Source organism: Coregonus lavaretus (assembly GCF_964263955.1).
Source record: "Coregonus lavaretus genome assembly, chromosome: 4".
Taxonomy (NCBI): domain Eukaryota; kingdom Metazoa; phylum Chordata; class Actinopteri; order Salmoniformes; family Salmonidae; genus Coregonus; species Coregonus lavaretus.
Genome location: NC_139991.1, coordinates 57,790,041 through 57,924,414, shown reverse-complemented (window position 1 = coordinate 57,924,414; position 134,374 = coordinate 57,790,041). Strand labels below are relative to the sequence as shown.

The 134,374-nt window shown below is 43.2% G+C and overlaps 1 protein-coding gene across 4 annotated transcripts; it reads right to left on the bottom strand.

Moving 5' to 3' along the window:
• Positions 1–31,441: 31,441 nt before the first annotated feature.
• On the bottom strand, positions 31,442–80,677 carry LOC311128671 (phosphatidylinositol 3-kinase regulatory subunit alpha-like). 4 transcript variants are annotated; one of them, XM_084160867.1, is made up of 14 exons: positions 80,466–80,677; positions 65,877–66,551; positions 48,364–48,456; positions 47,526–47,600; positions 46,020–46,151; positions 44,694–44,895; positions 44,171–44,253; positions 35,202–35,409; positions 34,904–35,084; positions 34,503–34,771; positions 34,219–34,395; positions 34,012–34,086; positions 33,677–33,847; positions 31,442–33,141 (listed from the first exon to the last, which is right to left on the bottom strand). In XM_084160867.1, exons 2-14 carry the CDS (start codon positions 66,205–66,207, stop codon positions 32,952–32,954), a joined length of 2,187 nt encoding a protein of 728 aa, XP_084016993.1. In that variant the 5' UTR covers positions 66,208–66,551; positions 80,466–80,677; the 3' UTR covers positions 31,442–32,951. The 4 variants fall into 4 exon arrangements, with proteins under 4 accessions (XP_084016993.1, XP_084016995.1, XP_084016996.1 ...); XM_084160869.1 differs by lacking the exons at positions 44,171–44,253; positions 44,694–44,895; positions 46,020–46,151; ... (2 more) ...; positions 65,877–66,551; positions 80,466–80,677 and adding an exon at positions 39,426–39,781; XM_084160870.1 differs by lacking the exons at positions 44,171–44,253; positions 44,694–44,895; positions 46,020–46,151; ... (2 more) ...; positions 65,877–66,551; positions 80,466–80,677 and adding an exon at positions 38,482–38,846.
• Positions 80,678–134,374: the final 53,697 nt, after the last annotated feature.

The following is a 134,374-nucleotide window of genomic DNA, read 5'->3' as shown; positions in this document are numbered from 1 at the left end:
ATAACACACATCAACTTACTAGACTACTTCTGTAAAAGTGGCTCTTTAATGTTGTCTTTTTGTAATCTAGGGTAAACAAGAAAAAAAGAAGCTGAAATCAAAAGATGCCGTGGTGTCACATACCTACAGAGTGAATGACAAAAATGTAAATGTAAATGATACCTCTGAATTCTCAGAAATAAAATATTGATATTGTGGCAAGGGGGACATGTCCTTTTCTCCTTCTTAGTCTGATAGCAGTGAGGAATGTGGAGCAGCAGATAGATAGCTAGGGGAGTCAGTCGGTGTCAAGGTTCAGACTAAGCAGCCTGGTCTGGGATCATGTGGTTCTACAGGTCAAGTCAGAAGAATCACTCATGTATCCCTATCTCCTCATGTTAAAGGCCCATGCCTTAATTTGAAAAACCACAAAACGGCAGCCCCGTCACTTTCATGTCGACCCATACAGAATAGAAAAAACACATCTGACGTAGGTATCAACTTATGACAGTAATGTAGGTGAAGAAAAAAATGGTGTGGAATAGTTGCGAAGACTGTAAGGCTGTGTTTACTGAAATGTCCCTGGTTGATATTGCGAGCATGCATCATATACCATGAAGCACACAAACTAACAACCAGCGCACAGGCAAATCTTCCCTAGATCTTCGGTAATGTGATGATTGGATGATAATATTGCTACACAGTAATACAGAACAATAATATTTCATAACTAGGGCTGGATGAAATCAGTTTTTTGATCAAGTTGGTTTGTCTGCCTTTTTAATCCATTACATTAAATGTACTGTATTGCAGTATTTTGATTGATGATTTCAAATCCTACTTGAGGGGTTTAAGGAAATTCTTATTTAATCTGTCTGTATTCATAACATATGAACTTGGGTTGCAGGAGATTTCCACTGGGACCTCTCATAGAGACTTTACATGATTGCATGTACTGAATACATTATTGTCAATTTAATGTATTGGGCAATGCATAGTGACCTCTCACCCCATCAGCAAATACACAACATTAGAATAGAACAGAAATATTAATACACAACATAATGAACAGATATGTACAGTTAGTCACATAAATCATACTTTGTCACACACAGAATTAAATAGAACATCTCTATGGTTGCAGTTAAATAGGGTCACAAGTTCAGTAGACAAAATACTGGCATGTTAGTTGACAAATTAATGGACATTTAATGGATAATGTACTGAATGTCAGTTACGCTACAGTTGGATTTGAGCCTTCCTCACATCCTATTTTTGGTTCAGATTCTGGGAACTGGTGGATGCCGTTCATGCCTCGGGAGGTCAGTTCTTTGCCAAGGACATTTCAATTCTCTCACACTTGACAAGTTCCAACGGCTTCCTTTATATCTGTGTTGAAATCTGACTGAGAGCAGCTGGGTTCATGTCGACAAGGGTTGAGTATATCATAATAATTTGGGGGGTGCTTATATATGTCCTGTTACACACAAGTGTGTAATGGAAATGTGTTTTTTTGAATATCCCTCCACCTGAGACACCTGCGGGGAGTGGGGTCATGGCCAGGGATGCCATTGTACTGCAAACGGCACAGCAACAGATATTTTCATCTTGTCGGCTCCAGTATTCAAATGAGCAACCTTTCGGTTACTGGCACAACGCTCTAACCTCGAGGCTACCTGAACTACAGCTCCTGTCTTGTGCCTTCTGGACAATCAATGTCAAGTCAGCCATTCTGTGAATCTGATAGTAGTCTATTACATTGGATAATTATATGGCATTAAGAATGGCTACGTTTCAAATGACACCCTATCCCCCATATAGTGCACTACTTATAATAGGGCTCTGGTCAGGTTTCAGTCAAGTTTCAGACCAGGTCATAGCACCATCTAGCTACTTCTTTGGTTTAAATGATGTTCTTAATTGTTTGGATAAGAAGAAACCAGTGGAGGCTGCTGAGGGGAGGACGGTTCATAATAATGGCTGGAATGGAGTCAATGGAATCGTATGAAACACATCAAAGTTCAAGCGGTTTCCATGTGGTTGATACTATACAATCGACTCCATTCCAGCCGTCCTCCCCTCAGCAGCCTCCACTGGACGAAAGACTGTGGCTCACTCATTACTTATTCAGAGGCTTTCATCAATTGGCCTGGACCAGGCCGCGTGTAGCTGGTTTGAAAATTATTTGAAAGACAGAACGCAGTGTGTATTTACTGATGGTGTTAAATCAGGTTTTCTGGGCATAACAATGGGTATCCCACAGGGATCCATTCTTGGTCTGGCTCTTTTCACTATTTACAATAAGAATATTGTTATACCTGTAAAAAGTTGTAACTTTCACCTGTATGTACATGACACAGTGATGTATGCTATTGCCCACACAGCTGACCACGCTCTGTCAGAGCTTCAATCTGCCTTTATTGCCCTGCAGATAAAACCAAGTATACACTGAGTGTACAAAACATTAGGAACACCTTCCTAATATTGAGTTGCACCCCCTTTTGCCCTCAGAACAGCCTCAATTCGTTGGGGCATCGACTCTACAAGGTGTTGAAAGCGTTCCACAAGGATGTTGGCCCATGTTGACTCCAATGCTTCCCACAGTTGTGTGAAGTTGGCTGGATGTCCTTTGGGTGGTGGACCATTCTTGATACACACGGGAAACTGTTGAGCATGAAATACCCAGCAGCGTTGCAGTTCTTGACACACTCAAACCAATGCGCCTGGCACCTACTACCATACCCCATTCAAAGGCACATAAATATTAACATTTCAATTAACAGGTGTGCCTTCTTAAAAGTTAATTTGTGGAATTTCTTTCATTCTTAATGCGTTTGAGCCAATCAGTTGTGTTGTGACAAGGTAGGGGGGGTATACAGAAGATAGCCTTATTTGGTATTAGACCAAGTCCATATTATGGCAAGAACAGCTCAAATAAGCAAAGAGAAACGACAGTCTATCATTACTGTAAGACATGAAGGTCAGGCAATACGGAACATTTCAAGAACTTTGAAAGTTTTTCAAGTGCAGTCACAAAAACCATCAAACACTATGATGAAACTGGCTCTCATGAGGACCGCCGCAGGATTGGAAGACCCAGAGTTACCTCTGCTGCAGAGGATAACTTCATTAGAGTTACCAGCCTCAGAAATTGCAGCCCAAATAAATGTTTCACAGAGTTCAAGTAACAGACACATCTCAACATCAACTGTTCAGAGGGGACTGTGTGAATCAGGCCTTCATGGTCGAATTGCTGCAAAGAAACCACTACTAAAGGACACCAATAAGAAGAAGAGACCTGCTTGGGCTAAGAAACACGAGCAATGGACATTAGACCAGTGGAAATTTGTCCAAATTGGAGATTTATGGTTCCAACCGCTGTGTCTTTGTGAGACACGGTGTGGGTGAACGGATGATCTCTGCATGTGTATTTCCCACCGTAGAGCATGGAGGAGGAGGTGTTATGGTGTGGGGGTGCTTTGCTGGTGACACTGTCTGTGATTTATTTAGAATTCTAGGCACACTTAGCCAGCATGGCTACCACAGCATTCTACAGCGATATGCCATCCCATCTGGTTTGGGCTTAGTGGGACTATGATTAGTTTTTCAATAGGACAATGACCCAACACACCTCCAGGCTGTGTAAGGGCTATTTTACCGTGAAGGAGAGTGATGGAGTGCTGCATCAGATGACCTGGCCTCCACAATCCCCCGACCTCAACCCAATTGAGATGGTTTGGGATGAGTCGGACCGCAGAGTGAAAGAAAAGCAGCCAACACTTTTTTGTTTACTACATGATTCCATGTGTGTTATTTCATAGTTTTGATGTCTTCACTATTTTTCTACAATGTAAAAAATGGTGCCCTCATTGATCGTGTCCAGGCTTATAAATATCTGGATTGAAGAAAAGCTATCTTTGAAAAAGCATGTTGATGAGTTAAAGTAGGCTTCTTCTATAAGAACAGGTCCGGTCTTTCATTAAATAGCAGAAAACGAATTATTCAGTCAACAATTATTCTGGTTATTGACTATGGCAATATCGTCTATATGAATGCAGCTGCCACTGTATTAAAGCCATTGGATGCAGTTTATCATAGCGCATTCCCCTTTTTTACGGGCGTTAGGTTCAGTACACATCATTGCATTTTATATCAGAAAGTAGGCTGGCCCTCCTTGAAGTCTCGTAGATCGATGCATTGCACCCTTTTTGTTTATAAAGGCATAAACTTCCGCCGTACCTTACCTCATTGTTAACCTATAGACAAGCTGTTCCTAAGGATGTAATATAATTCATGACCTAACCAACCTAAGAGTGGTGCTTTTTCAGAAAGCCCAGTTTCCGCGTCTGGTAGTTTGTTCTGTTTTCCAATGTGATATGAGTCATGTAATAACTAATGTATTAGCATGTGTAAATATAATCTGTACTATAATTATGAAAAAATTCAATTTCCGTACAGCATAAAAAACAAATTAGTGATGACATTTCATTGGTGGTGAACTACTCTGTTTGCAAATTCACCAACACTTTGTATTACCAGATACATATCCCTTTATTAGTCCTATTTCACTTTCGTTATTTAGGCCTACCCTCTTGAATCAAATGGACAATGAAGAAATAGTTTCACATTTCCACATGGTATTAGTCCACATTGTGCAAAGGTTAGCGTGCATCCGGAGGGAACCTGTTTACATTCACCACGCCATTTGGCCTCAGTGGAACCCATTGGATTGCTATTAATCCCGTTTTTCAAGGAAATCTTTTCCCAAGAGTTTGTTATAATGTCTGTGTTATATTTGAATTGGCTATACTCTCACAGTCCAGAGTCCCTGACACTGTGGCCCGACATATCTAAATCATCTGACACATACTTGTCACAGTGCTTCCACGCTTTCCACACTACTGTAAGAGAATTGTTATAGAAAAACAATCAACATAAATAAGACAGGGGATGCTCCATTTCATGCTTAATCTCATCGTTTTATGAACTGAATCGTTCATGTGAAGGCCCTACAGGCTTAAAAAGGTGTGTTTGTATAGAACACTATCATGCCCCTTCAAGAAAGAGCTAGACATGCCAGGTTGAAATGGAATCCAAAGCTCAATCTCCCAATCTTAATAACAATATCCATTATGTCTGAAATTATATAGAATATGCAAAAAGATGACAGGGTTGGGCATACAGACTGGACAAGTCTGAGCCTGGGGATCCAGTTGCAAATTATTGTCTTCAAGGAACTCACTATTTGCCTTCTAGGAATTCCCTTGTTCACTCACTTTTCACATTTCTCTGCCAAGAATCTTCAGCCCAATTATTTGTTATTGGATGGAGCCCATGTTCAACCCAAAGATCCTGGTCCAACCAGAAACAAACACCAGATGAGAGGGAGGGGTATTTGGAGATGAAGAGGTCTCTGGGAGCTGTATGGTAAAGGTTATCTGTGATGGTTCAAGTGTTTTACAACCCATTAGTGTAGTAATAATACAGTCAATAGGCTGGCATAGGCTAAAGATGATCTGGCAACATGCTAGGATTTTACATTTTACATGAAAAATATGTGATGATCAGTATCTTTCTAATCATAGAGGCTTTTCTATTCCCATACTTAAGAATCGATAAGAGAGAACATGAGACAAATTGCCCTCAAGACACAAAGGGCTATGGGGAATATTTTGCAGGATTGTAATTGCACATTTACGCCCCCGGAGCACCTCTGCTGACATCTTGAAGATTTAAGATGGAGGTATTTAACGAATGTGTGCTAGTAATTATGGGTAAGAAAATGAGAGTAGGCCTCGCCTGATCGGGGTGACTGAGAGTGTCAGTGACCCCCCACGTACACACACACAAACACACACACACACACACACACACACACACACACACACACACACACACACACACACACACACACACACACACACACACACACACACACACACACACACACACCTACCTATCAACAGGGTGAATTATCCCCTCTAATGGTCCTAGGGGGTGTCATATGAGATAAACGACGCAGCTCATTTAGTTAATTGCTCAGGATTTGATCAAATGTATTGATTTCTGTTGCTATTGTTCCTTTAAGTGGAGCGGAGCAATTTGTGTCCAGGCACCATAGGGCCAGATGTTATAAGGTTTATATTTATTAGGGATCCCCATTAGCTGCTGCCAAGGTAGCACCTACTCTTCCTGGGGTCCAAACACATTAAGGCACTTACATTACATATAAAACAAAATGTAAAACAATACATCATACAACATTATTACACCACTACATATCTACAATACAAAATGTATAATACCACCATACAACAATATTACAATGTACGTGTGTGTAGAGTGCGTGTGTTAGCGCTTGTGTGCGTATGCGTGTGTCTGTACCTGTGTATGTGTCTCTTCACAGTCCCCGCTGTTCCATTAGGTGTATTTTTACCTGTTTCTTTAAATCTGATTCTACTGCTTGCATCAGTTACCTAATGTGGAATAGAGTTCCATGTAGTCATGGCTCTATGTAGTACTGTGCACCTCCCATAGTCTGTTCTGGATTTGGGGAGTGTGAAGAGACCTCTGGTGGCATGTCTTGTGGGGTATGCATGGGTGTCCGAGCTGTGTGCTAGTAGTTTAAACAGACAGCTCGGTTCATTCAGCTTGTCAACACTTCTTACGAAACAAGTAGTGATGAAATCAATCTCTCTTCCACTTTGAGCCATGAGAGATTGACATGCATATCATTAATGTTCTGAGCCAATTGTAATTTTCCTAAATCCCTCTTTGTGGCACTTGACCAAACGACTGAACAGTAGTCCAGGTGCGACAAAACTAGGGCTTGCAGGACCTGCCTTGTTGATAGTGCTGTTAATAAGGCAGAGGAGCTCTTTATTATGGACAGACTTCTCCCCATCTTAGCTACTGTTGTATCAATATGTTTTGACCATGAGAGGTTTACAATCCAGGGTTACTCCAAGATGTTGCTCAATTTCCACATTATTCATTACAAGATTTAGTTGAGGTTTAGGGTTTAGTGAATGATTTGTCCCAAATACAATGCTTTTAGTTTTTGAAATATTTAGAACGAAACGTATTCCTTGCCACCCATTCTGAAACTAACTGCAGCGCTTTGTTAAGTGTTGCAGTCATTTCATTTGCTGTAGTAGCTGACATGTATAGTGTTGAGTCATACGCATACATAGACACATTGGCTTTACTCAAGCCAGTGGCATGTCATTAGTAAAGATTGAAAAAAGTAAGGGGCCTAGACAGCTGCCCTGGGGAATTCCTGATTCTACCTAGATTATGTTGGAGAGGCTTCCATTAATGAACACCCTCTGCATTCTGTTAGACAGGTAACTCTTTATCCACAATAAAGCAGGGGGTGTAAAGCTATAACACATACGTTTTGCCAGCAGCAGACTATGATCAATAATGTCAAAAGCCGCACTGAAGTCTAACAAAACAGCCCCCACAATCTTTTTTACATACATTTCTCTCAGCCAATCATCAGCCATTTGTGTAAGTGCTGTGCTTGTTGAATGTCCTTCCCTATAAGCATGCTGAAAGTCTGCTGTCAATTCGTTTACTGTAAAATAGCATTGTATCTGGTCAAACACAATTTTTTCGACAAGTTTACTAAGGGTTGGTTACAGGCTGATTGGTCGGCTATTTGAGCCAGTAAAGGGGGCTTTACTATTCTTGGGTAGCAGGGATGGGAGCAGAATGAAATGGTAAATTAATCATTTTATTTAAGTTTTCTAAGTCATGACGGTCATTGTTTCTAAGACAACATTTGAAACCATTTTCAAAATAAGAACCCTTTTATGGTACTTTGGGTCATCATTGCTCTCTCCCTCTCCCTCTCCCTCTCCCTCTCCCTCTCCCTCTCCCTCTCCCTCTCCCTCTCCCTCTCCCTCTCCCTCTCCCTCTCCCTCTCCCTCTCTCCTATGGCTTTAGCTCTATAGCTTTAGCTGTGACATAACAGGCCCAGTCAGCCCCAAAGCTTCTGCATCATGGGCTCTAGGAGAGAGAGGCAGGCAAAGAGGAATGAAAGCTCATTCAGAGCAGCAGGTTTATTTTAGGGTCCTACTGGATAAAAGTAGATTAACATCACAATGAATCCCTGGGTACTCAGACCCAGGGGTCAGGTCCTCACAGGCCCTGCTGGAGCACAAATGTTTTAAAATCTCAATCTGTGTTATGACTGCTAAATGTAGATCTGATCAAATGTCATACCGGTGATGTGTCCGATTTTGACGAGTGCCATGGGGGGACTGGGACATCAGGGGAGCATGCTTTAGTTAGGTGGAGAGTGTATTTGGTGAGTTAAACTGTGGTTGTAGTTGTCTTCAGGCCTAGTACGTGTAGTGTTCAGTACAATATGAAAGAAAATGTGCATTCAGAAAATGTGCATTCAGAAAATGTGCATTCAGAAAATGTGCATTCAGAAAATGTGAATTCAGAAAATGTGCATTCAGAAAATGTTAATTATGTTTAACATGCATAGTATTTGTCAATATTTGTCAAGGATTTGATTTGATTTTGATTTGATTTATTTGTTGGAACATACTTTTGTAAGTGGTGTGTCTTGAGGTTTCTCTTTACACGGTTGGTCCATTGCTGTGTGCCACCTCAGGGGTTGAGGTGGTGCAGAGACTGAACGCGTTATTTTGTCCCTGTGCAAAGTTAATCTCAGTGCAAAGATGCCTTTAGGCGGTCAATTTACACATGGATATTGTTGTTTGGACACATACCATTTACTGTTAAGCACAAACTAGCATTGAGGGAAAAATGTAGAACACATAAGTTATCCTAGTCTTTGTCAATAATCAGTTCATATTATCCTTAAGAGTCTATTGAGGCACCAGTGAGTCAATCTAAGTAACATATTAAAAAACTCCCCATCAAAAGCCGTCAGTTTAAGCTAGTATCTGGTTATTTGCATGGGCTGCGTCTCAATCCACTACATCCGCCTATGTCGGCCTTACGCATCTGCGGCGGAAGGTGGCCAAGCTACAGCGGTGTTTGACAGACCATGAGACATCCCAAAAATTGGTCTTCTCACTCTATGGAAAGATGAGATGGTGTTCTTCGTTTTGCTCTATGACCCCCACAAGAGCAAGTGTCACTGGACTCGTCCGAAGGTAACCCATTCAAATGAATGGAAGTATGGAGGTAGTTTTGTGTCCAAAAGAACCCTAAAATATTTCCTGAGCTTTCTTATATCCTAGATATAGGACAGACACTTGAAAACCTTATTCCTTAGGATGTATTTTTTTATTTCTTTTTTGACTATCTTTTTTGCCATTTATGATTGTGTTATCTAATGCGTTTCTATGGGCTATAGTAGTAAAGGACAAATTCAATATATATTTTATTTAACTTAAAGGAGTCCTAAAATTCAAAATGAAATAGCTAATGGTATGACCATCTTATTAAAACAATTCCATATGTTAGCTTAGTAGACCACACCTCCCCCCAACGGCTTAGACTTTTAGAGGTTAAAAATCACATCACCAAGTATAATATTCCTCCATGCACTCCATGCTCTTCTTAATCCTATTTCATGATTACACTTTGTGTTTTACCACAATTATTGAGTTTCCTGTTTCCTCCTCAGAGGCTGAGTGATTCTAAACACAGCTAACGACGGGTCAAGGCTTTGCAGCTATGAAGAAGATGTAATTTCATATTTCTGATTACACCTTTTACTGTTTTTTTATGGAACACTCTTAACCACAGCCTTTGTACCCAGGGTTAGTAATGGAGGGTAATGGTGTGAACGGATACGGAGACTGACCAGTGACCACTAGTTCCTTTTATCCAATCAACTCCATTCTGACCCTGGTCACCTTTCGGTGTATCTGATTCATCTTAATGGAGGATAAGAGCTTTTCACTTAAAGACCCCAAAAGATAGACTGTACAGCACTTAGTAAAGAGAAATGCATTTCAAATTGTGCTAATGTACCCTTTAAGAAATAATGATTAGAAACATACTAAGACAAACGGTGATGGTGCCATGTGTATGAATGCAGATGGATGTGTAGGGGTAAGAATTTTGGGTGTGAAGTAGAGGTATAATGTCTTCTTATGTAACAATTATAAAGGCTTTATGAATGCCTACATAAGGAGGGCTACTTGGGTAAAGAGGATCATGCCGTGTTATCTGTATACAGTGGGGGGGAAAAGTATTTAGTCAGCCACCAATTGTGCAAGTTCTCCCACTTAAAAAGATGAGAGAGGCCTGTAATTTTCATTATAGGTACACGTCAACTATGACAGACAAATTGAGATTTTTTTTCTCCAGAAAATCACATTGTAGGATTTTTAATGAATTTATTGCAAATTATAGTGGAAAATAAGTATTTGGTCACCTACAAACAAGCAAGATTTCTGGCTCTCACAGACCTGTAACTTCTTCTTTAAGAGGCTCCTCTGTCCTCCACTCGTTACCTGTATTAATGGCACCTGTTTGAACTTGTTATCAGTATAAAAGACACCTGTCCACAACCTCAAACAGTCACACTCCAAACTCCACTATGGCCAAGACCAAAGAGCTGTCAAAGGACACCAGAAACAAAATTGTAGACCTGCACCAGGCTGGGAAGACTGAATCTGCAATAGGTAAGCAGCTTGGTTTGAAGAAATCAACTGTGGGAGCAATTATTAGGAAATGGAAGACATACAAGACCACTGATAATCTCCCTCGATCTGGGGCTCCACGCAAGATCTCACCCCGTGGAGTCAAAATGATCACAAGAACGGTGAGCAAAAATCCCAGAACCACACGGGGGACCTAGTGAATGACCTGCAGAGAGCTGGGACCAAAGTAACAATGCCTACCATCAGTAACACACTACGCCGCCAGGGACTCAAATTCTGCAGTGCCAGACGTGTCCCCCTGCTAAAGCCAGTACATGTCCAGGCCCGTCTGAAGTTTGTTAGAGTGCATTTGGATGATCCAGAAGAGGATTGGGAGAATGTCATATGGTCAGATGAAACCAAAATAGAACTTTTTGGTAAAAACTCAACTCGTTGGGTTTGGAGGACAAAGAATGCTGAGTTGCATCCAAAGAACACCATACCTACTGTGAAGCATGGGGGTGAAAACATCATGCTTTGGGGCTGTTTTTCTGCAAAGAGACCAGGACGACTGATCCGTGTTAAGGAAAGAATGAATGGGGCCATGTATCGTGAGATTTTGAGTGAAAACCTCCTTCCATCAGCAAGGGCATTGAAGATGAAATGTGGCTGGGTCTTTCAGCATGACAATGATCCCAAACACACCGCCCGGGCAACGAAGGAGTGGCTTCGTAAGAAGCATTTCAAGGTCCTGGAGTGGCCTAGCCAGTCTCCAGATCTCAACCCCATAGAACATCTTTGGAGGGAGTTGAAAGTCCGTGTTGCCCAGCGACAGCCCCAAAACATCACTGCTCTAGAGGAGATCTGCATGGAGGAATGGGCCAAAATACCAGCAACAGTGTGTGAAAACCTTGTGAAGACTTACAGAAAACGTTTGACCTGTGTCATTGCCAACAAAGGTTATATAACAAAGTATTGAGAAACTTTTGTTATTGACCAAATACTTATTTTCCACCATAATTTGCAAATAAATTCATTAAAATTCCTACAATGTGATTTCCTGGATTTTTTTTTCTCATTTTTCTGGCATAGTTGACGTGTACCTATGATGAAGATTACAGGCCTCTCTCATCTTTTTAAGTGGGAGAACTTGCACAATTGGTGTCTGACTAAATACTTTTTTCCCCCACTGTATCTGTAGCTCTACAGTGGGAAAACATTTTAATTCAGCAACTTTGCTTTTTGTGGTTATCTTATCCGTATTCATCTTCTGATTGGTACCCCAGCACGAGGAGTTAATGTGTCAGCTTTATGGCTTATGAAACATAAGTGTTATATCAAACTACTGCTATAAAGTTATTTATTAAAAGCTATTCATCACCTTGAGAGAGAACCCATCAGGGTGACACTGGAGAAATTATCTGTAAAACAAGTCACTGTATAAATCTGTGAGGACTAGTCATTAACATTATTATTTATTACTCAGTAGGTAAAGGTGTTGCCTATAAGCAGAGTAGAAGGTTTGGATAGTCCCATTGGCCACCTCAAGATCTCCACGACATTGTACCCTATGACATACTGTAAATCCCATAATACATTTTATGAAGAAATGTATCAGCTGCATTGAGACATAGCAACATAGTTATTGTTGCATGATCAGTGATTAGACCTGGGTTTAAATACATGTGTATTTGATTATTTGTTATTTAAATACTTATTTTCTGTGTATTTGAGTATTTTCAGATAATGTAGCCAAATCAACTACTTCTACTAGAAGCATTTGAAAGTATTTTCAAATAATTTCCTACAAATAGCCTACTATTTGAAAGTATTTTCAAATACCTTGATTAAATGCATGTGAGTGTTTTTTTTAGTCTGTGTATTTGAGTATTTTCAATTACATGACAATACTTTCCAAGTATATTTCCATATACATTCCAATATTCAACTATGTGTCTTTCAAAAAAAAAAAAAGCTGAGTACTTACTTTGAAATGTACAGTACCAGTCAAAAGTTTGGACACACCTACTCATTCAAGGGTTTTTCTTTATTTCTACTATTTTCTACATTGTAGAATATAAGTGAAGACATAAAAACTATGAAATAACACATTTGGAATCATGTAGGGTCCCCTGTAGCTCAGTTGGTAGAGCATGGCGCTTGCAATGCCAGGGTTGTGTGTTCGTTTCCCACGGGGGGCCAGTATGAAAAATGTATGCACTCACTAACTGTAAATCGCTCTGGATTACTGCAACTCGCTGTTGGCTGGGCTCCCTGCCTGTGCCATTAAACCCCTACAACTCATCCAGAATGCCGCAGCCCGTCTGGTGTTCAACCTTCCCAAGTTCTCTCACGTCACCCCCCTCCTCCGCACACTCCACTGGCTTCCAGTTGAAGCTCGCATCCGTTACAAGACCATGGTGCTTGCCTATGGAGCAGTGAGGGGAACGGCACCTCCGTACCTTCAGGCTCTGATCAGTCCCTACACCCAGGCGAGGGCATTGCGTTCATCCACCTCTGGCCTGCTGGCTCCCCTTCCTCTGCGGAAGCATAGTTCCCGCTCAGCCCAGTCAAAGCTGTTCGCTGCTCTGGCACCCCAATGGTGGAACAAGCTCCCTCACGACGCCAGGACAGCGGAGTCACTCACCACCTTCCGGAGACATTTGAAACCCCACCTCTTTAAGGAACACCTGGGATAGGATAAAGTAATCCTTCTACCCCCCCCCCCCCCCCCCCAAAAAAAAAAAAAAGTATAATTGTAAAGTGGTTATCCCACTGGCTATAGGGTGAATGCACCAATTTGTAGTCGCTCTGGATAAGAGCGTCTGCTAAATGACGTAAATGTGCCCTTGAGCAAGGCACTTAACCCTAATTGCTCCTGTAAGTCGCTCTGGATAAGAGCGTCTGCTAAATGACTAAAATGTAAAATGGAAAAATGTCTGCTAAATGACTAAAATGTAAAATGTAATGTAATAACCCAAAAAGTGTTAAACAAAATATATTTTATATTTGAGATTCTTCAAATAGCCACCCTTTGCCTTGATGACAGCTTTGCACACTCTTGTGTGTATATGAAAGTAATTGAGATATTTTAAATAGTATTTGAACCCAGGTCTGTCAGTGATATAGAGTTTGTATTTACTCCATTAAGCCAAACCTTTTATTTTAAAATATATCCTCAATACGAGGTAAAATAAAATCCTCTCTGACTATTTCCTCTAAGAACGAGGTAATCAAGCCCAACCAACCATGGTTGCAAAGGTGACCCCACTACACGATGCATAAAACCAAACAAAAAGTGATTCTAGCAAAGCCATTTTTATGTTACAATATTAAAGGTTCTATTATTAAACACATAAAAATTCCATCAGATTATATTGCTGGTGACACTCTTTATGCCTCGCATTAGATTGTTTTCCACAGATCAGAGGGCACAGTTATTTAAGTACCTTTGGGTACTGAAACAGGTACTGAAACAGGAGGAAATGCTAGATGCAGGCGCCATTAAATGTTGGCTAGTAGGTAGTATTTTCAACAAATGTCACTGTAGTTGATACTGAATGTATATCATGTCCAATGCCACTGGTTCCTTAAATTCACCCCATGGAATGAAAATAAATAGCCAAGTATTGAGTTAGACTAATAGTTTTGAATTCTACCTTGAAATGTGTGTAACTCAAATATCCACCAAAATCTCGCATTAAGAGGAGACAGCAAGGAGATGACCTATATCGCCCTCCTTCATATTCAAAGTTCCAACATTTCTTTAAAGATGAACTTGTACATGCAGAGAAGAACCATTGCCTATAGTCCAGCCCCAGCCCTGGACCCATGTCTTGGTTGACTTGGAGGGGAGTGTAGTGGTCTCCCTTAATCCCAATTTAACCCATGCCTGCACTCACTTCATGCAACCAGCTGGGGACTAAAGCCACAAAACTTTCACGACATGCAATCATGAAATTGTACTTTGTTCAATTTCAATACAGTCGTAAATGTGTAGTATGATGATTTGTTTGTGTCTGGGGGTACATAAGGAGCTATGGCCTTAAGATATCACTCATAGCCATTCCGGATCCTTTATAAATTAGGATAATTGCATATAGGCCTATTTGATTCACCAAATCGCACATGACCAATAAAATCCTTTGTAGCCCTTAAAACAGGCGTTTTATGCAGGCGTTACAAGACTAAAGCACAACAGCAAAGCTTCTGTTCTGTTCACAATGCACACATTGATCTCGGGACAGCCCTGCTTTGAAATGCATGCATTAGGCCATTACCAAACGTAATTTATGGGGACACACCCGCGCTTCATACAGTACTACAATTCACTCTCACTATTCAGAGCTGATGCCATCTCTGTCGTTTCCACAGTGCCTATTGCCTATTGAATTACCAGAGACCAGAGAGGTCCGCGCTATACCGTACCATCAGTCACTCGCAATTAGATATTCAGGCTCACATGTGGGGCGTAATCTTTCACTTTAAGTGAATTAAAAACACAAATTCTGGGTCTCTTGAGATCGAGTTTATAATCTGTAGACAGCGTTACATTACAGCATCACAGAGGATTTACAAGTTGTATCCCTACGAAAGCATGAACGGGCCGTACTGGACTGGGAACACGCACCACTGGTCTGGTGCGAGGAGCAGGAACGGGCCGGGCTGGACTGGGAACACGCACCACTGGCCTGGTGCGGGGAGCAGGTACGGGGCGTACCGGGCTGGCGACACGCACCACTGGTCTGGTGCGGGGAGCAGGTACGGGGCGTACCGGGCTGGCGACACGCACCACTGGTTTGGTGCGAGGAGCAGGGACGGGCCGTACTGGACTGGGAACACGCACCACTGGCTTGGTGCAGGGAGCAGGTACGGGGCGTACCGGGCTGGCGACAGGCACCACTGGTTTGGTGCGAGGAGCAGGGACGGGCCGTACCGTACCGGACTGGGAACACGCACCACTGGCTTGGTGCGGCGAGCAGGTACGGGGTGTACCGGGCTGGCAACACGCACCACTGGTTTGGTGCGAGGAGCAGGGACGGGCCATACTGGACAGGGAAGACGCACCACTACCTTGGTGCGAGACTCAGGTACGGGCTGTACCGGACTGGACACACGCACCACTGGCTTGGTGCGAGGAGCAGGCACGGACCTTACCGGACTGGGAGCACGCACCACTGGTCTGGTGCGAGGAGCAGGCACGGACCTTACTGGACTGGAAGCACGCACCACTGGCTTGGTGTGAGAAGCAGGCATGAGGCGTACCGGACTGGGAACCGGCGCTGGAGGTCTACGACTGTACCAGTCCTTTACTCTCCACGCCCAATCCTCCTCCAGTGAGGACTCCTCCTTGAGCCCCCACGAGTGCAGTGGTCGGGGCTCTTCTCTATCGATCCCCGACCACCCTTTTGGCCCCCCCAATTTTTTTTCTTGGGGCTGTCTCTCGGGCTTCCTCCTCGGCCGGCGCCTTCTGTGTTGCCGTTGCTTCTCTCTAACCCGGGCTTCCTCTGTCTGTTCCCAAGGACGGCGATCCATCCCAGCCTGGATCTCATCCCATGTCCAAGATCCCTTACCATCCAGGATCTCCTCCCATGTCCAGGATGTCTGCTCCTGGCCACGCTACTTGGTCCTCGTTTGGTTGAATCTTCTGTCACGAACATTGAGAGACGGGTTGGACCAAGGTGCAGCGTGAAAAGCGTACATGTTTATTTTATAGAATAAACATACAAAAACAACAAAACGACGTGAAAGTCCACTGGACTATACAACAACCAGCCTAACAGGAACAAGATCCCACAACTAAGGTAGGCAAACAGGCTACTTAAGTATGATCCCCAATCAGAGACAACGAGGGACAGCTGTCTCTGATTGGGAATCACACCCGGCCAAACATAGAAATACAATTCCTAGATCATAAACATAGAATTTCCAGCATAGATTCTCACGCCCTGACCAAACCAACTAAAGACGACCGGCCTCTCAAGGCCAGGGCGTGACAGGAGGTAATTGAAATGTCGTCAGAAGGCTTTGATTTCACAGAAATCCAAAGATGGTGGATAGATGTTTCAAAGATGTTTATTTGTCTTGATATCCATCCATGATTACTCAAGAGGCTACTGCACCAACTGACAATTATCAACCGTCAAAGCTCAGTCAACTCTAATAAACTTAGGTTGTTGCCATATGAAATGGTTGGCATTCTAGACAAGGTGTGTTATCACGGCACCAGCCAGACAGACACTACGTAATCTATTGCTCCAAGGCAAGCCACCAGGCCAGCGCATTACATGCTTAATGGTTAACTCCAAACAAGCATTTACAACATGCAATCTATTACAGGGCAGACTGTTGATCTAGCATAATGCACCCAACAGTATGTGACTTGGCTCGAAAGTCATCTTAATTCCCCTTTAATGATCTTTGATTATGACAGGTGACATTACAGAGTTGGCTGCTGGCTATATGGGCGTCAGGGTATGGGCAATGTGAAGTTGAGCATAGGTTGGTCAACTATTTTCTACTCTAGTCCTTACAGTATAAGTAGGGCCAGGTGTTTTCCCTGTCCATGTGACCTGACCAGGAAAACTGTTTGAGTTGGAGGAAAATCCTAACCCTACTTATGAGCCTTCTAGCAGTATCCAGGCAGGTTCTATGTAGCAAAAGCATTAAGGCGTCTACCGGCCTTTAACTAACTAAGCACAGGCTTGACTTAACAGCTTCAGTGTCCCACTTTAGCTCAGGTGGTGAGATAAGATGAATCATGGCAGTGGCTTAAAGCCTGACTCCTCGAATAAAAGCCTTGAGAGACTGTGTGGGTGTCTCAAAAGCGTCAAGTGGCTTCCTTGATCCTTGTCTAATTTCCTTAATTTGGTGCACTAATGTGACAGGACTGGACAGGTGAAGGCCAATTCCCAGCAGAATTCAAATACATGCGTATTTAAATATTTGTATTTTAAATCAGGGGTTGGAACCGGTTCAGGAACAGAACCGAAAAACGACATTTTCCGAGGAACAGAATCAGAACCGGGAATGAAAGTCATCTATACTGCTCCATAGCAAGCTGCTCTATCCGCACTGATTGGCGAAGCAATTTAATGTGTAAGGCCAAATAATCTACTTCTACTTTTATTTTAAGTATTACAAAATATTTTCAAATAATTTCCTATAAATACTATTTGAAACTATTTTCAAATACTAGTTTTCAAAAACATTTAAAGTACCCCTAGGAACAAACAGAAGTGGGTTCAAAAGTATAATGAGTATTTAAATATTTTTATTATAAAATACACTGTCTGTATTTGAGTATTTTCAAATACATGCCAATACTTTCCAAGTGTACACTACCAGTCAAAAGTTTGGACACACCTACTCATTCAAGGGTTTTTCTTTATTTTTACACTGTAGAATAATAGTGAAGACATCAAAACTATGAAATAACACATATGGAATCATGTACAGTGAGGGAAAAAAGTATTTGATCCCCTGCTGATTTTGTACATTTGCCCACTGACAAAGACATGATCAGTCTATTTCTTGTAGTTGGCCACCAGGTTTGCACACATCTCAGGAGGGATTTTGTCCCACTCCTCTTTGCAGATCTTCTCCAAGTCATTAAGGTTTCGAGCCTGACGTTTGGCAACTCGAACCTTCTGCTCCCTCCACAGATTTTCTATGGGATTAAGGTCTGGAGACTGGCTAGGCCACTCCAGGACCTTAATGTGCTTCCTCTTGAGCCACTCCTTTGTTGCCTTGGCCGTGTGTTTTGGGTCATTGTCATGCTGGAATACCCATCCACGACCCATTTTCAATGCCCTGGCTGAGGGAAGGAGGTTCTCACCCAAGATTTGTCGGTACATGGCGCCGTCCATCGTCCCTTTGATGCGGTGAAGTTGTGCTGTCCCCTTAGCAGAAAAACACCCCCAAAGCATAATGTTTCCACCTCCATGTTTGACGGTGGGGATGGTGTTCTTGGGGTCATAGGCAGCATTCCTCCTCCTCCAAACACGGCGAGTTGAGTTGATGCCAAAGAGCTCGATTTTGGTCTCATCTGACCATAACACTTTCACCCAGTTCTCCTCTGAATCATTCAGATGTTCATTGGCAAACTTCAGACGGCCCTGTATATGTGCTTTCTTGAGCAGGGGGACCTTGCGGGCGCTGCAGGATTTCAGTCCTTCACGGCGTAGTGTGTTACCAATTGTTTTCTTGGTGACTATGGTCCCAGCTGCCTTGAGATCATTGACAAGATCCTCCCGTGTAGTTCTGGGCTGATTCCTCACCGTTCTCATGATCATTGCAACTCCACAAGGTGAGATCTTGCATGGAGCCCCAGGCCGAGGGAGATTGACAGTTATTTTGTGTTTCTTCCATTTGCGAATAATCGCACCAACTGTTGTCACCTTCTCACCAAGCTGCTTGGCGATGGTCTTGTAGCCCATTCCAGCCTTGTGTAGGTCTACAATCTTGTCCCTGACATCCTTGGAGAGCTCTTTGGTCTTGGCCATGGTGGAGAGTTTGGAATCTGATTGATTGATTGCTTCTGTGGACAGGTGTCTTTTATACAGGTAACAAACTGAGATTAGGAGCACTCCCTTTAAGAGTGTGCTCCTAATCTCAGCTCGTTACCTGTATAAAAGACACCTGGGAGCCAGAAATCTTTCTGATTGAGAGGGGGTCAAATACTTATTTCCCTCATTAAAATGCAAATGATTTATAACATTTTTGACATGCGTTTTTCTGGATTTTGTTGTTGTTATTCTGTCTCTCACTGTTCAAATAAACCTACCATTAAAATTATAGACTGATCATTTCTTTGTCAGTGTCACGCCCTGACTCAGGGGACGTTGATTTGTTGAGTCAGGGTGTGTATATTCCGTGTTATGTTTAGTTCTAGATCGTTTAGATCTATGTTGGCCAGGGTGGTTCCCAATCAGAGGCAGCTGTAGCTCGTTGTCTCTGATTGGGGACCATACTTAGGCAGCCTGTTGGCACCAGTTAGTTTGTGGGATCTTGTTCTGTATAGGTTTGTAGTGTGTACCTTGAGACTTCACGTATCGTTTGTTTTGTTGTTTTGTCGTGTGTTCAGTACTTAAATAAACATGTACGCTTATCACGCTGCACCTTGGTTCAACCAGTCTTTAAACGATCGTGACAGAAGATCCCACCAAATGAGGACCAAGCAGCGTGTCCAGGAACAGACAGCCTGGACCTGGGAGGAGATCCTGGACGGGAAGGGATCCTGGACTTGGGAGGAGATTCAGGCCGGAATGGATCGCCGTCCTTGGAGGAGACTGTGGAGGCGCGCTATAGAGAGGAGCAGCGGCAACGCAGAAGGTGCCGGCCGAGGAGGAAGCCCGAGAGACAGCCCCAAGAAAATGTTTTGGGGGGGCTAAAAGGGTGGTTGGCGGAGCCTAGTGTTAGAGCAGAGCCAACTCCCCGTACTCATGCTAGGAAGCGTGTGACTGGGCAGGCTCCGTGTTATGCGGAGCCACGTACTGTGCCGCGAGTGTTCCGGCACAGTCCTGTACGTCCTGTGCGAGCACCACGCACGTGTCGTGCGAAGATGGGCATTCAGCCAGGACGGGGTGTAACAGCTCAACGCTTGTGGTCTCCAGTACGCCTCCTCGGTCCCGTATATCCTGCGGCGGTGCTACGTGCTGTATCGCCAGTACGAGTGCACAGCCCCGTACGTCCTGTGCTAATGCCTCACACATATTGTGTGGAAGTAGGCATTCAGCCAGGATGGGTTGTGTCAGCTCTCCGCTCCAGACCTCCAGTCCGCCTCCACAGTCCGGCCCGGCCCGTTCCTGCTCCCCGCACCAAGCCAGTGGTGCATGTTCCCAGTCTGGCCCGGCCTGTTCCTGTCCCTCGCGCCAAGCCAGTGGTGCGCGTCGTCAGCCCGGTCCGGCCTGTTCCTGTCCCTCGCACCAAGCCAGTGGTGCGCGTCATCAGCCCGGTCCGGCCCGTTCCTGCTCCCTGCACCAAGCCAGTGGTGCGCCAGTGCAATCCGATCCACCGTCGGCGGGTCCAGCTCCAGTCAGCGGTGCCAGTCCAGACCCAGACGTCAGCCCCTCTCCAGGTTCGGGGTCTCCCACACCAGGGTCCAGACAGGGCTTGGTACTTCGTGGGAGGAAGGAGAGGGGAAGCAGCGCGCCGAGGTCCAGACCAGACCAGGGGCGCAACAGGGAGGTGGAGAGAAAGTGGTGGTCACGCCCAGAGCCGGATCCGCCTCCGAGGCGGAATGCCCACCCGGCCCCTACCCTGTTATGTTTTTGTGGCGCGGTCGGAGTCCGCACCTTTGGGGTGGGGTACTGTCACGCCCTGACTCAGGGGACGTTGATTTGTTGAGTCAGGGTGTGTATATTCCGTGTTATGTTGTGTTTTTCTATGTTTAGTTCTAGATCGTTTAGATCTATGTTGGCCAGGGTGGTTCCCAACCAGAGGCAGCTGTAGCTCGTTGTCTCTGATTGGGGACTATACTTAGGCAGCCTGTTGGCACCAGTTAGTTTGTGGGATCTTGTTCTGTATAGGTTTGTAGTGTGTACCTTGAGACTTCACGTATCGTTTGTTTTGTTGTTTTGTCGTGTGTTCAGTACTTAAATAAACATGTACGCTTATCACGCTGAGCCTTGATTCAACCAGTCTTTAAACGATCGTGACAGTCAGTGGGCAAACGTACAAAATCAGCAGGGGATCAAATGTTTTTTTCCCTCACTGTAGTAACCAAAAAAGTGTTAAACAAATCAAAATATATATTATATATATATTATATATAATATTTGAGATTCTTCAAATAGCCACCCTTTGCCTTGATGACAGCTTTGCACACTCTTGGCTGCTGTCCTAGCTTCAGGGGGAAGCTGGTTCCACCATTGGGTTGCCAGGACAGAGAAGAGCTTGGACTGGGCTGAGCGGGAGTTGCACTCCCGTAGGGGTGGGAGGGCCAAGAGACCAGAGGAGGCAGAACGGAGTGCTCAGGTTGGGGTGTAGGGTTTGAGCATAGCCTGAAGGTAGGGAGGGGCAGGTCCTCTTGCTGCTCCGTAGGCAAGTACCATGGTCTTGTAGTGGATGCGAGCTTTGAATGGAAGCCAGTGGACTGTGCGGAGGAACGGGGTGACATGGGAGAACTTGGGAAGGTTGAACACCAGGCGGGCTGCAGCGTTCTGGATAAATTGCAGGGATTTGATGGCACAAGCGGGGAGCCCAGCCAACAGCGAGTTGCAGTAGTCCAGACGGGAGATGACAAGTGCCTGGATTAGGACCTGCGCCGCTTCCTGTGTGAGGTAGGGTCACACACTACGGATGTTGTAGAGCAGCTCCGTCTTGTCGAGGTTGAGCTTGAGGTGGTGGGTGCCGACATCCAAGCTGAGATATCTGCCAGGCAGATACTTACTTTAAAGTGTTTTTGAAAGTAATTGAAATACAATAGATAGTATTTGAACCCAGGTCTGATTCCTAGTAAGTTTCCACCATATTGCATTTCCCTGTCCTAGGCTCTTAGACCAACACGAAGGAAAGAAAGGAGATGAGGAGAGGAGGCCACTTTAGAGAATTAAGATGCACCCTGAGTGTGGCCGTGAGTGTCTGCACCTTGGTGGCTGTCTATATCTGAGCGTGGTGACAAGGAGGGGAGGCAAGGAGATTAGCTGCCTTCTTCGACTGGCAGTGATATAACAGTCTCTAATAATCCATTTCCTAGAAGAAGGAGATAGAAAAAGAAGGTTAGAGGCTTATAATCACTCTGACTGACAGGAGAGTAGATGATTAAGCCTGCCAGTGATACATGGAGCGATTGAATTATTTGTTTAAGAAAGGCTGTCTGTCAGGACGATTGAGGTCCTGTTCATTCTTCTGATCTAGGCTACATGTATGTGACTTATCTACTCCAATGCACATAGTTTCATTGATCTGACCAAAGACCGCAATGCATGTGTGAACTGTGAGCGACAGACAGAGCAAAGCATCAGAGAAAGATGTTGACGTCGTCCTGCCTCGATCCACACTCCAAGCTCACTTCAACGGGATTAAGTATGAAATCTGTGTCAGTTGGCATGTTAGGGTTGCAGTAGCTACATTCTAGGCTAACGAGGAGAGGGACTTTGTTCCGTAACGACTTCCCAGAGATCTGATTCTGAGAGTTTGCAATCCCACAGATATATCTGGCAAATATTAACAGAGTATTGTGTAATGCCAAAAGCCCCATCCATCCTCCTTCTATCAGGGCTTTTGAAGACAAGCAGTAGTCTGAATCTTTTACATATCCTAAACCCCCCAACGTAATGCTATTTTGTTCGTGTAACTATACTCAATGTATAGCCTGCTTTTGTGTCTCTATTATTGTTAAGAGAACGTTAAATTAACCTTTAAAGTTGACAGTGCAGTCAAAAACGTGATTTTCCTGTGTTTTATATTTATATTTCCACACTATGAGGTTGGAATAATACTGTGGAATTGTAAAAATTATGATAAATGCCCTTTTAGTGTAGGAGCTGTTTAAAAAGACTGCCTGAATTTCAGCCTGTTTTGGTGGGATGGAGTTTTGGCCTGCCTGGTGACATCACTAGGCGGTACATTAGTTAATAGACCAATAAGAAAGAGAGTTCCAAACCTCTCTGCCAATAACAGCTAGTTATCAGTTTTCCCATCTCCACTCAGATCACTCCCAGACAGTCCTAGCGAAGTTCTTGAGAAATTGCTCTTTGCTAAGAAGCTATTTTCTTTTTCTTTTTGACCATTTTAATTGAAAACAATCACTGTAAGGTACTTAATTGTTACCCAGAAATTATTGATATTGAGAAAGAAAACAGCTGCATTGGACCTTTAACGTAACCCTTTCTATGTTACATAAAACTGTAACCTTCTAAATGTATTCCAGTACGTTCAATATAGGTCACCAAACATGGTGCAATCAATATGGTGAAATGATTGGACACTTCCTCTAGTTTTAAGAGATAATGACCGCCTGAGACTCAGCATAAAGTTATTTTCAAATATATGACAGGTTATAAGTTCAAAAAGTTGGCATTCTTAACTGGATGTACTTCAGCAATTTTTTATCTTCATGGATGAATTGCACCAATGTATCTTTCGCAACATGCCCTAACTAACCTCAGAGATGTAGTCCAGTTCATACTTCATCAATATACGTGTGGCAATAGATACTGGCAGTCCTCTAGCCCTAAGGAGGAACTGCCTGAGAAGTTCAAATTTACAAAACATTTTCAAGAAAGTACAGTAAAGTCTACATTATATGGGAAAATGTATTCACACACAATCGAGCCACACAGTATGTTCAGATGTGGGGATTAGGTGAAGCTTAAAGTAAGCATTCTTAATTGAATATTTTTTTAAACCCTAAATGTCAGTGCATATAGTACATAATGCGGGTCCCCTAAGATCCTCACTAAGCTATTTAAATCGAATCATTGTATGTTCAGGCAGGTTTCAAGTACTTGAAGAGTTTATTTCCAAAACAATATCCACAAATTTTTCACATTTATGTTTTTTCATCAGAAATGATTGCTTATGGGTACCTTCATGTGTGCGTAAAATATTACTGTCCTCAGATGTTTCATTCATGGATTAAAATGTTGTTTTTTCAAAACACTATATATCCATTGTTTAGCTGGAATAGAATGTTTGTATCCTGTATATTTGACTGTGATATGTGGTTGTCTCACCTAGCTATCTTAAGATGAATGCATTTACTGTAAGTCGCTTTGGATAAGAGTGTCACGCCCTGGCTCTGGGGACTCTTGTATGTTGAGCCAGGGTGTTAGTTTCTTTGTGTAGTGTCTATGTTTCGTTTTCTATGTTCTGTTCTAGGTTATGTGGTTCTATGTTGGCCGGGGTGGTTCTCAATCAGAGGCAACGAGAATCAGCTGTTGCTTGTTGTCTCTGATTGGGAACCATACTTAGGCAGCCTGTTGTGCACTTGTGTTTTGTGGGATCTTGTTCCGTGTAGGTTTGTGTTATTGACCGAGGACTTCACTTATCGTTTTGTTGTTTTGTATTTGTGTAAGTACCTATTAAAGTATGTACTCATATCACGCTGCGCCTTGGTCCACTCATTATGACGATCGTGACAAAGAGCATATTCTAAATTACTAAAATGTAAATGTTTTACATACAGATCTCATATTACTGTTTTTTCTTTCTTATTTGAATTAAATATTGATCATTTGTACAGTTCTTTATTAAAAATGTAGTTATTTGTTACATTTGACTATGTAAAACCTAGCAGTACTACTTATTTCTCTGAGAATGAGGCAGATGTATAGCATTTTGCAAAAAAACATGATTATTTGTCTCTCTGAAATGAAACTATCAATTGATAGAATTTAAACAAATACAGGTCTGTCATTGAACAACCCCATGCCATGATTAGATAGTGTAAAAACACACCAAATCTCTTTCATAATTTCTTTAAACAATAAAAGCTAATTTTCCAACATTTCTGAAAATGGATATGTAGCGTTTTGGAATGAAACTTTTGACTTACTCTCAAACACTCAAGCCTTCCTTGTTTTATGCCCACAGCCATAGAGATTAACATATGAATGAGTATGATAACAAATGGAGGCTCTTTCCATGATGAGCATGCTCAGGTACATGCTTTAGTTTTCACTAAATACAAATTCAAATCAGGGCTGGCATTAGATGGATATCACAGGATATAAAAGCATGCTGTTGAGACGTTATGCTTTTTAAATGGAAATGCAAACACTGACATGAAAACGTCCCTTAAATTGGACTGGAATGGGCCTATAACAGTTTTTTCCCCTACTATGAATGTGTGTGTGTGTATGTGCATGCATGCACGTGCACTTCCTTGTCTCAACGCATGTACCACTTCCGCCTACATACCAACCACAGTCAGAACACATAAATACACATCCCATCTCATTACAACAAGTACATAAAAAATACTTCACATGGGCCCACATCTCCTCTCTTTTTAACATGTACTTCGTAATACAAATCATTAAATGCGGCTGGCCTCATTTATAAGCTTAACCGTTGTAAATCTCTGTCCTGAAAATGTCTCTGCAGATTAAGACCATTAATCAGAGATGTGGGAGCAGAGGAGACCATTAATGTCATCATCTGTGATCTAATGCCAGCAGAATCCACCTAAAGCAGCGTTATTACCTAGGGCCCAGCTGGGCGATAGTGCTGCTTTGCTGGAATGTCATTTTCTGCACTACATTTATGATCTCGGACCGTATATAGGCTACTGTATGAGACTCTTATCCAGGTGTTTCAATGTGAACTGTAAGATTCAGTAGTAGATCTCGACTGCAAGACCAGGGTTGGAGACCCCTGCCCTCAGCTCTAACCAGCCTTCATACACCTAGTGCAGATCAAACTAATGGTGGCACAATCATTATGAACATTAGGTTGGAGTTGTTCATATAGGCAAATGTGTTTAGAACACCAATTTGAATTGAAGATGGGACACTACCTTGAACATGTTAAGGCTGTTACTAATGGACACTCCCCCTTTGCCTTCTCATTTGGTTTAACGTTGATGCCATAATAGCTTTGTGCATATAGCTATCTTGGAGTTAGGAGTAGAACTAACATTGATAAGATTCCTTAATTAAAATGCAAATTATGTAAAATATTATTTCAGTATTATTAATTGGGTTTATGATTTACTACTTAAACAAGGTGTGACTAAATGCAGGCATAATCTAGTCTACTTCTGTCATGTCTGAAGATAAGCACTACATTTTACTATGGAAACATTTGCTCTATATATGTATTCTATTCGTATGTGTGAAAAAGATGCAGTCCGCTGAGGTGTGGCGAGGTTAAGGTCATGTGCTCTGTGGTTTTACATTTTCCGTTCCCCATGCTGACGCAAACAGCAGACACAGTGGTTGTCAGAGGATACGCTTGATCAACCTCATCTATATCCTACATCTCATAGCTACATCTGCATTCTGCCACTTTGGTTGAGAGGAAGTTCTAGAAGGTGTTTGAATTCTAACAAAATACCTTTCTTCATGTTTTAGAACTGATCATTCTAGAATTCTCCATCCTGGCGGTTCTAAATGCAGACTAAGGGCACTGTAATGGGCAGGAGGGTGGTTATTGTTTGCAATTCAAGGAACTGCAATGGGAAGAATCCGGTCTATATTTACTTTTGGTCCGCATTGCTAAAATGATCTACCTCTCTCACACGCCGGCTCTCTGCAGATGATCAATCAAGTTTGCTGGTATGGCCATAACCTCCAGTGAACTACAGTTGAAGTCGTAAGTTTACATACACTTAGATTGGAGTCATTAAAACTCGGTTCATCCTTGGGAGCAATTTCCAAATGCCTGAAGGTACCACGTTCATCTGCACAAACAATAGTATGCAAGTATAAACACCATGGGACCACACAGCCGTCATACCGCTCAGGAAGGAGACGCGTTCTGTCTCCTAGAGATGAACGTACTTTGGTGCGAAAAGTGCAAATCAATCCCAGAACAACAGCAAAGGACCTTGTGAAGATGCTGGAGGAAATAGGTACAAAAGTATCTATATATCCACAGTAAAACGAGTCCTATATCGACATAACCTGAAAGGCCTCTCAGCAAGGAAGAAGCCACTGCTCCAAAACCCATCATTATGTTTGGAAGAAAAAGGTGGTTGCTTGCAAGCCGAAGAACACCATCCCAACCGTGAAGCACAGGGGTGGCAGCATCATGCTGTGGGGGTGCTTTGCTGCAGGAGGGACTTCACAAAATAGATGGCATCATGAGGAAGGAAAATTATGTGGATATATTGAAGCAACATCTCAAGACATCAGTCAGAAAGTTAAAGCTTGGTCGCAAATGGGTCTTCCAAATGGACAATGAAAGTTGTGGCAAAATGGCTTAAGGACAACAAAGTCAAGGTATTGGAGTGGCCATCACAAAGCCCTGACCTCAATCCTATAGAAAATCGGTGGGCAGAACTGAAAAAGCGTGTGCGAGCAAGGAGGCCTACAAACCTGACTAAGTTACACCAGCTCTGTCAGGAGGAATGGGCCAAAATTCACCCAACTTATTGTGGGAAGCTTGTGGAAGGCTACCCGAAACGTTTGACCCAAGATAACAATTTAAAGGCAATGCTACCAAATACTAATTGAGTGTATGTAAACTTCTGACCCACTGGGAATGTGATGAAAGAAATAAAAGCTGAAAGAAATAATTCTCTCTACTATTATTCTGACTTTTCACATTCTTAAAATAAAGTGGTGATCCTAACTGACCTAAAACAGGGAATTTTTACTAGGATTAAATGTCAGGAATTGTGAGAAACTGAGTTTAAATGTATTTGGCTAAGGTGTATGTAAACTTCCGACTTCAACTGTATGTGCCTTTTGAGCTGGAGCAATGTTACATAACCCTGGACAAAGACTCATCGCTCCGAGTCAGTCATGTCTGGCACGGCCTGCTGGCACATCACTGGATGTCTTTGTAACACTTAAGACCTGTTAAAAGACTGTGATAAACTTGTTTCACACAATGGTGGATCGCAGCCAACCACTACTGGGTTGCAGCTTAAGATTGCGCTATTGATGGAACCAATAGTTTGTTAATATAAGGGGTGACAAGACTGTTTTGGTGGGTCAAGGCATTAATAAGTTAAGTAACCACAGCCTGGTTAAGGAACACTGTGCTTTTTGGGGAACATGACAAAAAAAGTCAAATCTGATAGATCCATTTAATTTAATAAAATGATGTCATTAACTGCAAGTAGAAATTAATTGGTGAAATGTAGGAACTGAAAGTCCATTCTAGAATTAAGTGATGAGTGATAAAATAGCTAAAACCACATACGCCTCTATAAATTCAGTCACAATGTGAATGTTCTCAGAGGGAACAAAGCGTTCTGACGCTCTCTGTTCTCATATTACCGGTGACATCAACACCATGCCATCTTGCCATACCCGGAATTTGCATAACCTCAAAGACACCCAACTGTACACAGAGTTCTGCAACTGAAAAGGAGCCTTCATTCTTTCTTCCTTTTTCTTTGAAGTCGTCTAGTTGTACTTTTCAGCTGGTAGGGGTCCATAGGTGTCACAATAATCTGGTAAAATTAGCAATTTACTTCAATAAAAACAGTTTCTTAAAAACACATTTTTATTTTCTTTTAACAAAGCCTAATACAGGTTTGAAGCAAAACTGGTGAACACTGGTCAATCTCAATCTCAACATTTCTGTCAGTCAACTCACAGATGAACGTGTCAACTGAAGTCATACAGTCATCGAGGGGTAAAAGAAAAGTCAAACCCTCAAAACAGTACAGTTTTTTTCCAAAGAACACAGAGCGTAGAGACGACACTTTGGACAAATGTGACACAAACAAGACCATGGCCACAGAGCCTGAGATCAAACTACAATTATACAACAAACTTGAAAAGGTACTGTATAGTACAATGGGTATTTGTCCCAGAGGTGACATAGTAGCTTGAATCCAAACTTGCTTTGTTTTAACTGGTTCTGTAGTTATTGTCCTCGAGTGAACCAATGTGAGTAAAGCAAAAGTTAACGACAATTATGTTAGATGGTTCCTCACCCTGAAAGTAGTCTATGGGCCAGGATGATACACTTTTTTTTTATGTGTAAAAAGGAAAATTCTACATGATAACCGTTTTGGTCATACACTGAGGCAAGACTGCTAGACAGTGTGAAGAGCATCTCATAAACACTGCACAGACTATTTTGCTTACGCTTCGTCAAATTCCACTCCCATGGGGGCTCACAAAGGAAATGTGTCATACATGAAATGAAATGCATTGCTGTAAATAGGGATTTGAAATAGCTATTGACTCTCGACCAATCAGAATGACGCACATGCACATTGCAGCGCTAAACAGTGGACAGTAGTTTGGCTAAAAGCAGCAGCGAAAGAGAAGTGTATATTTAAACATCAACATTATTTTAAGGCGAGTAGGCCTACTTTTGAATATATATATATATATATATTTACATTTTAGTCATTTAGCAGACGCTCTTATCCAGAGCGACTTACAGGAGCAAATAGGGTTAAGTGCCTTGCTCAAGGGCACCGACAGTTACTGGCACTACGCTCTTAACCACTAAGCTACCTGCCACCCATATATACACATACACACACACACACACACACATACATATATATATATATATACACACACACACACAACCAAAAGTATGTGGACATCTGCTCGTCGAACATCTCATTCCAAAATCATGAGCATTAATATGGAGTTGGTCCCCCCTTTGCTGCTATAACAGCCTCCACTCTTTTGGGAAGGCTTTCCACTAGATGTTGGAATGCTGCGGGGACTTGCATCCATTCAGCCACAAGAACATTAGTGAGGTCGGGCACTGATGTTGGGCGATTAAGGCTGGCTCGCAGTCGGCTTTCCAATTCATCCCAAAGGTGTTCAATAGGAAAGCAGTCAGGGCTCTATGCAGGCCAGTCAAGTTCTTCCACATCAATCTCAACAAACCATTTCTGTATGGCCCTCACTTTGTGCACAGGGGTATTGTCATGCTGAAACAGGAAAGGGCCTTTCCCAAACTGTTGCCACAAAGTTGGAAGCACAGAATCATCTAGAATGTCATTGTATGCTGTAGTGTTAAGACTTGCCTTCATTGGAACTAAGGGGCCTAGCTCGAAGCATGAAAAACAGCCTATTCCTCCTCCACCAAACTTTACAGTTGGCACTATGCATTGGGGCAGGTAGTGTTCTCCTGGCATCCGCCAAACCTAGATTCGTCCGTCGGACTGCCAGATTCATCACTCCAGAGAACACGTTTCCACTGCTCCAATATCGGCGAGCTTTACACCACTCCGATTGGCATTGCGCATGGTGATCTTAGGCTTGTGTGCGGCTGCTCGGCCATGGAAACCCATTTCATGAAGCTCCCGACGAACAGTTCTTGTGCTGACGTTGCTTCCAGAGGCAGTTTGGCACTCTGTAGTGAGTGTTGCAACTGAGGACAGGCAATTTTTACGCGCTTCAGCACTCGGCAGTCCCGTTCTGTGAACTTGTGTGGCCTACCACTTTGCAGCTGAGACATTGTTGCTCCTAGACGTTTCCACTTCACAATAACAGAACTTACAGTTGACCGGGGCAGCTCTAGCATGGCAGAAATTTGATGAACTGACTTGTTGGAAAGGTGGCATCAATGACGGTGCCACGTTGAAAGTCACTGAGCTCTTCAGAAAGGCCATTTTACTGCCTATGTTTGTCTATGGAGATTGCATGGCTGTGTGCTTGGATGTTGTCTTTAGCTGATAGTGTAATTATTCAAGTTGAACATAATATGGGCCCTGTGTAGCTCAGTTGGTAGAGCATGGCGCTTGCAACGCCAGGGTTGTGGGTTCGTTTCCCACGGGGGGCCAGTATGAAAATGTATGCACTCACTAACTGCAAGTCGCTCTGGATAAGAGCGTCTGCTAAATGACTAAAATGTAAAAATGTAATATTTTATAATTAATATCAAATCTATTTATGTACATAAAAGTTACTATGTTTATAATTCTGGGGACTTAAAAAGAAATGTATCAAGATTATTATTTTTGTCATTTTAGGTCATACAATCTCTATCAATGTGAATTTCCACTGATACATGTTCACAGTGTAGTACAGATTAAAACCCTAATTTACACTCATGGACATTTGAATTTTTGAATAAAGGGGTGAAAAAACTAAAACTGCAGCAGTGACACTAATGTTTACTAGAGGGATGGCAGCAAAATGTTGGTACTTTCTCCAAGTAACAGAACCACTATGTATTGGCATACAATGTTGTACGATAATAAGCAATCACTAATCGAAATGAGTTGGTCCACTCCTATAAACACTCAAAAGATTTTCTGATACAGAAAAAAATACTATAGGGACAATGCATATGGGAAGATCAAATGTCTCCCAACTGATCTTTTTAATAACAATTTCCGTCATTTAAAAACACAGATTTGCTTCGATCTCCTTGTGAAGGGGAAAGGTTATATAACAAAATAAATCTATACTGTTGTTTCCATGGAGATGGTTGAAAAGTTGAGTACAACATGCACCATTATGATTGCAGTAATCAACAAATATTCCCATCATTCCATGCTAAGAGTGCTCATACTTAAGAGTCATAGTCTACGTCTCAAATGGCACACTATTCCCTGTATCCTCTAAGGAATAGGCTGCCACTTGGGATGCTACCATTGTTTGTTTTTCGACTAAGATCTAGAACATGTGGCTCTGTTAGAAATATTTATTGTGACTGAAGCAGCTGTCAAATACTCAAAAGGCTCTCTGCCTGAGAAGAACATCAGTTTCAAGTACTAATAAAATACTCATATTTTCATCAGTTGCTGATAAAGTAATTTGTAATAAAGTATATTTTCCTATTATTTACTTTCTTAAAAATCTGAAGCAGTTTTTATCTTGGCATTTTGACACAAAATATCCTCTTGGATATTTACATGGGAAAAATACACTTTTTCAAGCAAGCTTATATTATGGGTTTGCAACAGAATAAAAACACAACTTTGCAGAAATAAGGGAGACACAGAATTGCATAGCAGATTAGGATATAACTGAAAAGGAACTGAGCTTTTTTTGGTATGGTAGGTTTTCGTCGTACTGACATTCTCCTCTGTATATATACATAATTAAGTATTTCCATTTCAAGTCCATTTCATATTTTCACTCATCCACAGCAGAGAACAGTTGAGTCTCTGCACTTCTTAGCAAGGGAAAAGTCCGGAATTCTTGCCACCTTGTCCTCTCCTTTGCTCCTTTGATTCAACAAGTCCGTAGGAGTTTTTCATTAAAACAATTATACTTTGTCAAAAGTGCCATTTTGCTACATTTATCAGTTGATCCACGGTCTGTCACTGAACACTTAAACACACAGGTGTTTTAGACACCCCCAACACCAAACAGCTTTCAGATACTGTGAGTTTTGGTCACATGGACGCACACACACACACACACACACAGTAAAAACAAAAGGGGGAAAAGAGGAGGAGGAACGGTAGGAAAAAAATGATGCACTCAAGTTTTATCTGCGTTTTGACATTCCAGCTGGTAAAGCTTTGAAAAGATCAAGCACCATTAGGAAAAGGCCTCCAATGTCCTCCGCTCGGGGAGAGAGTTCAGCAGTTTCACCTTGACTCTGTGCTCCCACAATAAGCACGAGAGTAACAAGACTACATTCAGGCTCTCGCCACTGCTCACAGTCAGTTCACAGTCGCTGAAATGTTTTCAGGCTTCGTTTTGCGGTTGTCTTTAGTCCTTTCCTCTCTTAAAAAAGTATGTATGTTAGTAGGCAAGACACAGCCTAGCTTTTTTAAATCCTTGAGTCCAAAGTCCGAGCACAAGATATAGATGTTTCTGTCCGACTGAATGGCCGGTAGGGTCCTCACCGCCTCTGCTGTGTGTAGACGGGGTGCGCTAGTGTCACATTCAGAGAGTCATTGTGCTGGACCAGTGACGTGTGCTGGTAGTGGAGGACCAGTTCTTTGAGCGAGCTGTACAGGTTGTAAGGCTCAGCGAAGCCAAACCCTGAGGGCGTCTTGTTGATGACACAGTGCTTCACTTCACCTTCCACACTGGAGAGGAGAGACAGAGAGAAATGTCAAGTCATGTCCTGTTAGGTCAGGGTTGTACATTTTTGATCCAGCCCAGCACTAGGGTACACCTGACTCTACGACTCAACTAATCATCAAGCCCTTGGTCACGTGAGGTTCTACCCTACACTAGACTAGTCCATGGTTGAGCTGCAATGTCTACACTGAAGGCTACACCGGTCTACAGTGTCTGATGTGTGTTTGCAGTGCCAACGTCGATGTACTGAACAGTGTAGGAGCAGATAGCTGGAATACAGGTTGAGGTAAACAGAAACTGTGTAAAGCAGCACAGTCCCAACCTTCAAACCTGTACCCAAACGGTCTCTGAACTGTGTAAAGCAGCACAGTCCCAACCTTCAAACCTGTACCCAAACGGTCTCTGAACTGTGTTTGCAGTCCTTCCTAGGTAAATTATGTCAGTAACCAAAGCAGGTAATGTCAGTTCTGGACAAGGTAGATGTGTACACAACTGTACTATAATGAGCAAGTAGAATGAGTACAAGGTCTTTATACGTACACAACACTGCAGGCGTAGCACCCTGCCTTGCTGCTGTCTCGAACCAGGAATGTTCCGTCCCTCTTCCCCCGGAGAAGGGCCTCTGCCTGCAGCCGGTTGATGTTGCCCAGCTTCCAGGAGCGCTCGTCATGGTGGGGAAGGTCCTCATCGTCATCCACCACAGAGTATTGACTGAAGAACATAGATGGACGGAGGGAGGGAGTTAGATACTTAAGTTTGATATTCAATGGCAAACTTTTTCAGATGTTTCTACCCCATTTAAAAATGGTGCAATGTGATTCTCCTTTAGATACCAGGAACATAAAAAGGATGGAAGGCCAGTCTAGAATAATCACTCTTCTGTGTTCTCGTTTCTGATGTCCAGCCACTCGTTGAGCTTCTTCTGCCTGACTCCCTTCTGGGTCAACCACCTGCAACACAAGAACCATGACAACACCGATTAGAAACCCAGGGGTAGGGAGACCTTTACAAGATGTTCCCTCACAAGAACAAAGTTATTTGAATTTATTTGAGACTAGGAGGTGGATAGAGATGATACTTACATGAGATATTGATCCCTGGTCTTGCGGAGCTGGATGAGGTCGGGCTTAATGCTGTTCATCCGTTTGTCGATCTCTCGGTAGTCAGCAGCCTGCTTCTTTAAGTCCTCCTCCAGACGCCGCTTGCTGTCCACGATCTCACTGATACGAGACTTCAGCTTCTCATAGTTGCCCATGATCCTGAGAAAAACAATAATTCACATAGTTAAGAAACATTAAGAAATTGATCAGTTAAGAAAACGTTACCTTTTTATACGTTTTTTGGGGGTCTAGATCCAAGTTCTTACCTCTGGATCTCCTTGTCATTGCCTTCCCTCCTGAACTTCTCGATGTACTCCTTGCTGTACCGTTCTTGCGTTTGGCACTGCTCCTCGAAGATCTTGATGGTTTCGTTGAAGGCTTCGATTGCTGTCCTTTTCATTTGGATTTCCTGGGAAGTCCTGGTGTACTCCTCGTAGAGTCGGTCGTACTCTCGATTCTTCTCCTGGTACTGCTGATGGTACTCATGGAGCTTCTTCCCCACAGCATCGATGTTGTCCTCCTTCACCACCTGATCCTGAGGAGGAAAGGAGAAGAAATGGATTGGAACTTCAGATTTATGATGATGAATTTGCAAAGACCTTTTAGCTAGGATGTATTGTATGAAAAGTCCTAAACAAATAAAGTTGATGATTATGTTGATAGTTACCTGCTGGTGCTTGGAGACGGGAAACTGCAGCTTAACGTCTAGCTTGGGGTTGTACTGGGCCAGGGACTCGTTGCGGTAGTGGTTGATGAGCTCCACCACCGAGTTGAAGGTCAGGGGGTCAGAGAAGCCGTATTTCCCATCCCGGTGGAATATCTTGATCAGCTTATTGTTACCCCCTTTTCTGAAGATGGAAACCAATAGAGAACCAATTAAAAACTAAATTATCAACAAACACTTGTTATCAAGAATGCTGAGAAGAAGTCTTTAAGAGGAAGGGAAGGGGGAAGGGTAGTCTTACCTCAACGTGAGAGTGTAGTCGCCGTGCATCTTGGTGGAGGCGTCACGGACCAAGAACGTACCGTCGGCCGTGTCCCTCAGCTTCTCGTTGACCTCCTCGCGGGAGATGTCTCCCCAGTACCACTCGGCGTCCTGCAGTGCCATGTTGTTGTTCATACCGTTGTTAGTGACAGCAGGGGGCGTGGGTTTTGGTGGCTTGGGAGGTAGGGCTGTAGTGGACGAAAGGGGAGAGATGGTTGCTTAGTACATGAGATAGTGATACAGTCAAAAACCATAGTGCAATAAACACGATCATAAAGTTATCAGGAGGGATGTCAGAAAATCCTGGCGTAGTCTAAGAAAAAATATATAGGTATGTTTTATTGTCACATACACAGAATAAGTGCAGTAAAATGTGTGTTTTATAGGGTCAGCCATGGTAGTACAGCACCCCTGTATCAAATTAGGGTTAAGTGCCTTACTCTGTGTGGTCCTCTGTAGCTCAATTGGTAGAGCATGGCGCTTGTAACGCCAGGGTAGTGGATTCGATCCCCGGGACCACCCATACGTAAAAATGTATGCACACATGACTGTAAATCGCTTTGGATAAAAGCGTCTGCTAAATGGCATATTATTATAAAGGCACAGACAGATTTTTCACCTTGACTGCTCGGGTATTCAAACCAGCGACCTGTCGGTTACTGGCCCAATGCACTAACTGCTAGGCTACCTGCTGCCCATTAGGCTATAATGTAATGCTTAGCCAGAGTATTCCAGGGGGAGCTGGAAGGGGGTGTTGAAATATCTATTACTCTATAGCTGCGAGTGGCAATATTATTCCATTTGCTTTTCAGATAATTCAATTGGCCCACAAATCTGTAGCGATACACATTCAACTGGATGTCTCTTTGCCTCGCGAGCAGGAGACCTGAACCCAATCAAACGTCTGCGGCAGTTAGCAGTATCCTCCCTCCATCATCCTCCCCACTATTCTCTCCACTTGAGAGAGCGAGAGAGTATGTGTCAGGGAAACTTGATTTCATTCAGGAAAAAGAAGCCCCTTCCCATCACTATCTCCAGTCTCCAGTGTTTGGACCTAACCATAAATAACAACTGGAAATCAACCCCATCTGTTGACCCAATTATACCATGCACAGATTATCTCTGCCTTTCTGCAGAATGGCCACACAATTTCAGACCTAAATGGAGCACAGCTGTGATCCAGCAGCTCAAATACAAATAGCGCTAAACCATTGGAGTATCATCCTGTAAGTCCTATAACTCAGCCACATATCTACCAATATAACTGTCTGTAGAGACAAAAATCAATGAACCCACTGAGATCCATTGACAAAAAAAATCATTGCGTGGCATTGAGCACATCCAGTCCCTTCTCTTCTAATGGCTTCTTCTCAGCAAGAGCATTCTTCCTAATGCAGATTGCCAATCTGATTCCATGCTGCTAGCGTTGCTAGGGCTAGTGTCCATTGTCTCTGATGCTGATCCTTGCATAGCACCCCTTCGTAAATCATTCTGTGGAGATGGGCTCATCAAAAAGCCCTAATTTCTGCACTGGATTGGCTACTCACAAGTGACGTTAACCTGCCTCTCTCTCAGAGGAGCAGAGCTATTTTTAACACCGTCTCTCTCTCTCTCTCTCGGCTTTAGTATAGCAGGAGAGACACCGAACCATGGATATAATATAGATATTCATAACATGAGCCATATCTATGGAGATGGAATATTATATATAACAGTACATAAACATCAACACCGAACTGGTGGCAGCAGTGCCTAAAGCCACTGATCCCAAAGAGAGGAGCTCAGAAATAAAGCTTGGAGATGACCAGAGGGTATGGAAATGAAAGCAGCAGGTTTTGGGCTGACAGCCAAGGTGACATTTCACCACCACCACCAGAACACATCACATTGCCTTGTGAACTTCCTGAGCTGCTGCTAGCCCCTAGTCTCAGACTCATCTCCCGGTCATACTGAAACCAATGTCTCAGCATGCTACAAGACAGACTTGTCATGCAACATCCAACGTGACTGAGCGAGTCAGTTCGCCTACCTGGAAGGTCCATCTCTAGGTAAAAAAAAGGTTCTGAATCGGCGTCGAACTCGGGTCTCAGACACGAGTCCTCCAAGTCATCCATGCTTCAGAGATCACCTTGTTGCACATTTTAATGATAATAAAATATCGTAATACGCCCGGAAAGGAGCCCTGTTCTCTTTGTACGGGCACCTCGAAACCCATTTAAAAAAGCCATCATAAAGGGCAGTTTGCCTGCTTCCTTGCTCAGTAACGTGTTACATCACTTACCACAGCCAATCACACGGGGGGGACTGTCACCGACCACTCCTGCATTTTTCATTTCCTGAGAGCGATGTCGTCATTTTGAAAGCTCACTTGCCTTTTTCTAGTTGCCGCTGCTATCCCTCAATGTCCACAGCCCATGCAGTGCAGATCACAGTATCTATATAGACTAGAACACGCGCAGGCTAAAATACCCCTATAACAACCTCTGTTCAGTACACAGCATCCTTTCCAAAGATAGATCTGACTATAGCTGCTGCGAAACCAAACCGTGCAACATCTTCTCTTAACTGTAGCACAATGTGAGAGGAAAAAACCTGCAGCCTCTCTCTTTCTTTTCTTCGCTTGCTCTGACTCTCAGCCCTCCCCTGCTGGTTGCTCGGCACCACCTCCCCTCACGTTGTGCGCTGGTTTAGTCCTGCCCACTGTTGGCACAGAGACAAAGCCAGCTCTGCATCACGTAGGCACAGTGGTGTAAAGTACTTAAGTAAAAATACTTTAAAGTACTACTTAACTAGTTTTTTGGGGTATCTGTACTTTACTATTTATATTTTTGACAACTTTTACTCCACTACATTCCTAAAGAAAATAATGTACTTTTTACTCCATACATTTTCCCTGACACCCAAAAGTACTCGTTACATTTTGAATGCTTAGCAGGACAGAAAAATATAGTCAAATTCATGCACTTATCAAGAGAACATCCCTGTTCATCCCTACTGCCTCTGATCTGGCGGACTCACTAAACACAAATGCTTTCTTTGTAAGTTTTGTCTGAGTGTTGGAGTGTGCCCCTGGTTATCTGTAATTATTTATATTTTTTTAGAAAATTGTGCCGTCTGGTTTGCTTAATATAAGGAATTTGAAATGATCTACTTTTGATACTTAAGTATATTTAAAACCAAATACTTTTACTCAAGTAGTATTTTACTGGGTGACTAACTTTTACTTGAGTCATTTTCTACGAAGGTATCTTTACTTTTACCCAAGTATGACAATTGGGTAATTTTTCCACCACTGCGTAGGCAGGCCGGGCAGAGCAGCTACTTCCTAAAGCCTGTGGCCCGGTCACAGTCTCCCTCCTACTGCCACCCGCCATCCGTAGGCTCCAAAATACACCAGCAATCCTCCAGGAGTGACACTCAGGAAATCCAGGCGGCCTTCTCTGCGCGGCTGAGGGACACTAAAATAGCCCCAGTTCTGGGTACGGGTTTAAAACTGGGGGCCAGGAGTGGAATGCGGTCATTGTCATCCCAGGACCGGCTTATGGGGAGGAAAAGGAGGAGGGAAGGGCATCTTTCCAAAGGTAGCTTGGTTATGATGAAATAGGCCACATTGACTGAAAGTCAATATACCTGATAAAAGCTTATCGGAGTGATGAGGACAGCTGAGCTTGGCTTTACCTCTTTAAGGACACGTGATCTCATTTCAACGATAGCTAGCTACGCACTAAATTCAAGTCATACACAAGTGTTTTTTTTGAGCTCGGTCGTAAACCAAATTCCGTTTGGGGCCTCTAAAAATTGCCTCTCTGAAACGGTATAGTCTAAATGGAAAATTCTGCAATGTAGTCCTTAGATAAATCAGTGTGCCTTTCTGACCACACAGAAAGACAGTAATGTGATATATGGGGTCTGTAAGAACCAACAGCCAACACAGAGAGAGAGAGAGATCCTGTTCTCTTGACAGCTCTAGAAGACTGGCCATATATATATATATATATATATATATATACATACATACATACACACACACATACATCTGTCAGTCTCGTTCCTGTCCCATGTTGCCAAGTACAGTTATTCAAAAAAAAATATAATCTGGCCTATTCATCTTTGTCTAAAGGTTTTGCTGAAGCCCTTGCATTAGCAATAAACCTTTAAGCTTTTAATGTATCCGATTTGTGAAGATTCAAGATCTCAAACTTACGTTGCAAGTTGTGCATGTTCTGGTAAAGGCACCAGTGGTGTCTCCGCTATGAGCTTTGTTTCATTCCCACCAAAACGATGTACAAAATCCAAACAGATAGAGCTCTAGATAGAACACTCAAGTCCTCCTGAAAAGTTCCATTCTGTGGCTTTATCCAGATTCTTTTACTTTAGTTCTCAGGGAGATGACGGCCTGTTCCGTGGTACTTAATGAAATCCTGGTAATCCGGTAACTCTTGGAGGCAGGTGCAGCATGCGACTGCTTGCTTGCCTGCTCTGCTTTCCTGACTGCCTGGCTTACTCCTTGGTCTGGCGCAGGTGGTGTGAGAGAGGGAGGGAAGCGTGCCTCTCTGTACGTCTCTCGCTCTACCTCACTCTCTCTCTCACCCCCCCCAGTCTCCCACTCTCTCTCTCTACCCCCCCTTCCTTCTTTCTCGCTCTACCTCGTCTCTCTCTACCTACCCCCCTTCTCCCTCTCTCAATCCCCCCTCTCACGACCAACTCTCCCTCTCTACCCCGCCCTCCCTCTCTATACCCCTTCCATCTCTCTTCCCCCCTCCTCCCTCTCTCTATCCCCCTCCCTCTCGCTACCCCCCTCTCTCTACCCCCCCTCTCTCTATCCCCACCTCCCTCTCTCCCTACTTCCTCTCCCGCTATCTACCCCTCCTCTCTCTACACCCCTTCTCCTCTCTCAACCCCCCCCCCTCACTCTCCCGACCTACCCCTCTCTCGTCCCGCGCCTCCCTCCCCCCCCCGGTTAATGATTAGCTGAGCTGCTGCCCCAGTGCTGGCCCTGAATGCCCACTCTGAAACCTGGCCATAGTGCCGACCGAGTGTGTGTGCGTGTCCCTCTCCCTCTCTGTGTTCGAAAGGAAGGGAGTAGGGAGAGTGTTCAGTCTTATGATTAACTCGCACAGGTTCAAATATTTGCTGAGCTGGGCACTTTGGTGCTGGGAGGGGTGTGTGGAGGGAGAGAGGGGGAGGGAGGGGTTAAGAGTGGGAAGGGAGGGAGGGGTTAGAGGGGGAAGGGAGGGAGGGGTTAAGAGTGGGAAGGGAGGGAGGGGTTAGAGGGGGAGGATGGTGTCCCTAGGAAGTAGGAGCAGCCGCCGGGCTAACAAGAGGTGCTCTGTGGAACAGACAGTTTCCAGCCAACCAAATCTAAGTAGGCCTTTGGCTGGTTACTTAAAATAGGCCCCCAGTAACTGGGAGGAGGTGCACAGACACACAGACAGGTTATCATTCAGAGAAACACGCATGTGCAGACAGTATACATAAACACGCTTTCGATACAGACTCACGTGCTGTCAAAGACAGACACAGTCACACACAGGTGAAATTTGACGCAACTGACCGCCAAACGGCTCCCCTCCAAGTTCAACCTGCCTGGCGTGTGTGTGGATATGTGTGTACAAGTGTGTGTGTGTGTCTGTGCATGGAACATAGTATGTTTGTGTGTGTGAACGCACAAGTGTTCATTCGCACAAGAAGGGACCTGGCTGGTTCAGCAGAGAGAGAAGAGTCAAAGTGTGCGGTGTTGAGCTTGCCCTTGCCCGCCCGCCTCCCCCTGTCAGTCTGCCACCATCCCCGTCGGCCCATTGCTCCTGCAGGTGCGAACTCCTGACAGCTGAGAGTGGCCCATGCGAGGAGGACGTTATAAATAGTCCCAAACAGGTAATAAAACATTTCAACAGTCACAGCCAGGCACTGGGCCCCGGGCCTGCCCACCAAAAGCAGTTTTAACTAGCGACTGTAAAAACCCAACTGTGCCACGCAAACGGTCTGCACTCCCACACCATCCGGTCTGCTGGAGTCTAGAGAATGCTAGGCTAAGGCCACACTACTGGTTAGATGAACAATTAAATCACATTATATTGCTTAAATTTTTTTTTATTAATACAATATAAGGTATTATTCCTTCATGACCTGAATTTATGAAATGTAAAAAATTCAGTTTGTGTATTTCCGGCCGCGGTACAACGTCTTACATAATTCATCAAGGGTAGCCTACTTCACTACACAGCACATTGGACGGAATCCACCTAGAGCCCTGTTACCTCAACTACTTTCACTTCGATCTCAACACGCCACTAATTTCCTGCTCAAAATAGGAAGAAGACTCTATCCTGGGCTACAAACCAAAAATGAACAACCCATTTTACACAACACCGTTTTAGACCCCATCATTGAGAGACTACCATGGGTTAACGATAAACTCCTGCAGCCTATATGCTGCAATTTGCATAACTGTTCAGATGAGCCAAGCTAGTTCCTCCCCGTCCCAGAAGAATGAGAGATGAGTGACACAAACACAGCCAAGCCAAGATTCTTGTATTAAAGATTGAGTTATACAAGTATGGAAAAAATGTCCGCTATACTAAATTAAAGGCTGATATTTAAGCAATAAGGCCAGAGGGGGTGGTATATGGCCAATATAACACAACTAAGGGTTGTTCTTGTTGTTATTCAAGCCAAATGCTAGGCTAGAAGCAAGGATAAATAATGTGTTTAATAAAACCCTTATTGCTTTCCTTTTGTCATTTGCTGTGGTATATCAAAAACTGTGTAGTGATACTTCAAATAGAACAGTAAACATGTATTTTTGCGTCATACCCATGATATTGTCGATATAAAGACGACTGGAATGCTGTTTTAACCAATCAGCATCCAGGATCCAAACTGCCCGGTTTATAAATGAAGACACGCTAACTGCAGCCAATTTGCAAACATTGACTGGCATATAACAATAAAGCCTTTTAAACAAGTGCAAAAAACCTTAACTAAAGCTGTAGTAAATTGAACCAGCCAGGTATGCAATGGGGCAGCTTTTGCCCCACAATGGTGGCCTGTTTCCGTGCAGCATAGCCAGTACATCCTGTGCTCTGTGGTACTGCTAAGAACAGCCCAGGTTCCCTGCTGTTCCCCTCGGCTCCCGCAGTCAGTCAGTCAGTACCATGGGCTTAGCACCACTGCAGTCTTAATACAGTGGGGAGAACAAGTATTTGATACACTGCCGATTTTGCAGGTTTTCCTACTTACAAAGCATGTAGAGGTCTGTAATTGTTATCATAGGTACACTTCAACTGTGAGAGACGGAGTCTAAAACAAAAATCCAGAAAATCACATTGTATGATTTTTAAGTAATTCATTTGCATTTTATTGCATGACATAAGTATTTCATCACCTACCAACCAGTAAGAATTCCAGCTCTCACAGACCTGTTAGTTTTTCTTTAAGAAGCACTCCTGTTCTCCACTCATTACCTGTATTAACTGCACCTGTCCACACACTTAATCAAACAGACTCCAACCTCTCCACAATGGCCAAGACCAGAGAGCTGTGTAAGGACATCAGGGATAAAAGTGTAGACCTGCACAAGGCTGGGATGGGCTACAGGACAATAGGCAAGCAGCTTGGTGAGAAGGCAACAACTGTTGGCTCAATTATTAGAAAATGGAAGAAGTTCAAGATGACGGTCAATCACCCTCGGTCTGGGGCTCCATGCAAGATCTCACCTCGTGGGGCATCAATGATCATGAGGAAGGTGAGGGATCAGCCCAGAACTACACGGCAGGACCTGGTCAATGACCTGAAGAGAGCTGGGACCACAGTCTCAAAGAAAACCATTAGTAACACACTACGCCGTCATGGATTAAAATCCTGCAGCGCACGCAAGGTCCCCCTGCTCAAGCCAGCGCATGTCCAGGCCCGTCTGAAGTTTGCCAATGACCATCTGGATGATCCAGAGGAGGAATGGGAGAAGGTCATGTGGTCTGAAGAGACAAAAATAGAGCTTTTTGGTCTAAACTCCACTTGCCGTGTTTGGAGGAAGAAGAAGGATGAGTACAACCCCAAGAACACCATCCCAACCGTGAAGCATGGAGGTGGAAACATCATTCTTTGTGGATGCTTTTCTGCAAAGGGGACAGGACGACTGCACCGTATTGAGGGGAGGATGGATGGGGCCATGTATCGCGAGATCTTGGCCAACAACCTCCTTCCCTCAGTAAGAGCATTGAAGATGGGTCGTGGCTGGGTCTTCCAGCATGACAACGACCCTGACACACAGCCAGGGCAACTAAGGAGTGGCTCCGTAAGAAGCATCTCAAGGTCCTGGAGTGGCCTAGCCAGTCTCCAGACCTGAACCCAATAGAAAATCTTTGGAGGGAGCTGAAAGTCCATATTGCCCAGCGACAGCCCCGAAACCTGAAGGATCTGGAGAAGGTCTGTATGGAAGAGTGGGCCAAAATCCCTGCTGCAGTGTGTGCAAACCTGGTCAAGACCTACAGGAAACGTATGATCTCTGTAATAGCAAACAAAGGTTTCTGTACCAAATATTAAGTTCTGCTTTTCTGATGTATCAAATACTTATGTCATGCAATAAAATGCAAATTAATTACTTAAAAATCATACAATGTGATTTTCTGGATTTTTGTTTTAGATTCCGTCTCTCACAGTTGAAGTGTACCTATGATAAAAATTACAGACCTCTACATGCTTTGTAAGTAGGAAAACCTGCAAAATCGGCATTGTATCAAATACTTGTTCTCCCCACTGTATATGCACAGGGGCCATTCTGTCAATGCTCTTCAAAAACACAGTACAGTACGTGAGTGTAAATCGTTTCACAGAGGAAGGGATGGGCATTCGTTTGGCTTTAAATATAGTCGTTCTGTTTCTCTGCATACACCCCCAACCAGAACTTGAACAGATGATGAATAATAGAAAAGGACAATGTGTGTTTCTTACCTGGAGCCGCCTGTGCTTCTGTCCATTCGCTAGTCACAAGGGTCTCAATGATCTTGATGTGAGCATCCGGGCTGGGCTCGCAGCTGATGAAAGAGTGACAAAAGTAGAAGAGAAGAAAAAAAAAGATGAAGTCAAATAGAGTCAGCGATTTTCAGGCCAGCTGACTGGCCCTGCTGTTCTGGTTCATCTGTGCATGATCTCGCTCTCCCTCTCTAACTGATGGTACGGCTTTTATTGCTACAGCACAGCTGGCAAATAGAAAAGCTTCCCAGCCTAAATCCTTTCACTGCAAATGTGTGTGTGGGTGCATGCCTGACAAGGCTGTGTGCAAGACGCTTGCCTGAGTGTCAATGTCCATGAGTGTGTCAGTGAGCGTGTGTGTGTCAGTGAGTGATGTGTGTGTGTGTGTGTGTCAGTGAGTGTGTGAGTGTAGGCTGCTTGCCTGAGAGTGTGTTTCCTTGAATATGTAGAGGTGTCTGTCTGTCTGTGCGCGCCTGTCCCTCTCTCTTTCTCCTCCACCCACCTGGCAGCCTGCTGTCTGAAGAGCATGGGGCTGAAGATCTCGCCCAGGGCGCGGGAGCTGAGCAGGTTCTTGGACGCGTTGTGGCACACCCGGGACCAGTGGCGCAGCAGGCAGTGGAAGGTGAGCCAGTACTGGGCTGGCAGGCTGGGCGTGCTGGCGATGCAACGCAGCAGCTGGGCACACTCCTTGGGGCTCTGCACCTCTGTGGGACCAACACACACACAGGTGTCAGAGAGGGAGGTATGTCACACGTACACATGTTTCTATGGGCGTATGTGCTAACACTTACGCAGGTTACGCACAAATTCATTGATAAAGATCACAGAGGGAGATATACACATTGCATTGCCACACATGTATGACTATGAATGTGTGCACAGGTATGCTGCAGGCTACGCACTGACAAAACCCTTCAAAAAGCTCCCTCAGTTGAAGCTACAGAGGTGTTAGCAGGCTTCCCTTCGACCAATGTGGTGGCAGAAAAAGGAGCCCTGTGCTCAGTAATCGGGTTAGACAACTGCATTGAGATTGTGTGTGCTCAACAATAAGTGAGGAGTGCAAGGTACACTTGCAGGTGATTGGCTAGCACAGAGATGCAGGAGATAAACTTCTGTAAGTTGCTATTAACCACAGAGATCCTGTTTCTGGCCATGTGACAGAACGATTACTCTGACAGCACTGAAGAACATAACAGAGGGAGGTGTGGAGGGAGGGAGAGAGAGAGGAGAGAAAGACAACCCAAGACAGAGAGAGAGATAAAGCGAACCTAAGAACTGGAGGGTGAGAGAGAGAGTAAGAGAGAGAGCGAGAGAGGTAGAGAGAGGTAGAGAGAGAGAGAGGTAGAGAGAGAGAGAGAGAGAGAGGTAGAGAGAGAGAGGTAGAGAGAGCGGAAGAGTGTGTGTGTGTCTGTTCTCTCTCTCTCTAAGGGCCAATGGGTGGATATTGACACTTGCTCTAGGAACTCTGAGTTCCCTCTCCATGGTACAGAGTGTTCAACAGCCCGGCCAGTGGTAGATTAGGTTAGGACTGCTGCTGTAGGCCAATAATTAACTAGACACCATGTACCTTCGGGTTGAGGCACGTTCCACTGAAAGCCTATATTTAAATAGTCGGCGTGATTGCTGAGAGCTACAAACAAATTGAACGAACAGCAACCTCTAACCGACATGCTGATTTGGACTTGACCCATTTTCTAGTAGAACATTGACAGGAAGGAAACAACAGTGGGTGGTATAGAATATTGGTTATGTGATTGTGTGTATATCATGTGGTGTACTCTGATGAAAGTGAATGGGAGTGTTATAGTCACAGCGTGTGTGTGTGTACCTTGGGCGGTTTGGACCAGCTGAGTGTAGATGGCCGGTGGGATGACGGGCTGCGGAAGATCCTGCAGGTACCGACGTAGACCGTCACACAGCATCTGCAGGTCCATCTGGTCCAGGTCTGCTGATGGAGGATCTGAATACAACCACACACCATTAGTTCAAAGTCTAACTGTTTTTCCCAAGAAAATTGCACACAATAACATTGAACTTGGGTGGATATTCAGTGCATTCGGAAAGTATTCAGACCACTTGACTTTTACCACTTTTTGCTATTATACAGCCTTGTTCTAAAATTGATTAAATATATTTTTCCCCCTCATCAATCTACACACAATAACCCATAATTTTAGTGAGTTTATACAAAATAAAAAACAGAAATACCTTATTTACATAAGTATTCAGACCCTTTGCTATTTGACTCGAAATTGAGCTCAGGTGCATCCTGTTTCCATTGATCATCCTTGAGATGTTTCTACAACTTGGAGTCCACCTGTGGTAAATTAAATTGATTGGACATGATTTGGAAAGGCACACACCTGTCTATATAAGGTCCCACAGTTGACAGTGCATGTCAGAGCAAAAACCAAGCAATGAGGTGGAAGGAATTGTCCGTAGAGCTCCGAGACAGGATTGTGTCGATGCACAGATCTGGGGGAGGGTACCAAAACATTTCTGCAGCATTTAACGTCCCCAAGAACACAGTGGCCTCCATCATTCTTAAATGGAAGAAGTTTGGAGCTACCAAGACTCTTCCTAGAGCTGGCCGCCCGGCCAAACTGAGCAATCGGGGGAGAAGGGCCTTGGTCAGGGAGGTGACAAGAACCCGATGGTCACTCTGACAGAGCTCCAGAGTTCCTCTGTGGAGATGGGAGAACCTTCCAGAAGGACAACCATCTCTGCAGCACTCCACCAATCAGGCCTTTATGGTAGAGTGGCCAGACGGAAGGCACTCCTCAGTAAAAAGGCACATGACAGCCCGCTCTGAGTTTGCCAAAAGGGACCTAAAGGACTCCCATGAGAAACAAGATTGAACTCTTTGGCCTGAATGCTCATCACCTGGCCAATACCATCCCTACGGTGAAACATGGTGGTGGCAACATCATGCTGTGGGGATGTTTTTCAGCGGCAGGGACTGGGAGACTAGTCAGGATCGAGGGAAAGATAAACAGCGCAAAGTACAGAGATCTTTGATGAAAACCTGCTCCAGAACGCTCAGGACCTCAGACTGGGGTGAAGGTTCACCTTCCAGCAGGACAACGACCCTAAGCACACAGCAAAGACAACGCAGGAGTGGCTTCGGGACAAGTCTCTGAATGTCCTTGAGTGGCACAGCCAGAGCCCGGACTTGAACCCGATCGAACATGGGGTATTGTGTGTAGATTGATGAGGAAAAAAACAATTTAATCAATTTTAGAACAAGGCTGTATAATAGCAAAATGTGGAAAAAATCAAGGGGTCTGAATACTTTCCGAATGCACTGTAAGTGATAAACATGAATTCTATTCACCAGTGTCAAAGCACTGTCTAACATCCAGTCCACCATCGGCTGTGAAGGTCCTGTACAGCGTTGGGTTGTCCAGACCTACACAGAATCAAGGAGCACATGATAAGCCACTAGCTTAGATGCAACTGCTTCGATTCCTAGAAAGTCATAAAAAGTATAAAAAACATTCAGGGAATAAAGCGCACTACAAGCTACCAGACCCAGTCTCAGGGATGGCTAACTGGAAATCCCTTCGATCTCCACTGAGTTAGGTAAATCTGGTTTTAGTTTTTTTTGCACCTTACTAGTGGCATAATATCCCAAACTCTCTAAAATTGGATATTGTGATGCCTCTAGGGCAGGGCTCTCCAACCCTGTTCCTGGAGAGCTACCCTGTAGGTTTTCGCTCCAACCCCAGCTGTAACTAACTTGATTCATCTTATCAACCAGATAATTGTTAGAATCAGGTGCGCTAGATTAATAGGGTTGGAGCAAAAATCTACAGGATGGTAGCTTTCCAGGAACAGGGTTGGAGAGCCCTACTCTAGGGCAATTCAGATGGCTGATTGATGACTTTTTTACTGAAGAATGTATTTGTTTTCTATGATTTTGTTTTGTGTCTCTGTACTGCTTTTCATACTGTATTGATTTTTGTGTATTTTCGTAATTACAGGGCTCTTCTGAAAAAGAGACCTTTATCTCAGCATGACTTATCAAAATAAAGGTTAAATAAATAATTACATAAGTAACTGAAACCATGTTGTTGATACACGAGGGGTGGATCTTCTAGAATATAAATCTAGGAAATGTTTAGATGACCATTGTGTGTGTGTACTAGTCCGTTCTGTACAGGCCAGCTCACCTTTCTTCTCGATGGCCTCCAGCAGCCTGGCCAGCATGGGAGGAGCCGTCTCTGGGAGGGCAAACTGCTCCGTCAGGTCCAGGAGGGCTGAGCCTGGAAGACGAGAGAATAGAGTAATAGCGGTTCAGTATTTCAGTTTTCAAGTCATTTTCACTTAAAAAGGTAGTTTTAGGATTCAATAGGTAACAAAATTGTGGAGGCTAACAAAGAGTGAGACAGGAAGGGGATTAGTTGTTCGGGTCAATTTTATTTCAACATTTCAGGAAGTGCATTGAAAATCAGTACATTAATTGAAAATTACCCCACCCTGGTTTAGCCAAGCCCTGGATTGTTATAGGTAACTGAGTCAATTCCTCCAACCCTCTCTAACACAACACAAAGGGGTCCATTTTGAACCTCCACTTCAGTCCCACCACCATGATGACCTCCACCCACACCCCTCGCCCTCAGGCAGCCTATTAATATATCAATCCCACGTTGCCATGGGTTCACATGGTGTGACGTGTTGGGCAGGAGAGCGGCTTTGCATTTTTTTTTTTATGGTCAAGAAGGGAGATTTGGGACTGGAGCGCAACTTCAAAAGGTATAGCAGACACCAGACCAAAGGACCGGTGGAGAGACCAAAAGGCAACTGTGCACAATCGAACGATTCAGGTTGGAAAGGTGCCGAGCAGTAGGATACCATGAAGGTAGCGTTGGGGTGGACCAAGGGGCTAAGCAAACACCATGAGATATGCATGAGGCAAGCCAGGTCTGAGGCTTTCCTCCCCCCCACTTTTTTTTCATTAGATCTTAGCCTCCAGGTGTGGACATGAAAGGGTCTGTGGGCTGGCACCGGTTTTATTTGGATTTGCGAAAAGGTTATTTTGAAAGAGCACCTTTCTGAAAGGCCCAACTGTTCGAGGATTTCAGCGTGCCGTTTCAAACGCAGACGACCATGAATGGAGCCCCTTTCACGTTTCCCCTTTATTTTGCTCTAATTAAGAGATCTAGAGCGTCTAAAATAAATACATACATCTCAGAAGATTTCAAAGGGTTCCAATATTAAGGCAATGCAGTGGCAAAAAAAAGAATGGACTCTACCTACATGTGTATTTATCCTACTGTTTTTACCAAACAAATGTCAATTATTTCGCTCTACCCTGAAATGATTTCACTTTTTTGTAAACGGGCACAAAACCGGGCATCTAGCGTAGCCATCTACGCATACACACCGGTCATTAGCCTGAAAACGTTCGCTCCCCCAGGAGGCTGCTTACTTGCCTAAATAATGATCTGCCATATTTAACGCTACGTCCTCGTTAGCGCACCGAACGCTGTGGATAATACTGTCTGGTTGCATGTGAACCAACTGGATTAGCAAAGAGAGCGACCTTCAGCCACTAAACACGCTAAACCCTGTGTAGGCTAAAGAGACAACTGTCATCTGGAAGACATTACTGTGTGGACCGCACCACACAGACCAGAAAGAGAGGCATTTTCTCAGAAGCAGTGAACTTTGAGCTACTGGAACACCAAAGTTTCCCCAAATAGAGAGCTAGGCATCCAGAGCCACCTCTGCACGGCTTGGAAGTGTAACCTTCCTACCCAGACAGACATCCTACACTGCTGTCCCTCTATTGCCAAAGCCCTGCCTGCATCGGCCTCCCGCTTCTGGGAAACTCACTTCACAACGTGGGGCTAAATTTACACCTGGCCTCATTGCTGCTAAAAGTAAATATGCAGGATAACAAGCCTAGCTAGGCCTAGAAACAATCATCATGTTCAATTTTTTCTACAATCATATTCTAGCATTCCTAGATTATAGATAAGACTGCATTTACCTTTGTGATAACTACAGATACATTGGGTTCTTAACAAAGGAAGTACACTACCTAAAGTGAAACGCTACCTCTGTGTGCTCATCTGTACACACAGATTTTAGTATCATAGAGTTGAGTAGACCTATATCAGTTATTACCCCCCCCCCCCCCCCCCCCCCCCCCCCCCCTCAAAATCGGTTGGTGGACATTCCCTCAAACCACAGTACTATTCAAAGTGTCCTGGGTCTGGGGCTGTGTTTATTTACTCTATCCATAGCAGCCCTGTGAGTGACACGGGGAGGGGGAAGATAAAGTTGCTTCTCAGTACCATCTGCGCGACCTGATAGTTCCAACGCCGACGGGCCGGTGTCGAGTGACACAGAAAATGTTTGGGCTGATCAGTTGGTGATTTCCATGAGGCACTGCCACGAGATCAAGAGACAGAGCAGAAGGGATCTAATAGAGAGAGAGAGAGAGAGAGAGAGAGAGAGAGAGAGAGAGAGAGAGAGAGAGAGAGAGAGAGAGAGAGAGAGAGAGAGAGAGAGAGAGAGAGAGAGAGAGAGAGAGAGAGAGAGAGAGAGAGAGAGAGAGAGAGAGAGAGAGAGAGAGAGAGAGAGAGAGAGAGAGAGAGAGAGAGAGAGAGAGAGAGAGAGAGAGAGAGAGAGAGAGAGAGAGAGAGAGAGAGAGAGCGCGAGGCAGAGCGAGCGAGGCAGAGCGTGAGGCAGAGCGAGAGAGAGAGCGAGGCAGAGCGAGAAAGAGAGCGAGGCAGAGCGAGAGAGAGCGAGGCAGAGCGAGGCAGAGAGAGAGAGCGAGGCAGAGAGAGAGAGCGAGGCAGAGAGAGCAAGAGCGAGCGAGAGACAGAGAGCGAGAGAGAGAGAGCGAGTGAGAGAGAGAGAGCGAGAGAGCGAGAGAGCGAGAGAGAGCGAGAGAGAGAGAGCGAGGCAGAGAGAGAGAGAGAGAGAGGCAGCGAGAGAGACGAGGGGGGAGAGAGAGAGACGGGGGGGAAAGAGAGAGACGGGGGGGAAGAGAGAGACAGGAGGGGGAAGAGAGAGACGGGGGGGAAGAGAGAGATCGGGGGAGAGAGACCGAGAGAGAGCAAAAAATTGAAAATATATTTGCCCCTTCGCTCTGCAGAGAGCTAATAGGGAATGCAAACATACAGGTAGGGTTAGTTCTTCTGCAGCTTTCAGCGCTGTCTCTCCCACAGTTCAAAAATGAGAAACATTGGTAGAGCACGGCTGGTAGAGCACGGCGCTTGTAACGCCAAGGTAGTGGGTTCGATCCCCGGGACCACCCATACACAAAAATGTATGCACGCATGACTGTAAGTCGCTTTGGATAAAAGCGTCTGCTAAATGGCATATTATTATTATTATTATTATTATTATATTATTATTATTATTTTCTCTTCCCGCATTATTAGAATGCTTGTGCACATAGCAGAACCCTTCAACCATGCTTGAGACAATTACTCAAACTTTCATTTTAAGACACTGCAAGAAAATGTGAACGTTTAGAGTAGCAGCCTATTGCTAGATAGGCTATTCCCGAAAGAAAAAAACGACCAAATAAACTTTCCTCCTCTCATTCAGAAACACTTCAGAAAAGGGGGCACTGAATATGTTAAAATTCACCCTGATCTTGTTTTCACTACAGCTCTGCACAAATCAAAGCTCTCTGTTTAAATGTTCTCCCAATATGAGAAGCCGGTTTCCCTGGCAACTTGGGGAAGGAGTGCTTGACAGAGAGCGAGAGGGGCCTATTAAACAAGTCTCCACAAGCCCACGTGTTTAGCAGGCCTCCTCATAATATCCCAGAAGGCATCAGCTCAGTCAGCCAGTCAGTCAACCACAGGTTGAAGAAGTCAACGCAGCTGCCACTGGTGCTGTGGTGCAGCGGTGTAGGCTACAGGGGAACAATCTCTCCCCAGTTCAAACGGTACCTCTAAACTCCAGAGATGGCATGAGGCACCAACGCCGGACTAAAGATAGCTCTCACCTGGTTAAATTTAGGGTCCCGGTCATGTAACCAGCATTTTCAGAGGTTCTGGTATTTATTTTCTTCTGGGGAGGTGGTTATGTGGAAAAAGTGTGACTGAAAACTGATGACCAGTAGAGAATCCATAGTGTCAGATGTCCATTTACTTGAAGGGGCAACTGGGTAAAAAAAAAAAAAATAAATAAACTTCCCTCACAGAGGTTGAACGCTTTGTTGAATCAATATTTATTTCCCTCAATTATCTGTAACAATAGTATTAGAAAGCTATTGGGTGAAATGCCCAGGTCAGTGTGGCTTATTACTAATATACCATGCAGTGTGTTGCATGTGAAATAGACTATATAACATGGAGTAGCCTTGAGCTTGGACACATGAAATGGGGCTGCAGGCATGACAAAAGTGAGACTACGTCTCCCCCTGCAGAGAGAAAATAGCAACACATGCACTCACTGAGAGCCAATGAATAGCCTGTTGCTACACTGGAGGAAAAAAATCCAAGAGAACCAAAAATGAAAAAAGACAAATAAAGAAATGAATAATTATTCATTTATTGGCGCTTTGTGCTAAATATTTGGTTCAACTGAAGGTCTATAATAAACCAGTATCATAATGTACAATTTCAAGACTCACAATTACAGATTCCACCATGAAATAATCAGACAGATAATGACAAGAACCATTGCCATCTAGGGAAATATTTGAACAAAAACAAAAGGAAACTTGTTTTGTTTTAGGCCTACATCAATTGATTAAAATCAATAGAGTCCAAAGCATTCCCATTATAATATATAAGAACCAAACTTCATCTACCTTTGTTTAGGCATTATGAAAAACCACTACAGTACAGAACCAGGGTAATGTAATGGGCAAAAAGAGGTGTCCGCTGTCTACTTTGATAAACAGATATAGCTAGTGTGGCAGCCACAGTATGTATTATGGGCTGGGGTATCAGCAGTAGGGGCCTGGGCGCATAAGTACCCATTCCTTTTACTGATGTTTGGCATATTTTACCTCTCTCTCGCTTTCCCACTCTCCACATCTTCTCCCTTTCTCCGTCCTTCCCTCTTTCTCCACCTCTCCCTCTATATTCCCCCCCCCCCCCCCCTCTCGCTCTCTCCCCCCCTACCTCTATCCCTCCTTCTCTCTCCCCCTCTGCAACGAGTGGCTAATCCTGCTAGCAGACATGCTCCGCCTCCAGTAATAAGATTCACCAATTCAGACTCCAGTCTCTGGAGGCGATCAAGTAATGAAACTCACATGTGCGCGCTCTCATGCACACAGGCCCATAAAAAACAGGCCTTTTACTGGAATTCTGCGGGCCAAGCGCAGTTTGGTGGGGGTCAAATTACAATGTGGATAGATTTGATTGTTGCCCTCAAATTAAGTTCTGTGCGGTTTGTGCTTTGGTGTTTCAATGTGATCAGCTCTAATTTGATGGCCTGATATGCACTTAGCATGTAGGGGGAAATCCCAACGAGTGTAGCCTAAATGCAGAATAATCATAAAACCCTATAGGTCTGACTTTCACATTCTAAGTCTTTTCTACTTTAATACTGGTCTACTACATGAGCAGCATTAAAACATAAAGCAACCCCCTCCCCACCACCCCAACCCCCCCAGTTGCTCCATGCCTGATTTAAGGGAAAGTGTGCATTCTTTGTAGAACGAGGCAACAATTCTCCTTCAGAAAAACGGCTCAATATAGCAATGCTCTTCGCCTGAGCACTATAGAGGCCACGAAAAGGGGAATGCAGGCAGCGTGTACTCTCCCCTTATTCACTCCCCTCATTCGCTCCCTCTTATTCCTGAGCCTCTCTCTTTGGTACAGCTACAAATGGGGCTAACTTTATTACTACTTTACTCTTAGCAGCTGGAAACAAACCCCCTTCCCTCTCCTACATGCTAACTCTTCTCTCTACTTTAATACTGTACAGCCGTAGTTATCTCAGGGTAAAGTGCCCTCTCCTCTCATTCTCTCGCTTTCTTCCTTTTTGTCTGCGTCACAAACTCTGTCGCTCTAGCCTCCTGCACTACATGTTGCAAACTGTCTGTCCACATCGTGCACATTCACATGTATGAAAGCATGACCAACTACGCAGTTCCAAAACAGCCAACACAGTATCCTAGCTAAGAAAAGGCATGAGTTTGCGCTTCGAAACGATCTGATAAAATGCAGTCTTAGAGAAAAGATAAGGTGACTTACATCTGATAAACATGAATGTCAAAAAAAGGGTGTTTAGAAATAAATCCACGGTAACAGAGTGATGCTGAGACTCAGATTTTTCACTTGAAAATGTCAAACAAAAAACAATGATTGCAAAGTTAAATAAACCATACAATTCCATGCACAAGGACTACTTTTAACAAGGTCTACTGAACATTAAAAAAAAACGAATTTACTTGAATAGTGCAGATGTAAAGTTTGGTAAAATAATGACAGCACAAACAGCACAGTAGCTAGTATTAACATTATAATTAAATCACAATAGATTAGCTCGTTTCCATGAAACAGCTGCCCGTGTTAGCTGCCGAATTAGCGCAGTGTCCTTAGCTAGCAATGTTGTGCAAGCGAATATGCTAATGTTAGCTAGCTAGCTAACCATTTGGCAATGGGCTGGCACTGGCAGTATGGGATTATGGAGTGTGAATTAAATTGTTTCTTCATCTTTCTAGGCCGTTATCTAGCTGTGGCCATCTGGCTAGGATCAACAAGGGCTTTTTACTAAATAGCAACATTAGCGCAGATAGCTTGGACTCTAGACCATAAGCAATACGCACGGATATGCACTGCTAAACAACACTACTGCCACCTTCTGGTTTGGAGTATTTTAACAAGGCTGAGTGGCTTCCGACTTCCAAGGTCTCTGCTGTGTGTGAACACAAAAGAGATTGACTGCCAACACTCTATTCAGAGGTGCTAAGTACTGTATGCAGGCTAACGTTTGACAATCCTACCGGTGTGTCTGCGCTTTTAGGTTACCTCCATTCCCTTTACATTAAGTTGAACTTGAGTTGCCTGAGAGGGAAATTTTCTCCAAAGAATAACAAACATGTAGGTCTACTTCGATAAGAATCAGGGACAATAACGGCATCAAATATTCTCTTGCGCAAGATGGAACACATAGTCTATGTGCCTTGTAGGGACATGTTGGGGCACAATCAGCTTGGCAGAATTCACTTCAACCATTTCGAAGAACATTCTGAGAAACTGTTGTGACTGATAAAAGCCAGCATGAATCATAAACATAGAACTTAACCCTAGAGCCCGACCGATATCCAAATTTAGGATCCGACACCGATTTTAAAAGTGGAAATATTCACCGATAACCAATATCTGCAAATGTTTGTATTATTATAGCTGGAATAAAAACATGTTTTCTGTATGGATTGTGCTTAAAACAGTCCTACAAAGATAAGAAAGCTGATTACTTACATTTGAGGAAAGAACATTAATGTAAGCACCACCACATTTTGGAGCACCAGAAAGACACAATGTTTTAATAGAAGAAACTGTGTGTTACTCTAGTGAAAGGAGGACAAAATGCACTGATTCCAGCAAAACATGTGCCTATAAGCACTGAAGCCTATGCTCAACGACATAGCTAAATACCAATACATTGAAGATGTGTCCTATGTTTTCATCGATTGTAGGGCTGTAGCCACTGAATTCTGGTAGTTGAAAGGAAAAAACATCACAAATTCCGCTGCCGGCACAGCGCTGCCTCTTGCCCCAAGCATTGCCTCAATGAACAGCCCTTGCTACCCTGGTTCCTTGGGGTGTCCCTACCCCATTGAAGTTGACATTTTTAATTATTACGGTAAGGGTCAAGGTTCGGGTTAGGTAAGGGTTATGGTTAGGGTAGGGGTTAAGGTTTTGCGATGTCCCAAGGATTCCGGATAGCACTAACCCTCAGTGAACGTCGTCAAGTACTCACACTGCTAGTTAGCTGGCGAAACATGAATTTGGACCAGTCTTTGACAAGAGACAACCCATACAGCAAAACGTAGATATGACGCGCTACCTTGTAACCTGCTATGTTCTTTTAGTGTCTCTGAAGACAGAGCTTGAGGAATACCCTTTGCAAAAAGCAAATATAAAAACACACCAGACTTCGTGGGCTAACACGTAAAGGGCTGTAATGTTAGCGTTACCACAGAGTTGAATGTTCTTAGCACGGCACTTGCTTTACATTTTGGCATAGTATCCACTGTTTGTCACGATGCCCAACCATGACACTTCGTAACAGTATATGGTCAGTGCGCACACCACATACCCCCCTCTAAATGGTACAGTTTAAAGACAAATGGCTCTCCAAAGCCACATGTCCCTGCGAGAATTAGGCCTACCTTACTTACCAGCAGACATTTTTGTTGTTAGCCAAATATAATTGTGAATCGTTTCATTAAACCAAGTGTGCAGAATTATGTGCAATATGGTTTACATGAGAAGCTCCTGTATAGTTTGAATAAATATCCTTATTTTGTTTGTCTATATACACTATGGTATTTATGGTATGCTAATAGCTGCACACACACAAAGCAGGAATGTGGCTTTGGCCACACCGTCTGCAATAAAGTACATAACAGATGTTATGTTTTTTTAAACCTATAGGCAAGCTATCAACCATCACACATTATTAAAACGTTGTCCATGGGAGGCAATTAGAATGTGAGCGATTTCACAATTGAATTGCGGTATGAATCGCAATAGGTTAGAATATGTTATGGTATCAATTGCCGATCCAATTGAATGACGACAGTAGTCAGCACTCTTGTCAGCTGGTCCCCACCACTAGGCCGGTAGTGACAAAGAAAAACTCAAACACAAGTATAGCTGGTTATAAACCAGAGGGACATTCTAGTGTGCCGTTTTGTCACACAAGAAACAACCTCAGCTGCTTAAAATGCCCTCACAACACAACCTGAATTGTAAACTGTCATGGTCAAAACATATTGATACAACAGTAGCTAGGATGGGGAGAAGTCTGTCTATAATAAAGCGCTGCTCTGCATTCTTAACAGCACTATCAACAAGGCAGGTCCTACAGGCCCTAGTTTTGTCGCACCTGGACTACTGTTCAGTCGTGTGGTCAGGTGCCACAAAGCGGGACTTAGGAAAATTGCAATTGGCTCATAACAGGGCAGCACGGCTGGCCCTTGGATGTACACAGAGAGCTAACCTTAATAATATGCATGTCAACCTCTCCTGGCTCAAAGTGGAGGAGAGATTGACTTCATCACTACTTGTATTTGTGAGAGGTATTGACATGTTGAATGAACCGAGCTGTGTGCCAGTAGTTCAAACAGACAGCTCGGTTCATTCAACATGTCAATACCCATGCATACCCCACAAGACATGCCACCAGAGGTCTCTTCACAGTCCCCAAGTCAAGAACAGACTATGGGAGGAGCACAGTACTCCATTGAGCCATGACTACATGGAACTCTATTCCACATCAAGTAACTCATGCCAGCAGTAAAATCATATTTTAAAAAACAGATAAAAATACTCCTTACGGAACAGCGGGGCCTGTGAAGCAACACAAACATAGACACATGCATACAAACACACGATAACATATGCACTACACACATATACACACATATTTTGTGTTATAGATATGTGGTAGTAGAGTAGAGGCCTGAGGGCACACACTTAAATATGTTGTGAAATCTGTTATGAATGTATTGTAATGTTTTTAAAATGTATAACTGCCTTAATTTTGCTGGACCCCAGGAAGAGTAGCAGCTGCCTTGGCAGCAGTAGCAGCTAATGAGGATCCATAATAAAATACAAATACAACACCAGGATCACATTAACCACTGTTTAAAATGTGTTACTAGGGAGGAGTTAGTTGGAGCATTTTCTGGTTCGAGCCTGGCAGACAAAATAAGTGAATGGAAGTTGTGAACTGAAAGTGACGCTTCCTTCTTCTCAGTGGTTTTCAGGCCCAGAGTGAAGGTCCTCTTTGCAAGGCTGGTTGGCTGGTAACATGACTCAGTCGAGAGGCCTAGGAAAGGAGCAGCACCATGCTGGTGTTTTAAAAAGACTGGGAGCTGGAATGAGCCGGAATGCTTCTCCAAGCCCGGCCCAGCCCTCTCTCGCTCTTTCCCTCTTTCCATATCTGCTGCTCTGAAGTAAACCGCTGTGGCTCAGTGAGAGCAGAGGCCCCTTTCCAAGTCTACGCTCTCCTCCCTCCCGCCCCCCCCAGTAGGGACCGACTCCAAGAACATTATCAAAACATTTTTAAAAAAGAGGAGGAGGGTGAGAGAAAAAAGCTGAAGCACTGGAGGTATTTTGGTATTTTATTAGGATCCCCATTAGCTGTTGCAAAAGCAGCAGCTACTCTTCCTGGGGTCCACACAAAACATGACATAATACAGAACTTTAATAGACAAGAACAGCTCAAGGACAGAACTACATAAAACCATTTTTAAAAGGCACACGTAGCCTACATATCAATACACACAAACTATCTAGGTCAAATAGGGGAGAGGCGTTGTGCCGTGAGGTGTTGCTTTATCTGTTTTTTGAAACCAGGTTTTCTGTTTATTTGAGCAATATGAGATGGAACGGAGTTCCATGCAATTTTGGCTCTATATAATACTGTACGCTTTCTTGAATTTGATCTGGATTTGGGGACTGTGAAAAGACCCCTGGTGGCATGTCTGGTGGGGTAAGTGTGTGTGTCAGAGCTGTGTGTAAGTTGACTATGCAAACAATTTGGGATTTTCAACACAATGTTTCTTATAAAAAGAAGAAGTGATTCAGTCACTCTCCTCAACTCTTAGCCAAGAGAGACTGGCATGAATAGTATTTATATCAGCCCTCTGATTACAATGAAGAGCAAGACGTGCTGCTCTGTTTTGGGCCAGCTGCAGCTTAACAATGTATTTCCTTGCAACACTGGACCATATGACTGGACAATCATTAAGATTAGACAAAACTAGAGCCTGCAGAACTTGCTTTTTGGAGTGTGGTGTAAAAAAGCAGAGCATCTCTTTATTACGGACATACCTCTCCCCATCTTTACAACCATTGAATCTATATGTTTTGACCATGATACTTTACAATCTAAGGTAACGCCAAATAATTTGTTCAACAGCCGCACCATTCACTCCCAGATTCAGCTGAGGTCTAGAAGTTAGGGAATGATTTGTACCAAATACAATGCTCTTAGTTTTATAGATGTTCAGGACCAGTTTATTACTGGCCACCCATTCCAAAAACAGACCGCAACTCTTAGTTAAGGGTTTCAGTGACTTAATTAGCTGTGGTTGCTGATGTGTATATGGTTGAATCATCAGCATACATGGACACACATGCTTTGTTTAATGCCAATGGCAGGTCATTGGTAAAAATAGAAAAGAGTCGAGGGCCTAGAGAGCTGCCCTGTGGTACACCAAACTTTGCATGTTTGACATTAGAGAAGCTTCCATTAAAGAAAACCCTTTGAGTTCTGTTAGATATATAGCTCTGAATCCACATTATGGCAGAGGTTGAAAACCCATAACACATACGTTTTTTCAACAACAGGTTATGGTCAATAATATCAAAGGCTGCACTGAAATCTTACAGTACAGCTCCCACAATCTTCTTATTATCAATTTCTTTCAACCAATCATCAGTCATTTGTGTCAGTGCAGTACATGTTGAGTGCCCTTCCCTATAAGCATGCTGAAAGTCTGTTGTTAATTTGTTTACAGAGAAATAGCATTGTTTTTGGTCAAACACAATTTTTTCCAACAGTTTGCTAAGAGCTGGCAGCAAGCTTATAGGTCTGCTGTTAGAACCAGTAAAGGCCGCTTTACCATTCTTGGGTAGCGGAATTTCTTTGGCTTCCCTCCAGGCCTGAGGACAAAGACTTTCCTCTAGGCTCAGATTAAAGATATGACAGATAGGAGTGGCTATAGAGTCAGCTACCATCCTGAGTAGCTTTCCATCTAAGTTGTCAATGCCAGGAGGTTTGTCATTATTGATCGATAACAATATTTTTCCCACCTCTCCCACACTAACTTTACAAAATTCAAACTTTTTTTATGCATGAATATGATGGCTCACTTTTCATTGTTGCCATTTCCTGTCTAAGTTTGCCCACTTTGCCAATTAAGTAATGATTAAAATAATTGGCAACATCAAATGGTTCTGATGAATAAGCCATCTGATTCGATGAAAGATGGAGTTGAATTTGTCTTTCTGCCCACAATTTCATTTAAAGTACTCCAAAGTTATTTTTTCCATCATTCTTTATATCATTGATCTTGGCTTCATAATACAGTTTCTTCATCTCTTTGATGAGTTTAGTCATATAATTTCTAAATTTGCAGTAAGTCAGATGTGCAGCCAGAGTTATTAGCCACTCCTTTTGCCCCATCTCTTTCAACCATACAGTTTTTCAGTTCCTCATCAATCCATGGAGCCTTAACAGTTCTAACAGTCAGTTTCCTAACAGGTGCATGTTTAGCATTAATTGGAAGAAGCAATTTCATAAATGCATCAAGTGCAGCGTCTGGATGCCCCTTATTAATCACATCAGACCAACACATTTTTTCATCCACATATGAGTCACAGTAAAATCTTTTGTATGATCTCTTATACACTATTTTAGGCCCAGCTGTTGGAACTTTGGCTTTCCTGGATATAGCCACTATATTGTGATCACTGCATCCAATGGGTACGGATACAGCTTTAGAAAAAACTTTTACAGTATTAGTAAAAATGTGATCGATACATGTGGTCCTCTGTAGCTCAGCTGGTAGAGCACGGCGCTTATAACGCCAAGGTAGTGGGTTCGATCCCCGGGACCACCCATACACAAAAAAAATGTATGCACGCATGACTGTAAGTCGCTTTGGATAAAAGCGTCTGCTAAATGGCATATTATATTATTATATTATATGTGGATGATCTTGTTCCTGTAGTGTTTGTAAATACCCTGGTAGGTTGATTAATAACCTGAACCAGATTACAGGCACTGGTTACTGTGAGAAGCTTCCTCTTGAGTGGACAGCTTGATGAAAACCAGTCAATATTCAGGTCCCCAAGAAAGTAGACCTCTCTGTTTACATCACATACACTATGAAGCATTTCACACATATTATTTAGATACTGACTGTTCGCACTTGGCGGCCTATAGCAACACCCCAAAATAAAAGGCTTTAGATGTGGCAAGCGAACATGCAACCACAACACTGCTAAACACGTGTATGTGACAAATACAATTTTATTTTATTTTGAATAACACTTGACATAAGATCTTCTCTAAGCATTACAGGGATATGGCTCTGAATATATACAGCAACACCTCCCCCATAAGCATTTCTGTCTCTTCTATAGATGTTATATTCTTGTATTGCTACTGCTGTATCATCAAATGAATTATCAAAGTGAGTCTCAAAAATGGCTAATATATGAATGTTATCTGATGTTAGCAAGTTATTGATTTCATGAACCTTATTTCTAAGGTAACATTTATTAATATGGGCTATTTTCAGCCCTTTCCTGGGTAGCTTATCAGAGATAGACAGAATACTGGAAAGAGCAAACAAAGCAAGATAAAAAATATATACATTCAGCAGTCCATTAATCAATTAGTGTGTGTGTGTGCTGCGGGGTTGAAGCTACGAACCCATAGGCTTGGCTCTCTCATCCCTTCCAGGCTTCTGGGAGGGAGGTTGGACAATGAGCCTGTCATAGCGGGTGTAAGCAATGTCCCCACGCACTCTGGCAGCTTTCATTGCTGGGATAAGTTCTTTCCTCTTCTGGCGCACAGCTTCAGGATAGTCCTTGTTGAGAAAGATATACGTTCCTCTCAAGTTCTTGGCACTTTCCAGAACAGCAGGACCTTAGCCGGTGGTGGGTTTTCCAGTCCTGTGTGCGCGCTCCACCTCAATCTTCCTGTGGTCATCTTCAATTTCTCGGAGATAATTTCCCTCACTTTGTCCTCAGACTCCGTCCAGGTCTCATGTGGAGATTCTGCAATTCCGTCCACAACCATGTTGTTACGCCTTGATTGTCCCTCGAGTCTGATTTATCCGTCATTGTTATCATGGATTCACAGACAGAACTGATGTCCTCTCTCAATGACTTACAGACTGCTGTAATCTTGCCGTTCTCCTGTTTCAACTCATCGAGCTGACCCTGGGAGAACTGCAAACTGTTCTTTAGGTCCTGGACCTCTCTGGTCAGGTCGTCCATTATTTTATTAGTCGAATCCACCAGTATTTGGACAATGCACTTGAAGCTATTTTCTTGTTGTAACAACTGCTTGTAGAACTATTTTTGCTCATTTAAAAGATCATTCACGTGTGATAGAGAGACACCACTGTCCTCGACAACGGTACTCCCGCCGGATTTGGTCTTTGTCATGGTAGATAGCAACATAGGTTACGCTGTTACGCCTCGCAGTTCCAGACAGGGCAGGTCACAGGGAAGATTGAAAACAACAAACAGCAGGGATCTAGACATCCACAAACCCGGGACAATCCGCAGTCCCAGCCACAATGGCTAACCGCATCGCGGGCTGCGTTCAAGCCCTCAAAAAAAAAAAAAAAGGAGAAAGAGGGGATCTGCCAGATCCCTCAGTGGCAGGCAATAAATCACAAACACTCTGAAGCAACAATACTCTCTCCAGCCCAGAGCCCTCCTCAGCCCCTCTCCCCATTAGCCTCCCCAGGCCTTCGCCCCCCCACCTCCCAACCCCTCTCCTCTCTGCCCAGCCAGCCTGCAGCCCTGATCACTCCGCTCACCAATCCCTTTCCCCAGCCTCCAGCCCCTTCTCTCCCTCTCTTCTCCCTCCCAGTCTCAAGCTCTCTCTGGGACACAGAGACTTTTCTTCTCCTAGAGCTACATTCACACTTGCTCTGGGCTCAGCGCTGCCACTCACTCAACCACGGCCATGCCCATGGCCATTCAACACATGTCCCCTTCACATATGGCTCCTCGCTCACCCTGCAAGCCCCAGCTAAAGAATTTCACAATCGCACCACAAAGGACAGGAAATGGAAACCAGGCCACCAGAGCCTGATGTATCGGTGAGCAGAGAGAGTACTACGCAAGTACAGAGAGCCTGAATATAGGCCACAGCATCTTTAAAAATGCATGTCTTTCTACTTACAAAGTCTTGCAGCCTCGAGTGGCCATATAGAGTTGTGTCGGTGTTGGCTGAAATAGCCCGGGTTGTTTCGGTTTTATAATTGGTCGATTTAAAAAAAATAAAACATGATGTACCATCGTACATTTTTTTACAATTCACAGGTGTGATATGCAATCGCGTTGACTCAAGGCTTTTCCACAATTGAAAATGACTATCGTCATCTTTTGTTAAAGGAATATCAAAAACCCCTGTGGTTACAAAAGGTCAGAATGACAGATTATTTTGGCCTGGCTAAAACGATCTCGCAAAAAATATACCCAATGCAAATAGACAGTCTTCCAGATCAGATCTGGGCCATTTACTTCACATGAATTAGTCAGTAGAAAATAGCATGACGGGTAATTTTTTAAAATAATAATTGTTCCTAAAGCGAAATGAAATGTTATCTATTTTCAATGCAGGCCGAGAGGAGTTTCAAAGAGGAGTGGTCCAGCGGTCCAATCACTGGGCTGGTACCAGGTGCTGCGCAGCACCACAATGCACTGGGCGCTGGACCGGAGCCAAGCCCCATTGTCCTCCGGGCCTGGTTAACATTCAGTGGGGCTATGTGAGCACTGTGAGCAATGCCACTTGTTATCAAAGCTGACATTGTAGTACCACCATGCGAGTGCCCTTTCTCTGCTAGTGTTTGACGCTAAGCCAAAGTAACCAAATGGACCAAACTGGATGGGCAAATGGGGTAACCGAAAACAAAAAGGAAAAAATGTCAACTGTCTTGCTTGGGCTTAGGCTTGCTGTAAAGAAATAAAGAAACTGTCAAGGAAATGGCTCCCTTGCAAACGTTGGCGCGTAAGCTACACCAATCTGACGTTTAGTAAACATTGTAGTAAACCGTTTAGAAATCATCACTTACTAACAAATCATAATTGGAAACTTCACAGGACTCAATTGTTTCGTTTAGCGTGACCAAAAAGCATACAGCCAGGTAGGCAACATAAAAGCAGCAATACTTCTTTACCAAATTCTCTACAATGAAAGAAAAACATGACTGTGACAATCATGTGGACCCTTAACTTTTTTATATTATGTTCTCTGCAATTACTGGGGCTCGAAAACATCTCCGCTTTTTTCCAACTCCATGGCAACAGGTTTCCACAGGCCCTAATTGAAAGATCGGATGCGTGGAGATCTGTGACGTACTTCTGCTAACCGAGTTAGCAATAAACTGGGCACTGGGCAGTGGTTCGAATGTCCAATTATGTAAGATAAGAGATAGGATAATATTAGACAAGAGATAGAATAGCCAAATGGGAAAATGGATTGCTTCAGCAAATGCATCCAACACAACATAAAGATAACATAAATCAGGCATCGTTTGCTTTGGTCTCTTACATAGATTTTATCATCCCTTTGGGGATCTATTTGTTGTAGGGAGAGAACAAATCTAATAAAGGTTAGGCTTTGGAATCCATAACTTTTTATCTTATGCGATTTCAATATGAGGCGTCTACAATCGTCTGTGTGTCCTAGCTACAACACAACCAATGCATGTGCAACATGGGCTGTGCAACACAATACTACCCTGGAGCAGAGGTATAAATGGAACCATGAAGTGAGCCCAATGGGTTGAATTACTACTGTGGTTTGACCAAATGGAATCCAAACACAGATTCTCAATGGTGAAGGAACAAAGTCTGAAATGTCACAAATGCAGTAATGCATAACGTACATCCAACTCAAATGGGAAGTTCTGTGAATAAAATGCAATGTTATAACAAAAAGAAGCATTCACCACTGAGGGACAATAGAAATCTTTGCAAAGCAGCCGACCATCTGGATTTGCTTTGTGGGTTTAAAAGTATATTCGATTAAATCCAACAAAGGGGTTGTAAGGGCTATCTAAAACTCTGTGGTAATGTTAAGAGATTAGTCTATGTGAAAGATGAACCATTCCACCACCTCTACAGCAAGGTTACATGTCAGCTTGGCTGCCTGCAAACCAATGGTGGATTAGCCTTTGGTTTGGCATTTTGTTTCAGCAACTGATTGTTAACGCAGGAGAAAAGTTTGGCTTAATTGCGTAGGGCCCTATTCAATCATAACCTGAGATGGGGTTTGTGGGGCATGTCAAAAATATAAAAAATAAAGAGCTGGGACGATAACCGAAAATTACTGACACTGACCAAACAGACATTTTGCAAATAACCTATAGGGCCCTACTAGTGAAATGTGAAGTTTGAAATGAACTAAGTTTGCTAATATGGGTTATTGTTAATGGGACAATTGATAGCTACAACATTAAAGTAGTAGTAGTAGTTTTAAGGTAAAAATAAATAAATACTATGGTGCACAATAATGTTATAACTTATCATTCAATGTATCGTTAGTGATAATTCAGTACATTTATCATGATATGGATTTTTGTCTATATCACCCAGCTCGACATTTTACCCATGCAGTGTGAAATGTTTGAATTGCTTCTGTTTAGTTTTTTTGTTTACACTGTGAACATTGTTTTGTTTAGTACTGTACAAATCACAACTGCATCCCAATACCAGGTCCCAGAAACCTTGTATTGGGGATCGGTTGAAGAAGGTGCAGACTGTTTATCACTCACCTTGTTCATCACCAGAGTCAGCCATGGAGGAGCCCGGGGCCACGGGTAAGGGTCTGGGGGGTCTCGGCTTGGGAGTGGGAGGAGAGATCCTCTTCTTCCCAATGAACTCCACATATGTCCCTGGGAAGTCCCCCTTTTCCTGAGTGGTTTCATTAAAGCCAGGCAGCCAGCCAATGTCCTCTGGCCTTTCCTCCAGGCCGTCACTGTACCCTAGGGCCACCAGGGTCCCTTTGGTCACTGTTAAGATGTCCCCCACATGAAGGTCAATGTCCTCCTCTCGCTCCTTCTTGTAGTCATAAAGCGCCCTGTACTGATATCCTTCTGCGGCCATCGTAGTAACTTTGTTTTGACAGGCGTGTTTAAAAAATGTTATTTTTTATTTTATCAACACGGCTGTGAATAACTTGTTCGGGCAGGTTAGAGTTCCACCAATTGGTTACTCCTCAGGTTTTCCTGAGAATATATTAATGGAGCAAACAAAAAAAGCACAAAAAGCTAAACACAACACTTAATGAACATTCTAGTCCTCAATAGTTATTTGGGTGATTATGGTGTTTTAACTTGTCTTCAGGTTATTCTCAAAGCTTGGTTATCCACCGCACCCCTATGGTGCCTCCGGCAGTGTTTCCATGAGTATAAGGCCTGCAGCAGTGGCCTTGAGAAGGTACCCCTAACCTGCAATACAGAACAGAAGAAGCCATTTGCAACACGTTGCGTAAGACAAGACTTTTGATCACATACAGTTTAGTGGTGGTGGCTACATGTACAAGAAAGGTACCAGCAAATTAGGGACCGTTTTACATTTACTGTGGTGTGGGTCCTAACTTTTTTTGTTGATGCTTTTGGGAGGGTTGTGTTTTTTTTTTATATTGAGCACAGGGGAGGGTAGTGCATTTTCCCCCTGGTTTATATTTGCCATTTTGTAGGTTTTACTATACATTTTCTTCCATCCTAGCCCAATTTCCTCATCTGCTTGCATGCGCCTCCCCTATACTTCCCTTATGCACTACGCTTTTCCATGCGCTTACTATACCACAGGTCAATATAGTCCACCAATCTAACGGTCTATCCTGCCCTCTATCGACCATTCAGTGACAATAGTGGCAGGTGGATAGTTTTTCCAGATCTGCAATAGGCAATCATACGACATATAAAATAATTAAAACGTGGTCTGCGGTTTTGAGTCCAGTTGGACGTACTGCCAAATTCTCTAAAATTAAGTTGGAGGCGGGTTATGGTAAAGAAAGGAACATGAAATTCTCTGCCAAAAGCTCTGGGGGACATTCCTGCAGTCAGCATGCCAATTGCACACTCCCTCAAAACTTGAGACATCTGTGGAATTGTGTTGTGTGACAAAACTGCACATTTTAAAATTGCCTTTTATTGTCCCCAGCACAAGGTGCACCTGTGTAATGATCATGCTGTTTAATCAGCTTCTTGATATGCCACACCTGTCAGGTGGATGGATTATCTTGACAAAGGCTAAAATGCTCACTAACAGGGATTTAAACACATTTGTGCACAACATTTGAGAGAAATAAGCTGTTTGTGCATATGGAAAATTTCTGGGATCTTTTATTTCAGCTCATGAAACATAGGCCCAACACGTTACAAGTTGCGTTTATATTTTTTCCCAGTGCAATTCCAGCATCCAAACTGTGCACCAGCCATTTGAGGAATGGAAAGAGACTGTTACGAATGACCTAAAAGTGTTATGACTTTCAGAGAGCCTTCCATATACAAGGTATGGAGGGATGTATGTTCTGTTTGTTGCGATCGACAGTCTATTTGATAGTGGTGATGAAAACGCAAACCATGATATTGAAACCTGTTGGTGGGAAATTAGTTGCATATACTTTATATAATTATAAATATAGCATAAAAATTTTGAAAATCTGATTCCCCACTAGCTGATCATTGTTTGCAGCCAACTCTGACCATAGTGTAATGAGACAGGCAGCGAGAGTCTCAACTGTGGGGTTTGGTGAACCCTCAACCTTCTGGCCCGTAGCTCTGCGTGGCATCGACTGTGCCACAAAAGCATGGCAAAGTGGTCAAGTCAATATCCATGATTATCAACACAGGATCATTAGTTACTGTTATTTGTGGTCGTAATACTTTTTTTTAATAGTACACCATATATACACAAAAGTATGTGGACACCCCTTCAAATTAGTGGATTCAGCTATTTCAGCCACACCCGTTGCTGACAGGTGTATAAAAATTTTTTTTTGCACACAGTCATACAATCTCCATAGACAAACATTGGCAGTAAAATGGCGTTACTGAAGAGCTCAGTGACTTTCAACATGGCACCGTCATAGGATGCCATCTTTCCAACAAGTCAGTTTGTCAAATTTCTGCCCTGCTAGAGCTGCCCCGGTCAACTGTAAGTGCTGTTAATGTGAAGTGGAAACGTCTAGGAGGAACAACGGCTCAGCCGTGAAGTGGTAGGCCACACAAGCTCACAAAACGGGACCACCAAGTGCTGAAGTGCATAAAAATCATCTGTCCTCGGTTGCAACACTCACTACTGAGTTCCAAAATGCCTCTGGAAGCAACGTCAGCACAAGAACTGTTCGTCGGGAGCTTCATGAAATGGTTTCCATGGACGAGCAGCTGCACACAAGCCTAAGATCACCATGCACAATGCCAAACGTCGGCTGGAGTGGTGTTAGGCTCGCTGCCATTGGATATTGGAGCAGTGGAAACGCGTTCTCTGGTGTGATGAATCACGCTTCACCATCTGGCAGTCCGACGGACGAATCTGGGTTTGGTGGATGCCAGGAGAATGCTACCTGCCCCAATGCATAGTGCCAACTGTAAAGTTTGGTGGAGGAGGAATAATGGTCTGGGGATGTTTTTCATGGTTTAGGATAGGCCCCTTCCAGTGAAGGGAAATCTTAATGCTACAGCATACAACATTCCAGATATTTATGTGCTTCCAACTTTGTGGCAACAATTTGGGAAAGGCCCTTTCCTTTTTCAGCATGACAATGCCCCCATGCACAAAGCGAGGTCCATACACAAATGGTTTGTTGAGATCGGTGTGGAAGAACTTGACTGGCCTGCACAGAGCCCTGACCTCAACCCCATCGAACACCTTTGGGATGAATTGGAAAGCCAACTGCGAGCCAGGCCTAATCACCCAACATCAGTGCCCGACCTCACTAATGCTCGTGGCTGAATGGAAGCAAGTCCCTGCAGCAATGTTTCAACATCTAGCGGAAAGCATTCCCAGAAGAGGCTGTTATAGCAGCAAAGGGGGGACCAACTATTAATGGCAATGATTTTGGAATGAAATGTTCGACGAGCAGGTGTCCACATACTTTTGGTCATGTAGTGTACAAGGGCAGGGTCATGTGAAAATTATTTTTTAGGACACCTCAAGTTGGACCCCCCACTCTGGGTAAAAATGCATTTGGTGATGAAATTTCACTTCCTTATGTTATAAAAATACATTTTTACCAAGACAAATATGATTATTCAAGTTCTGAATCGCTCAGTGGGGTCTCTAACATATCATTAACATTATATCCCAAAAGTTGCATTTCGTAACCTAATACACATCCGATAATAAGCACAGAGGTCTTGACAGAGCGGTGCCATTTCCCGCAGCGACTTGAGGATTATAGATGATGTGGTGGTCGTCTGCAAAGTTGTCGCAAAAAGAAAAATTAACATGACACAAGCTGAATTAAATGTAAAAGCTTGCGGTACGCTCAGTGCTCCTTTGACATTTCACAGAGATATGCTTGTTAATCGCATTAATATAAAAAGTGTATACTAAAATGTGAAAATGCTACATGTCAAGTCACAAAATCGACATCCATCTTACCTTTATATTGTTTTATGTCCTCCGGATTTGAGAAGAAAATGATAACGAGTTCAACAGTTTGCCTTAATTCTCGCACAGCACCCAGACTAGCTGACGCAAAGATATTTTCCTGATTTTTAACCACTTTTTTCTTCCGGCCTCCATTGATTTAGTCACCCTAATCTTGGCAATCCTACAATGGGTAAAAACTCCAATAACTTTTGGACAGATTATGAGAGACATGAGGTTTGGACCATTGCTTGTCTTAGAAGAGTATCTATACAATTAACATATTTTACTATTAGTCAAAATATGTGGTTTTGATTGGACACCCTACAAATTGTGGCTTCCTCACTAGTGCCAATGAGTAGTTCTGCTGAATAAACCCAATACTCAAACAAGCAGTTGTTGAATAAGCACTAATTAAAACCTTTTTAGGTTTACATTATTTATGAGATGGAATGCTAACAAACATAGCTAAATAAAAATAAAAAAGTGCATTGATTTACATTTGCTGATGCTTTTCATGTTGAATGCCAATGAAATACTGTAATGTTTAATGCAGTGGTTCCCAAACTGTTGTAATAGTAGAATGCACAAGGTGCAATTTCGAAATTGGGTAGTGCATCAGCAATTTTGCTCATCATGTCAGTCATTGCAGACCTTCGAGAGCTATGAATAACTTCTCAGAAATGTCCAGATCAACTAGTCTGCTAAATGTTTTTTAGCCCATTGATTTTGTTGTCATATTTGAGTCACCCAAATATGACATGAACACACATAAGACATGGCAAAATGTGTAGAATTGCAGGAAATTAGCTTTAAAACTGCAAAATGTTCTCTGCGCCCTATGACAAAAAGTGTACAATTGCAGGAAATGAGCTTTAAAAATTGAGGGGAAAAAAGTATCCATACCACGGCAAAATGTATAGAATTGCAGGAAATAAGATTAAAAGCCTGCAAAATTCTCTCCTCCAACAACAGGGGTGTGAACAGTTTGTGTCATGAACAGTGCTTGTGCCCATAGAAATAGTCATCGCGCATGTGCAGGGGGATGTTCCCCAATGCCGGAAGGGGGGCCCGAGTTCAAATGCTTGGGAACCCCTGGTCTAATGTAACCATGGTGCAACAACAAGCAATACAAAATCAGCTTTGGTTAGCGAGCTAGCTAGCTACATCGTTGCACTGTATTGCAGCACTATCTTCTAGGGGAGAGGCTATAAGGATACGCCTGGTGTCCAAATTGATGACGTATGTCGCGCTGTGAGACTCAAGTGGAGAAGAAAGGATTCGGTTCAGTCAGTCGTCCTGATGAACCCTTCCCAGCTAACTACAGTCGTGGTCAAAAGTTTTGAGAATTACACAAATATTTTCACAAAGTCTGATGCCTCAGTTTTTATGATGGCAATTTGTATATACTCCAGAATGTTATGAAGAGTGATCAGATGAATTAAAATGTATTGCAAAGTCCCTCTTTGCCATGAAAATTAACTTAATCCCCAAAAAAACATTTCCACTGCATTTCAGCCCTGCCACAAAAGGACCAGCTGACATCATGTCAGTGATTCTCTCGTTAACACAGCTGGAGATCACTCCGTCATGCTGATTGATTTAGAATAACAGACTGGAAGCTTTAAAAGGAGGGTGGTGCTTGAAATCATTGTTCTTCCTCTGTTAACCATGGTTACCTACAAGGAAACACGTGTCGTCATCATTCCTTTAACAAAAAGGGCTTCACAGGCAAGGATATTGCTGCTAGTAAGATTGCACCTAAATCAACCATTTATCAGATCATCAAGAACTTAAAGGAGAAGAAGGCTTCAGGGCGCCCAAGAAAGTCCAGCAAGCGCCAGGACTGTCTCCTAAAGTTGATTCAGCTGCGGGATTGGGGCACCACCAGTGCAGAGCTTGCTCAGGAATGGCAGCAGGCAGGTGTGAGTGCATCTGCACGCACAGTGAGGCGAATACTTTTGGAGGATGGCCTGGTGTCAAGAAGGGCAGCGAGGAAGCCACTTCTCTCCAGGAAAAACATCAGGGACATACTGATATTCTGCAAAAAGGTACAGGAATTGGACTGCTGAGGACTGGGGTAGTCATTTTCTCTGATGAATCCCCTTTGATTGTTTGGGGCATCCAGAAAAAAGGTGAGCGCAACCATCAGTCTTGTGTCATGCCAACAGTAAAGCATCCTGAGACCATTCATGTGTGGGGTTGCTTCTCAGCCAAGGGAGTGAGCTCACTCACAATTTTGCCTAAGAACACAGCCATGAATAAAGAATGGTACCAACACATCCTCAGAGAGCAACTTCTCCCAACCATCCAAGAACAGTTTGGTGACGAACATTGCCTTTTCCAGCATGATGGAGCACCTTGCCATAAGGCAAAAGTGATAACTAAATGGCTCGGGGAACAAAACATCGACATTTTGGGTCCATGGCCAGGAAACTCCCCAGACCTTAAACCCATTGAGAACTTGTGGTCAATCCTCAAGAGGCGGGTGGACAAACAAAAACCCACAAATTCTGACAAACTCCAAGCATTGATTATGCAAGAATGGGCTGCCATCAGTCAGGATGTGGCCCAGAAGTTAATTGACAGCATGCCAGGGCGGATTGCAGAGGTCTTGAAAAAGATGGGTCAACACTGCAAATATTGACTCTTTGCATAAACTTCATGTAATTGTCAATAAAATCCTTTGACACTTATGGAATGCTTGTAATTATACTGCAGTATACCATAGTAACATCTGACAAAAATATCTAAAAACACTGAAGCAGCAAACTTTGTGAAGACCAATACTTGTATCATTCTCAAAACTTTTGACCACAACTGTAGTTTATGCTTGTGGCTAGAAACTTCAGCGAGAATTTGAAACTTAGATGGCGAAGTTGGGACAAGGGATTGTTCAGAATCATTAAATTTTTATCGGAGTAATTATTATTATTTTTTACAAAAATATAACGTTAGACGTTAATGCCGTAGTTGTACATTTTCGGTGAAAATCACTACAATAAATGTGCTTTAGCCATCACCCTGGCTTGATATCAGCTACAGTATCTAGCTAATTTCCCCTCCTTACTTCGGCAAGCGGGAGCTTAGAACACTGTGCCGTGTTGTTGGCTTACAGCGCAAACTCTCCCAATTGAGCAGTGTAGACTGTATCACGTGACATCCAGATGGTTACTACCAACATTACAAGTTATTTCTTGTGTAGGCTGCTATCATACTCTAAATAAAATCAAGTGGGATGGAACAAATTGGAGATGGTGACCAAATCCAGATGGTGACTACAAGTTATTTCTCCCTCGCCCATCAAAATAAACTTTATTTCACAAGTTAACTAGCGCCATGTTGTTGCTGTTGTTGCCAGCTAGCCAGCGTAAACTAGCTAGACAAGCGTTTACTCAAGGGCCCTTGAGTAAGCAAGGATTTACTCAATTCTCAGCTGTGCGACATACAGTATGTCATCCATTTGGGCCCCAGGCATGTCAGTATAGCCCATAGAGAATGATAGAGGCCTCTAGTGGCCAAGGCCAAAAATACCGTATTAGCATGGGCAACGCCATTGAGGGCTTCCACCATTTTAATGTAGTCAACTGGGCCAGACTTCCAACCAATGATTTATAAATGCACGATGACTGATTGGGGGCGCTGTCTTGAAGCCACCGTGCCTCCATCTTGGCACTCCCACACCATTGTAAACATTTTTTGAAAGTTATAGAAATACATTTAAAGGTCATTCGTTTTTACCACATGTATTTTATTACAGACACCTTAATGCATACTTTAAAATTATTTTATGTGAGCTAAATATACAAATAATTTGTATTTATTTTTTAATTCCTCAAAGTATAATTTTTAGATTACTAATGTTACTGTCCACACTACAACAACAAAATACTGTAGAATTCCATTCATTCCTATGGAGGACTGGATTGTGCAACATTTGCCCATTATTCTTTTCCAAATTCTTCAAGCTCTGTCAAATTGGTTGTTGATCATTGCTAGACAAACATTTTCAGATATTGCCACAGATTTTCAAGTAAATTTAAATCAAAACATATATATTACTCTTACTGAATTTCCACGTGGGCGAGGATATTGGAAATGTAATCAAAGCCTATTGGATGATAACTTATTTTTAACTAGGACAGAGGAATTTCTAAGTGCATTTTTTCAACATAACATAGGTACAGCAAATCCCCTTATTGTATGGGACACTTTTAAAATGTGCCTTTAGAGGCCATGCAATTCAGTAATCATCTCGAAAACAAAAGCAATTTAGGTCAAAAGAGTCCATACTAACAAAGGAAATAGAAGGTCTAACGAACAGATAGATAGCAATAAAAACTGTAACAGAGGCTCAGAATAAAGTAGAGGAAAAACAAAAAGAAATTGAGAAACTTATTCAAGAAAGATCAAGTGTAATATATTATACAAAATAGAGCAAACTGGATGGAATATGGGGGAAGAAATGCACCAAATTATTTTTTAATCTTCAACATACAAATGCTACCAAAAATAATTTACTGAAACTGGTTACAAATAACAGATTCACCCATGATTCAGCAAATTATATTTTGAAGGAGGAAGCAAAGTACTTTAAGCATATGTTTTCGTTTCAGTCGCCTCCATCTCCTCTAACTGAAGCTAATTGTAGGGATGTTAATAGCCAAAAAGAAAGACTTATGTGAAGGTGAAATTACAGAGGAGGAACTACTGGATGCAATTAAAGACTTTAAGTCCGGGTAAACTCCAGGGTTGGATGGCATACCAGTCGAGGTATACCAAACCTTTTTTGATATACTCAGAGGACCGTTATTTGCATATTTTAACCACTCCTATGTAAATGGTAGATTATCAGACACTCAAGAATAAGGTCTGATTTCATTATTACTGAAACAGGATACAAGTGGGAAATATAAAGATCCAGTCCATTTAAAAAAAATTGGAGGTGCCTTACACTTCAGTGTTGTGATGCAAAAATTCTAGCAAAATGTATAACGCATATAATTAAAAAGGTCTTTTAGGACATTATTCATTCTAATCAGACAGGTTTTTACATGGACGATGCATTGGAGATAATATAAGGCATGTACTGGAAACAATAGAACACTATGAAAAATCTGGTGGTGCCCCTTGCTTAGTGGTGTTGCAGACTCTGGGGCCTTTCAGAACAGGTGTAAATATACACACTGAGATCATGTGACAGATCATGTGACACTTAGATTGCACACAGGTGGACTTTATTTAACTAATTATGTGACTTCTGAAGGTAATTGGTTGCACCAGATCATATTTAGGGGCTTCATAGCAAAGGGGGTGAATACAAATGCAAGCACCACTTTTCCGTTATTTTTTGTTTTAGAATTATTTGAAACAAGTTATTTTTTTAATTTCCCTTCACCAATTTGTACTATTTTGTGTATGTCCATTACATGAAATCCAAATAAAAATCCATTTAAATTACAGGTTGTAATGCAACAAAAAGGAAAAACACCAAGGGGGTTGAATACTTTTGCAAGGCACTGTACCTGGAGCTAACCTTGCAGATAGCACTACTGGGTGATCTGAAAAGTCATAGTCAATCGATCAATAATATGATAATACTTTTAGGAAAAATGTTTATTTTCAATTTACAATCTGTAGAAACAATGAGAATAGAACGGTTCAGAACTTTTGTGAAACATCACAGTACAGTTGAAAAATATATGGCAAATAGAAATCCAATATGTATGGTGTTAAGAGATAGATGGGAGGTGTTGAATGGAGCTGAAGGACGGGACTAATAACAACAAGATAACTAACGTAAAGCATACTGTTTATAGTTTATACGTTGAGAGCTTTTGTGAAAGAGCACAGTTAGAAAGATATGGCATATAGAAGCGAACCGGATGGACATCATGGAAATGATTGGAGAGGTTGAGGGTAGAGGAAGTTCAGGAGTAAAAACAAACAAAATAGAATTATTGGAATATGTACTGTGTCCATAAAATGTATACAGTGGGGGAAAAAAAGTATTTAGTCAGCCACCAATTATGCAAGTTCTCCCACTTAAAAAGATGAGAGAGGCCTGTAATTTTCATCATAGGTACACGTCAACTATGACAGACAAATTGAGAACATTTTTTTCAGAAAATCACATTGAATTTATTTGCAAATTATGCTGGAAAATAAGTATTTGGTCACCTACAAACAAGCAAGATTTCTGGCTCTCACAGACCTGTAACTTCTTCTTTAAGAGGCTCCTCTGTCCTCCACTCGTTACCTGTATTAATGGCACCTGTTTGAACTTGTTATCAGTATAAAAGACACCTGTCCACAACCTCAGTCAGTCACACTCCAAACTCCACTATGGCCAAGACCAAAGAGCTGTCAAAGGACACCAGAAACAAAATTGTAGACCTGCACCAGGCTGGGAAGACTGAATCTGCAATAGGTAAGCAGCTTGGTTTGAAGAAATCAACTGTGGGAGCAATTATTAGGAAATGGAAGACATACAAGACCACTGATAATCTCCCTCGATCTGGGGCTCCACGCAAGATCTCACCCCGTGGGGTCAAAATGATCACAAGAACGGTGAGCAAAAATCCCAGAACCACACGGGGGGACCTAGTGAATGACCTGCAGAGAGCTGGGACCAAAGTAACAAAGCCTACCATCAGTAACACACTACGCCGCCAGGGACTCAAATCCTGCAGTGCCAGACGTGTCCCCCTGCTTAAGCCAGTACATGTCCAGGCCCGTCTGCATTTGGATGATCCAGAAGAGGATTGGGAGAATGTCATATGGTCAGATGAAACCAAAATAGAACTTTTTGGTAAAAACTCAACTCGTCGTGTTTGGAGGACAAAGAATGCTGAGTTGCATCCAAAGAACACCATACCTACTGTGAAGCATGGGGGTGGAAACATCATGCTTTGGGGCTGTTTTTCTGCAAAGGGACCAGGACGACTGATCCGTGTAAAGGAAAGAATGAATGGGGCCATGTATCGTGAGATTGAGTGAAAACCTCCTTCCATCAGCAAGGGCATTGAAGATGAAACGTGGCTGGGTCTTTCAGCATGACAATGATTCCAAACACACCGCCCGGGCAACGAAGGAGTGGCTTCGTAAGAAGCATTTCAAGGTCCTGGAGTGGCCTAGCCAGTCTCCAGAGCTCAACCCCATAGAAAATCATTGGAGGGAGTTGAAAGTCCGTGTTGCCCAGCGACAGCCCCAAAACATCACTGCTCTAGAGGAGATCTGCATGGAGGAATGGGCCAAAATACCAGCAACAGTGTGTGAAAACCTTGTGAAGACTTACAGAAAACGTTTGACCTGTGTCATTGCCAACAAAGGGTATATAAAAGTATTGAGAAACTTTTGTTATTGACCAAATACTTATTTTCCACCATAATTTGCAAATAAATTCATTAAACATCCTACAATGTGATTTTCTGGAGAGAAAAAAAATCTCATTTTGTCTGTCATAGTTGACGTGTACCTATGATGAAAATGACAGGCCTCTCTCATCTTTTTAAGTGGGAGAACTTGCACAATTGGTGGCTGACTAAATACTTTTTTTCCCCACTGTATAGTATGTATAAAATGGAAGTAGAGGCCTAAGCGTTATTGTTCACTAGTTTCCTCCAATTAGTATGAAAATGTATGCACTCACTAACTAACTCGCTCTGGATAAGAGCGTCTGCTAAATGACTAAAATGTAAAAGTAAATTAGGGGAGGGGTGGTGGGATTGGAAAGTAATAAAGGGAAATATATATTTTTTTCAAGGATAGATTGTGTATATATATATATATATATATATATATATATATATATATATATATATATATATATATATATATATACACACACACACACACACTTGAAGAAGTCGGAAGTTTACATACACTTAGGTTGGAGTCATTAAAACTCGTTTTTCAACAACTCCACACATTTCTTGTTAACAAACTATAATAATAATAATAATAATAATAATAAAGCCATTTAGCAGACACTTGTATCCATAATGCTCTGTTCATCTTTCCCTCAATCCTGACTAGTCTCCCAGTCCCTGAAAAACATCCCGACAGCATTATGCTGCCACCACCATGCTTTACCGTAGGGATGGTGCCAGGTTTCCTCCGGACGTGACGCTTGGCATTCAGGCCAAAGAGTTCAATCTTGGTTTCATCAGACCAGAGAATCTTATTTCTCATGGTCTGAGAGTCCTTTAGGTCCCTTTTAGCAAACTCCAAGCGGGCTGTAATATGCCTTTTACTGAGGAGTGGCTTCCGTCTGGCCACTCTACCATAAAGGCCTGATTGGTGGAGTGCTGCAGAGATGGTTGTCCTTCTGGAAGGTTCTCCCATCTCCACAGAGGAACTCTGGAGCGCTGTCAGAGTGACCATCGGGTTCTTGGTCACCTCCCTGACCAAGGCCCTTCTCCCCCGATTGCTCAGTTTGGCCAGGCGGCCAGCTCTAGGAAGCGTCTTGGTGGTTCCAAGCTTCTTCCATTTAAGAATGATGGAGGCCACTGTGTTCTTGGGGACCTTCAATGCTGCAGAAATGTTTTGGTACCCTTCCCTAGATCTGTGCATCGACACAATCCTGTCTCGGAGCTCTACGGACAATTCGTTCGACCTCATGGCTTGGTTTTTGCTCTGACATGCACTGTCAACTGTGGGACCTTATATAGACAGGTGTGTGCCTTTCCAAATCATGTCCAATCAATTGAATTTACAACAGGTGGACTCCAATCAAATTGTAGAAACATCTCAAGGATGATCAATGGAAACAGGATGCACCTGAGCTCAATTTCGAGTCTCATAGCAAAGGGTATGAATACTTATGTAAATAAGGTATCTGTTTTTTATTGATATACAAATGGCAAACATTTCTAAAAACCTGTTTTCACTTTGTCATTATGGGGTATTGTGTGTAGATTGATGAGGATTATAATTTTTTACATCCATTTTAGAATAAGGCTGTAACATAACAAAATGTGGAAAAAGGGAAGGGGTCTGAATACTTCCCGAATGCACTGTGTGTTTGTGTTGTGTCGGTATTCGTGTGAGTGTGTGTGTTATGTGTGCGTATGTAGGTTGTATGAATGTGTGTGGGTTTTGCCTGTGCTTAGCTCGATTCCGTTTCTTTTTTATCTTGAAAAACTCCCCAGTTCTTAATGACAACAAGCATACCCATAACATGATGCAGCCACCACTATGCTTGAAAATGTGGAGAGTGGTACTCAGTAATGTGTTGTATTTGCCCAAAACATAACACTTTGTATTCAGGACAAAAAGTTAATTGCATTGCCACATTTTTTGCAGTATTACTTTAGTTCCTGGATGCATGGTTTGGAATATTGTTATTCTGTACAAGCTTCCTAATTTTCACTGTCAATTAGGTTAGTATTGTGGAGTAAGTCACCATTGGCCTCATGGCGAAATCCCGGAGCGGTTTCCTTCCTCTCCGGCAACTGAGTTAGGAAGGACGCCTGTATCTTTGTAGTGACTGGGTGTATTGATACACCATCCAAAGTGTAATGAATAACTTCACCATGCTCAAAGGGATATTCAATGTCTGCTTCTTTAATTTTTACCCATCTACCAATAGGTGCCCTTCTTTGCAAGGCATTGGAAAACCTCCCTGGTCTTTGTGGTTGAATCTGTGTTTGAAATTCACTGCCCGACTGAGGGACCTACAGATAATTGTATGTGTCAGGTACAGACAGAGATGAGGTAGTCAATAAAAAAATAATGTCCATGCAATTTATTAAGCACATTTTTACTCATGAACTGATTTAGGCTTGCCATAACAAAGGGGTTGAATACTTATTGACTCAAGACATTTCAGCTTTTTATTTTTGTAAAAAAAATCTAAAACAATAATTCCACTTTGACATTATGGGATATAGTGTGTAGGCTAATGACAAAAATCTCAATTTAACCCATTTGAAATTCAGGCTGTAACACTATAACATTTGGAAATAGTCAAGGGGTGTGAATACTTTCTGAAGGCTTCCAACTTGTTTGTCTGATCCCTCCTTGTGACCCTGTTGGATTCATGTCCAACCGGGTCACAGGCGTGATTAGCCAATTGTGAAAAATTGACTACTTTAATTTGCCTATGCTGTCACAGACGCTATAATGGCACAGATACAAAGATGAGTCCTCTATCTATCTCTATGGTATACAGTAACCTCTCCCATCTTCTAGATTGTGAATCGTTTTTTTGTTGATGTTGTTTTAACTTCTCACTTTTGTTTATTTCACTTGCTTTGGCAATGTAAACATGTTTACCATGCCAATAAAGTCCCTCTGAATTGAATAGCTACAGTAGGTAACTGACGTCAACTAGTGGCTAGGTAGCTTTACCAGAGACAATGGGCTTTAGGTTGAACTAAAATGTCGCATGAAATGTTGACAGCTAGTTAAGTTTTAGCTAAATTAACATTAACTAGGCTGAAAAGCTTTCCCCCTAAGTCTAACTTCGTCATACTTGAATAACAACATTTAATGGAATTACCACTGAGGACGATCATCGAAGACCAGCAGTGGTGCAGTGGTCGGCTAGCCCCTGTCGTCCCGAGCAAGTGAAACTGGGTAACAAATTCCGTTGTATTCAAACTTGTACTACTTTATTTAATAAGCAATACGACGTTATATGGCATGCCAATAAATTCAGAGATCTTTAATTACGTTAGCATACTGGCTTACGTCTTAGCCTTGCTAACTAACTACTGTACATACATAATAAAAGCGCACGGCACGAGAGCACAACTCACTTGCATGAAGGGGGCCCAGGTTGAATCGAATGAATCCTCCTTCCTTCCCGTGTGGACACGCTATTCCACTCCGATACCAAACATATAGCCACACAAAGACAACGCCAAAAGTCTCTGACAGTAGCGATAAAGTTTTCGACCAAATTAGTCCAGGATTTAAAAAGTGGGTTTTAATCTTCTTTGATACGTTTCGTACTCTGTCGACAGGCGGGATGACTCCCCCCGAGCGAATGCATTGGTTTAAGTTTCAACGAGGGGCATGGCAGTGGACTGACAGGATCACTCGTTCATTGGCACGTCAATCAAAAACGTCATCATAAAACCAGCGATACCCTGCCCTCTCCGGGTAACATGTCAAGAGCTTGGAATGTGATTGGTTATTGAGACTGCACACAAATGAAACACCCGTAAGATAATTACATAACTTCAACATGCGAACAGGTTAACATTTCAACTGTCTTATAGCCTAGCTATCTTTGTAGAGAACTAGTATAGGTCCATGACACTATAGAAACAAATAATGAATACAAATAGCTGGTAATGTTTCTTTTCAGGTTATTTGGCTTTATGGATTTTTAGAAGCTTACATCTGAGTGATGATTAGTTTTCACATAGGCTGCCTAGGCTGTTTTTACACATGCAACCCAATTCTGACCTATTGTCCACTAATCGGTCTTTTGACCAATCATACCAGATCTTTTCACATCAGAGCTGATCTGATTGGTCAAATTGGGGGGGCAATGCTAATAGTCTGGGTAGCCATGATTAGCTGTTCAGGAGTCTTATGGCTTGGGGGTAGAAGCTGTTAAGAAGCCTTTTGGACCTTGGCGTTCCGGTACCGCTTGCCGTTCGGTAGCAGAGAGAACAGCCTATGACTAGGGTGGCTGGAGTCTTTGATCATTTTTAGGGCCTTCCTCTGACACCACCTGGTATAGTGGTCCCAGTGATGTACTGGGCCGTACGCACAACCCTCTGTAGTGCCTTGCGGTCGGAGGCCGAGCAGTTCCCATACCAGGCGGTGATGCAACCAGTCAAGATGCTCTCGATGGTGCAGCTGTATAACTTTTTGAGGATCTGAGGACCCATGCCAAATCTTTTCAGTCTCCTGAGTTGGAATAGGCTTTGTCGTGCCCTCTTCACGACTGTCTTGGTGTGTTTGGACCATGATAGTTTGTTGGTGATGTGGACAACAAGGAACTTGAAGCTCTCAACCTGTTCCACTACAGCCCCGTCGATGAGAATGAGGGCGTGCTCAGTCCTCTTTTTTTTCCTGTAGTCCACGATCATCTCCTTTTGTCTTACTCACGTTGAGGGAGAGGTTGTTATCCTGGCACCAAACGGCCAGGTCTCTGACCTCCTCCCTATAGGCTGTCTCATCGTTGTTGGTGATCAGGCCTACCACTGTTGTGTCGTCGGCAAACTTAATGATGGTGTTGGAGTCGTGCCTGGCCATGCAGTCATGGGTGAACAGGGACTACAGGAGGGGACTGAGCACGCACCCCTGAGGGGCCCCCGTGTTGAGGATCAGCGTGGCAGATGTGTTGTTACCTACCCTTATCACCTGGGGGCGGCCCATCAGGAAGTCCAGGATCCAGTTGCAGAGGGAGATGTTTAGTCCCAGGGTCCTTAGCTTAGTGATGAGCTTTGAGGGCACTATGGTGTTGAACGCTGAGCTGTAGTCAATGAATAGCATTCTCACGTAGGTGTTCCTCTTGTCCAGGTGGGAAAGGACAGTGTGGAGTGCAATAGAGATTGCATAATCTGTGGATCTGTTGGGGTGGTATGCAAATTGGAGTGGGTCTAGGGTTTCTGGGATAATGGTGTTGATGTGAGCCATGACCAGCCTTTCAAAGCACTTCATGGCTACAGACGTGAGTGCTACGGGTTGGTAGTCATTAAGGCAGGTTATCTTAGTGTTCTTGGGCACAGGGACTATGGTGGTCTGCTTGAAACATGTTGGTATTACAGACTCAGTCAGGGACATGTTGAAAATGTCAGTGAAGACACTTGCCAGTTGGTCAGCGCGTGCTTGGAGTACACGTCCTGGTAATCCATCTGGCCCTGCGGCCTTGTGAATGTTGACCTGCTTAAAAGTCTTACTCCTGTCGGCTACGGAGAGCGTGATCACATAGTCATCCGGAACTTTGCTTCCCTTTGTAGTCTGTAATAGTTTTCAAGCCCTGCCACATCCGACGAGCGTCAGAGCCGGTGTAGTACGATTCAGTCTTAGTCCTGTATTGACTCTTTGCTTGTTTGATGGTTTGTTGGAGGGCATAGCGGAATTTCTTATAAGTGTCCGGGAAAGCGGCAGCTCCTTGAAAGCGGCAGCTCTACCCTTTAGCTCAGTGTGGATGTTGCATGTAATCCATGGCTTCTGGTTGGGGTATGTACGTACGGTCACTGTGGGGATGACGTCATCGATGCACTTATTGATGAAGCCAGTGACTGATGTGGTGTACTCCTCAATGCTACCGGAAGAATCTCGGACATATTCCAGTCTGTGCTAGCAAAACAGTCCTGTAGCTTAGCATCTGCATCATCTGACCACTTCTTTATTAACTGAGTCACTGGTGCTTCCTGCTTTAGTTTTTGCTTATAAGCAGGAATCAGGAGAATAGAGTTATGGTCAGATTTGCCAAATGGAGGGCGAGGGAGAGCTTTGTACGCGTCTCTGTGTGTGGAGTAAAGGTGGTCTAGAGTTTTTTTTCCTCTGGTTGCACATTTAACATGCTGGTAGAAATTAGGTAGAACGTATCGAAGTTTCCCTGCATTAAAGTCCCCGGCCACTAGGAGCGCTACCTCTGGATGAGCGTTTTCCTGTTTACTTATGGCCTTATACAGGTCATTGGTGCAATCTTCGTGCCAGCATCGGTTTGTGGTGGTAAATAGACAGCTACGAAAAATATAGATGAAAATAGTTTGGTCTACAGCTTATCATGAGATACTCGACCTCAGGCGAGCAAAACCTCGAGACCTCCTTAGTATTAGATTTCATCCACCAGCTTTTGTTTACAAATATACACAGACCGCCACCCCTTCTCTTTCCGGAGTTAGCCGCTCTATCCTGCCGATGTAGAGTATGTCCCGCCAGCTGTATGTTATCCATGTTGTCGTTCAGCCACGACTCGGTGAAACATAAGATATTACATTTGTTTATGTCCCGTTGGTAAGATAACCTTAATCTTAGGTCGTCCAATTTATTTTCAAATGATTGAACATTGGCTAATAGGATTGATTGAAGAGGCAGTTTACTCGCTCGCTGTCGGATCCTTACAAGGCACCCCGACCTACGTCCACGATATCTCTGTCTCTTTCTCATGCGAATGACGGGAATTTGGGCCTTGTCGGGTGTCTGTAGGATATCCTTCACATCTGACTCATTGAAGAAAAAATATTTGTCCAATACGAGTTGAGTAATCGCTGTCCTGATATCCAGAAGCTCTTTTTCGTCATAAGAGACGGTGGCAGAAACATTATGTACAGAATAAATTACAAATAACGCAAAAAAACACACATAATAGTACAATTGGTTAGAGGGCTGTAAAACGCAGCTCTAGACACTATTTAATTGATTCCAGACATTGAAGAGGACTAGCTACATTATGGTATGAAAATCACTCCCATTGTAGCCGAAGCATAGGAGTGCCAAAGAGGTTTATGGAAACTAAACTGAAGCACGTTAGGGCTTTAAAATGTGCCTATATACCATATATGGATTTGTTTATTTATTTATCTAAACCCTATTGAGATCAAATATATTTTACAACGAGACCTGTCCCAAGAAGAACTATCTACAAACTATAACGGATTACAAAGGGAAACCCAGCCGCGATTTGCCCAATGATGTGAACCTACCAGAGGCGCTAAATGCCTTCTATGCTCTGAGCTAAATGCTTTCTATGCTCGCTTCGAGGCAAGCAACACTGAACCATGCATGAGAGAACCAGCTGTTCCGGACGACTGTGTGATCTTGCTCTCCGTAGCCGATGTGAGTAAGACCTTTAAACAGGTTAACATTCACAAACGGATTACCAGGAAGCGTACTCAGAGCATGCACTGACCAGCTGGCTAGTGTCTTCACTGACATTTTCAATCTCTCCCTGACCCAGTCTGTAATACCTACATGTTTCAAGCAGACCACCATAGTCGCTGTGCCCAAGAACGCCAAGGTAACCTGTCTAAATGACTATCGCCCCGTAGCACTCACATCTGTAGCCATGAAATGCTTTGAAAGGCTGGTCATAGCTTACATCAACATCATCATCCCAGACACCCTGGACCCACTCCAATTCACATACCGCCCCAACAAACTCTATTGCACTCTACACTGCACTCTCCCACCTGGACAAGAGGAGCACCTACAGTGAGGGAAAAAAGTATTTGATCCCCTGCTGATTTTGTACGTTTGCCCACTGACAAAGACATGATCAGTCTATAATTTTAATGGTAGGTTTATTTGAACAGTGAGAGACAGAATAACAAAACAAAAATCCAGAAAAACGCATGTCAAAAATGTTATGAATTGATTTGCATTTTAATGAGGGAAATAAGTATTTGACCCCTCTGCAAAACATGACTTAGTACTTACTTGGTGGCAAAACCCTTGTTGGCAATCACAGAGGTCAGACGTTTCTTGTAGTTGGCCACCAGGTTTGCACACATCTCAGGAGGGATTTTGTCCCACTCCTCTTTGCAGATCTTCTCCAAGTCATTAAGGTTTCGAGGCTGACGTTTGGCAACTCGAACCTTCAGCTCCCTCCACAGATTTTCTATGGGATTAAGGTCTGGAGACTGGCTAGGCCACTCCAGGACCTTAATGTGCTTCTTCTTGAGCCACTCCTTTGTTGCCTTGGCCGTGTGCTTTGGGTCATTGTCATGCTGGAATACCCATCCATGACCCATTTTCAATGCCCTGGCTGAGGGAAGGAGGTTCTCACCCAAGATTTGACGGTACATGGCCCCGTCCATGGTTCCTTTGATGCAGTGAAGTTGTCCTGTCCCCTTAGCAGAAAAACACCCCCAAAGCATAATGTTTCCACCTCCATGTTTGACGGTGGGGATGGTGTTCTTGGGGTCATAGGCAGCATTCCTCCTCCTCCAAACACGGCGAGTTGAGTTGATATCAAAGAGCTCGATTTTGGTCTCATCTGACCACAACACTTTCACCCAGTTCTCCTCTGAATCATTCAGATGTTCATTGGCAAACTTCAGATGGGCCTGTATATGTGCTTTCTTGAGCAGGGGGACCTTGCGGGCGCTGCAGGATTTCAGTCCTTCACGGCATAGTGTGTTACCAATTGTTTTCTTGGTGACTATGGTCTCAGCTGCCTTGAGATCATTGACAAGATCCTCCGGTGTAGTTCTGGGCTGATTCCTCACCGTTCTCATGATCATTGCAACTCCACGAGGTGAGATCTTGCATGGAGCCCCAGGCCGAGGGAGATTGACAGTTATTTTGTGTTTCTTCCATTTGCGAATAATCACACCAACTGTTGTCACCTTCTCACCAAGCTGCTTGGCGATGGTCTTGTAGCCCATTCCAGCCTTGTGTAGGTCTACATCCTTGGAGAGCTCTTTGGTCTTGGCCATGGTGGAGAGTTTGGAATCTGATTGATTGATTGCTTCTGTGGACAGGTTTCTTTTATACAGGTAACAAGCTGAGATTAGGAGCACTCCCTTTAAGAGTGTGCTCCTAATCTCAGCTCATTACCTGTATAAAAGACACCTGGGAGCCAGAAATCTTTCTGATTGAGAGGGGGTCAAATACTTATTTCCCTCATTAAAATGCAAATCAATTCATAACATTTTTGACATGGGTTTTTCTGGATTTTTTTGTTGTTATTCTGTCTCTCACTGTTCAAATAACCCTACCATTAAAATTATATACTGATCATTTCTTTGTCAGTGGACAAACGTACAAAATCAGCAGGGGATCAAATACTTTTTTCCCTCACAGTATGTGAGAATACTGTTCATCGACTACAGCTCAGCGTTCAACACCATAGTGCCCTCCAAGCTCATCACTAAGCTCAGGACCCTGTGACTGAACACCTCCCTCTGCAACTGGATCCTGGACTTCCTGATGAGCCACCCCCAGGTGGTGAGGGTAGGCAACAACACATCCTCCACGCTGAACCTCAAAACGGGTGCCCCTCAGGGGTGCGTGCTTGGTCCCCTCCTGTACTCCCTGTTTACCCATGACTGCGTGGCCGTGCACGACTCCAACACCATCATTAAGTTTGTTGATGAAACAACAGTGGTAGTCCTGATCACTGACAACGATGAGACAGCCTATAGGGAGGAGGTGCCAGGACAACAACCTCTCGCTCAAAGTCAGCAAGACAAAGGAGCTGATCGTGGACTACAGGAAACGGAGGGCCGAGCACGCCCCCATCGACATCGACAGGGCTGTAGTGGAGCGAGTCGAGAGCTTCAAGTTCCTCGGTTTCCACATCACTAAGGAATTAACATGGCCAACACACACCAACACAGTCATGAAGCAGGCACGACAGCGCGTCTTCCCCTTCAGGAGGCTGAAAAGGTTTGGCATGGGCCCTCAGATCCTTAAAGAGTTATACAGCTTCACCATTGAGAGCATCTTGACTGGCTGCATCACCGCTTGGTATGGCAACTGTTTGGCATCCGAACGCAAGGCGCTACAGAGGGTAGTGCGTAAGGCCCAGTCTCCCAGCCATCCAGGACCTCTATACCTGCCGGTGTCAAAGGAAGGCCCTAAAAATTGTCAAAGACTCCAGCCACACAAGTCATAGACTGTTATCTCTGCTATCGCCCGGCAAGCAGTGCTGATGCACCAAGTTTGGAACCAATAGGACCCTGAACAGCTTCTACCCCCAAGCCAAAAGACTGCTAAATAGTTAGCCAAATAGCTACCCAGACTTTCTCCATTGACCCTTTTTGCACAAACTCTTTTGACTAATTACATACCTGCTGCTACTGTTTATAATCTATCCTGTTGCCTAGTCTTTTTACCCCTACCTATATGTACATATGTACCTCAATTACCTTGTACCCATGCACATCGACTCAGTACTGGTCCCCCGTGTATATAGCCAAGTTATCGTTACTCATTGTGTATTTATTCCTCGTGTTATTATTTTTCTATTTTTCTCCCTGCATTGTTGGGAAGGGTCCATATGTAAGAATTTCACTGTTAGTCTACACCTGCTGTTTATTAAGCATGTGACAAATAAATGTTGATTTTGATTGATTTTATATAATTCTATTAGATTTTGATTTGATTTGAAGAAGGCAGCAACTTTTGGGAAGTGAAGTGACATCTAGATATCAAGATCACTGAGGGGATGTCCTATACCTTTACATTGAAGCATGTGAAATTCATATGTTGAGCTCAATTCAAAAGTCCACCCTCTACTGCTTAATTGGTCAGAATTTCATTAAGCCTAAGTGGTCTAATCAGAAATTGTAATAAAACCATATACGCCTACTACATACCTACAGAGGGGACTTTCCAGAGCATTTTTCTTGCTACATTCTCCAAAGGATAAAAAGATTTTGAGGGAATGTTCTTGAAAATGTAGGTTAAATTCACTTTAATTGTGTCACACTCTATTCATCAGAATGATTAGACTTCGTGGAAATCTAAGGGACCACAAATTCAATCAAAAGATTTGTGCTGCTGCCTGTATGATTCATAACTGAGCCTTTTATAAACAGTAAGGGCACAATAGTCATCCACATATGTAGCATTTGAATAGGCTATATTGTGAATGTATAGTGTCTCTATTAATTGATACACTTCAGAACATTAATATAGCAGCCTAACAACTGTTCATCACAGACTGTGCACCAGAAATTGTGAATTCCTGTGTCATAACCTAAAACAATTAGCTAATTAAAAAGTGAATTTCTCCTTCAGATACAGTGTTCATCAAATCAGCAAACAAGGAAAACTGCAAGGTGCTAGCTAGCTCAATGTATTTAGTGGTAAATTAATTGAAAAGCAGCCATTTCCAATATGGAGTTCACAGGAATCCTTTAGAGTACATAATCCCAGGCGCATGACTGTGAATGTGGGTGGCCTAATTATGGGGGGGAGGAGACTGGGCTCTTAGAAATCCCCTGGCAAGTATAGGCCTACTATCCAGGAAGCACTAAAGGAGCTGTAAACAGCTTTGTGCAGGAATAGGCCCCTCAGTGCTGTCCAGTCTCCCAAGAATCAATGGACGCCACCTTTCAGATATGAGGAAGGCCAAGAGGAGATGTAGCAAACATTAGAAGGGGGATAATATCAGCCAAGGAATGGTGGAGCCTATGTTGAAATTGCAAATAGGAATGCTTGGAAGGTTTAAGGATGCAATTTTAGTCTTCTCCCAAAGCACAGGGTTTGTTGAAATTAAAAGGTATTTTGTTTCTTTAATTATCGCTTAACTGACTGTGTGGGAGGCAGGTAGCCTAGCGGTTAAGCGCGTTGGGCCAGTAAACGAAAGGTCGCTGGTTTGAATCCCAGAGCCGACTAGGTGAAAAATATGTCGATGTGCACTTGAGCAAGGCACTTAACCCTAATTGCTCCTGTAAGTCACTCTGGATAAGAGCACCTACTATAATGTGTGTGACCGTTGTGAATTGGTCATCTATTTGACTGAAATGAGGTTCACTTGTCTTATCTTATTTATCCATAATAATCATTGCTGTGTACAGATGCCTCTGCCATTTACAAAATGTTTATACCTTACTTATGCTCCCCATGCCACATAATCTCAAATTCCCTCTTAGTTATTTAACTCTATAATTCAAATATAAAAATATTGAATAGAATTTTTACACAATGTCTGAGAAGAAATAGGAGTTGTAATGTACTATATTTGTTATTGACTGCTTGTTAACCTCTACGAGATCAGTGTCCCGTATACGGGACGGTTGAGCTAACGTGCCCTATTGTGATTAGCATGACTGTTGTAAGTAACAGCAAACTTTCCAGGACATAGACATGTCTTATATGGGCAGAAAGCTTAAAGTCTTGTTAATCTAACTGCACTGTCCAATTTACAGTAGCCATTACAGTAAAAAAAAACCATGCTATTGTTTGAGGAAAGTGCACAACAACAAAAAAAAACGTATCACGGCAACTGGTTTGATACATTCACCTCTGAAGGTAAATAATGTACTTACATTCAGTAATCTTGCTCTGATTTGTCATCCTGAGGGTCCCAGAGATAAAATGTAGCATAGTTTTGTTTGATAAAATCAATTTTTATATTCAAATGTAGGAACTGGGTTCTACAGTTTGAACCCTTGCTGTCTCTGGCTCCACACCCACCCTGCCCGGCAATCTAGATGTTTGAAAGTTAGTGTATAAACTAATGATCCATCATGTATGACATTCCTGGGTGTGTAAACTGGGAGTGTGTAAACTTAAATTTTGTATTACCATATCATTTTTGTATGTTCTCTATAGTTATGTACTTGAAAATGTATAAATTAACCAATTCGGCACATTTGGGCAGACTTGATACAAAATAGTCCAGTAATGCAACGCTTCACTGGATCAATCTGAAACTTTGCACACACACTGCTGCCATCTTGTGGCCAGAATCTAAATTGAGTCTAAACTCATATATGATATTGTGGCCTTTCTCTTGCATTTCAAAGATGATGAAACAAAAAAAAAATAGAAAACGCATGTTTTTTTGTTTGTATTATCTTTTACCAGATCTAATGTGTTATATTCTCCTACATTAATTTCACATTTCCACAAACTTCAAAGTGTTTCCTTTCAAATGGTATTTTGCTACGGCTGGCCATGCTTTCCACCTGGCTACCCCTACTCCGGCCACCAGCTCTGCACCCTCCGCTGCAACTTGCCCATGCCCCCCACACTTCTCCTTCACCCAAATTCAGATAGCTGATGTTCTGAAAGAGCTGCAAAATCTGGGCCCCTACAAATCAGTTGGGCTAGACAATCTGGACCCTTTCTTTCTAAAATTAGCTGCCGAAATTATCGCAACCCCTATTACTAGCCTGTTCAACCTCTCTTTCGTATCGTCTGAGATCCCCAGAGATTGGAAAGCTGCTGCGGTCATCCCCCTCTTCAAAGGGGGTGACACTCTAGATCCAAACTGTTACAGACCTATATCCATCCTGCCCTGCCTTTCGAAAGTATTTGAAAGCCAAGTTAACAAACAGATCACCGAACATTTCGAATCCCACCATACCTTCTCCGCTATGCAATCTGGTTTCCGAGCTGGTCATGGGTGCACCTCAGCCACGCTCAAGGTCCTAAACGATATTATAACCGCGATTGATAAAAGACAGTACTGTGCAGCCATTCTTCATCGACCTGGCCAAGGCTTTCGACTCTGTCAATCGCCGCATTCTTATTGGCAGATTAAATAGCCTTGGTTTCTCAAATGACTGCCTCGCCTGGTTCACCAACTACTTCTCAGATAGAGTTCAATGTGTCAAATCGGAGGGCCTGTTGTCTGGACCTCTGGCAGTCTCTATGGGGGTGCCACAGGGTTCAATTCTCGGGCCGACTCTATTCTCTGTGTATATCAATGATGTCGCTTTTGCGGCTGGTGACTCTCAGATCAACCTCTACGCTGACGACACCATTTTGTATACATCTGGCCCTTCATTGGACACTGTGTTAACAAACCTCCAAACGAGCTTCAATGCCATCCAACTCTCCTTCTGTAGCCTCCAATTGCTCTTAAACGCTAGTAAAACTAAATGCATGCTCTTCAATCGAACGCTGCTTGCACCCGCCTGCCCGACTAGAATCACAACTCTTGGCGGGTCTGACTTAGAATATGTGGACAACTACAAATACCTAGGTGTCTGGTTAGACTGTAAACTCTCCTTCCAGACTCACATTAAGCATCTCCAATCCAAAGTTAAATCTAGAATCTGCTTCTTATTTCGCAACAAAGCCTCCTTCACTCATGCTGCCAAACATGCCCTCGTAAAACTGACTATCCTACCGATCCTTGACTTCGGCGATGTCATTTACAAAATAGCCTCCAACACTCTACTCAGCAAATTGGATGTAGTCTATCACAGTGCCATCCGTTTTGTCACCAAAGCCCCATATACTACCCACCATTGTATATATATATATATGCCATTTAGCAGACGCTTTTATCCAAAGCGACTTACAGTCATGCGTGCATACATTTTTGTGTATGGGTGGTCCCGGGGATCGAACCCACTACCTTGGCGTTACAAGCGCCGCGCTCTACCAGCTGAGCTACAGAGGACCACATTGTGACATGTACGCTCTCTTTGGCTGGCCCTCACTACATATTCGCCGTCCAGGTCATCTATAAATCACTGCTAGGCAAATCCCCGTCTTATCTTAGCTCACTGGTCACCATAGCAACACCCACCCGTAGTCTGCGCTCCAGCAGGTATATCTCACTGGTCATCCCCAAAGCCAACACCTCCTTTGGCTGCCATTCCTTCCATTTCTCTGCTGCCAATGGCTGGAACGAACTGCAAAGATCTCTGAAGCTGGAGACTCTTATCTCCCTCACTAACTTTAAGCGTCAGTTGTCAGAGCAGCTTACCAAGCACTGCACCTGTACACAGCCCATCTGTAATTAGCCCACCCAACTACCTCATCCCCATATTGTTATTTATTTTGCTCATTTGCACCCCAGTATCTCTGTTTGCACATCATCTTCTGCACATCTATCACTCCAGTGTTAATACTAAATTGTAATTATTTTGCACTATGGCCTATTTATTGCCTTACCTCCATAACTTACTACATTTGCACACACTGTATATATATTTTCTATTGTGTTATTGACTGTAAGTTTTTGTTTATCCCATATGTAACTCTGTGTTGTTGTTGTTTTTATCGCACTGCTTTGCTTTATCTTGGCCAGGTCACAGTTGTAAATGAGAACTTGTTTTCAACTGGCTTACCTGGTTAAATAAAGGTGATTTTTTTTAACAAAAATAATAATATGCATATCCTTGCTTCAGGTCCTGAGCTGCAGGCAGTTAGATTTGTGTCATTTTAGGCGAAAATTTTAAAAAAGGGTCCGATCCTTAAGAGCTTAAAATGTAAAAATGAAAGCTGAGCCTTTGAGCCTATGTTGTTTGCTTCGCCATTGATTAAAACACAAAAGTTATTTCAACTACCATTGAGTTAAAGTACGAGAAGAATGTAATTGACATTTTCATAAATAACAATTGAATAATGAAATGTATATTTGAGCAAGGTCTGCAAGTCCTTGATTTGAGCAGCACACTCATGCAATTCTCTCTGTTTATCAGTATAAATTAGTCTTGTGGGTTCACATCTGATCAAGGTTTTCATATACAGCTGCAGCGTAAAATCATTACATTTTCTATTAAATTTTTAATTCAAAGTGCACATGGACTTCAATAAGTCTATAAGAATACCATTGAGAAGCATAGATGGGATTTGAAGTTCTGTTGCCAACGATGACAGAAAATAATATTTGAACCACTAGACCATATAATACATACATTCATCCCCCATGATTAAACAGTGGATCAGGCTCTGGGCTGGCTATCCATCTGATATACTCTAAACAACCTCAAACCAAACCACAGTTCTGGTACTGTAGGTTATTTTAAAGATGCACTCCAGGATCTTAAGCTCAACACATTTGTTACATATAGTAAAAATTGAATTCGTAACATATGGTACGACTTGCACAAATTTGCAGGATGTAACATATCATAAGAAATGGAAGACGTAGTTAACAATTTGATGACATAGTACACAAAAAACGGGGACCACTTTTGGCTCGTGAGCACCAGTTTCAAAACTACTGTCTGAAATTATACAAAAGTTTGAGTGTGCATCTTTAACTGTTCCTTAACAGAAAATAAATAGGAAAGACGGATTTTATGAAGGTCAAGGGTTATTACTGTTTAGTGCCGTGAGGATGCTGGAACTGTCTGCTGTAGATGGTGGTTAGTAAAGTAGTTAGATAGTGGCTGTGACTGCCACTCAATGCTATTGATGGTTGTTGAGCTTAGATTAAGATGTGTCTACTAAAGTTTCCTGAACCACTAAAAGCTAATTATGTAATATAATATCTACTCCAGTCTGAGTTTGTAACATTTAACCAGATGCTACATAGCACAGTATCCTGTCCCCAAAAGTAAAGACTGTAGACTGTGCCATGGACCGTCAAAGGCCTATTACTGTATCGATATTGACAAGTGATTTAATTTTAATCAAAGAAGTCATTACTACACAAATATACAATTTCTACCTTAAATAAGTATTTTTTATTCATTTGAATTATATATTATAAACATGCTTCCTTCTGTTAGAAAAAACAAACGCTGACCAAAACCCAGCTGGTATTCTTTGGGCCTGTAGGAAAGTCCATTCATAAGGCAGTATGCTCTCAATGAGCCTGACACAGTAGACAAAATGGGGAACATCTCAGTTCTTAATGGACGTGCCACTGACATTGGCTGCTGTCCAACAGCTGCCCGCAGGGAAATGGCTTTCTGTTACATAATGTGGTTAATCAAATGTGTGCTGACAGACAACACAGGGTGAGGGTAAGACAAAAACACAATAAAAACTCTGCAGAAACCAACTGTTGGGTCTACATTTGTTCAAGCCGTGCAAGTTGTTCAGGTTTGTGTACTATCTATAAAAGCACCAAATGGGCCAAGGTTATGTCTTATGTAATGATATTTCTGGAGAGGAAAATAGCAGTGCAGAAAAAAATAGTTCTTCACCTAGCTTTGTCTTTTTATAGTAGAGAGAGAGAGAGAACAGAAGTATCCACAGGCAGATTTGGAGTTTACAGACAAGGTCTGTTTCCCCAACTAATTTCACACCTCTCTGTTTTGGTGCAAGCCCCAACCTGAGGGTATTTAGCATGTAATTATGACTTTGTTTTTGTCGCATACCAACCTAGTCATCATATCATCATCTTAGCGTTAGTACCCAAAACTGGCCACCAATAGATGAAGTTACCGATATCTGGAAGGTGTGGAAGTCTAAAAGTAAGCTCTGTGATTCCTTTATGACATAATGATATGAGCTCTGAAATGTCTGTTATTGATTTGGAGCAACTTTCCAAACTGGGCAGTAACTTTCCAGTTAGTAACAACACTATTATGCCAAGGATTTTATTTTGCCATACTGTTATTTGTTTTCAAGACTGGGAGTATACAGCCTCTTGGGTGGTTCCAGTCGGTATAGGACTATAATCGTAACAAAATGGAGAAACAGTTCCTTTTATGATGACTGAATGGATGGATTTGAAGAAGGTGATGCTTTTTGGAAACCCTCCCTATCCCATTTTACATTTACATTTTAGTCATTTAGCAGACGCTCTTATCCAGAGCGACTTACAGGAGCAATTAGGGTTAAGTGCCTTGCTCAAGGGCACATTTACGTCATTTAGCAGACGCTCTTATCCAGAGCGACTACAAATTGGTGCATTCACCCTATAGCCAGTGGGATAACCACTTTACAATTATACTTCTTTATTTTTTTTTGGGGGGGGGGGGGGGGTAGAAGGATTACTTTATCCTATCCCAGGTGTTCCTTAAAGAGGTGGGGTTTCAAATGTCTCCGGAAGGTGGTGAGTGACTCCGCTGTCCTGGCGTCGTGAGGGAGCTTGTTCCACCATTGGGGTGCCAGAGCAGCGAACAGCTTTGACTGGGCTGAGCGGGAACTATGCTTCCGCAGAGGAAGGGGAGCCAGCAGGCCAGAGGTGGATGAACGCAATGCCCTCGCCTGGGTGTAGGGACTGATCAGAGCCTGAAGGTACGGAGGTGCCGTTCCCCTCACTGCTCCATAGGCAAGCACCATGGTCTTGTAACGGATGCGAGCTTCAACTGGAAGCCAGTGGAGTGTGCGGAGGAGGGGGGTGACGTGAGAGAACTTGGGAAGGTTGAACACCAGACGGGCTGCGGCATTCTGGATGAGTTGTAGGGGTTTAATGGCACAGGCAGGGAGCCCAGCCAACAGCGAGTTGCAGTAATCCAGACGGGAGATGACAAGTGCCTGGATTAGGACCTGTGCCGCTTCCTGTGTAAGGCAGGGTCGTACTCTCCGAATGTTGTAGAGCATGAACCTGCAGGATCGGGTCACCGCCTTGATGTTAGCGGAGAACGACAGGGTGTTGTCCAGGGTCACGCCAAGGCTCTTCGCACTCTGGGAGGAGGACACAACGGAGTTGTCAACCGTGATGGCGAGATCATGGAACGGGCAGTCCTTCCCCGGGAGGAAGAGCAGCTCCGTCTTGCCAGGGTTCAGCTTGAGGTGGTGATCCGTCATCCATACTGATATGTCGGCCAGACATGCAGAGATGCGATTCGCCACCTGGTTATCAGAAGGGGGAAAGGAGAAGATTAGTTGTGTATCGTCAGCGTAGCAATGATAGGAGAGGCCATGTGAGGATATGACAGAGCCAAGTGACTTGGTGTATAGGGAGAAAAGGAGAGGGCCTAGAACTGAGCCCTGGGGGACACCAGTGGTGAGAGCACGTGGTGCGGAGACAGCTTCTCGCCACGCCACTTGGTAGGAGCGACCGGTCAGGTAGGACGCAATCCAGGAGTGAGCCGCGCCGGAGATGCCCAGCTCGGAGAGGGTGGAGAGGAGGATCTGATGGTTCACTGTATCAAAGGCAGCAGACAGGTCTAGAAGGACAAGAGCAGAGGAGAGAGAGTTAGCTTTAGCAGTGCGGAGAGCCTCCGTGACACAGAGAAGAGCAGTCTCAGTTGAATGACCAGTCCTGAAACCTGACTGGTTTGGATCAAGAAGGTCATTCTGAGAGAGATAGCAAGAGAGTTGGCTAAAGACGGCACGCTCAATAGTTTTGGAAAGAAAAGAAAGAAGGGATACTGGTCTGTAGTTGTTGACATCAGTGGGATCGAGTGTTGGTTCAGCAGTGAGGAGAATGTGGCAAAGAGCTTCCTAGGGTTAGAGGCAGATGCTTGGAATTTAGAGTGGTAGAAAGTGGCCTTAGCAGCAGAAACAGATGAAGAAAATGTAGAGAGGAGGGAGTGAAAAGATGCCAGGTCGGCAGGGAGTTTAGTTTTCTTCCATTTCCGCTCAGCTGCCCGGAGCTCTGTTCTGTGAGCTCGCAATGAGTCATCAAGCCACAGAGCTGGAGGGGAGGACCGAGCCGGCCGGGAGGATAGGGGACACAGGGAGTCAAAGGATGCAGAAAGGGAGGAGAGGAGGGTTGAGGAGGCAGAATCAGGAGATTGGAGGGAGAAGGATTGAGCAGAGGGAAGAGATGATAGGATGGAAGAGGAGAGAGTAGTGGGAGAGAGAGAGCGAAGGTTGCGGCGGCGCGTTACCATCTGTGTAGGGGCAGAGTGAGTAGTGTTGGAGGAGAGCGAGAGAGAAAAGGATACAAAGTAGTGGTCGGAGACATGGAGGGGAGTTGCAGTGAGATTAGTAGAAGAGCAACATCTAGTAAAGATGAAGTCAAGCGTATTGCCTGCCTTGTGAGTGGGGGGGGATGGTGAGAGGGTGAGGTCAAAAGAGGAGAGGAGTGGAAAGAAGGAGGCAGAGAGAAATGAGTCAAATGTAGACGTGGGGAGGTTGAAATCCCCCAAAACTGTGAAGGGTGCGCCATCCTCAGGAAAGGAACTTATCAAGGCGTCAAGCTCATTGATGAACTCTCCAAGGGAACCTGGAGGGCGATAGATGACAAGGATATTAAGCTTAAATGGGCTAGTGACTGTGACAGCGTGGAATTCAAATGAGGAGATAGACAGATGGGTTAGGGGAAAAATTGAGAATGACCACTTGGGAGAGATGAGGATTCCTGTGCCACCACCCCTCTGACCAGATGCTCTCGGGGTATGCGAGAACACATGGTCAGACGAGGAGAGAGCAGTAGGAGTAGCAGTGTTTTCAGTGGTAATCCATGTTTCCGTCAGCGCCAGGAAGTCGAGGGACTGGAGGGTAGCATAGGCTGGGATGAAGTCAGCCTTGTTGGCGGCAGAACGGCAGTTCCAGAGGCTGCCTGAGACCTGGAACTCCAGGTGTGTGGTACGTGCAGGGACCACCAGGTTAGAGAGGCAGCAGCCACGCGGTGTGAGGCGTTTGTGTAGCCTGTGCGGAGAGGAGAGAACAGGGATAGGCAGAGGCATAGTTGACAGGCTGCAGCAGATGGCTACAATAATGCAGAGGAGATCGGAATGAAATGAACTAAACATCAGGGAAAGGAGAGAGCAGGCCTTCCTCACCAAAAAAAAATATATATAACTCTCCCAACTTCCACCTCAGAAACTATAATTGTTTCACTGAACCACCCGAGTAAAACTCTCCCAACTTCCACTTTAGAAATTAGAATTGTTGTAAACTACAGCAGACTGTTATCAGTAGCTGTAATTAAGTACAGCAGCTACCAACCACCTAACGTTAATGCCTCGGATGAGGTTAGAAAAACAGCTGAATGGTAGCAGCTAGCTGGCTCAATCACAGGTACTCTTAAGCATGAAATAACATTGGAAACAATTAACCACAGTTGCAAAAAGTTACCAGTAGCTACCCGCTAGCTAGCTAGCTTTGTTGGTCCAAGTAGTGGGTAAGCTAGCCTCGTGCTTCGCCGGGGTCCACCGAATACAGTCCTTACCTACAATAATTACCTACAATAACCTTCAATAACTACCTGAGTAAGCTACCTATAATACCAAACTACAATACCTACCTACAATCTAAATACATGGTTTAAGCTTAACTCAACACCATATAAGAAGCCAAGCTTACCTTTCATAACGCAGCAATGATTAAACGTTGGGTAGCTAGCACAAAGATATTGTATTTAGCTACCACAGTACAGCCAGCTGGTAGTGTTGGCTGGCTAGCAATGGCTACTGTGTTGACTTTGTTTGAAAAACGGCGTCGCTGCGAACGAATGTAGCTGGCTAAAAGGATATTGTTTTTAGTTGCAACCGTTGCTAATAGCAACTCGCCAGCTAATCCAGGAGGTGAGTTAGCTAGCTAGCTTCGTGCTACACCCGGCACCGCCGAATACAAAAGTAACCTACAATAACTACACAACAGCTATCCACAACAGCCCACGATGCCTACCTATACTACTTAATAATATACAGCCCACGATGCCTACCTATAGTACCTAACTACAATCTAAATACATAGTTTAAGCCTTACTCGACAAAGCCCAAGCTATGTATAAAGCCAAACTGGCAGACTGCAATCAGTAGCCGAAATTAAGTACAGCAGCTACCAACCACCTAACGTTAATGATAATGAGGTTAGAAAAACAGCTGAAGGTGGCAGCTAGCTGGCTCAATTACAGGCACTCTTAAGCGTGAAATAACATTGGAAACAGCTAACCACAGTTGCTAAAAGTTGCTAAAAGTTACCGGTAGCTACCCGCTAGCTAGCTAGCTTTGTTGGTCCAAGTAGTGGGTAAGCTAGCCTCGTGCTTCGCCGGGGTCCGCCGAATACAGTCCTTACCTACAATAATTACCTACAATAACTACCTGAGTAAACTACCTATAATACCTAACTACAATACCTACCTACAATCTAAATACATGGTTTAAGCTTTACTCAACACCATATAAGAAGCCAAGCTTACCTCCTGCTAGAGAAAACACAACCTCTCCCGTCAGTGGGTCATCGGAAAGTCCCCATATGATTAACTTATAATAGACCAAAACAGTTGCCCCCCCCCCCCCCCCACCCCCTTCTGCATATGCATATTGCATGCATTAAAACACACTAAAGCCAGGCACATTTTTCAAACACTTTCACATTGTTTATTTTTTCTCGGCTGCTACACTACTTATTTATTTTGAATTCTAATGAAGCACTATGTATTAGAACTACAGGGGTTAAGGAGGGCCTTCGCTATAGCTTTTCACTCAGACCCTCCCCCACTCTCTTTTTGTGGCATCTTTTGAAGCTTGCGGAAATCAGTTCCATTCACAGAATGTTGCTCTTGGCAGATGTGTATAATATTGGGTTCAGATGTAGTAACACTATTGCTCAAGACTAAAGCCATAGAGATGAACTACTGTATGTTCCTGAACTGCTTTTGCTATTTCTATCACCATGGCCAACGGATGGTGAGACATTCCCAGGGGCATATTTGTGGAGCGTTTGACTGACAACATTGGTCAGATTTGCCATGGTTGGGGCCAGAACCTGTGCATTACCATGACATACCATTGAGGCCCACCAGACTGGGGGACCTTCATACCAGCACTCTTTATTATGGTAACGATAGGATATAGAAAGGTAAGTGCTTTCAGACCACCAACTGTCACAGGGCATTCAACAACACTCTCAAAGTAGGTCACAGAAACACAGTATGCTGCCACAATCTGCAAGTCACCTCACACACCTGCTTTCAATACTTTGAGTATGATTAGTTTAAGTGTTATTACTTAATGTCATTCAAACACAACACAGTAGATAAAAAAAACAGCAGGAAATTAAGAGTTTAGCATCCAACAGCCCTGTAGGAAAAATATGATTATTTGAATAAATATTGTTTGGTGTTGTTATACATACATGTACTTGTCAGACAAGTCACACCATGGAATTAGTTATTTACTTTACTTTACTGTACTGTACTGTAAAGAACAAATCAATGCAAGTGAGTCTTGGTTTAAGTGACACCATTACACCGATACATCACCTCTGCTCCAGTTCAAAAGTTCAAGGTTCAGTCTGAATATGTGAGTTAGTAACTGAAGCCAGCCAGGAATAGCTATTGCCAGCAGCTTTATACATTTGTGATCAAAGACTGTAGCCAATACGCATGTTTTAATGAAATGTATTATAGAAGATGCTGCAACATTAAAAATAACAATTATATAATAATATATATATATATGCCATTTAGCAGACATTTTTATCCGAAGCGACTTACAGTCATGCGTGCATACATTTTACCTATGGGTGGTCCCGGGAATCGAATCCACTACGCTGTCGTTACATGTGCCATGCTCTACCAACTGAGCTAAAGGTAGATATCATCATAGGCACTTTGTTAATACTAGAGTAGGAGCAACATGTGAAATTAGTTGACAGCCCTTTAAAATCCACAATGCCACAATGACCAACAGAACGTTCACATCTTCCATGCAATCAGACTGAGCTTGGTTGCTGAGACAAATACAGCTTCATGCAGAGCAGACAATATAAGATAAGTATTCACTATTCATAAGTATTCACTGAATACAACATTAGAATGTTGACAGGAAGGAATGTTCCATGGAATGTTCTGGAATGTATAGAATCAGTGCTTCGGAAGTGGTCGTCTAAACAGGAGAATGTGAGGCTCGGGTTTGTGGATCATGTAATGCACCCATCCAAGAGACTGCTGCACTCCCTGTCGGCTCCACTCATAAAAACATAACATAACAAATATTTTTGGCATATACAATTCTGATGGACTAAACAAGATGGGCGACTTTAGAAACAGTTGGAAGCTAATAGCTATATGGCCCAATGCCTTAGTTTACCAGAGGCACGTGACACACATGTAGCATTAACTCTTAAAGTGCACAATAGGCCAGGGCGACCCAGAGAGAATAGGTCCTATAGGTCTGTTGAAAGCCAGTGCTAGGGCTCCACACTTGGGGGATTATATCTTGGAGATTGAAATAAACGTTCAGGTACGTGACAGAAGGCTCCTTTTTCTGGTGCTGCCCGTAAATGTTTAAACTACCTTTTAAGAATTCACTCTACCAGTGGAGCGGGCCCCTTAAACCATTAATCTGGCCAGTGTTTTCATAATGACTAACCTCAGTGTATAGAATAAGCTCTTAGGGAGCTCCCCAGCTTTTCATTTTCTCCCCCCTCTCTATTCACCGATTATTTTACTTTTGTGAGCAAGCTGAGAATTCTCACACGGCCAATCCCATAATGCCCACTGACATGAGAGGAACTTGTGAAATGCGTCACCCACCAACACCTATTTAAACAAAACCCCAGAAAGGGGAGAAAGAGAAACGTTCTCCTTATGCTTTGGTTTCCTTCAACAGCAGGAACCTCCTTCTCCATACCATACCTCCTTCTGTATACCACGGGTATGACAAAACATTTATTTTTACTGCTCTAATTACGTTAGTAGCCAGTTTATAATCGCAATAAGGCACCTCGGGGGTTTGTGGTATATGGCCAATATACCACCGCTAAGGGCTGTATCCAAGCACTCCACGTTGCGTCATGCATAAGAACAGCCCTTAGCCGTGTTATATTGGCCATATACAACACCCCCTCTGACCTTATTGCTTAATTAAAGTGTACTCAACTCTAGTGTGCTCTACTGTGTACTGTACTGAATTCTACTGTACTGTACAGTACCGTATTGAACTATACTATACTTTTCTTTACTGTACTCTATTGTACTGTACTGTGCTGTACTGTACTCCAATTTTCCTTACTGTACTCTAGTGTGCTGTACTGTACTGTACTGTACTGTACTGTACTGTACTGTACTGTACTGTACTGTGCTGTCCAAACTTGTGAACCCAACTGTGGTTTATGACTACTATGATTTCCCATTGTAGCCAATTCAATTGTAGAAATTCCGTTACCGAATTGGTCATGGGTTTTTGGTAACCACATTTTAAGGCACAGGGCAATGATTCTTAAACTTACAGAAAGCAGAACCATTTCTCCAAAGCTAAATATGTGTTATTATTAGTTGGCAGGGGTCTTTACATCAACATTATTGGGTTTTGATGTATTTCTAATACCTTTTAAGACTTTTTATGATAGATGTTTTCTAAGACCCCTTTTCCATTTGTTTGACCCCTAATCAAAGCCTTTGCTTATTCCTAATTTGTAGGATGGAAAATGGTTGAAAAAAGTATATATATGCCTTAATTTCTAAAACAAATATAGACTCAGCTTTCATTTGACACCCAATTTGACATGCTCCTATGAACTTCACATGTTGGTGCTCATGGGTCCTTTTACATGGAAATTACCCACTGTATTAATTTACACAGGTTGAAAAGCAACTTAATCAATATAACATACCAAAATCTCTTTAAAGTAAGACCTGTTCTAAAAAAGCAGCAATCAAATATTTGTTATATACCATACATTGATATAGAGTGCATTCGGAAAGTATTCAGACTCCTTGACCTTTTCACTATTTTGTTACGTTACAGCCTTATTCTAAAATTGATGAAATAGTTTTTTCCCTCATCAATCTACACACAATACCCCATAATGACAAAGCAAAAATAGGTTTGTAGAAATGTTTGCTAATGTATAAAAAAAAACACTGAAATATCACATTTACATAAGTATTCAGACCCTTTACACAGTACTTTGTTGAAGCACCTTTGGCAGGAATTACAGCCTTGAGTCTTCTTTGGTATGACGCTACGAGCTTGGCACACCTGTATTTGGGGAGTTTCTCTCACTCTTTTCTGCAGATCCTCTCAAGCTCTGTCAGGTTGGATGGGGAGCATTGCTGCACAGCTATTTTCAGGTCTCTCCAGAGATGTTCAATCGGGTTCAAGTCCGTGCTCTGGTTGGGCCACTCAAGGCCACTGTGTTGTCTTGGCTGTGTGCTTAGGGTCGTTGTCTTGTTCGCCCCAGTCTGAGGTCCTGAGAGCTCTGGAGCAGGTTTTCATCAAGGATCTCTCTGTACTTTGATCCGTTCATCTTTCCCTCAATCCTGACTAGTCTCTCAGTCCCTGCCGCTGAAAAACATCCCCACAGCATGATGCTGCCACCAAACAGGATGCACCTGAGCTCAATTTCGAGTCTCATAGCAAAGGGTCTGAATACTTATGTAAATTAGGTATTTCTGTTTTTTATTTTTTTAAATTAGCAAACATTTCTAAAAACCTGTTTTCACTTTGTCATTTTGGGGTATTGTGTATAGATTGCTGAGGAAAATGTTTTATTTAATCCATTTTAGAATAAGGCTGTAACGTAACAAAATGTGGAAAAAGGGCAAGGGGTCTGAATACTTTCCGAAGGCACTGAACAAAAATATAAACGCAAAGTGTTGCTCCCATGTTTCATGAGCTGAAATGAAAGATCCCCGAAATGTTCCATATGCACAAAAAGTTAATTTCTCTCAAATGTTGTGCACAAATTTGTTTACATCCCTGTTAGTGAGCATTTCTGACAGTTGTGGCATATCAAGAAGCTGATTAAACAGCATGATCGTTACACAGGTGCACAGTGTGCTGGGGACAATGGCTGTGCCCCTGCCCAGTCATGTGAAATCCAAAGATTAGGGCCTAATGAATTTATTTCAATTGACTGATTTCCTTATATGAACTGTAACTCAGTAAAATGTTGAAATTGTTGCATGTTGCGTTTATATTTTTGTTCAGTATACATAGTCCCACAGGAAACATTGACTCACAGATTCTTTATGAGGTGCTTTTTTTTTTACACTGTGGTGTACAGTCTAAAATTAACATTTCCGATATAGCACCACAAGCCTGAGCAAGCCTGAGCAAGGCTGTGCATGTTGCAACAGATCTCCACACACAGACAGAATTCACATTAGTTTTCATCGCATATCAAAATCATCAAAAGAAAAACTGTATAGTTCTTCTCTGACTGTAAAGAGGTTCACAATAGACACAAGGCTATAAATTGTGTTTGGCACTCCTGGCCTGCATGGGCTCTTTGACTGGAGACAGGCTGGCTGGAGCTCTGTGCTAGTCTGTGGAGCTCCCCAGCAAAGCTGGTCACCATGCCTGACAGGCAAAAATGGCATAGATATGCACTATCAATTCACTTTCATAAGTAAAGTGTTGGCAGACATCTTTGGAAGGTTGATAAAAGTTTGATTTGTGTCACCTTTGTATTGCATTCCACAGCGCGGGTAAGAGCCACCTTTCTCTCTCAACTGTATAATTTACTGGTGCTAATTCCATGTACTGCAATTTGGAAAATCCTTAGCAAATTCTTCTGTGCAGACTATAAGTAAAGGCTGCATGCATATGGTGTAGTTAACAACATTTGCTTTTGTGCAAGAGAACACTTCAGAGATTCATCAGACCAGCAACTATTTTAATGTTGAAGACAGTAAGCTTCTTTACTAGCTTAGTCCATAAGTCATTCATGCTCTACACGCTTTACAGTTCAGCACTTTGAGAGTTCTCCCATGAGGTACAGCCATTTGCAGGCAAATTCCTGGTACACAGATGCCAATGACATAGACATAGTGGAAGTCAGGGATGTAGATAAATAATAGCAAACTATACAGAAAATAACTAACCATATACTTCAACTCAGAATCTATAGTTAATATTTAGCATGAGACAGACACATTTGAAATAAGCTAGGCCCAATTTGAAAAGCACTGTCATTATTTATTGGAAGAGAGGTGTGGCAAAGCAAGAAGTGCATTTAAATAAATACATAAAAATGATTAACTATTGCTTTGCTGAATATGACATGGCATGTGACTTGACTGAAAGTCTATGGACTGTGAAACTGTTGAACACAGGCCAACCCCAATGTTAGTTAGACAAACATACTGTAAATATCAGAACAATGTAAATCTGACTCTGGCATATTGATAAACAATGTGATTCTGTGTGCACACTGAGAGTATTTAGCACCAGCAGTGTAGTATTAGTGATCACTCTCACGTCCACCTAGCCATAAAAACAATAAATACGTATTTTCGTCGAATTTCGAATGAAAGAAAGCTCACATTACAAATACTTACCCATGTGCAAAAACTGGTTAATTCAACGTTGTTTAAATTTTATAAAATCAATGTGATGAAGTTGAATCTACGTGGAAAAGTAATTGGATTTGCAAAAAGTCATCAACGTAAGGGACTTTCAGCTTTTTTTCACCCAACTTTTCACCTAAATTCAATGACATGGTGCCATTTTTGGTTGATTTCACGTTGAATACACGTTAGTTGACAACTCAACCAAATGTAAATCAAAACTAGATGTTGAAATGACATCTGTGCCCAGTGGGTAGATACTTTTGTTTCCCACGGTGCTGCAATATAGGAGAGTTCACTGTGAATAGTATGAGCCTGCAATAGACATTAACGTCAACCATTGTAAGTAGTGTGTATAAGTATAAGTGTTTGGTACAGTAAGTCTCTCCCACGTGAGGACTGGAGTTTTTTTTTTTTTATATGTTTATAGTCCAAGGAGGTCTGTGGTTGCTGATATTGCAAGTTTCAGCTGCCTTGCTGAACCGAAACTCTTGTTTGTGTGTGTGTGTGTGTGTGTGTGTGTGTGTGTGTGTGTGTGTATATATATATGTGTGCGTGCTTGCGTGTGCGCGCGGGTGTTGGTGCATGTGTATGTGCTATTAATTAACCCTTCATTGATCACTTGAAAGATCTGAGAGTCTTTGCAACTTCACAAACTAAGTGACTGATATTAAACTGTGTTTACAATAGTCTGATAATGTACAGTATGGCCATAGAGCCATTAGTGTAACTCACTGAGAAAGATATATTAACAGCTTTTATATGTCACACTGTTTCACCATTGCCACACATCTTTTCTATCAAAAAGCGAATGATGAAAACAGCCATTCCAAACAAGCAAGAGGATGAAAAGGAGCTGGAGGTTTGTATGATGCCAGATGTTCAGCTCCCCTCACAAGCCTGCAACTTCCACCTTCTGTCTTGGATTTACGGGGCTTCTTGAAAAAAAAACTTGAATTATTTATTATTTTATTTAACCTTTATTTAAGCAGGGAGTCATGCTGAGACCACTGTTTCTGCATGAACACATCAATAGTACTGTATATCTACAGTATATACACATCAATTACACAATACATGAAAAGCAAACACAAAACACGAAAAGCTAGCTAACACCGACAATGCTGGATCACTCTGGTTGATCTGTGGAAAGGAGAGGAGGGTGACCTAGTTTCGCGGTGACATGTTTATGGTTGATAAGCACAATCCAGGGATTTCTCCAGCAGAGAGAGATTGCAGCCTTGTGTCAGGGCCCTCTCTCTCTCATTTGCATAAATGTCCACCATAATTTAATTAATCGTTAACTTACAGACGCACGAGATACCAGACCCGGTCTCAGGGATGGCTAACTTGGAGATCCCTTCGATCTCCACTGAGTTAAGTAAATCTGCTTTTAATTTCTTTGCACCTTACTTGTGGAATAATCTCCAAGGCTCTCTAAAATTGGATGAATTGGTGCCTCTAGGGAAATTCAAAAGGGTTTGTTTTCTATGATTGTGTTTTGCTTTTTGTGTATTGATGGGTACATTGATGCGTATATTGATGTGTATAAGGATGTGTGTAGTGTATATTGATGTGTGCTGGTGTGTATTGATGTGTATACAGGGCTCATCTGTGAAAGAGACTTTGGTCTCTCATGATTCTCTGTTAAAATAAAGGTTACATTTGGAGAGCCGGGGTTCCCCAACCCTGTTCCAGGAGACTAGACATGGAGACATGGAGACATGATTCCTGATGGGAGGGACCCAGACACTCCTCCTCTTTCTCCTCCACGCTTCTCTTCTCCCTCTTTCTTCTTCTCTCTCTTTCATGCCCCTCACTATCGTATTCCCCCCTTCAACACCCCTTCTCTCTTTCAACTGTCACAGCACAATCCTTTTGTGGGGTCATGGGCATTGTATGCAGTCTGCTATTATTGCCCATGAACTTGAAGAAGGCTTTTTGACTCTGTCTGATTTGGAATGCAGAGAGGATGACAACAATAATTTTGGAGAAAAGGGTCTGATTAGTATCAATCAATCTAAAATTGCTGTCCATCTATATCTGTCACTACTTCCGCCGAGGCTGCCTCCCCTCCTTGTTCGGGCAGGTTTCGGCGTTCGTCGTCACCGGCTTACTTGCTGCTGCCGATCCATTTATCATCACTCCACTTGTCTTGTCTAATTAATCACACACACCTGGTCCTTATCCCCAATTAGTCATTGTATAAGTGTTCCCTCTGCTTCCTTGTCTGTGTGGGTGATGGTTTGTTGTGAGCTGTGTGTAGCTCGGTTGAGCTACCCTTACCTTGTTGTTTGCCAGGGTAGATATTTCCCCTGTGCCTGAGTTTAGTTGTCGCATGCTTGCACAACTGTTTATCGACGGAATAAACTTTTTGGATGGGTATTACTCTCCTGCGCCTGACTCCTTCTATCACACACATCACAGAATCACCCACCCGCTATGGAGTCAGCGGGAGAAGAGCGCATGCCTGGAGTCATGGCACGGGTCCAGGAGCACTCCACGATGCTGGCCAGCTTGGGGGAAGCGATGGATCGGGTTCTTCAGGTAGTCCAACGCCTGGAAAGGAACAGACCCGATCTGTCGAGACCAGCTGGCCAACCGGATCCAGCCACCTACACCCCAGCACCAGGAGGGATCCAGATATCCTGACCACGGGCGTTTGGGGGACAGCGGCGCTGTGCCAGGGATTCCTCCTCCAATTGGAGCTTTACTTCGCCAGCATCAGGCCTGCACCATCGGAGCGGGAGAAGGTGTCCGTCCTCGTTTCCTGCCCCTGTGGGAAAGCCCTGGAGTGAGCCAAGGCGGTGTGGAACGAAGGAGGAGCTGCGTTGGAGGACTACAGGGAGTTCGCTCGCTTCTTTCGGGCGGTATTCGACCACCCGTCCGAGGGTCGAGAGGCGGGTGAGCGACTAGTCCACCTGAGGCAGGGGACAAGGACCGCGCAGGACTTCGCATTGGAGTTCCGGATGCTGGCAGCGGGATCCGGGTGGAACGAGCGGGCCCTGATCGACCATTTCCGGTGCCATCTGCGGTTGTCCTTCGATAAACTGGTGGACATGGCCATTCGGTTGGACAACCTGCTGGCAGCCAGAGGACGTCCTGGTAGGGGTCTGCCGATGGAGCTGGGTGGAGCCGCCGGCAGAGAGAGTGGAGGAGGACAGAGACAGTGCCACTCTGGTGGCACGAAGGGACAATCCACCACACGTCATAGTCAACGTTCTTTTGGTCCTGGAGGCGGCAGGCAGGGCACTCACGCATCACCCCAGGTATCGAACACCCACACTCGTTCAGAACCCTCTGCTGCGCACTGTAAAATACTTGTCTCCTTTCCTGAGCACATGGATGTTCCCCAGTGTAAGGCACTAGTCGATTCAGGCGCAGCTGGGAAATTTATGGACAGGGCATTCGCACACCGTATAGGCATTCCATTGATTCCCCGATCCATTCCACACCCCATCAGAGCACTTGATAGTCGACCTTTAGGGTCCGGGTTGGTTAAGGAAGTTACTGCACCAGTCACCATGATTACCCAGGAGAATCATTGTGAGCAGGTGACGTTTTCCATTATTGAGTCTCCTGCTTTCCCTGTGGTATTAGGTATCCCTTGGCTAGCACTCCACAACCCCACCTTTTCATGGACGCAGAGGGTTCTCACGGGGTGGTCGCGAGAGTGTCAGGGTAGGTGTCTGGGTGTTTCCGTTGGTGCAACCACGGTGGAAAGCCCAGACAGTACCTCCAATGTGCGCATTCCCCCTGAATACCTAGATCTGGCGCAAGCATTCTCTAAAACACAGGCTACTAAATTACCACCTCATCAGGCGGGGGATTGTGCGATAAACCTCCGGGTAGACGCTGTACCACCCAGGAGTCTTATATACCCCCTGTCACAGGATGAAACGGTGGCTATGGAAACATATGTCACCTAGTCCCTGCGCCAGGGGTATATACGTCCCTCCACTTCACCCGCCTCCTCGAGTTTCTTCTTTCTGAAGAAGAAGGATGGAGGTCTGCGCCCTTGCATTGATTATCGACCACTGAACAGGGAGACGATAAGATTTAGTTATCCTCTCCCCCTCATTCCTTCAGTGATTGAATCAATGCATGGGGCGCGCTCCTTCACCAAATTAGATCTCAGGAGTGCGTACAACCTGGTGCGTATCCGAGAGGGAGATGAGTGGAAGACAGCATTCAGCACAACCACGGGGCATTATGAATACCTGGTGATGCCCTATGGTTTGATGAATGCTCCCTCAGTTTTCCAGTCCTTTGTGAACAAGGTGTTTTGGGACATGCTTGGTCGCGGTGTAGTGGTCTACATCGATGACATCCTTGTGTATTCCGCCACGGGCGCCGAGCATGTGTCCAACCACGGTTAAGGAGGTGCAGCGCTTCCTTGGCTTTGCCAACTATTATCGGAGGTTTATCCAGGGCTTTGGCAAGGTCGCAGCTCCCATTACCTCCCTGTTGAAGGGTGGGCTGTCCCGGCTCCGCTGGTCTGCTGAGGCTGACCTGGCCTTTAGCAAACTGCGGGGTCTGTTCACCTCAGCTCAGTACTGGCCCACCCCGATTCATCACTACCGTTCGTAGTGGAGGTGGATGCGTCCAAGGTTGGGATAGGAGCTGTCCTGTCTCAACGCTCCACCCCGAGAGTAATGGGCAGGTGGAGCAGGTAAATCAGGACGTGGGTAGGTTCAGAACTCTCTCCGCCACTCCTCCACTAACCTAACGCCTTTCCAGTGTGTTCTAGGTTACCAACTGGTTCTGGCACCGTGGCACCAGAGCCAGACCGAGGCTCCTGCGGTGGCTGACTGGTTTCAGCGCGCGGAGGAGACGTGCGATGCTGCCCACGTTCACCTCCAACGCGCCGTGCGTCGTCAGAAGGCCAACGCTGACCGCCACCACAGTGAGGCCCCCGTCTTTGTACCGGGGGATCGGGTCTGGCTCTCGACCCGGAATCTGCCCCTCCGCCTGCCCTGCCGGAAGCTGAGCCCGCGGTTTGTGGGGCCGTTCAAAGTCCTGAGGAGAGTCAACGAGGTCACATATAGGTTATTACTCCTCCCTGATTACCGTATTAACCCCTCGTTTCATGTGTCTCTCCTCAGGCCGGTGGTTGCTGGTCCGCTCCAGGAGTCTGAGGTGTGGGAGGTCCCTCCACCTCCTCTGGACATCGAGGGGGCCCCGGCATACTCGGTCCGTTCCATCCTGGAAATCGAGGAGTCGGGTGGGGGGCCTTTAGTACCTCGTGGAGTGGGAGGGGTACGGTCCGGAGGAACGGTGCTGGGTCCCGGTGAGGGATATCCTCGATCCCTCCATGTTACGGGATTTCCACCGTCGCCATCCGGCTCGCCCTGCTCCGCGTCCTCCTGGCCGTCCCCGAGGCCGGGGTCGGCACGCTGCTGGAGCCGCGCGTCAAAGGGGGGGGGGGGGGTACTGTCACGACTTCCGCCAAGGCTGCCTCCCCTCCTTGTTCGGGCAGGTTTCGGCGTTCGTTGTCACCGGCTTACTAGCTGCTGCCGATCCATTTATCATCACTCCACTTGTCTTGTCTAATTAATCACACACACCTGGTCCTTATCCCCAATTAGTCATTGTATAAGTGTTCCCTCTGCTTCCTTGTCTGTGTGGGTGATTGTTTGTTGTGAGCTGTGTGTAGCTCGGTTGAGCTACCCTTACCTTATTGTTTGCCAGGGTAGATATTTCCCCTGTGCCTGAATTTTGTTGTCGCATGCTTGCGCAACTGTTTATCGGCGGAATAAACTTTTTGGATGCGTATTACTCTCCTGCGCCTGACTCCTTCTATCACACGCATCACAATATCTTGAAACATTGATAACTTGACAATGGCAATGACTGTGTCAGAATGTTTTTGGGGTTGTTGTTGTATTTTACTGGTACTGTATAAACAGATTCTAGTACTGTATAAAATTATTTCTCAAAATCTGCTATAAAGATTAAAGCTGGTTTCCCTGCATTCTCATAGTTTTCCATTATTTAGAGTAGTTGTCTAATGTTGTCGCCAATATAGCTTGCTTTTAAGAATCCCGTCTGATCGTGATGAATATTGTGATGACCTTTTCTATTCTATGAGCAATACATTTTTCCAATACTTTTGCATCACAACATTGAAGTGTGAGGAGCTGTCACGATCGTTCATGAACAAGAAGGACCAAGGCGCAGCGTGATATGCATTCATATTTATTAACGACTAAACACACGACAAAACAACAAACGAAACGTGAAGTCCAAGGTAGCATACACACAACATACCTTACACGGAACAAGATCCCACAACCCACTAGTGCCAACCGGCTACCTAAGTATGGTCCCCAATCAGAGACAACGAGCTACAGCTGCCTCTGATTGGGAACCACCCTGGCCAACATAGATCTAAACGATCTAGAAACTAAACATAGAAAACACAACATGGAAAATACACATCCTGACTCAACAAATAAACGTCCCTTGAGTCAGGGCGTGACAGGAGCCTCCATTTTATTTAAAGAGACTGGGTCTTTGTATTCCCCCCCTGGCTCCTGCTTCAGTAGTAGATAGATCCTCTTTTTGTAAATCCGACAGTTTGCCATTTATATATGAGTAATTAAAACATGATAATAATGGATCTTTCAGTAGTTCATTAAAATATTGATATATCTCTTTTGGAATGCCATTGAGACCAGGGGTTTTCCCCATCTGAAAATAATGTATTTGCAATACAAACAAGCAACATATAAAAATATGCTTCAAATGAAAACCAAGATGACTGCATTAAAATATAAACAGTTGGCTTTAGGCCTATTTTAATCATATTGAAATACATTTCATGTTAAATCAATTGAGTGCAGCGCTCCCTTTCTTTCGATCCTATCAGTATCGAAACAAGCTCCAGCGACCGTTCTCTCTGCATGGTGTTTTGGGAAATGCATGTTACATCTTCGGCCGTTGTAGGAAAGATGCATCGTTAAAACACTCGTAAGCCTAAGTTCCATCGCTATCAGGAAATCATGCCCGGGTCTATAGATGTTGTACACGTGAAATTGTGTCATTCTGAACTTTATCTGCAACGTTCTATTCCTTTTTGTTCGACTCAAGTAATACTTTTCCGCGTGTGTATGCGCAGGCTACACTGAGAAGTATCGCTCGAGTCCAACAAAATGGAATATAATGCTGTGGATAAAGTTTGGAATGGCACAATTTCATACAACATCTAAAGACCTGCATCACTATACTGAGAGCACAACATCTAAAGACCTGCATCACTATCCTGAGAGCGTTGTCGTTTCTAAAAGGAGGTATTTGGATATTTTGGGAACCTTTGTTCATGTTTTTTCTGTGCCCCTGCAACTGTAGAATGAGCATGAGGAAGTCTGTCACTGGTGGGTTGAGTTCCTCAAAACCAAGTGAAATCACAAAAAAAGTGTCTGGACACTTCTATAACATGCCATTTACATCCAAAATACAGATTTGGTTAAAAAAGTGAACTTGTCCTTTAAGTTGGCTTTTTTAGTATTGCCTTCAAAAGGCAAACATGAATTTGTAATTTTATCCAACAAGCTTTTTCAAATTCAGCTCACTTCCAGCAGTTTGTTGAGTAAACAAACTAACACATTAGCTCAAATTCTTGTATTTTTAAGGTCCTCACAGAATAACTCTGTTTAAGCTGTTTTTATTATATTTTAGTGTCAGGCCAGGCATGCTGCTGGCAACTCCCACTTCCACAGCTGCAACCTCCCTTGGCAATGGACTCAAACCCAGAGGGAGGTAGCTAGTGTGCATACGTTGACAGACACGTTTCTGTGTCATAACATGCTAAATCCCCCTTTTAGTAAATCCAATGATATGGCCTTATAATAAATACGTAGATATTGACCCAGTATGTTCTGTTTGTTGGCTTTTACATAATCAGTGTAACTAACTCCTCATTATTGTCCCTCGTCAATTCTCTTAACTCATGAGTACCGAATAATTACACTCTAGTAATTATAATCAGAGAGATTAAGTAATTTGTGTATATCAATCAGTTCAGGAGTTCAAAACTTGTAATGATGATTAAATACAGGACAGCATACAAGCATGGAGCATAGTAAAAAAAATTCCATGTCCACATGTGTGAAGAAGAATATGTCAGAGGGCTGGCGTGATCCCCTCGCTAAGTGTATTCATTTAGCAGATTAAAGCTTTGGAGGAGGGAGCAAGCTGTTCTCAGATCTGTAATTACAGGCGACTCAGAGGCTACTCATTGTATGCGTTGCATAACCTAGGCAACAGGAGAATCAAATATGTCTTAGAGGTGAGTAAATACACCCCTGCGTTCCAAAGTTAAATCTTGTTGGGTATGTTTTTGCCACGACTGAAAAGCTCCCTGTGAGGTAAGAGAATCATTCACAGCAAGGCGATTGGATGGGTTGCAGGCCAAGAGGGCCAAGCCCACTTGAAGAGCCCTGCCCTGCCACTCCACTGCTCTGCCTATGACCCCCATGTCATACCATTACTCAAAGACAAGGAAGGACAGTTTTTTAAGTCAGGCTTTTTTCGTTGATATTAATTACACCATTATGAAAACCACAGTCATGGATACATCAATTGCGGCGAAGCTAAACTCCCAAATATTTTTCCACAAATGTAATAATATCCTTGTGTTGTACATGGATATGTCACAGGGTGGAAAAGTGACAGATTCTTTAAGATCTGGGTTGAGCAGGCAGAGTTAAGTAGAGACAAAACAAGTATTTCAAACAAATAACATTTTGTGGGCCACGGCTTAGTCGGTTACATACTAGAAGTTCAGTTCAAGTTCTTTAGCCAATGCAAGTAAAAAATATAAAAACAAACAAGTACCAAAATCAAACAACCCTAACAAAGGGGCACAGGAAGTGGTGCAGCCCAGGAGGCAGGCGTCCTTTTTCTTAAACAGTCCATCTCACAACTTTTAGTAGCCATGTGCGCTCACCAAACACTTGCCACATGCTCCACCATGCCTCTGGACTGCATCACTTCCTGTGGGTGGCCGCCTAGAACAAAAAAAAAACACGAGGGATTAAATATAGACATCAAAGTCACATAATCAAGTCAATTGTCCAATGAAAAGAAGATGGCGCCGGAGGGGATGGCTGCCGTTTTATGGACTCTTAACCAACCGTGCTATTTTGTGTGTTTTTCGCATTGTTTGAAACTTATTTTGTACATAATGTTGCTGCTACCGTCTCTTATGACTGAAAAGAGCTTCTGGACATCAGAACAGCGATTACTCACCTTGAACTGGACAAATACTTTTTCTTTAATGAGTAGGACGAGAGGGATTTGCTCCAGACACCCAACAGGGCCCTCATCCCCGTCATTCGCAGTAGAAAGAAAAGTAGATGTCACAGAAGGAGATCGGGGTGCTTGGTATGGAGCTGGCGACGAGTGGCCAATCTGCCTTTGCCATCGATACTATTGGCCAATTTACAATCTCTTGATAATAAAGTGGACGAACTACAGGCACAAATATCCTACCAACGGGACATTAAAAACGGTAATATCTTATGTTTCACCAAGTCGTGGCTGAACGAAGACATGAATAACATACAGCTGGCGGGTTATACACTGTATCGGCAGGATAGAACAGCAGCCTCTGGTAAGACAAGGGGTGGCGGTCTATGTATATTTGTAAACAACTGCTGGTGCATGATATCTAAGGAAGTCTCCGAGTTTTGTTCGCCTGAGGTAGAGTATCTCATGATAAGCTGTAGACCACACTATCTACCAAGAGAGTTTTCATCTATATTCTTCGTAGCTGTCTATTTACCATCACAAACCGATGTTGGCACTAAGACCGCACTCAATGTACTGTAGACGGCCATAAGCAAACAGGAAAACGCTCATCCAGGGCGTCGCTCCTAGTGGCCGGGGACTTTAATGCAGGGAAACTTATCTCCATTTTACCTAATTTCTACCAGCACGTTAAATGTTCAACCAGAGGGAAAAAAACTCCAGACCACCTTTACTCCTCACACAGAGACGCGTACAAAGCTCTCCCTCACCCTCCATTTGGCAAATCTGACCATAATTCTATCCTCCTGATTCCTGCTTACAAGCAAGAACTAAAGCAGGAAGCACCAGTGACTCGGTTAATAAGGAAGTGGTCAGATGACTGTTTTGCTAGCACAGACTGGAATATGTTCCGGGATTCTTCCGATGGCATTGAGGAGTACACCACATCAGTCACTGGCTTCATCAATAAGTGCATCGATGACGTCATCCCCACAGTGACTGTACGTACATACCCCAACCAGAAAACATGGATTACAGGCAACATCCGCTCTGAGCTAAAGGGTAGAGCTGCCGCTTTCAAGGAGCAGGACTCTAACCCGGAAGCTTATAAGAAATCCCTCTATGCCCTCCGAAGAACCATCAAACAGGCAAAGTGTCAATACAGGACTAAGATCGAATCGTACTGCACCGGCTCTGACGCTCGTCGGATGTGGCAGGGCTTGCAAACTATTATAGACTACAAAGGGAAGTACAGCCGCGAGCTGCCCAGTGACACGAGCCTACCAGATGAGCTAAAATACTTCTATGCTCGCTTCGAGGCAAGTAACACTGAAACATGCATGAGAGAAAGAGCTGTTCCGGACGACTGTGTGATCACTCTCTCCGTAGCCGATGTGAGTAAGACCTTTAAACAGGTCAACATTCACAAGGCTGCAGGGCCAGATGGATTACCAGGACGTGTACTCCAAGCATGCGCTGACCAACTGGCAAGTGTCTTCACTGACATTTACAACCTCTTCCTGTCTGAGTCTGTAATACCAACTTGTTTCAAGCAGACCACCATAGTCCCTGTGCCCAAGAACACTAAGGTAACCTGCCTAAATGACTACCGACCCGTAGCACTCACGTCTGTAGCCATGAAGTGCTTTGAAAGGCTGGTCATGGCTCACATCAACACCATTATCCCAGAAACCCTAGACCCACTCCAATTTGCATACCACCCCAACAGATCCACAGATGATGCAATCTATATTGCGCTCCACACTACCCTTTCACACCTGGACAAAAGGAACACCTACGTGAGAATGCTATTCATTAACTACAGCTCAGCGTTCAACACCATAGTGCCCTCCAAGCTCATCACTAAGCTAAGGACCCTGGGACTAAACACCTCCCTCTGCAACTGGATCCTGGACTTCCTGATGGGCCGCCCCCAGGTGGTAAGGGTAGGTAACAACACATCTGCCACACTGATCCTCAACCTGGAAGTACTCACTACATTTTGAATGCTTAACAGAATAGGAAAATTGTCTAATTCAAGCACTTATCAAGAGAACATCCCTGGTCATCCCTACTGCCTCTGATCTGGTGGACTCACTAAACACAAATGCTTCATTTGTAAATTATGTCTGAGCGTTGGAGTGTGCCCCTGACTATCCGTAAATAAAAAAAAATAAAAAAAAATCGTGCCATCTGGTGTGCCTAATATAACTAATTTGAAATTATTTATACTTTTACTTTCGATACTTAAGTATATTTTTGCAATTACATTTACTTTTGATACTTAAGTATCTTTAAAACCAAATACTTTTAGACTTTTACTCAAGTAGTATTTTACTGGGTCACTTTTACATGAGTCACTTTCAATTAAGGTATGACAATTGGGTACTTTTTCCACCACTGGGGCTGTGACATATACTACCCATCATCCTTTTTTGTGTGAAGATCCTCTGTAGTCTATGGCTTAGCAGGGGTTGAACATCAGTCTATTTAAACTGCATGTCTTGTGAGGAAAAGCCAACACAATTATACCCCTGGTTCAAACCTATTTAACATTCACTCATTTGTTTCATTTTTACCTATGAAAATCCTTTTCCCTGGCCTCCAGGGAAACTTGTCAGTCTTAAAGGGCGACTGCACTTCCTGATTTGGCCTCGTTTTGAAGATTGCTCATTAAGAAATGCTAGCGGCCTTGACTGAAGACAAACAAGAGTTGTCTTGGGGATGTGTTATGTTCGTATAACATACCCTGGAAGGTACTGTTGTGTGTCCCTCTTGAGTTACTGGAGCAACAACATAGCCACTTCCTGAAAATAGTAACTTCTTTAAAATAGTCAGAATTAATCTAAGATACATCAAGAAATCTGTAATTAATTTAGACGTTTGGTGCAGTATTTCTCAAGTTAAAAAATGTCCATGAGAAACTAGTCAGTGCACTGCATACAGTCTATCGAGTCGGGAAAGTATGCCTGCAAGGTCAGGACTGATTTCTAACAACAATACCATGTCTACAACTTCATCCTCTGCAAGCTGTCAAAACTATCATAAATAAAGCACAATTTACACGATGTTTATCAGTGTCCAAAATCACACAGCTGATTCAAAAAATCAACTAATCATCAAGCTTTGATCATTTGAATCAGTTGTGTAGTGTTAGGGCAAAAACCAAAACATGCACACCTTGGGGTCCCGGGGACTGAGTTTGGGAAACGCTGCAGTATGCCTACAGTTTTCCCCTTTTGTGTTTTGATAGTCCACATAAACACCAGGACCTCGCTCCTCATATCCTATACTTCTAAACCCGTTTGAGAGCACAGAGCCTGTCCTAACTCTGAGATGTTATGTCCCTGGTTTTGGGGACCTGCATGGTTCTGGTACCGGTTCCGGATGTCATTTTCGTTTATAAATCGATATGTGGACACTATAGATGCAAATAACTTGCATTGGGTGGTAGCCCTGATTCTCACGGACACAGGAGTATGTCTCTTCTGCCTATGTGAAGCAGGATGTGAAATCTGACACCACTTGAAGCTGGGATGTCCCTCCTACTATTTCATTCGTTCTTCCGACTGTCCATCAACTCCTGCGTGAACACTATGTCACAGCCACTAACAACACATATGCCCAGAATCCTTACATCGTAACGTAGCAGGAGAGAGTGGTTTCGCCGCTGTAGCACATTCAGAGATCGATTTATAGCCAGTAATCTAATATAATTCATAGATTTTAAACAAAAACAAACTTTCTGTTTGTCATAGACTGTAATTTGAGATGAAAAGGGAGTTCCTACTGAGTTCAGGAAGCCAAGCTAGAGCTCTGTGAGATTTTTACAGCGATGGGGGCAGACATTTTGATCAAGAGAGCTTCAGAAAATATGCACATTTTCTCTAACACTAAATATACAAATATGTATTTTACAGTTATAAGGAAAGTGAAATCTTATAGGCAGTCATTTTATAAATTGATTAAACTATATTGTCACACTCGTTGATAGACGGCTCAGACCAAGGTGCAGCGTGGTAGGCGAACATATTAATTTATTTAAATGAACACCATCAAAATACAAACGAACATAAAGTTCTGCAGGCTACACAGCACCTACACAAAAACAAGATCCCACAAACTAAGGTGGGAAAAAGGCTGCCTAAGTAAGATCCCCAATCAGAGACAACGATAGACAGCTGCCTCTGATTGGGAACCATACCCGGCCAACAAAGAAATAGAAAAACTAGAATGCCCACCCAAATCACAACCTGACCTAACTAAATAGAGAAATAAAAGGGATCTCTAAGGTCAGGGCGTGACATGTATTTAGAAAAAATATAAGTAATTTCAAGCCTTATTCATGCAGTTTTGTTGAATAGGAAATACATCATATAAAATATTTCATATTCTCATATTTTTATCATATTTGTACTCTGTACTTGAGCTTGTGTCCTCAAAACTGACTACACCTCAGCAATTTATAACTATTTTTACCAGAAAGGTGAGATTTTAACCTTTCTTGGAGTATGCCGCATTACTAGTTATTGTTTATGGCCCTCTCATGATAAATAATTACTTTTGGGAATTACGTAGATTACATTATCGATTATATTTAGTTACATTTAAGAGGTTTTAAAGAACACCTAAGCTGTCTTTTCACAGCCATCCCAGACCCAAAGCTGCCTCCAGGTTACCTCACCTCTAACCTGACCTGCATAGCAAGTAAGTGGCTTGGTTTAATTGGTCAGACATGACACACAGTGGAAGCTGCTATGGTAGAGCCTGTGGGGCTGTATCTAAAAACGTTACAAGCCGTAAAATCCTTGATTCCTCCATCCTTGTTTCCTAAATTCCATGCAAAAGCTCATTGGAGGAGGATGTTAGAGGGAGGGACCTTGGATCCTCTCCTTCAATATGCTTTGAGAGGAATTGAGGAAACAAGGATGGAGGAAGCAAGGATTTGAGGGCCAAAAACTTTGTCGGTCACAGCCAGAGTGTAAAGAGAGGGGGGGAAAGCTAAGCACACATACTGCACTGTTCTGCTAGACCCTGAGCCAAAGATCCGGCCCAACTATTTCTCACCTCCATTATAACTTCGTCAGCAACACACAGGGAGGTGAACAACAGCCGATTTGAATTACACGCGGAGCGCTAGAAGATGCTGCATATTGAATTTATTGCTAGAGTCTGTTACTTGAACTCTGTGAAGCATTTATTTGGGCTGCAATTTCTGAGGCTGGTAACTCTAATGAACTTATCCTCTGCAGCAGAGGTCACTCTGGGTCTTCCATTCCTGTGGCAGTCCTCATGAGAGCCAGTTTCATCATAGCTCTTGATGGTTTTTGCGACAGCACTTGAAGAAACTTTCAAAGTTCTTTACATTTTCCGTATTGACTGACCTTCATGTCTTAAAGTAATGATGGACTGTCGTTTCTCTTTGCTTATTTGAGCTGTTCTTGCCATAATATGGACTTGGTCTTTTACCAAATAGGGCTATCTTCTGTATAATCCCCCCTACCTTGTCACAACACAACTGATTGGCTCAAACGCATTAAGAAGGAAAGAATTTCCACAAATTAACTTTTAAGAAGGCACACCTGTTAATTGAAATGCATTCCAGGTGACTACCTGATGAAGCTGGTTGAGAGAATGCCAAGAGTGTGCAAAGCTGTCATCAAGGCAAAGGGTGGCTATTTGAAGAATCTCAAATCTTAAATATATTTTGATTTGTTTAACACTTTTTTGGTTACTACATGATTCCATATGTGTTATTTCATTGTTTTGATGTCGTCACTATTATTATTTCAGAAAATAGTAAAAATAAAGAAAAACCCTTGAATGAGTAGTTGTTCTAAAACTTTTGACCGGTAGTGTACATCAGACCTCTCTGAAATAAAAATGGATGGCCCTCAATTCAGCAAAATATATTTTACCCAAACCCTCTCTGAACGCTTGAAAAAAAAACTAGTGACCCTCCCCTTTACCCAAAAATAATAATTAAAACAAAGTGGATAGAAGAGATTAGAACATGTCTACCGTATACCCTCACTTCTTGGACAGACCAGAGCCTTAGATATGCAGTTTTAGAAACTGTTCTTCGTCCTGTTAGCATTACATGGTAACGCAATAATTTTGATAGTGCACAGGGCTGCGGGCCAGAAGGTTGTGGTTTCGCAGACCACCTTGGACAAGAGTAGGGGTGGAAAGGTCTACTTTAAAGTAAAAGCATTGCTAGCTAGCTTGCCCATTATGTATTTATCAGAGTTATTGACTTCAAAATAAGCCAGATTTGAGTAACTTACATTGAGATACTGAAACTTGAAGCAGCAGCCGCAGCACAATCAATCAGAAATTACCAGCTAGCTCATGGTGCTGAAAGTAGACAAATTTGAGTAGGCATAATTCATTTCAACCATCTGCATTTTAATTAGAATTTCCGAACAACGAGAGGGCTTTGAGTTGGAGCCTATTTCTTCCTATTTAAGAAATATCAGGTAGGCCTACCTGTTTGACAGATGAAATTAGGCTATAGGCTGCTATATCCATAGATTTGTCTGTCAATTCCTCCACCCACCAAGCACCGGCCTACACCTTTTTAGCTTAAGATTTTGAAGAAAATTAAATGGATCCGATTATATAAAGTGATCTATAACAGCGTTTTGGTCCGCGATGCTTTTTGCTAGAAACAAGCTGTAAAATACCCGGGAAGGACGTGACTCCGATGCATATGGGGATATTATTGTTATGTTTCTTTGACATTCAGAGGCTGACTTTGCTTGGGAAGTAATCAACTCCTTCAAAAAACAAATTAATCAACTTTTTCCTTCAATCACTAGTTCCCTAAAATACACTACGTGACCAAAGGTATGTGGACACCTGCTCGTCGAACATCTCATTCCAAAATCATGGGCTTTAATATGGAGTTGGTCCCCCCTTTGCAGCTATAACAGCCTCCACTCGTCTGGGAAGGCTTTCCACTAGATGTTGGAACATGGCTGCGGGGACTTGCTTCCATTTAGCCACAAGAGCATTAGTGAGGTCGGGCACTGATGTTGGGCAATTAGGCCTGGCTCGCAGTAGGCCAGGGTTCTTCAATTCCGGTCCTGGAGGGCCGAAACACCTCTGTTTTTCATCCTCTCCTTCTAATCAGGGGCTAATTCAGACCTGGGACACCAGGTGAGTGCAATTAACTACCAGGTAGAAATAAAAAACAGAAGTGTTTCAGCCCTCCAGGACCGGAATTGAAGAACCCTGCAGTAGGCATTTCAATTCATCCCAAAGGTGTTCGATGGGGTTGAGGTCAGGACTCTCTACAGGCCAGTCAAGTTCTTCCACACCGATCTCGACAAACCATTTCTGTATGGACCTTGCTTTGTGCACGGAGGCATTTTCATGCTGAAACAGGGCCTAGAATCGTCTAGAATGTCATTGTATGCTGTAGCGTTAAGATTTCCCTTCACTGGAACTAAAGGGCCTAGCCCGAAGCATGAAATACAGCCCCAGACCATTATTCCTCCTCCACCAAACTTTACAGTTGGCACTATGGATTGGGCAGGTAGCGTTCTCCTGGCATCCGCCAAACCCAGATTCATCCGTCGGACTGCCAGATAGTAAAGCCTGATTCATCACTCCAGAGAATACGTTTCCACTGCTCCAGAATCCAATGGTGGCGAGCTATACACCACTCCAGCCGATGCTTGGCATTGCGCATGATGATCTTAGGCTTGTTTGCAGCTGCTCGGCCATGGAAACCCATTTCATGAAGCTCCCGATGAACAGTTCTTGTGCTGACGTTGCTTTCAGAGGCAGTTTGGAACTCGGTAGTGAGTGTTGCAACCTAGGACAGACCATTTTTACGCACTTCTGTGAGCTTGTGTGGCCTACCACTTCGCAGCTGAGCCGTTGTTGCTCCTAGACGTTTCCACTTCACAATAACAGAACTTAGAGTTGACCGGGGAAGCTCTAGCAGGGCAGAAATTTGACTAACTGACTTGTTGGAAAGGTGTCATCCTATGATGGTGCCACTTTGAAAGTCACTGAGCTCTTCACTAAGACCATTCTACTGCCAATGGAGATTGCATGGCTGTGTGCTTGATTTATACACCTGTCAGCTATGGCTGTGGCTGAAATAGCCGAATCCATATCTGTATGTAAATAAATTGCCTTTCCCTGTTATTTTAGAGCTTTTTTCTAGCATAAAGGATCACAGACCAAAGCGCTGTTATTGATCACTTTATATAATCTGATCCGTTATATTTTCTTCAAAATCTTAAGCTAACAAGGGGTAGGCCTGTACTTTTTACCATTTTCTCTAATAAAAGGTAGGCCTATGGCATACCCTCTCATACCCCCCCAATTCAAGTCTGTGTTTTAACTTAACAGGCCTTCACTGACATGGGGGTAGGCTATTTAAAGAGTGCATGGTTGGTGGAAGAATTGACCGAAAGATCTATGGATATAGCAGCCTATAGCCTAATTTCGGCTGTCAAACAGGTAGGCCTACCTCTTATTTCTTAAATAGGAAGAAATAGGCTCCAACACAAAGCCCTCTTGTTGTTCGAAAAGTGTAATTAAAATGAAGACCGTTAAAATGAATTATGCCTACTCGAATTTGCCTACTTTCAGCACCATGAGCTGTCCATTTGCGATTGATTGTGCCGTGGCTGCTGCTTCAAGTTTCAGCACCACAATGTAAGTTACTCGAATCTGACTTATTTTGAAGTCAATATCTCTGATAAATTCATAATGGGCAAGAAACATATTGTTTTTAATACAATCAATTATAGTAGTAGCAAGCTATCAAAGTTAACCTCCGGTCCTCCTTCTCATCTTCGCACTCTCCTTCTCAAACTGAACAGAATAGGCTAGTCCACGCGCAAGGTGGACTAGGCCTAATCAACAACAAAAAAATCGGAAGAAACCTTTCAGTCTCCTGAACTGCCACCATAGCACTACACAGCACAGCCATTGGTTAAGCAGCACACAAAAAAGTGTTTGATCAGCAACAGCAGAGCGGGCCGGGGCTTATTGGAATATCCATTGCAGCCTAGTTTTATTTACACCATCCCAGCAGCTATCTTAGAAATATAAGTTTGCTCTATTCTTCTTTGAGCATGCACTTCGTAGCCTATGGATCATTTGATTGAGACCACACTAAATAGCCTATAGGCGCAAATGATATTGCGCACCCAGCAGGGAATCAGAGATGAGGGGTGGCATCGGGCACACATCCATATATAGCCTAATAATCAACTAGTTCTAAAACACTGAGAAATATTGACATTTCATCAATTACAAATTACATGACCCTGCCCTGGACTAGATTTAAAAAATACTAAACCCGCATGACCCTCCCCCATTTTCCTCCAGGTAGCCATTCTGTAAATGTTGAACCGTCCCTTAGAGCTGATTTAAATTTGTATTGGACAAATTAAGATCACTGTGTACCACCACCTGTTCAGTGCTGCTCTGTATAAGTATGATGGCATGAGCCTCCCTGAGGGGCACTGGTGGTACACTAGAGCAGAGATTCACAAACTTTTTCACTCAGGCCCCCCTTCCAGCATTGGCAAACATCCCCCCTGTGCGTGTACCACGTCTATTTCTATGGGCACAAGCACTGTTCATGACACAAACTGTTCACACCCCTCTTGTTGTTGGAGAGAACATTTTCAAGGTTTAAAGATATTTCCTGCAATTCTACACATTTTGTCATGGGTTGCAGATTACATTTTTGGGTTTTTTTAAAGCTCATTTTCTTGCAATTCTATACATTTTGCCAGTTATAATGTATATTCATGTGATATTTGAGTGACTTGAACATTATTACAAAATCTATGGCCCACAATTGGCCCAGCATCGTCCAGGTTAGGGGAGGGTTTGGCCGGCAGGGATGTTCTTGTCCCATCGCGCACTAGCGACTCCTGTGGCGGGCCCGGGCGCAGTGCACGCTGACATGGTCGCCAGGTATACAGTGTTTCCTCCAACACATTGATGTGGCTTGCTTCCAGGTTAAGCGGGCATTGTGTCAAGAAGCAGTGCGGCTCGGTTGGGTTGTGTTTAGGAGGACGCACGGCTCTCGACCTTCGCCTCTCCCGAGTCCATACGGGAGTTGCAGCGATGGGACAACGCTGTAACTACCAATTGGATACCACGAAATTGGGGAGAAAAGGGGGTGATTAAAAATAAAAAATAAAAAACAACAAAAAACACTAAGGTACGCAATGACTGACATGACAAGAGGAAAAATGATGATGCACTGCCAAATTTCGAATTTGCACCTTGTGCATTCTACTATTACAACTTTCAAGAGTAAGTTCCTTAAAAAATATATTTATAATAATTATTATTTATTTTGGGGGGGGCACCACTGCACTACAGAGTACAAACATATATGTTTTCGCTGAAACTGCGTTTGCCGATTCGGTAAATGTTGTAAAACCTGTTCAGATCAGAATCCTGTTCCTGCAAACATCTGGTTGGCTTTTTCTTCAGAAAACCTGATTATGTTGAAGATTAAATAACTATATCAAACATCATAGAGACTTTCCACATTGAAAACACATCAACAGAAACATATGATTCTTGTTACATTTGACAAATTACATGGGCCCATCCTGACCTATGCTATACATCCCATTCTATACTGATTTACTGTACGGCCTATTCACTGAGTTACAGTAACTGAAAGATATTTTAATCCCCACAGATTAAAACAGTCATATGATGGGTCTACGTATTAGCATAATACTGTTAGAAAATGACCCTAAATCCCGATTGATTGATTATGAAAACATGAACAACGTATTAAAACATTAACCCACAGTAGTTTAAGCCAAGGTGTCAAAAGGGGTGATGTGTACGCGGCAGTGAAGTCAGGCGCAGGACACAGAGGATCAAGATGACTACTTTACTTCAAGTTAACACGCACAAAACAAAAGTCTCCACAACACTGGAGGAGTAACACGCTCAGTGCGTAAAAGGCGAACTAGATATGCCGAACATCAAACAGGACAAAATGACAATAACACACAAAGGCCAAACGTAAAACAAGGGAACTTATATGTTACACAATCAACACAAAATAAGTAACAGGTGTACAAACTAGACAACACAAGACAAACACCGAAACATCGATCGGCAGTAGCTAGTACTCCGTGGACGACGAACGCCGAAGCCTGCCCGAGCAAGGAGGAGGAACAGCCTCGGCTGAATCTGTGACACAAGGATGATTGGGAGATTCTGACTTAATACAGTTGGCACGCATAGGAATCACATATAAACTAACAGTGGTCCAAATCTATGCATATCAATTCTACAATGTTCTTTCAATATGAATCACTTCACAAGATAATTTCTTTACAATAATAAAAGGAAAAATCAGGACTGAAGTAATACTTATGGGTCTAGTACCGTCTAGTACAACTCACAAGATGGCTACCACACAATCCCAGACAGTGATGCAAGGCCAGCACACTGTTCAGTTTCCCCTTAACAGCAATGGCGGTACTCAATTTACCACAATAGTTTATAGGTCAGGTTATTTTTGTATGCCGAGCTCTCTGGATCATTTATAATGGTATATATCTGAATGGTTTCTTGTAAGCTTTAATATCAGGTGAGGAAACTGACACTGGAGATGGGGGAGTGTTGTGTTTTGGTTACCTCTGTGGGGGTAGAGGATAATATAGAGATGAAAGAAGAGGGGTTGGAGGGTCGAGGTGATGGGGGGGGGGGGGTTAATAATATGAAGTGGTTTATGAACCGGTGCCTCCCCTGAAGAAGGCAGAAGGGCTCCATAGCTCACTTTAATTGCATACTGGGGCAACTTGCACAACAGATAGAAATCCTTCCAGTCCATCTCTTATTTTGGCGCCTGAACAATCCGTTATTTACATACGTTGTCATGCGGATCAGCGTCATTTCAAAGGTCAAACACCTGTGATGCTTTTGTATTTATTCATCACATATCCCAGCTGTTAAACAAACAGTGGGCATTAATAAAAGATACATCAAATGTTAAAGTAATATACCATATCATACTTATGTACATGGAGAGATTTGAGTAATGTTGTTTGGGAAATGAGTCAGATCTTCCCTGACCACTAGTTATATAAAAATTATTACAGTAATAAGGCAGCTGAAATGTTATAGCATATCAATTGTAAGGTTGATTTTGAGTATATGTCGATTATCTAAAACATATTTCAAGCCTTATTCCCCCATTTCTCATGAAAGGTTGTTTATAGCATGACATTTTAAATTGAAATCTGTGATGTACTATTTTTCATACTATTTACTGTAGCAATGCATACTAGTGCAAACAGTGCATACAAATCATAGAGAAATAATACATTAAAAAAAGAAAACCATCTGAGCTTACTAGGTATTGTTCATGGCCCTCTCATGAACAGGGGCGGTGTGTTCATTAGGGCGATATGGGCGACGCACTGCCAAACGGGAAAAGGAAGGGATTTTTTTTCTAATCAATTATATCACGGCAACAGTAGTTTTCAGTGTTCTAATCTAGACGTCTGATCTGCCACTAAATGTCCAATCAGGCTAAAGTCGTGCTTCAAATGGCCCCGCCCGTTTTGGGGCGATTTCAGTCAGGTTGAAAATCGCCCCAGAAGTCTCTCAGACTCTCATGTAAAATCTTTTTTTTTTCAAATATCAGAGCTTTCAATACAATCTCTATGGGTTCCGGGAGGGCTTGCACTTACGCGCTTTCGTCATACGTAACATAACCATGAACATAACTAAGAAAAGAGCGGGTAGCAGCGTCAATCAATTCACGTACTACTGTGAAGATGGCTAGCGTTCAGTGCAACTCGATTGTCTCTTTGAAAGAAGTTCCTTTTTGTCGGCGAACAAATCAAGATAAATTGGCAACGAAACAATTAGGACCTCCCAGACCAAATTTAATAATTCAACAGGTTTCTACTAAAGGGGGAAAGTCCTACACCCGAGGATTTTCCAAAAATTGGTACGAACGAAAAACCTGGCTAGCAGGCTGCGATGTAGCTAATGCAGTCTTCTGCTACCCCTGCTTACTCTTTCACCCTGAAGGCGGCACGGCAGACAGCACCGCTTGGACAGCGACTGGTGTAACGGACATGCACCATCTTTCAGAAAAGATTAAGAAACATGAGCTGTCAAAGACCCACATGGATAGCTGTTTGAGATTGTCTGCTTTGGGGAGAGTGAACATTGCCACTCAACTGGATGAGGGATACAGGCTAGCTGTCCGCTGCCACAACGATGAGGTTAGCAAGAACCGCCACATCCTCAGCCGGCTAATCCAGTGTGTGAAGTTTTGCGGAGTGTTTGAGTTAGCTTTGCGAGGCAAAGATGAAACTGAGGGCTCCACCAACCCTGGTATTTTTCTTGGACTTGTCAACTTTGTGGCACAATTAGATGAGGTGTTTGATGACCATCTTAAAAATGCTAAAGTTTTCAAGGGCACATCAAAGACCATTCAAAACGAGCTACTGGAGTGTATGCTAGCGGTCATGAGGGAACATATTGTGGAGGAGGTGAAGTCGGCGAACTTCGTAGCTATCCAAGCTGACGAGACCACGGACGTTTCTACACAGACACAGCTGGTGCTTGTGCTGAGGTACATAGATAGCAAGAAGATTTTATTTTTTTCCTGGGGCTTTTTCACAAAATCATGCCCCACGTCGACATTCTGTACCAGAAGCTACAGAAGAAGGACATCGATGCTGTCTTCATCAAACGTGCCCTCGACAGCTTCACAAGCAGTGTGCAGGCCATAAGGTAAGATTAAACAATATCATTCGATCTTTCTCAAAGCAGAGCTTTATTTGAAAATGTATGCATGAAAGGAGAAATCATCATATTTACAAATCTATACAATTGGCCAGAATATGGTTGTTCATTTTTACAAAGCCATACAGATAGCTGTGTTTACCTTTTCTAGAAATTATTTTCAAATTCTGTTTTCAGGCAAAATGTCTATCACTGTTCATTTTCACAAATCTATACAAGAGGGCAGAATATGGAAGTCTATAAAAATGTCTTATTACCAATAACTTGCATCAATGTTTTCAGTAGCCTCTATCAAAAGCTCCTGCTTGCTTGTTGTGAATTATGCTCAGGTGCACATATTTCCAATTCAACCATGAGGCCTTTTTGAAGCAAGTAATGTGTATATCAGTATTGACTTATATGCTGCCCCTGTCTTCATGTTGTTGCTGGACATATCTTTTTTAAAATGTGTGTAGGTCACCTAAATCATCAGAAAAATTGCCCCCCCTGAGAATTTTTTCAGGAGCCGCCACTGCTCATGAAGATATGTTTTATACAGCCATCCACTTAACATTCAACAGGTTAAATTACAGTAACGGTAATAAAGATACTGACAGGAGCCTGCCCCCACAAAGAAAGAAAGAACTGGAATCCAAGTTACCATGAATATTGATGGTGATAAAGGTTAAGGCTGTCATTTTGAATGTTTTGAATCCTCTAGGAAATCTAGCTACACTCTTAGAAAAAAAGGTGCCAAAAAGGTTATTTGCGGAGGGATAGGGTTCTACCAAGAATCGTTTTGATCTGAAGATCCCTTTTTGGAAGACAAGGGTGCTTTGTAAGGCAAAGAGTTCTACCTACAACCTTTAGCATCCTAAAAACTGTATTTGGAGGAAAGGGTTATTTGATAATTCTTTGGAAGGCAATAAGAATTCTTTGGAAGGCAAGAAGGGTTCTACATAGAATCATATATCATATTTCCCAGCATGCTCTATTGCAAGGTGATTTTTAGATTTGTTTGTTTTCATATCTGTGTTTTTGCATGTACATTGATTGGTTGATACATTTTATGCTACACAAAGATATATAACATAATTTTTTCTAAACTAATCCAATCTGTTAGTAGTTGGACTTATTGCGCCCGTTACAGTTTAGATGATTGAGGTAGTCTCAGTATTCAATCTTCCCTACCCTGGCAGTGATTCTGAATGCAGGTGATTAACATTTCTATTTATTGGATATCCTAACTCTGGCTGGATTCCAATAGGAATTACGCATCACTTTGCAAGCCAGCATAATGTGATTTGCAGGCCTGATGTGGCTTGTAAACCAGGATTTTCCTAACACCATTGTGTTAGGGTATAACTAGGCCCTCAAAGAAAGGCTTTATGATATACAGTATGTCATGTATTGCCATAAAGAATTACATTTAATAGAGGGCTCTAGGAAGAACCTTCAGATTATAAAATGGTTCTGGGTAGAACCCTTCATAGAGGGTTCTAGGTAGAACCATATAAAGGGGGATATATAAAGAACCCTACATTGAGGGTTCTAGGTAGACCCCTCTGCATAGGGTTCTACCTAGCACCAAAAAGGGTTCCCCTATGGGGACAAACCGAAGAACCCTATATGGTTCTACTTAGAGTGTACAGATAAGGTACATCGATTTTCTACCACTCCAACCAGTTATGTGATGAACGTGTTACTCATGAGCACTGAGCAGCAGTAGCAACATGAGTGTGGCTGGCTGGAAGTCATGGCCCCAATGCATGTCGCCTGGGTTGAGTAAGTGTGAAGCCCTGAACCTGTGAAAAAGTTTCACAAGTTCAGGTAGAGTTACTGCTGGGGATCAGGTTCCTATGGGAACAAAGCCTGGTGTTAGGGGCCTGGGCTGGGGAGACTATCCTCAGTCTAGAGGCACAAGAGAGAAAGCCAAGCTACGAAAGCTCATTTCAAAGGCTCTTGGCTGAGGAAAGCAACACATATTAAAACAGCTAGTTACGTAAACCCCCCAAAACACAACACACTACCTTCACCCAAAATGAAAATATACATCAGTGCAGTGTGGACCCTGTAGAGAGTGGCACGGTGGACTAATCCTGTAGGCGTCTCTCACTCTCGGTTCCTGATATTTACCACAGAGGAAAGCAAACACCAGGCTCGGCAGCTCCGGTAATGTATTTCTGACCCGGCAGATGGTGAGAGGAACTGAAACACTGTATGAGAGAGAGAGAGAGAGAGAGAGAGAGAGAGAGAGAGAGAGAGAGAGAGAGAGAGAGAGAGAGAGAGAGAGAGAGAGAGAGAGAGAGAGAGAACAAGGTTGAGGGTGAAAGTTGTTCAGTGAAAGAATGATCAGGGGTCTGGAGACTGGTTAGGGAAACAGTTTACCTTCAATTAGCAACTGGACCCTGACTGGTTCCCACTAAGAGCTATGGTGCTATAGCAGCCAAGCAGGCTGAGTCGTAGGCTTCATGAGAGGCCATGCGCTGTGAGCGTGAGCATGAAGCCTACCATCTGGCCTCATAAAAAACCTGCGAACAGAGAGTCCTCAGAGTTACCATCAACACAGCCAAGTCACAGGCTGCATGCTGAGCCACACATAAAACAGGTCATGCTACTTCATTGGCAAGTTATACTGTTATGAATGTTGAAATATATGAAATACATTTGAATTAATATATATATTGAACATACAGTTCAAATGTAAATGTCAGGTTGGCATCTATTGGTATGACTCATTTACTGGAGGCAACTCTGTCTCAAGTTTCAAGTTTTAATGGCACGTGCAAAAGTACAGCGTAATGCCTTTCTTGCTAGCTGGGTAATCACTAGCTGGCACAGCCACAAAGTCATACAATCAGATTTTAAACTTAACCCTAACCTTAACCACACTGCTAACCTTATGCCTAACCCTAACCTTAAAGCACTTTTTTTTAAATTAATTTTTACGATACATAGCCTATTTTTACTTTGCAGCTGGCTCATCTAGTGGAAATCTCTCAGCTCTGCCTCCAGGACAAGATTAATCCCAATAAACATCAACGTGCATGTAAATAATAATAATAATAATATGCCATTTAGCAGACGCTTTTATCCAAAGTGACTTACAGTCATATGAAATTGCAGCCTTGTGAGGACGTCAGTTGAGTTTGGTAGGCTACTGTTATATTTCAGTAGAGATCATATTGTCGTGGATTCAATTCCATCTCAACGCATGACTATAAATCGCTGGATAAAAGCATCTGCTAACTGTCATTTATAATATCAGTTTACAATAGTGTTTCTGAACTCTGGTTCAGAAACACTATTAGGGTGCTTGTTCTAGCCCATCACATGCACAACTGATTCAACTAATCAAGGGCTTGATGACTACTTGATAGGTGAATCTGGTGTGCTTATGCTGGGCTAGAACAAAACTTTGGGATTATGTGAGGACCGGAGTTGAACTGGTTTAAGATTTACACTTACATAAAAGTCATTATATAATATGCTGTAGTAATGCCTATGCAATGTTAGTCTACTTCATGCAAGGCAAGTATTTCCAATATCGAAATGAAGCTGAGAAATAAACAAATAAATCAAAGTTCAAAGTAATATTTCACTGGGTTCTCATCAACACTGTCTTAGGGCTATCAAAGGGCAAACAATTCACACAATGAAAAAATGAATGCCAAGAATTGGCGGGAGACAGCTGAGCCATTCTGGAGATAGACTCGCCTAAATCTTCGCCACACACTCCTCCCCTTCTTCTTGACTCAACATTTCAAATTATACTCAAGACACATTATCTTCACACATATTTTCGATGCTTTTCACTGACAGGCACAACGCAACTCAATAATCAGCTAGGCCTATTGCCACGCACGCTGCCCAAATTGTGGGCTCCCCAAATAGGCATAGGCCTAGGAGCTTGTGATTTGAAACAATCCACAGCTATTTTTTAAAAGAAGCTAATGATCCTCAAATGCTCTGAGGCTAAGTCATGCTTTCTGGTGAAGTATTTTTTATGATTTTATTTATTTATGTATAGACAGGATTAATTACACTGCTCAAAAAAATAAAGGGAACACTTAAACAACACATCCTAGATCTGAATGAATGAAATAATCTTATTAAATACTTTCTTCTTTACATAGTTGAATGTGCTGACAACAAAATCACACAAAAATGATCAATGGAAATCAAATTTATCAACCCATGGAGGTCTGGATTTGGAGTCACCCTCAAAATTAAAGTGGAAAACCACACTACAGGCTGATCCAACTTTGATGTAATGTCCTTAAAACAAGTCAAAATGAGGCTCAGTAGTGTGTGTGGCCTCCACGTGCCTGTATGACCTCCCTACAACGCCTGGGCATGCTCCTGATGAGGTGGCGGATGGTCTCCTGAGGGATCTCCTCCCAGACCTGGACTAAAGTATCCGCCAACTCCTGGACAGTCTGTGGTGCAACGTGGCGTTGGTGGATGGAGCGAGACATGATGTCCCAGATGTGCTCAATTGGATTCAGGTCTGGGGAATGGGCGGTCCATAGCATCAATGCCTTCCTCTTGCAGGAACTGCTGACACACTCCAGCAACATGAGGTCTAGCATTGTCTTGCATTAGGAGGAACGCAGGGCCAACCGCACCAGCATATGGTCTCACAAGGGGTCTGAGGATCTCATCTCGGTACCTAATGGCAGTCAGGCTACCTCTGGCGAGCACATGGAGGGCTGTGCGGCCCCCCAAAGAAATGCCACCCCACACCATGACTGACCCACCGCCAAACCGGTCATGCTGGAGGATGTTGCAGGCAGCAGAACGTTCTCCACGGCGTCTCCAGACTCTGTCACGTCTGTCACATGTGCTCAGTGTGAACCTGCTTTCATCTGTGAAGAGCACAGGGCGCCAGTGGCGAATTTGCCAATCTTGGTGTTCTCTGGCAAATGCCAAACGTCCTGCACGGTGTTGGGCTGTAAGCACAACCCCCACCTGTGGACGTCGGGCCCTCATACCACCCTCATGGAGTCTGTTTCTGACCGTTTGAGCAGACACATGCACATTTGTGGCCTGCTGGAGGTCATTTTGCAGGGCTCTGGCAGTGCTCCTCCTGCTCCTCCTTGCACAAAGGCGGAGGTAGCGGTCCTGCTGCTGGGTTGTTGCCCTCCTACGGCCACCTCCACGTCTCCTGATGTACTGGCCTGACTTCTGGTAGCGCCTCCATGCTCTGGACACTACGCTGACAGACACAGCAAACCTTCTTGCTACAGCTCGCATTGATGTGCCATCCTGGATGAGCTGCACTACCTGAGCCACTTGTGTGGGTTGTAGACTCCGTCTCATGCTACCACTAGAGTGAAAGCACCGCCAGCATTCAAAAGTGACCAAAACATCAGCCAGGAAGCATAGGAACTGAGAAGTGGTCTGTGGTCACCACCTGCAGAACCACTTCTTTATTGGGGGTGTCTTGCTAATTGCCTATAATTTCCACCTGTTGTCTATTCCATTTGCACAACAGCATGTGAAATGTATTGTCAATCAGTGTTGCTTCCTAAGTGGACAGTTTGATTTCACAGAAGTGTGATTGACTTGGAGTTACATTGTGTTGTTTAAGTGTTCCCTTTATTTTTTTGAGCAGTGTATATAATTTTGGCAAATATAGGATATTTCCATTTACTTCCCTATTGGACCCACCACTATGCCATTTATCTCCTGTTCTATTGGTTTTCATATCAACTTTCTTTCTTGTCCAGAAGCCAAAGGCACACTCCTAGTCATATTAGCAACCCATCCTAGTTGTTGCATATTTAGATCCCCCCTCCATCTAAGTTTCTTACATATATATATTTGTATCTCTGTCACATAGGCTATGGAACCACTATCTGGTGTGCTGTTTAAAATGTTTTTTCCAGGTGCGCTGTTTAGAATAGTGTTTTTCCGCGAACTGCATTTTGGCAAATGTTTGAAAACTAGATTTCTGTCATTCTGAGCACTGTGGGTGGACGCCCTAGTAGGTTATGCACCCAATGCACAGCCTATGGGTCCCGTAAATTTCTCAAATGGCCGGTTGGATAAATTAAAATCTTCCCGGTCACCATGTCCGGCGCCACATTTTCCTAACGGAAACCCTGGTACATTGGATGGTGCCCTCATTGATCGTGTCCCGGCTTATAGGCCTAAATATCTGGGCATCTGGTATGAAAGAAAAGCTATTTTCAAAAATCATGTTAATGAGTTAGTTAAGAAATTAAGAATAAACATGGGCTT

What these genes read in the sequence shown, in the direction of transcription:
- LOC311128671 (XM_084160867.1), bottom strand. Translation starts at nt 66,207, where the DNA reads ATGGCCGCAGAAGGATATCAGTACAGGGCGCTTTATGACTACAAGAAG. An exon ending in TTCAGACAGCAGGCTGCCAG is followed by an intron (nt 44,254 to 44,693) that starts GTGGGTGGAGGA and finishes CTCTTTCATCAG; the next exon opens with CTGCGAGCCCAGCCCGGATG. An exon ending in AGAAGCACAGGCGGCTCCAG is followed by an intron (nt 35,410 to 44,170) that starts GTAAGAAACACA and finishes CGTCCACTACAG; the next exon opens with CCCTACCTCCCAAGCCACCA.